Genomic DNA, 103952 nt, shown 5'->3' with positions numbered 1-103952 from the left:
TTGTTAGGGTAACTCCAACCTTTGTTCAGCTTAGATGCAGAATTAAACCAGGATGATCAATAATTGGTTGATGAACTTTTTCTCCCTCACTTTGCTTTTTTTGTCCTTTGTTATAAGGAATGGCTCTATGGGTAAAGGAGGGAGGAGTGATAACATTTTAAATGAACAAGCTGATATGAAAACAAAATATATCAATAAAATTTAAAAACTAAATAAGAATTTTAAAAACCTAGAAAATTATGGTAATGTTAGATCATTCTGTTTACAACTGTGGCAAAGGGATGAATTAATCAGCAATGACTTCATTGAAATAAAATTAACTTGATTGTGTAAAACTTAAAAATAAACAAAAAACCTTTGCACAGTGAAAAGCAATATACCCAGAAGAAAAAGGAAAGAAGATAATGGAAGGAAAAACACCTCATACTTAAACACTTATAATAATTCTGACATCTGAAATTTAGAATAAATGACTGCAAATTTACAAAAGCAAAGATATGAATGGACAATTTTTTGAAAGTTCCTTCAGAAAGTATTCCAGCTCTTGCCTCTGTGTTTCTGCCTAGGTTGTCCTACACACCTATGATGATCTCACTTCTATCTGTGATGGTCCTTCACTTCAAGACCCAATTCAGGTGGTTCCTCCTATGGAAAGCCTTTTCTGATCTTGTAGTTAAGAATCTCAGTTTCTTCAAATGGTCTTTCCTCAAGGGCAAGGATTACCTTTCATTTTTTATTTAGTCTTTGTATCCTAGTGCCTTTTGAATTTAATTGAATTGAAAACTATCAGCCATAAAAAAATTTCAAAATATTTAATAACCAGACAAATGCAAATTAAAGCAAACTGAGATTCCACTGATACCCATCAAAATAGCAAAGATAATAAAAGACAATATTCAATGCTGGCACAGCAATGGTAAAACAAATTATCAATTAAGAGTTAAAAATAGACAATCTTTTTTGGAAGACAATGTGGAATGATCAATAATAATAAAATAATATGCATGCTCTTTGACCTGGTGTTCTCACTACTGGGAGGTTGACAAGAAAGCCCTACCTTTAAAAGCAAAAATATTCCTAGTAATACTTTATTATAGCAAAAACTAGAAATAAACTAGATGGCCTACAATTAAGGAATGACTTAACAAACATGCATTTAATGGAATATTACTGTCATAAACTATGAATATGAAGAATTGAAAGAGATTTGGAGAGACATGAAGTGATACATAAGAAAGTGGAAGCAAAATTATAAGTCTGTCTCTGTGTATATATATGTACAATATATATCCCCAAGTATATGTGTGTGTATATTTATGGGTCTGTATATATCATATAATGCATGTGTACACTTCTATAAGTATAATTATATATATAATATATATGGTATATATATACACATATACAAATTGACTACATGGAAATATGATATCATTTAACCTCTCAGGTTAAATTCTGGCAGGCAGCTCTACCACTGTAAATTGCAAAATGGGTATCAATCTGTGTTGGTGGAGGGGTTTTTTTTCACAGGAATTCTCTAAACCAAGGTTGTCCAGAATGCGGCCTGGCCCAAAGTGCAATTTATGCAGCCCGCCTACAAGCATAGAAATTTACACAAATGCTTTAGTAAAGGAAGCTGAGCTTCCGCAGAGCTCTCACTAAAATGGCAAATCAAAATGTATTGTTTGTTGTTTCAATAAAAACTTAAGGTTGGACAGCCCTGCTCTAAACCAATGAAATCCGAGGTCTGGTTTGGAAAAACCCACAAACAAAGCTATTAAATAGAAAAGTTTTCCATAACGAATCACACCAACAAACAGAATAAGTTTGTTAATACTTCATTAAAGTGAAGGTACATATATATTTTTTAAAACAATTAGCACTTGCATGGTTATGTATGCAAATCATTTACTCTTGCATTTTGATATTTCTCAGTTTTTATTTTGTGCTTGTAAGTAAAACATATTCTGATTTAAAAATTAGTTTGAGTACAGAAAGGAAATACTGATTATCCTGAAATTTATCTTAGAGTCAACAACAGAGTCTGGTTCCTCAGAACAGTTTCTCACTGTGATTTACTCCCGTTTCTTCAACTGAAGAACTGTCATATGCAGCAAGATAACACTTGGCAAGAAATATTTGTAAATTTTTTATCATACCTTTGGAGACCTATTTTCCATTATAATGAAAACCATGTTCAAGCAATACAACTTGTTTTTTACAATAAGATCTTTTCCTGATGCCATCTGCCACCACTGCATTCTCCCTTAAACCAGTGCAAAACAGTTAAAACCAGCTCGCAACATGACAGTTTTTGGAAAGCATATACAGCATTGTACCTCTCTATGTTCTTCTTCCCCTCTTCTCTCCCTTTTCTCCCCTCCCCTTTTTTTTCTCCCTTTTTTCCTTCTCTCTCCCCAGCTTCTCTTTGTCACCACCCCCTTCACTGTACCATCTCTGGCTGACTCTGTGTGTGTGTGTGTGTGTGTGTGTGTGTGTGTGTGTGTGTGTGTGCGCGTGCTCCTCTCAAATGAGAGAGTACTAACACTGCAATTAAAAACAAAAATAAAAACTTATTTTAAACAAGAAAGCTCCAAGTCCAGAAAAACATTGGAAACATTAAAAATAAATTTTAAAAATTTTATGACCTCCCCCATCCCTTTACGTTTTTGTCTGTGTTTAAAAAAAAAAACATATCTAAACAGCATATGTTGTATTTTGGGTTTCTTTACATTCTGTATACCTTTACATGTTTATGTTTCTAAATATTATCGCTTTATGACTATTCTGTTACATCGATATGCTACAATTTGCTCAGCCATTCCAAAACCAGAGGACACAGTTCCAGCGTTTCTGTATCACCAATAATGTAATTACAAGCTCTGTGTCTTTGTACTGGCTGTTCCCCATGTCTGCTTCTTGAAGTTCCTACTTTCCTTTAAGACCTTCTACGTGAATGCCTTCCAGATCTTTCCATCCTCAAGTGCCATTCCCCTAGAACTATCTTGTTTACTTTTTTTTTTTTTGGTATAAACATATATATTGGGGCAGCTAGGTGGCGCAGTGAGTAGAGCACTGGCCCTGGAATCAGGACGACAAGTTCAGATCCGGCCTCAGACACTTGACATACTTACTTAGCTGTGTGACCCTGGGCAAGTCACTTAACCCCAATTGCCCTGCCTTCCCCCCCTCCAAAAATAAAAACAAATAAATAAATATAAACATATATATATATATTTACAGGTCTTTCCTGGCTAGATGAAAGTTCCCAGGGGCAAAGATGTTTGAGTTTTGTCTTTCAGTGCTTAGCAGAGGGCAAGTGTTTAATAAACATACATTAAATATGCATAGTTTTATAGATGGGTCTTTCATTCTTTTAAATTTTATCCTTAAAGTATATTTCCAGTGATTGGATCATAAGGTCAAAGGGTACAATCAATTCTCTAACTTACCTGTATACCAAATTATCATGCACCAAAACTGCACAGCAATTATAATTTCATCATTGGCATAATTGTGTTTATTTTCCTGCAGCCGCCAACATTGTTTTTTTTTTTTAATCACTTTTTATCTTTACCAATTTAATGGATGTGAAAGGCATTACTTCAAAATTGTCCTAATTGGCATTTAATCACAGATCTGTGATCTTTTGTAAATTGTTCATATATTTTTATCAATTACCTACTGGGAATTGGGTGTGGTTCTTGTATTTCTATCAGTTCTGTATAGGTTCTGAACATCAGAGATCACAGAATCTGGGTTGGAACAAGTTCACAAGTCATGAGGGAGAACCCACTCCCCAATGAGGAAACCCATTCCACTTTGGGAATCACTTGAATTGTTAGGAAGTTTTTCCTAACATCAAGTCTAAATCTGATTCCATGGTTAGTTTTTTATTTTAATGTTTTTTTTTTCATTATATCCTCCAGAGATTTTTTTGGTTGTATTTATTACTGTCTGAGATTTTTTAGCTGTATTTAACATATTCAGTTTCTCCTGAGATTTTTAAACCACTTAATTCAAGTTATCCTTTTTTTTATGGCCAGCTGTTAAATGTGTCTGTCATATTTCTGGTATTATACTAATAGAGTTCTCTCCCTCCCCTACAAGGTTAATGGAGAATAATATCTTCCCTACCCATCAATAGGTCTCACGTGGAGCCCATTAAGGGAAGCTTGCTTGCTTGCTTATAGGAAGGCTTACAGACCTTTTGTTAATTTCTAGTTAGGCACTGAGTCGGGAGGGTTCTGGCTCTGAGCCTATTAGCTGAAAGAGTATATATTGTGAGAGGTGAGCTTTTTTTTAAAATTTTTTTAAATTTAATATATTTAGTTTTCAGCATTGATTTTCACAAGAGTTTGAATTACAAATTTTCTCCCCATTTCTACCCTCCCCTCCCACTCCAAAATGGCATATATTCTGGTTGCCCTGTTCCCCTGTCAGCCCTCCCTTCTGTCACCCCACTCCCCTCCCATCCCCTTTTCCCTTCCTTTCTTGTAGGGCAAGATAAATTTCTATGCCCCAATGCCTGTGTATCTTATTTTCTAGTTGCATGCAGAAACTTTTTTTTTGTTTTTGAACATCTGTTTTTAAAACTTTGAGTTCCAGATTCTCTCCCCTCTTCCCTTCCCACCCACCCTCCCTAAGAAATCAAGTAATTCAACATAGGTCACATGTGTATCATTATGTATAACCCTTCCACAATACTCATGTTGTGAAAGACTAACTATATTTTGCTTCTTCCTAACCTATCTCCCTTTATTGAATTTTCTCCCTTGACCCTGTCCCTTTTCGAAAGTGTTTTTGATTACCTCCACCCCCATCTGCCCTCCCTTCTATCATCCCCACCTTTTTTTATCATCTTCCTCCTTCTTTCCTGTGGGGTGAGATACCCAATTGAGTATGTATGGTATTCCCTCTTCAGGTCAAATCTGATGAGAGCAAGATTCACTCATTTCCCCTCTCCTGCCTTCTCTTCTCTTCCTACAGAACTGCTTTTTCTTGCCACTTTTATGCGAGATAATTTACCCCATTCTATCTCTCCCTATCTCCTGGAGGTGAGCTTTTGCTCTGGGGCTTCACTTGTGATACAGATGTTGCGATTCCCTGGTTGCGACTCTTGAGTGGCCATATGTTCAGAGCTCCCCGACTGCTCTGAGGTAAAGCCATTCTCAATCCAGTGGTGAATGTAAGGTACACGTAGCAGCACTGTTTTTGATTCAGGCAGTAGAGCCCTGTCTGTTGGTCTTTATTTCTCTTCTCTGTATTTTCTGTTTGTCTTTTATGTAATTAAAGAAGATTGTTGACCTCTGCAACAGCTGTCTTTCCTAGTAAAGGAGATAAAAGAACCTGTACTGGCAGCCATCCTGGGTATGCCAGTGTGGTTGCCATTACAGCCCCTTACTTCTCTTAGACAATTTTTTTAAAAAAATGGTTGTTTTTTTTTTCTTACGTTCTTTGTTAATTTTACTTTTCTTTATTTCTAGAAATTGTTGGTTTTGGCTCTTTTTGTGGTGGCAAAGAATTGGAAATTGAGGGGATGCCCATCAGTTGGGGAATAGCTAAAGAAGCTGTGGTATATGAATATAATGGAATACTATTGTACTATAAGAAATGATGAGTAGGCAGACTTCAGAAAAACCTGGAAAGACTTGAATGAACTGATGCCAAGTGAATTGAGCACAACAAGGAGTACATTGTACATAGTAACAGTCGCAATGTGTGATGACTAACTTTGATGGACTTATCTCTTCTTAGCAATGCAAGGACCCAAGGCAACTCCAACGGACTCATGATAGAAAATGCTGTCCACATCCAGAAAAAGAACTATGAAGTCTGAATGCAGGTTGAAGTATATTATTTGCTCCTTTTTTTTCCCTTGTTTCTTCTTTCTTGTGGTTTCTCCCATTGGTTCTAATTCTTTACAACATATAGGTTCAATGTGAATGTGTAGGTAGAGCCTATATCAAATTACACATGGGGGAGAAAATTTGGAACTCAAAATCTTATGGAAGTGAATACTGAAAACTAAAAATAAATAATAAAAAAAAGATTTTTGTCTTTGAAAGTTTTTTTGGTTATTTTTTTGAGGAGAATGTCGAGGACCAATGGCTCCATGATATTTTCTCACTCAACTATCATCTGGGAAGTCCTAAAATTATAATTTTTTAAAAAAAGCTTATATTACTGAAATACTTCTTTTCTCAAATGTCAAATCACCATCTTTATGAATTTTATAAAGGAGATTTGCTTGAAAAGATGTAAGACTGCTCCCCAAAAGTTATTTTTCAGATAAACCAAGTTAGCTCAAAAAATGAAATGTATGGACAACCTTTTGCAAAATGAAGAGCCCCATTACCATGCAAGAAGTACATAGATGTGCTATTAAATTAAGGTAGGTATATGGGATTTATTCAAAATAGACATCCTATGTTAGATTGGGGCAGCTAGGTGTCACAGTGGATAGAGTGCCAGGCCTGTAATCAGGAAGACATCTTCCTGAGTTCAAATCTGGTCTCAGACACTTACCACATACTAGATGTGTAACCCTGGGCAAGTCACTTAACCCTGTCTCAGTTTTGTCCTATGTAAAATGGGCTGCAGAAGGAGAAGGCAAACTACTCCAGTTTCTTTGCCAAGAAAATCACAAATGGGGTCATGAAAAGGTGACACAACTGAAATGACTCAAAAACAACACATTTTAGCTTGAGAAAATAATTTGAGGCAAGATGTAAACCAGCAATGCCTGACCACTGGGAAGAATCTGGTGAGAAAAAGAAGAAAAATGATCCTTTTTTTCCCCAAAGGATCCTCTGAGAAAGCAGCTGATGGCAGTGAAAATTAAGGCCCTGGCAGAAATCAGAGAGGAAAGACACTAGAGGAGGAAGTCCAAAACTGGAAGGAAAAAAAATGACTATTAAACAATTCTTCTCTAGGAGTCCCCAGCAAAGTGAGCAGGCAATTAGCCATAAACGTAACAGAGAACTGAGGATGCCGATTTCAGTGTTTGGAGTTTGAAGTGAATAGTTTTGCAATCTGCAGAGATTGTGCTATATGTTTCTGCCACATGTCAACTCTGTATGTACAAGATGAAGGTTGGGTGGCCTACAAGAAGAGAAGGTGAAAGAGTTGGAGGAGCATCTGGATTCCCAGATTAGTCAGGGAGAATGAAGTGTTCCATGGGAGAATGGAAGGTGTGTTTCAACAGGAAAACAAATTTTGAAGAGGTAGAGAGGAACTCAAATCTGCAGCAGTCTGTTGAAGATGAGAAGTGGATGGCACAGAGAAAGATGGGAAGGTGTGCAGAATCTTTGGAATTAACAATGCTTGAGGCTTCTCCCATTGTTAGCGGATCTGAACCCTATGAAGAAGCAGCAGCTTCTTGGGTTCCATGAAATGATGCCACCAGGAGAAGAATATCCATTACTGGTTCCAGGAAATAAAGACAGATTTTGGCTGACAAATTCCTGATAGATCGTAGCAAGGCAGTACTCTCTGTTGCCTTGACAATCCAAAGGCATGTTGTTATCCTTGCGTATGATAGAGATATAAAGACTTGGTAATTCTGACAACCACTTGGGCCTTAAAGTCCTCATAATCCCAAAGAATACTTTCCGGGTTGCTTTTTGGGGAAAAATTATTTTTCCAAAACTTAGAAAGCATTCTATGAAATTTTGAGGCATTAGGCTCATAGGTGGTGTTTTCACCACTGGTGGCAACTGAAGGTAAGGACTCCAGAAGAGAAAGACTGATGTACATACTTTAATCTCACAACAACCCTGTGGCGTAGTTAGTACAAGCATTATTAACCTCATTTTATGAGAGAAAATTAAAGCTGAGCCATGAAGCCACATGAAATCAAGCATTTTTGCCACTAAAAATGTGCTGCCTCTCCAAGATATAGCAGCATCAAGCTCTTGACCAGGAATGGAGTGCATTTAATGAGAATCAGTAAAAAATATATTTGCCTGGGGAATTATGAAGCAATTTAAGAAGGCTAACACTGAAAACAAAAGGGGTCCGTCACCTTGTCAAAGGCAGCAAAAAAGGAAAAGTGACAGTGATTGGCTGTAGGCAAACAGGAATACTAAAGTCCTATTGGAATAGGGTGAAGTGAACTGGTCCATTGGTTTCTAGAAACCAATTTGCTACTAAAGCAAAAAAGTTACTAAACTGTGCAATTACCCTTTGACTTAGCAGTGCTACTACTAGGTCTATACCTCAGAGAGTTAAAAAATAAAGAGGAAAAGGACCAATGTGTACAAAAATATAGCAGCTTTTTGTGTAAAACACTGGAAACTTAGGGGTATCCTACGATTGGGAATGGATAAACCAATTATAGTGCTTGAATGTAATGGAATATTATTGTGCCTTAAGAAATGAAAGAAGGGATAGTTTCAGAGAAACCTGAGTAAATTCATATGAACTTGTATTGAATGAATAGAACCAACAATTTGTATAATACTATAAAGACAAAAACTTGGAACAATTAAGCCTGATAAAATGCAATAACTAATGATTCTAGATGACTGAAGCTGAAAGAAGCTACTTATCTCCTGATAGAGATGAGGGACTCAAGTGGAAGAATATACACAGTTTTAGACATGCTCAATTTGGGAATTTGTTTCTATTAACTATGCAATTTATTAGAAAGGTTTTGGTTTTTTCCCACCTTTTTTGGCCTGGGACGGGGGGTAGGATTTGGAGGGAGAGAGGAACTGGGGATAAGTCTGCCAGAAAGAAAAATGGGGTTGTTAAAGCGTTTTTAAAATGCACCTAAGAGAACAGAAGGCCATATGGATTCACAGATGGGCAGGACCGCTTTGAAAGGTTTCTGTCATAGTGTACTCTACACAGTAACGCAATATTATATGATAATCAGCTGTGAATGATTTTGTTATTCTCAGCAATACAATGATCCACGACAATTCAGAAAGGCTTATAATGAAAAATCCTATCCATCCCAGAGAAAGAACTGATGGAGTCTGAATACGGATCAGAGCATACACTTTTAAAATTTTCTTTTTTGTTTTCTCTTACAACATGACTAATGGAAATATGTTTTGCATGACTGCATATGTATAACATATCTAGCATATTGCCTGCCTTCTCCATGAGGGGGTAGTAGAGAAAGCGAAAAAATTTGGAACTCAAAAAGAAAAAGAATGTTAAAAGTTCTTTCTATAAGTAATTGGGGGAAAATAAAATAATAATTTTTTTAAAAGAGAAAGATACATGTTGAATTTATTATATATTTAAAAAGGCAAAAAGCAAACTTTACTTGAGATTTTAGTTTCACATACAATTCTCTTTTTCTGATCTATTGTGTATATGAAAAATGCTCACTTTATTTGGTGTTTGTTAAGTTCAGAATAAAAAAAAAGATAAAAGGTAATTTTTTTAATGGAGGGGGAGAGAAAATATTCCTTTATATAAATGTCTTAACAACAAATACAACACAGAATGATGGGTCAGGGGCAAGGCCAAGTTGATAGAATTAAACATCCAAATGTATCTAAGGCCACCAGTGTTATCATGAATATGAAAAAGATTATAGCTAATAAAGTGAGCTACAGTTCTTAATGCAAAGAGGTCAACTCAAGCATTAGCTTGAAAAGTCTTACCTTCTTGCAAAAGCAAGAAGCCTTTCCCAGTTCCTAATCTTTCTCAATAAAGGTAAAAATAGACTAGATGATGCAGTGGATAGGGCACTAGTCTCAGAGTCAAGTTTCGAATTTGAATCCAGCCTCATGTACTTAATGGTTGTGTGACCCTGGGTAAGTCACTTCTATTGGTTTCAGTTTCATTATCTATAAAATGGGGAAAATAGCACCTACTTCCCAGGGTTGTTGTGAAGAGCAAATGAGATAATATCGCTACAGTGCTTCGCAAACTTTAAATTGTTATATAAATGCTAGCTATTAATATTGTTATTATTATGATGATGTGGCTCCCAGGAATATGGCAGCAGAGGCATTATGGTGTGGTGGAAGAGCTCTGGGTACAGATGCAAGAAGATCGAAGTTCAAATCTCACCTCTAAGCCTTGGTAGCTGTGTGACCTTTAGAAAGTCACAACCTCTCTGAGGCTGTTTTCTTGCCTGTAAATCAGGGATAATAATACGTGTAGTATTTGCCTCACTGTACTTTACAACATAATGGCAAAACACTGAAAAGGAAGAGTGGGGGAAAGGAGGGAGTGGGGCTGGAGATCCTTAGCATTTATAGTTTTTGGACTATATAAACATTAATTTTTGATCTTCTAAAAGGTGAGATCTTTGCCTAGTGATTAGTGAATGGACATAGTACTGAAGGAACTGAATCATGTCATTCTCACTATAAATCAAACCAGAAGGAAAAAAAGATTCAGCAAATAATTGCCATTCGTAAAACACTTTGCAAAGAACTTTCTGTACATTTTCATTAAGCCTTACAACTGTATGAGTCAGGAACCATAGATATTATTCCCATTTTACAGATTAAAAACTGAAGCTCAGAAATTATGCATCTAGCTGATCCATGATTACAATAAAGAGGGATTTGAACCTAGGTCATTTTGACTTAAAAGTCCAGAATGGTAACCACTACAGATGGCTCACAAGCCCTCCTCTTTAGAGAAACTGTTCTTACCCTTCATCTAAAGTCAACAAGAAACATTATTTCATGGAATACTTAGTCATTTCACATTGCAGTACTTCTATATTGCATAATGAGCATCTATAAAAGATATCTGAAACTTATGTTCTAATATCTGTTGCTAAAGATGAGGAAATAGAGAAATTCTATGAACACATAATGAAACGCTCACAATTAAATTAACACATACTTTAATACCTAGGCAACAGTGAGAATAAGGATTAAACCCTACCTTCTATCCCTATCCTTTATACCTCTTCCCTTCATAATCAAACTCGTGGTAAAAGCTCTCCTAGACATCACTGCCTACTCATCTATATGGTTTGTCCCACTGGCCTTATTCCTGTTTCTCACGCAAGATACTCTCTCTCTCGTTTTTGTGCCTTTGCAGTGGCTGACCCCTCTGCCTAGAATTCTCTTCCTCTTCATTTCTGTTTCTTAGAAAGGCTCATTTCTCTTCAAACTCTGCTCAAAAGCCACTTTCTACACGAGGACTTTTCTTAATCCCAGCTGATAGTTTCCCCTCCGTATTGCCTTATATCCATTTTATATTCATACATATAAAAACATAAGTATATGATAAGTATGTACTGTCTCCTATCACTTTCTCCCCCATCTCCTTTAGAATGTAAATCCCTTCAGAGTAAGGATAATTTCATTTTATATTTTATCCCCAGAACTTCTCTGGCTTCCTCGAAGTCTTACCTTCCGCAAGAAGCCTTTCCTAGGTCCTAGTCTTTCTCAATTTTAGTGTCTTCTCTCTGAGATTATATTCAGTTGATTCTGCATCTGCCTTTAACACATCTTGCACATAATCGTTTACATGCTGTACCTCCCTTTAAACTTCTTGAAAGCAAAGACCATTCTTTGCATTCCCAGTGCTCAGGACAGTACCTAGCACATGGTAGACATTTAAAAATGCTTGTTGATTTAATATCGTACAGTGCTGGGGCACATAAATGCCTGTCTACTGACAGCAGAAACCACTTTGGGAGGTACGACCCAGGAGTGAGAAATTAAAGACGTCAAAGACCTGTAGCCTCCATAGAAGCTCCATGCTTACAGAACATGACTACTTCCTTCAAGGTAAGAGTCAGGAGGCAATAAATGTGGCAAGTACCCAATTACATAACAAAAAACAAAGCGGATTATATCTTGATGGAAAATTACTGGTCATTGGTACAGGAATCATTTCTTAACCAGCTGTCTGTCTTGTCAGACTACCAATTTGTTAACATGTTCGTGAACAAATAAAACATTTCTTAAGTGCTTAAGTGCAAAGCACTCAAGATACAAAAAGTAACACCGTCCCCTGCTCTCAAGGAGTTCATGTTCTAATAGTGGAGACAACACACACGGAAGGTTACAGCTGCAAATCATATGGAAAGTCCCATGATCCTTGGGGTGCCGGAGTTAATGCCTCTTCTTTAATATCACTTCTACCAATAAAATATCAGTTTTAATGCTGAAGATAAAAATCAGTATCAATTTAGAAGCTATAATAATAAAAACAAGAAGATACAGTGTGAATTAAGATAATTCCAACCTGACCCATCTAAACAAGCTTAGTACTGAAAAATGAGAATTAGTAAGAGAACAGAAATTAACACAATCTGTCGTTATTTCCTAAGGATGTTTAAGCAACAGAAACAATTTACCACAATAAAAGGACACAGATCCTAGAGATTGACTTAGCCAAGAACATGATTTCCTTGCCAAAGGAAAGATATGGCAGACAAAGGCAACGCTGATATAAAATATAAACTGGTTTGTAAAATATTATGGAGGATATGTACAAAGATATTTATAGCGACTCTCTTTGTGGTAGCCAAGAATTGGAAATGTGAAAGGGATCAATTGGGGAATGGCTGAACAAGCTGTGGTATATGAAGGCAATGGAATACTATTGTGCTGTAAGCAATGGGGATGATACAGACTTCATAACAACCTGGAAAAACCTACACGACATAATGCTGATTGAGTGGAGCAAAGCCAGGAGAACATTGTACACAACCACAGATATATGGATTCCGTGAGGACCAACCCTGACAGACTTTGCTCTTCTCAGCAACGCAAGGTGCAAGGACAACACCAGGGGACTCACGATGGAGAATGCTATCTTCATCCAGTGAAAGAACTGTGAAGTTTGAATGCAGATTGAGGTACACTACATGCTCGCCTTTTTTCTTCTCTTTTGTTTTTGGGGTTTTTTTTTGGTTCTGTCTCTTCTTTCTCATAATTCATTCCATTGGTCATAATTCTTCCCCACAACTTGACTAGTGTATAAATTAATTCAATGAGAAGTTATACATGGTAGTTATATGAGATTCCATGCTGTCTTGGGGAGGGAGGGGAGAAAATCTGGAACTCAAAATTATGTAGAACCGTGTGTGGTAAACTAAAAATAAAAAAAAAATTAAAAAATATTATGGAGGAGCATGGAAGATGAACAGGAGTCATCCCATAAAAATGCAATCAATAAGCAACTGAAAAGCAAGTTTACAGAAAGCTTGGCAAGAGATCTAGTAAAGCCGCATCATTTTCTGATTATTTAGGAATGAATGTGGAAGACGGAAACAAGACAAAACAAAACCTTTCAAGATTTTGATAACACTCTTGGGAGAAGCTGTGGGAAGACAGGTAGAGTAATTCCCTATTGGTGGAACTGTGAATTGGTCCAGCTGTTCTGCTCATCAATTTAGGCCTATATAAGAAGTGACTTATTCATATCCTTTGATCCATCAATTCTACTTCTATGCTTATACCCCAAGGGAGAACAAAGACAGAAATAAAGGCCTAACATATGCTGAAATATTCACAGCAGTACTTTTTTGTGGTAGCAAACAACCAAGAACACAGTGTCCATAATTGGAAAATGGTTGAATAAACTGGTATACGAATATAATGAATTATTATCCTACAATATCAAAGATGAGGAATAGAAACATGAGATACGTGTGAAGTAGTGCAGAGGGAAGCAGAACCAAAAGTTAACATATACAGTAACTACGATAATGCGAATGAAAATTAAAAAGCTGAACTAAAAACAATGGAAAAACCAGCAATGGTCTAGAACAGACAATGAAACATACTTCTCTTCCCACAGTAGAAGCAGGTAAGCGGGGCAAAAGGTTGTAGGCACTGCCAAATGTAGTCATACCAACAGGTGCTTTTGCTTACCTGTTTTTCTTTGCTACAAGGAAGGGTTCAATTCTGAGGAGTAAGTACAATGGTAAAAGATATCAATGAGTGCCCCCTCTCCCAATTCTATAACAAACTATTCTGTTCATCAATGACAGCGCAGCTGTTCCATTTGGATTGTCATCAAAGGCCTTCAGGTCATGCATGAGGAAGTGGAGATAGCTCTAAAGACAGAAAGAATAGCTGAGCTAGACAAGGCATACCAAGAAGGAATTCACAATGGAGAGAATACAATTTTGAAGGAGTTGAGGGAATGATTCTCATATTTGAATATGTCAAACACTCAGAAACGTGTTACATTAAGGTAATATGTAACTGCCAACCCATATGACTACTTCCCTATCTCTATAAAATCTTTTTTGGGGAAAATCTACATATGTGACAATGAGTGAGCTTTGGTAATTTACTACAACAGACAATCTTTTTGGTCACACAACTGATTCAAAAATTCAAGGAATATTTTTGTTGACATAAACAAGAAAGGATTTGATTCAGTAGAGCAAAATGCTGCTCTCCTTTATTAAGTTTCTCCATGCACCTGTCGAAATTATATGACTTCTTCGAAAAATGCAACAAAGAACCCATTAGATGACCCTTCCAATGGTCAACATCAAGAAAAGGACAAAAGAGGGAGTGGTACATTTGCCAAAGGTATTTGACACTATCATAGAGGTTGTCTAGAACAATCACAATGGAAGGATTCTCTATGGATGGCAAAGGTGTCTAGATGCTTTTCCATTTGCAGATGATGTGTTGTGTTAAGCTCAGGATATTGCAGATTCTCCTAAATACAATCCACAATAATTCTAGAGTTCAGATTAACTGTATCAGGAAAATGAAATAGATGAAGAGTGCTTACCATCCAGATGACAATATGCAGTTGAATAGATAGCTCAGGTCCATTATTCTTTTTAGAGGATATGGAAAACGGTCACAAAAGATAAAATTTGGATCAGATATCAATGAGATCTTAGATCTACTGCATTTAAACATTGAAACAGTGCTGCTAAAGGGATGGCTTATTAGCACTTAAAAGGAAGATGATTACTAAGAATCCACAGGAGTTACAAAGAATAAATCATGCCAAGTCAACCTAATTTCCTTTTTGTTAGGTTTATTAGACTGGCAAACAGAACTCAACAGGCCTGAATCCAGCCAAATGTTTTGCAGTATCTCTCATGATCTCTTTGTGGACAGGACAGTATAGTTTAGGTTGACTTGGAATTGTTGAATGCCTGAACCCAAAATACAGCAATCAATGAAAACCTGGAGGGAAGTCTCTAACACGTTGACAGGATTATGAATTTGGGGCTAGAAGGGGTCTTAGAGCTCATCTAATCCTACCTCTCATTTTATACATGAGGAACTGAGGCCTAGAGAAGATAAGTGATGTGTCTCAGGTCACACAAAGATCAAGTGGCAGGGTAAACTCCAAAATCCAGTGTTCTTTCCATGGCAGGTGGCTGCCTCTGGGTGTAACACTTCTTGCTTGTGTAGGTAGGTTGAGTCTAGCAGACGATGTCAACCTAGTCCACAAGACCAGGTTCTTCTCTTGCATCTGGTACCTAATAACTATGTGACCATGGGCAAAACACTTAACCTTTTCTGAATTTCAAGTTCCTTTTTTTTTGTACGTGGAGAATATCTTTAGTAGGTTTGTTTGGGGTCTCCTTTTACCTCAAATGAGGTAATGTATATCATTCACTATATGTCAATTATCGGGTCATAAAATAAAATGGGGAAAGGTACCAAGTGCTTTATTTGGGCTCAAATCATCCACTTAAATAAAGAGTGTACAAATTAGATAAAAAACAAAACAGGGTTATGCAGGTCAAGTTTAACCACCATCTCACTGAACAAAAAAGGTATGCATAATTTTAACCTGCATTATTAGCATTTTCCCAATCACTTAATGTCCAGATAACCCAGAAGACAATGAATGCAGCCTGGATTTGTAGCATTTGCCTATCCCCAAGGTGTAAGTGCTCATGCTGTAAACTGATCAACCAGTTCCAGCAGTCTCCAACCAGAAAGCAGCTTGAAGGTCCTGGGCATTTTAGACGACTATGAATTCAATATGAACTGACCACCTAACAATTGTCCAAAAAGCCAATGAGGTATTATGCTAGATAGAAGCCCTGTCTAGAATGAAAGTGTTTTAATTTACTGTACTCTATCCTTGTGAGGTTTCAGCTAGAGTATTTGTGCTTACAGATTTATAACCTCAGAAACTACCCTTTTCTGTATTTTTCATGTCTGGGGAAGTTGGCTTGTCTAATGTTGCAATGATACAAATGTTAGTTGAATAGGTAAGACATAGGTTAGCTAGAACATGTCTAGATTCAAACAATTGGGAGTTAGAAAAAACAAAAAACCCAAACCTTCCTCATATGAAGGTTGGTTAAGGGACCTGAGGATGTTTAGCTAGAAGAGACCAAGGCCTCAGGAAAAGGGGGCCCATCTTCAAGTATTTAAAGGACTAACGTGTAGAAGATGGATTAATCTTGCTTTGTCTCTAGATGAAAGAGCAATGGGTAGAAATTGCAGAAGCAAATTTTTGTTGGACAGAAAAACTTCCCAACAATTAGAACTTTCCCAAAGTGGACTGGCCTCTTCTAGAGAGGGTGTGACTATTTCAGCAATGTTGGTCTTCAAATGAAGGTTGTATGACAGTCTGGGATGTTGCAGAGGATCCCCATTCAGGTACAGGTAAGACATAATAATCTGAGATCCCTCAAAACAGAACCCCAGTTGCATGGTTAGACTTCATTTTTTTTCTAAATCAACAGTGATTCATAAAACACATCAATACTGGAAAGCTTACTTAAGTTCAACCTTCTGATTGTACTGATGAGGAAAAAGTGACTTGAAGGTCACACCATTATCCGGTGGGGTAGTCTTCCTGCAAGATGCTTTTCTAGGCCAAAATCATGCATATAATGAACTGCCTTTTCCAGTTTATTGACTCTGGTATTAGTGATAGACAATTTATTCCCTTCTCACAGAAGAAAAAAAAGCAACAGACTTAAGTCTTTTAATTACTGAAAAGAACAGCACAAAGATTTCAAAAAAAAATTTTATGGCTTAATTACACCAGTTTCCATTTTAAAGAACTAAGACTAGGAAGCCAGAAAAGGGACTAAAGTCTAGGTTAAGGTCTTAACATAGTGACTTAACTTTCCCTCTACTTGGAAGGGGAGAGGCAAAGAGGTATGTGACCATAGATATTTTCAGCCTTCCGCCCCTATTTGCTCTAAATCCTCAATGGCCTGATGACCAATCAATACCATTTCCATTTTGGTCTCCAGGGCTTGGCTCCAGATGTTTCGACAGTTTGGGAATGCCCATTTGTTGTTACTGTTGTTTTTCTAGAAGCCAGGACTCATCATGCATGACAAAAGAAAAGTACCATTTTCACGACATTAGTCACTTTTCTCCAACAGAAGTGAACTATCTGGTGAAGCTCCTTGGTTCATGCAATTGTTACCAAATTTCACTTACCAGGGCACAAGAATCAACACTAAAGAACTTTACTTGATGCAATCACGTTTTAAGGCTGGCTACCTTGTTGCGCAGGAGAGCCTATGCATGTTGATAGTTTGCAGGAAGGACAGAGATTTTAAGACTCAAACTTATGTAAGAAAAAAAAACAATGAGAGCTAATTGTAACACATGAACTTAATGAGAAATAACAACCTTTTTGGTCCAGAGTGCCAAAATATTCTCTAGGAAGATACATATTTACTTTTTTAAAAAGACACTTCTATGAGGAAGTATCTTTAACTTCATTTTAAAATATCATTTGGCTGCCTTTTATATGCTCAAACCACGTGACATTTAAGAACACTCAAATCACATTATATCATGATTATACCCTAATAAGTGAATAGGAAATAACTTTCAAGGTGCATTCAATTTTTCAAGCACAAACCACCTTAGTTCTGAAATATGAGGGGGTGAGAAACTATTAGATCTTTTCAAAAGTCAAGTTTCTTTCTCTCTATTCAAGTACAGAAAGGTATACTAAGAAATTCTATACTGTATGTAGACAGTTTCTACCAAAACCCAGAAGCAATAATTATCAAAAACATGTATATCCATATATACCAAATAATTTTAAAAGTTTAAACTATTGTCTAAAAGGCCCTATTTTGGTGTTCTTAGCTGTTATAACCTACTGACAACTGACACCCCTCGATCAGAGTGGATGAATGCAGTAGGACTTGATAACTAAATTCTAAGACCAAAGAATCCCATGCCCTCTTACATTTTAGATATCATATTCACACTTTATCACAGAGACCAGAAAGACCTTCCCACAGCTATTAAAGGACAAAATACAGATGAAGGATTTGCTTTAAAGGAAAAAATCTTGATGGTGAAAGTTGAAGGATCTTACATTTAGTGGAACAGGTACACTCCAGCAACAAGAATAATTTTATTATCTTAATTAACCTAGATTGTACAACTGGTGGTATTCTTATAGGAACAGGTAGAACACTCACAAGTGAAACTTCTGGATACTAGTGACAATGGTTAACACTGGTACACAGGACATGTCAAATGTAGTGGTAAATGTTTCTAATTTTTCCTTTGTAGCACTTGAAACACGTTTTAAATTTTGATAACCCATGTACTGGTGAACCATCTTGAACACTATAACTTCATATGATCACAGATCCACTCATAGCTCATGGAACTCTTGGAATATCCTCTCATTTTTTAAATAGGATCATAGACTTGGGGCTGAAGGTACCTCAGTTATCATCTTGTCAACACAGTCTCATTTTATACCTGATAAAATGGAGGCCCACAAAGATTGCACTTGTCCAAAGTCAAATGAGGACTTGAACCGAGATCCTCTGGATCCAGTGCCCTTTTCACTTCAACATCAATTGCACCAGACTGCACTCTTTGGATATCTATATTATCTGGTAACTTCTTACATTTACAAAGTACTTTGAAGTAAGCAATACATGGATTATCTTATCTCAACTTTCTAGAAAACTGAGGCTCCAGGGTGTTAATATGTGTTGCCTTTGAACACAACATATGAGAAAGAATAAAATTCAGTCCCGTGCTTTTACCCATACCATGCTACAAGAGATCAAATTACTAGTATCACTTTTTGCAAATATGCATGATTCTAATCTTTGACTTCTGGCCTGGAACATGAAATGATTTTTGCCTGTAAAATGATTTACATAAAATTTTGTATGTTGAGTTTACTTTCAAAAAGCTATACCTATCAATTACAACCCCATGGTTATTAGTATTAAAAACACAGATGCAGGAGGAAGTGGTTCTTGACCTTTGTTAAAATAGCATTCTCTCACACTAACAAACTGTAGTTTAAAAATGAAACACACAAATAAGAACAGGGAATAGTTAAGTGAGATTGAGCCCTTTAAAATTAAGGGTGTTGGAAGTTTTTAAAAGTCAAAATGTATTGAGAAATACATGTTCTCTACCGTAGTTGATAAAACGCTGAAGTAGCTTCCTATAGGCTAGCCTCAAAGGGTTAATGTGCTTCACCATCTTAAAGATGAAATCCTAAAGTAATGAAGACTCATGATTTTCTGATCTAGTAAGTGAATTTGCTAATTACTTGAATTATTCTTAATGAGGATTATCATAATTTTCCTTTGAACAGTTTACTAAAGTTTTTTAGTCTTTGTATTGTTAATGTATTGAATGTATTGTTAATGTATTTTTAATGCAATGGGAAGATCTTTCCCATCCATTAATAAGCCCATGAGATCTGCCTCAGTCACATGGAAGCCCAAGTCAGGAGACTGAGTCACAAGAAGCCTGTGGTGGCAGGAGATGGCTGAATGGGTGGAGCAGAGCTGAGAAGAAGTTGTTCGAACTAGGAGAGGGAGGGTGGGAATTGCAGCTTGGACAGAGAGGGGCAGTCAGAGTTGAAGCAGTTAGCCCGGGAGCGATTTTGCTTGAGGGTGTTTGTGGGGAGGCCTGAGGATGGAGGTGCCCCCTGCATTGTTAATGTGTATAGATTTCCTTGTTGCTATGATGGATTTGGCTTTCTGGCATTGGAATAAATGTTTTGGTTCTGTCTCCAATGAAGAGTCTTCTATATTTTGCAATTCAGAACTACTCCAACACATTCATAGCCACAGTAGGTGCTGTGAGTATCCCATAGGCGCTACAGTTTTGTGTACAATATTACATAGGAAAACATGACTGATTTGTTTTATTGCTAAACTATAAATATATTTAATTTTGTTTTAAAGTAGTAGTTCTGTTAGTGTATGCTAATTAGGGGCACCTCGGTGGCACACTGGAGAGAGCACTGGCCCTAGTCAGGGGGACTGGAGTTCAAATCTTGCCTCAGACATTTGACACTTACCAGGTGTGTGACCAGTCACTTAACCCTGACTGCATTGCCTGCCTCGCCCCCCACCTCGAAAAAGGGGTATGATTCTTCTTTTAGACATTTCATTTAATTGGTACATTTTGGTTTGAATTTCATTAGATGACTAATTAGAAATAAAAATGACTGAATTACATACCATTTTAAAGGTTACAAAACATCTTATATATCCTATCTTGTTTGGTTTTCATAACAATCCTGTCTAAGAACCGAAGTTATTATCTCTACTTTAGATAGGAGGAAAATAAGGTTTAGAAGGATTGTTAGAGCTGGGTTCAGGGTTCAGATCTCCTCTCCAGCTCTAATTTCCTTTAGATGTGCACTTAAGTGCTCAATTTAAGAAGTCTCCCTAACTGATGATCAGAACGGTGTGGAAAACTTGGAATCACAACGTAATCACAAAATAGTCTCCTTTGCTACTCTGAATACATAAACTCTTGGTTAAGAAAAAGTCGTGGGGAATATTAAAGCTTTGTAGGTTTGTTAAAGCGATTAAGCGGAAGCTTTGGGCAAGAAGACGTAGAAAATGAGCACCTTTCAAATTGTAGCCGCTAAAAGATCAGGAATCAGAAGTGGGGGAACAAATCCAGAAGTCAAAGTATGAAAAGCAATAAATATTTCTGAAAATATTTTAATACACAAGTTACACAGTCCATATTAAGTGCTCACATTTTACATTTTCTCCTGGTTTGTAATAGCCATATTTAAAAAAATATCCCAAAGTTTTAGGACTAATAAAATTAACCAGTTAATGCATTCCATGTTACATGTACAAATCCACTTAATGATCAGAACATTTTTCTCTTGGCTTCCATATGTCACAAATTATTTTCAGTGACTAGCTCCCAAATAATTTATATTAAAACATGTTCTAGTCAAATAAATTGGAGTTTTACTATAAATAGCTACCAGTAGATGTTACATACAAATCAGCATCAATTATATAGTTTTACAAAGGTAAGAATAAAATTGTCAAGCATGGATGCAAGATTTGCTGTAGACACATTCTGCATGTTGCAAAATCTGAACTGGTTTTAAAAAAAAGCCAACCCTCCAATATATAATAATGCAAATTAGCTATTCCACTCTATGTTCTGTAGTTGGCTCAGAGGCTGATACATACATTGTAATATAAAGCAGTATAATTAGACATTTACACTAGATCCTAAAATGTCTGCAAAACAAGTGTCCACAAAGCAAATTCCAAAACTGGCCTCCATATCATCCCCTGATTCCAGGGGTCTTAATGATTTCAGGCAAAAAAAAAATTACAAACTACTATTTTATTATATTATTTATTTAATACAATGTTCAAACTATAAAAGTTAATACAGCAAGTTTTTGAAGTTTAAATTTTGTAAAATGCAGTTTGCAGAAAACAATTTAACAGTTGCTAGAATAAATGATGCAGTGCTTTTGAACTAACTTTACATCTGAGTTTTGTATCTAGTTTAAAAAAATACGTATCACAGTGACTTCTGAGTTAAGTAAAATGAAGTGCATTAACTTCATTTATGCTTTTCTTTCAACAAGCAGAACAGCCACATAAAGTGGGAACACCCAACTTACATACCCCAATACTCAATTTTCCTTTCATTTGCCCAAAAAGCTATATACACAAAAGGGAGGGGGCAGTGCTTGGAAACAGTATTTGCTCAAAAAACCCAGTAACTTCTCTTACTCTTAACCTTACTGGAAAAGATTTCTTTAAAAAAAAACAAAAACAAAAACAATTATTTGTAAGAAAAATATACTTCACAACAAATAGACTGCAAAACCCTTGCAGAATTTATCAATAGAACAGTTTTACCACCCAACCAAACTCTAATGGGTAACCCAAGTGAACAAGAAAAAGCATATTATTTGTGTTTAATTGTAGCAATTAGTTGAACAAATAGAACATCTTTTAAAAATTAATAGTAAAAGGATGACTGTTAGTGAAGGCAACTACAACAATTTCCTTTAAGAGGGGGCTTGAAAAGAAGGTCAAGGTACAATAAAACTATTACTGACTGCAGTGAATAGAGGGACTATCTAAAAATATTTTTATCATTAAGACAGTATTACAAGTCTGATAATCAATGTAATTTTAAAGCATGAAGATGTTCTGTATACCACTCTTTCCCATCTCCTCACACATACACAGTGGTGAGATTCAGCCAGTTTGCATGACTTCAGTAGAACTGGTACCTAATTTTAGACTGAGTTTGACGAACTGGCTGTTAGAGGGGGCGGGGCCTGCACTCACACCAGTGGTGGCACCCGACTCAGGTTAATTTATTTGAATCCCACCACTGTATAAACATATATGTTTACAATGTCAGTTAATGACTGTCTGAGTCATTCCAGATTAAATTAATTGCTATCAAACAATACAAAGGAAAATCTTACGGTAAAAAATTCTGCTTATTCCTAGTAAAAAGGGTAAAACTGCAAAGTCAGTATGTGCAAATTCAGATTTATCACATCGATTTTGTATAATTTCCTTAAGCACTTCGATTAGGTGCTTATAGACAACTATACCACTATATAAATTCAATGAATACGCCTTTCAAAAACAGATGGTTTCTCCCTATAGGACTGATATTATGTCATAAGTAAACACCTCACTACCACCAATTTCTGTGGCCAGTAATTCCAGTTTAAAGGATTCATTATCACAAAACCTCCAAAATCATGTATATTAAGGGATCACTCTATTAAAAGCAACCAAAGGGAACAAAACAATGTAATCCAACTAGGAAAAAAATAAAACAATTATTTTTTAAAGGACATCAAATCAAACATACTTCCAAGCGAACTTTAATTTTAGACAGCAAATATTATGAAGTAAATTTAACAGCAAAGATTGCAATAGCTTTTCTTAAAGCAAACTACAACTGAGTATGTTCAATGTCATAACTAATAGATATAAAAAGATACACATCACAACATATAACATTCAAAACACAAGGGAAAACACTCCGGATTTCAGTAACTGAAAATGTTAGTCCTCTTATGAACTCAAAAGCACATGTACAGAGCAGGTAGATTCATAAAGTTTTTCATCAGATTGTTGACAATAAAATTCTGAAAACAAAATTCACCTGATTGTCTTTTCCCTTTATTCCTTCACCACTGAAGAAATAATACACCTTAATTATAATACTATGGAAGACAAAAAAGTCTCCTCCAGTTTCCCATACATTATTTTTTTTGTTTTTACAAAACTGCTAACACAACAATACAAGAACAATATAGCAGATTGCTAGTTTAAAAATACTCTTTGAAATCTTATGAAGGACAAAACAAAAACTTTCACAAATTTTTTTTTTAATGTTGCAGTGAAATGCATTTAAAAACACTAAATGAAAGATGAAGACTATTTGCTATAATCCTTACAAGAAAAGCCCAATTTTAAGCAATTTCAAAGTGTGTTTTTTAAAATCTGGAACTGGCTATCCTTTGATCACACTAATATAACATTAGGTCCCTCCTCTTTGAGTACTATCTTTCATCCAATGATTTTGAAACAAGCAGTTTACAACAAACATTATTTAAATATAATTCTTTAAATTTACAAATAATACCTAAAGCTGTCATTGATATGGGATTAAGTCCAAAGTTCCTTCAGAATGAACCACCCCAGCAAAATCTACTTTGAATCTTCTTTCCAAGGGACAGCAAGGATATGGTGTCCCCCTGATTCTTTACATCATTAAATGACAACACAATGCAAAAAGAATTATTCCTTTATTAAAGCAATAAGTGTTGTATATTAAACATTGTTTTACTAAGCATAAAAAGTATTACTCAATAGTTATTTGATTTACTAAGAAGTTGCATTAAGAATATAACTGACACTATCTTGATTAAAAAAGTCTCCAGCTGCTCTTAAGTACTGAGATCCTAGATGTTCTAACCTCCCTACTCCCACAATGAAATCACTTTTGTGTTTGTCTGGTTATCCTGTTTTTTCTTTATTATAAAGAAGAGGGGGAAAAACCATATACCATAAGAGAAAGCATAAAAAAAAATTCCACTTCAAAACTGACTTTTGGTCATATCTGAATGGTGCTAACCAGTTTTGTGATTTTATGAACTGTGGCATTTTACAAGTGCTAAGTTAAAGTTATAATCAAGATGAAGAGTTTAAAGCCAATTTTGTGTTGATAAAATACGATACAGTGTTGCTATAAGAAAAATATTCAGAACAAATTCCTACCATTTGATACTTAAATCTTCAAGATTTTAGATAAAAAATTGGGCTGTTTTAAAGCATGTGGAATAATAACTCTGATAAATGTGTGGTGCCAATTAGGACAAATTTCAAAAATTACTATAACAATGCTAGTTTTTTCAGGCCAGACTAATGTATAAGGGCTTGTGTATGTAAATGTATGCTCATAAGAATATTTTCTTGGAAAATAACTGAATGGAAAACTAATATCACTAGTGCTGATTCTGATTACTCTTGAATAAAAAAGGGACAATCTATTAAAAAAAATTTAAAATCTGTTTCCTAAGTATTGATTCTGTCTGATGCTAAGCAACAACGAGCCAAGAAAATCTGTATTTATGTCAACTGATCAGATAAGCATAACCTTCCTAAAGAATAAAACTGAATCCAACTTGACATTTCTATAGGGCAAGTGGAAAAAAAAATACAGAAAACATTTGTAAGGAATGAACTACATACACAGAACTTGAAATACAAAGAAACAGGTGTAAAGAAAAACACAATAGGTAAATAGACATTTTTCTTTGTAGTTAAAGTACGGGTTACAAGATCAAAATTCAAAAATAATTTTTCAGGAAATCATAGGATAAGCATTTTTTTCTTGGAATAAAAAAATCCTCTCATAAGCTTCTACGATGAACATCAATAACATTCTCCCTAAAATGTAATCAGAAATATCAGTATGACTTCCTTTCAATTTAATGGCTTCTAAAAATATCTAAAACATGAGAAGTGCAAACTTTTATAAAAAATACTATTTGCAATTAACAATTGTATTTCTTTCTAACAGGCTGATCTAACAGATCAAGATGTATATTAGACATGGTAGCTGTTGGCTGACAGCTACAACACAGAGAGAAACGGAAGAGTTAAACAGCACACAATATTACACAAAAGTGTTTTTCTCATTTCAAGTTTATTAAAACTTTAGCAGTACAAATTATTCAGGTTGTAGAATATCAAAAGATCAAACTTAATGAAGTCCGCATTAAAAAAAAAAAAAACCAACCCCAAAAACAAAAAGGAAGAGGAAAACAACAACAACAAAAAAGGATGTTCTTCAGCAAGTCTCTAAAACCTAAAGAGAAAAATGGAAATACAAAGTTCGAGGCCCTCACTCATCCACTTTTGTCTTCATCAGTTCCAGGACTGGACTCATGATCAGATTTTTTATCTTTACCACGTGTATGGTCTCTTTCTTGACTCTTTGATTTTTGGTTGATTTCTTTTTCTAATGAGCATCTGGTCTTCTCTTCTTCCTTATTTTTGTATGTAGAGGACTTTAATTCTCTGTCTTTACTATTTTGTTTTCTTGAGTTTGGACTCTGATCTCTGTCGTTTTTTTTCTCTCTACTGCTGTCTCGGCTACTGTTGTTATGGTTTCTTGAGTGCCTTTTTTCACTCTCAGAGTTCTCTTTTTTGTGTGAACTCTTTGTTTCTTGGTTTTTACTTTTTTCTTTATTTCTGCTTTGACTTTCCTCTCTCCCTGAACTTCTCGACTCTCTCCTCCTCCTCCTATCTTTACTTCTAGATTTTTCTGGTGTTCCTTTCCTTTCTTTGCTCCTTGATCTCCCTCTTCTCCGGGATTCCCTTTCTCTGTTCCTATAGTACTCCTTGCTCCTACTACGGTCTCGGTCTTTGCTCCTAGATCTGGCTCTTCTTCCTTTGTCCCTGCTTCTGCTTCGCTCCCTTGTCCGGCCATTGGAGCTGTGTTTTCCTTTGGTCACCTCCCGTTCTCTACTCTTTGACTTGGCCCTTTTATCCTTGTCTTTACTTCTGCTATGGTCATGTTCATTATTTTTTGACCCTGCTCGCTTAGACCTCTCTTTACTCCTGCTCTTTTCTCGTTCTTTGCCTCGAGAATCAGAATGTTTCTCTTTTTCTTTTACTTTTTCATGATCTCTTTCTTTGCTTCTTGATCTCATTCTCTTTTCTTCGTGCCTATGCTTCGAATCTCTTTCTTTACTTTTCGACTTCTCTTTGCTTTTACTCCTGCTTTTAGATTTGGCCCTTTTCTTTGCTTTGCTTTTATTGTATTTGTCCTCTTTCTCTGAATTTCTCCTTGTGTCTCTATCTTTACTGTTGGATTTGTGGTCTTTAGTTTTCTTTTCCTTTTCACCTTTTCTATTTGGACTTTCTGATACATGTCTGTGTTCAGATATTTTTCTTTCTTTTCCTCTTGCTGGACTTTTTTGATTTTCTTTTTTATTTTCATTTAATTCACTCCTACAAAAGAAAAAAAATTAAGGGCTTTAGGAAATGCTCTATTAGGAAGAATAATTTCAGTTCAGCTAATAACATCAAACAAATGTGGCAAGTACAAATTTCATTATTTTAAGGTAAATAAAGAACTGCAGGCACAATTAACATTAATATTTACAAATGAAAAACTTTTTCATAATACAGTATAGATGAAATTTTATATCTTACTTATCCCCTTTGATCCACCTTTCACCACTTGACACCCTCATTCTTTGAGCTCTCTGCATCTCTTGTCTCCAATGTGGAGGAGTCTCACTACGCCTGAAACGATCCCGTGATCTGGATCTGGAAGGTGTTCGATAGCGCTTGAGAAAAGAAAGTGAAAAATTTTCAAATACGCTAAAAATGGCAATCAAACTGGTTATGTTCAAGTTAATACTTCTTTCACATACTATTACCCTCAGAAGAATATCAGAATGTTCCCCGCAAAATACAGCAGACTAAAAAAGCCCAAAAAAACCCCATGCTTTGAGTGTCTTTGAGACAAGACATTAGACATCGATGCCTTAGTTTCCTCTCCTCTGTTCTCTATATCTAAGATAAACTAAAAAGGTTCTAGAGTTCTTGGTACATGGTGGAGCTCCTGGAGTAACTTTAGACTAAAATATAGTGTGTATGACTTTGGGAAATTAGAGCCTGAAGTGTGGACTACATATAGTATTACATAGCTTAAGGGCCTCTTAGGATAGCTACAACCTCCAAAAAACCTAGGTAAGAATTACTCTAAAATTTTAAGTTACTAAGCAATTAAACATGTAACTAGCACGCATGTTTCATCAGTTTTAATTTTTGTTCTATGACACAAATAACACAATCTACCAAAAAACATTACTTTAAAAAAAGATTTAATTCCAACTCAGCAAGTCACACAAGTACATTTATTAACACAAATTTGAGATCCTATATAAAAAGTATCTTACTACATAATTAAAAATTAAGAAAGGAATAAAATGCCAAGAAGATTCCTTTGAAAAGAAACACTTACCCTTGGTCCTCTTCCTTTAATTTTCCTTCCAGATCTGGTGACTAGAAGTCGCCTTTGATATGAAGAGGACTGGGAGTTAGATGGATTACTAGAAGTAAAAAGAAAGTTGAAAACCATTATTTTATAAAAAGTAAATTCAACTGAAGTATAGCTTCCTTCATCTATAACAATGTAGTTTATTTCACTCCTATAAACCTTCGACATTTAAAATAACCGTTTCCTAACAACTTCATTTTTGTTAACCACTGAGGGAATAAGAACTACTAGTTTAAAGAAAAAATATCAACTCTTAGGTTGCACATTTAGGTTAGCACATTTTTCCTGTCAGACTGGTCAACATGATAAACAGGAAAATGATAAATGCTGGAGAGGATGTGAGAAAATTGGAACATCGTTACATTGCTGGTGGAGTTGTGAACTGATCCAGCCATTCTGGAGAGCAATTTGGAGCTATGCTCAAAGGGCTATAAAAATGTGCCATATCCTTTGACCCAGCAATACCACTTCTAGGGCTGTATCCCAAAGAGATGACACAAGTGGGAAATGGACCAGTACGTACAAAAATATTTATAGCAGTTCTTTTTGTGATGGCAAAGAACTGGAAATCAAGGAGATGCCCATCAATTGGGGAATGGCTAAACAAATTGTGGTATATGAATGTAATGGAACACCACTGTGCTGTGAGAAATGAGGAGCAGATGGACTTCATAATAACCTGGAAAGACTTATATAAATGGATGCTGAGTGAGGGGAGCAAAACCAGGAGATCATTATACATGATTACAAACACACAGTATCTGTAATGACTAACTCTGATAGACTTGGCTCTTCTCATTAATGCAAGGTTCAAAGGTAGCTCCAAAAGACTTATGATGGAAAACGCTATCCACAACCAGAGAAAGAATTATGGAGTCTGAATGCAGATTGAGGCAAACTATTTGCTCTCTTTTTTTCCCTTCTTTCTCATGAGTCATTCCATTGGTTATAATTCTTATTTACAACTTGACTATCACGTAAGTTTAATGCAAAGGTATATGTAGAACCTATATCGGATTACATGCCGTCTTGAGGGGGAAGGGGAAGGAGGAGGAGGGAGAGAAAATTTGGAACTAAAAGCCTTGTGGAACTGAGTGTTGTAAACTAAAAATAAAAAATAAATTAAAAAAAGAAAAAATATCAACAGTGTACTATTATTCAGCAGATATAGTTTTTAAAAAAATATAAATCTATTTTGACTCTTAATATAGCTGACCAACCAAAGATGGCAAGTCAGAATTCTAAACCCCCAGAATTGAAAGAGACTTTGGAGGTCATCCAAACCAAACTATTAAGTGGTGCATGAATCCCTTCCATATCTCTAACAAATGGCCAACTTGGCCACTCCCTAATATAAAGGAAGCAGTGCGGTACAGTGGAAAGAAGGCTGGATGTGGAGTCAGACAACCTGAATTTAAATACATGATCTATTATTTAACACCTGGGTGACCTTAAGCAAATCATCTAACCTCTTAGAATGTTTTCTTATTTGTAAAATGAAAAGCACCAATCACGTGATCATTGAAGTCCTTTGCAGCTCAAAATTTAATATCCTATAAAAGTTTTTAAAGCTTAAAGAAAAAAAATAAAAAACAAACCAAAAAAACCCCAATGCAATTTTATCACATTCAAATGCACTAACATGCTAAGTCAACAACAGTGTCCTGAATTTCCACTGCCTCTTTTTTGTCTCACAAGTTCCTCTTCCTCAGAGTCCACATGAGGAGGGATTCTCCTAAAGGATCTGTTCTGAGCCTTCTTTTCTTTCTATACTCTCTTAGAGAACTTATCTATTTCTTTGGTTTCAATTCTCATCTTGATGCACATACTTCACAAATCTCTATCTCTAGTTCTGGTCCCCAGGTCCCATTTCTCTATCTTCTCTTAGACATCCTGTCAACATCTCAAATTCAACATATCCAAAACAGAACTCTTCCCCTCCACCAATTCCCCCATTTCTATTTACCAGTTAAAACTTGTTTTAAGCTGGTCAAAACATTTCTGAAATTTTTTTTTCAAATTCAAATCAGTTGCATCAAGTCATACAATTTTATAATTTTAGGGCTGGAAGGAACTTCAGAGATCAGGATGTCTGAGTCTTTTTCCATAGATGAGGAAAAAGAGGGTAACAATAGCTTATGTAGTGCTTCCATTACCCTAATTTAGATTCTCATTATTTCTCAGGTTCCTAACTGGTCTTCCTATATCTGATCTTGTATTTCCACTACCTCCAACCAATCCAATATATTAATTGCCTGATGTTTTTTCAAAAAGAGCTTTGATAATTTCATTATCCTAAAAGCTCAATAACTTCCCACAACCTAATGAATCAAATTTAGGCTTCTTAGCCCTGGCATTCAAGGCCTTCCAAAATATGGCTGTAGCATTTTAGAAACTTATTCCCTCCGTTCCCCTGAACATTACTCAATAGCCAGTCAAACTAGATGATTCAATGCTGCCTTATATATCCTGTTCCTTCCATGTCATTCTACTTGCAATGCTCAACCCTAGCTCTGACTTCAGAAATCCTATCTATTATTCAAGGTAAAAGGATGTGAAGCCTTTCCTAATGTCCTCTTCATTAAACCTTCAGAGCTCTTAGCTTCTATCATTCTTATGACACTTTCCATATTCTGAAGCCTTGTGACACAATTATAAACTGGTCATAGTCCCTAAATTATAAACAACTTGAAGGAAGGGATCATATCTTAGTCATATGGTATTAATTCAACACTTAGCATAGTGCCTTTTGGGTATGTTAAGTACTCAATAGATATTCACTGAACTGAAAAATATGGTCTAGTAGAGGTGCTTAGGAAACATTCATTAAAAAAGGTTTATAATCAATGTTATCTTTACATGCCCAAGTAAGTTTTTAAAAATTAACACACATGACAAACTTACAACGTAGTCAAGTTATTTCTTAAAGAATAAATATATTCTCCTAGCAATAAAGAGTTTTGTCCATATACCAAAAAAAATCAGATTCAATCTTATGAAAGGTAAATTAAGGTTAACCTAAAACCTTATCTTTAAGCATAATAATTTAAGTCAATACTTTTAAGAAGTTCTCTAATAGGTAATAATAATAATAGATAACAATTACTTCAGACTTTCCTGCTAGCAATCTTTTTCTTAAAAATCCAGCTGAAATCCAGGATACCTTCTTCTAATACTCTGATTTCCACAAGAAAATGAGGATATCATATGCCATAAACATCTACTTACCACTCTCTCTCTTTCTCCCTTTCTCTATTCTTTCTCTCTTTCTCATCTACTTTAGGAGGACTTTTTCGCATCAGGAACCTGTTTTCAGGAATAGGAGGGATCTCTTCTGGACGGACAGTAGACTGTGGCTGTGCTTCAGGGCTTTCATCTTCACTCTCAGTAGAGGAACTTAATTAAAAGATGGAAACACAGACACACACACACACACACAAAAGCTGGATGTGCTAAACAGTGTTACCCAACTTGCTGTTGCCATTGCAATGTTGGCATCATGATTAACAAAGATCCTAAAATTATGACATAATATGAAAAAATTACCCCCCCCCATAAATACTGTTCTTTTAAATAAGATTTTCTCATTGGCTTTCAACATCAATTCCTTTGCACTCCATTTTTAAAGTATTAAGATGATTGTTTTAAGGTTCAAAATATTTTCAATTTCAGGGGTAATTTCTAATTAAATTTAGAAATGTAGAGAATACTTTCACTAGCATTAAACTGGCAGTATCTTTTGAGAGAAAAGGCAAAGACCCAGAAAAAGTACTCTATCTCACATTTTAGAAGTATCACAAATATTTTAGGCCAAATTTCGGTAGAGACAATGGAGAGAAAACAAGAAAGAAGATTGTTCCTCAGAGTTAGTACTTGGAGTAACAAAAAGAGAATCATCCTTGAAGCCAAGAAGACCTAGAATCAAGTCTTGCCTCTTAGACACATACTGGCTGTGTGATCCTGGACAAGTTACTTAATGACACAGAGCTCTAGGTAGCTAAGATGAGAGATTGCAGTGAAGGTGCTGACTTGAATTAGTAGAGGGAATTTTGTCATCCAGGAACTCTCTATACAAATGAAACCACAAGCACAGCCATTATCCTCCATTACTACCACAAATGAAACAAGAAATAGAATATAACATTTCCTGACAAAGCGGTAATAGACTCAAGATGCAAAATGAGACACAAGTTTTCTGGATATGAACCATAAAGGAATTTTTGCATGATTATGCATATTCATTACAAGTGTGTCTCTACCCCAATAGAGAGGAAGATAGGAAAAATAAGAAAATGCTTGTTAATGAAAAAAATAATAAAAAAGGGAATAAAAAAGATTGTTGGGGAAATTAACAGGAGTAACCCTTAATAACCTCTTATAAATCTTTCCCAATTCCCCAAGTGTATTAGGATTTACTATGTGTACAACTCCACAAAACCAAGAACCTAGAAACTACATAAGAGAAGAAATAAATAATCATATTGTATTAGAAAGAGCTTGGGACAAAGAGTGAAAAGACAATTCTGTGTTCAGGACTTGGTTCTCTGCATGTGGTGTGGCCCTGGACAAATCATTTCTTCTCTCTGAGCTTCAGTTTCTTAATTTTAAATAATCTCTAAGTTTCCCTCCCGTATTAACTTTCTGTGAATCTGAGACCTTTTCTTTGAGTGCTGTTTTAAGAAGACATGGATTTACATGATTTGTAGAAAATGGAAATTAATGTCTCAAAATTTAATTCTTTTAAACATCTCAGCAATGTCAAAATTATAATTTTGTGCCATGCAGAGAAATTACTATGAAAATTAAATATTTTTCCTTAGATGATTCTAAGAATACAAACATATATATATATTTTTAGATAAAAGAGAAACATTTCATCAGGTTATCAACCCTAAATTTTAATCAGTTTCTGAAAGGAAATTGAACTATTGCTGCTGACATCAAAAGACTAACCTTTTCTTGCTTTTCTTTTTCTTCTTCTTTTCCTTCTTATGTTTTCGAGACTTTCGGTGTTTCTTTTTTCTTTTCTTGGATTTTTCTTCAGAAGCACTTTCCGAATCAGAAGAAGAATCAGAGGACTGAGAATCACTTGAACTATCTGAATCACTGGAAGAAGATGATGACTTATGTCTTTTCTTTTCTTCTTTCTTGGCTTTAATCAAATATGATGAAATGTTCTGGTTAAACATTTTTATATTGAGATATAAGTAAAAACTCAGATACTAAAAATCCACAAGAAGTCCATTTAATCTAATTATCGTTATACATTCCTGTAGATAATAAGTTGTTAGAGCAATTGTAATAGAAAAGAAAGGTTAATTTGTTCTATATCACACAGCAAATTAGCAATCAAATCAGGGAAGAAACTAAATCTTGAGTCATAGGCCAGTGTTATACCTAATTACAGTAATTATACCAACCAATACCTAAGCTTAAACAGTTATTTAGAACATAGCATTAAGTGCTTTATTGAAAAAGCTGAAAAAAAAGTCATACATATTTGAAAGAGTATTGGCACATAGCCCTAGTTTTAATGCTTCACTTAAGCAACTAGAGCTTTGGGCAAGTGTCAATCAATCTATCTACAAATATTTATTGATATGTACCATTGTTAGGCTCTCTGACTTAAATCTTCTGCTTTATAAACCTGCCTACCCTGCTTATTTCCTAGATGATCAAATGAGATACACAAAAGAAATTTGAAGTATGATATAAGATGTTCTTAATAGTATATGTTATTTTCTAATGCTGAAAATGTCCCACAGGGGTTAAATTACTATTGCTGTGGAATTCCTCAAAAAAAAAAATTAACTTCTGTTAAGGAGTAAGCAAATACGAGTATTTCTCACTGATAACCTAGATTACATTTTAAAGACACTTTATAGTAATACTTCAAGGCATTTTGGAGGACTAAAAAAAAGTAACCAACAAAAACATTTTGGGGCAATGTTATTTATGTAGATATACTAAGCTGGAAATCTGAAAAGAAAGCACAGAATGATTAAAATGTGCAAATTTAGCATTAAAAGACCTACATGACCAAAATACAACATACATAGAAAAGAAACTGTGTTTCATGTTCATTAAGCTAGACTCATAAATCTGTAACTAAAATTAGCAAAACAAAAATGATTTTTTTTGGTCTATTTGCCAAAATTCCACTTTTTCCCAAATTGGAAAAAAAAAAAGGGGTGGGAGTGGGGGAGAGGTGGTCTCTTTTTTCTCTACAAAGTCTCTGTAGAAATCCTTAAAAATACTAAGTTCCTCATGAAAACGAAAATAAATAAAACTTGAAAAATATACACCTTTGTTAGACAAGGTCAATAAATACAACTAATTTTACCGTAAAGTAGTTACTGTAAGGTAGCAGACACTAAGCAAAAAAATTCCAACGAGTCTGCAAAACTAAGGATTCAAAGAGTACTTCTGGATGTTATTTAATATATGGGATTCAGTTTAGGTTCCATTTTCCTCTGAAACTGAAAAGGAGGGAAAAAAGGAAGAAAAACTAGCACTAATAAGAGAATAGGTTCACATTCATGAAGAAAAAAAGTGGGATCTGAAGGAACTGTGGAAGTGGTGTAAAGCAATTTTATTGTATGTTACTGTAAGCTAGCAGATACTAAGCAAAAAAAAAAAAAAAAAAAAAAAAAAAAAAAAAATCCAAAAAACAGAAATGCCATTCAGGATCAACATCTCTATGAGTTTTGAAAATAAGTAGTATCTGAAGGACTACTGAAGAGATGTAAAGCAACATATAAGACCTTTTATTTCTAGCAGAAGTTAAGTTGGCAACAGAACTGAATCTAAAAATTTTAAGCATGAACTGTCTCTAACTGGAATATTTGGCTTAACGAAATCACCTATTATATGTTCAGCACTGGTGGCTATATAGATGAAGGTAAAAATTTTACTCTACTAGGGTAGTTATATTTGGGCTGTAACTTTCAGGAGCTTATAATCTAGGTGGGAAGATAAGACAAACACATATGAAACACTGAATAGTACAAGACAATACATAACTGTTTAATTGTATGGTACAAACTACAAGTGTTAAAGGAATTTAGAAGACAATATTTTCCTGAGGATCTGGAAAAGTTTTCTGGATGGCTCTTGAAGGGTAAAGTCTGGTTTGGATAAGAAGGAAAAGGGCAGGGCATTTTATATTGTTTACTAAAATCAACTGAATTCAAGGGAGGAGGAACATGAATAAACACAAATTGCTAGCAAAGCATCCATTAGCTGGCACCCATTTCCAAAAGGGGAGAAGAAACATGATATAGGTAAAACAGCACTTGATTTGGGAGTCAAGAGAGACCTGGGTTCTAATGCTGCTTCTCAAACTTACCAGACTTCTGACAATGAAGGGTCATTTAACCTCTCTCAAGACTGTTTCCTTATCCTTTAAATGGGATACCACAATCTACTGTACCCATCTAATGTAGATAAAACACCATGCAAATGTAACTGGGGTAGTATCTAACTAATGGTATGATAAGAACAGAGGACCCAGGTTCTAGTTCTAGCTCTGTTACTAAATCACTGTGTGGGATTAGGTGAAACATTTTACTTCCCTAGGCCTAATTTTTCCAATGTGTAAAATAAAGTCACTGGCCTAGATAGTACTTTTACAAAACTCTATTAGTTGAAATGCCAGTCCCATATGTCTCCCCTAAAACCTGAATGTGATATCTAATTGGGGTTATTTTTCAGTGTACATCCTTTTCCTTTTCAGAGAGAGCTTCACTTTAGTGCAGTGGCTACACTTCACTCAGCACAATGCAGTGCTATACAGTTTATAAAGGGTTTTCTTCAAAACAAAGCTATGAGGAAGGCAGTGTTATTATTATCCTCATTTCAGAAATAAGAAAACTAAGGGTCAGAGAAGACCAGTGATGTACCCACAGTCACAGTGGTAGATGGTGGAGACATGGTTGCAAATGGTTTTTCTGACTCAATCCGATGTTTGCTTCTATACTCTGCTCAATCTCTCAGGTTCATCCCAGTTCCAATATTTTAGCATCACTCCCATGTTTATCTGGAGAGCTCATCTTGTCCCTGTTCATTCATTTCCCTGACAACTTTTAGGGAATAGTAAGGAGCTCACTAGAATTTTAGTAGGGGAGGGAAAGTAACAGGCTGCCTCTTTAGCAAATACAAATTGATTTCCTTTCTTCAGAGGAGTCCAAACTAGAGGCTGCTGCTTTAGCTGGAAGACCACATAGACGTCCGGGGGGAAGAGGGGGCAGTTAAAATCGCTGTTTTTGGGAACTGAGAGCACCTTTATGCTTTTTTGCACTTTCTATAGAGTGAGACTGTCCTGGAAACAATACACATTCCCACTCCTGAGTGTTTGGGGAACGTTTTAATCTATCTGTGGTGACCCAGCCATTATCTCTATTCTTAGGTTCACAAGTACAGGCAAAACCCCAAAAATGTGATGTCTGAATGACACGCCAATTTTAAAGTTTATAAAGCATTTTACCATACAGTATCTCATCTGATCCTCAAAAACTCTATGAAGCAGATTCTACAGCAGGATTCTTAAATCTGAGGCCTATAAAAAATGTTGTGGCAACGGTATTATCAACTGTATTTGGTTTCTTTTATAACCTTACATATTTTACTTTATGCATTTAGAAACATAGTTCTGAGACAGTATTCACAGGCTTCCCCACACTGCAAGAGCGGTCCATAACACAAAAAAGTTAAGAGCCCCTGCTCTCTTATTTTCCCCATTGTACAGGTAGGGAAATAGATTCAGAAAGGTTTGGGCGACTTGTCTGAGGCCATTCAGCTAAGTATTGGAGGTGGGATTTAAACTCTCAATTTCTGGGGTTCCAAGTTCATCATCATTCTTTCTGTTATACCATATTGCCTTTATTCTTGAGTCCTACCACCTGAGACAGAAAGAAAAAATTTTAAATGGAATGTAGAAGGGTTAGTATCTAGAAAAGAAAGAGGGGAAAATAATTAAACTGAAGCGGGCTAGTTAAAGCTCTTGTAACACTGAACTAACAGGGATTTGTATACTTCTTTCTCACTCTAAAGAAATTATTTTCTACCTGAGCTACCTAACATGGGAACCACTTCTAGGTGATCTATACAGGTGAGTGTTAATATCTGCACCTTAATTAAAAATATCTTTCACAGCAGATGACACCCACAAAGTAGGAATTAATACTTAAGTAAAGACCGGAAAGCTGGCTAACGAGTGCCTCCAACCCTGCTTAATGATTCTCCTTACTGCATCCTTTTTATGCTTCATTATTACATTGAAAAAGTTCCTAACTTGGTTGAACTTGGTTTTTTTTAAAAAATATCATCAATTTATCTGGGGCCCCGTTAAGGAACTTGGGGGCAAAAGGAGGAGAGAAGCCTTTGGAGCCCTGTCTCTGACACATAGTGACTCTGTGACCATAAACAGTCACCTTACTTCTTAGTGCACCAAACAATCCTTGAAGACTATCAGGGTTACAGAAGATATAAGGCAGCACCTTGTAGAGCAGAGAAAAGTAGCCTCAAAATAAGATAGAACTAGGTTCCAGGACCATAGACCAAGATCATAGTCAGTGCCCAAAGACAACTCTAACACCAGTGGTCTCAAACTCACATGGAAACGGGGGCCGCTAAACCATACATAAAGATCCTTGTGAACCATATACTGACTTAGTAAACCACATGTTAATATTATCTGTTTTACTATTTCCCAATTATATATATATTAATCTTGGGAGTCTTGGGGGCTTCATGTGGCTTGCTGATCATGTTTGACACCATTGTTCTAAACTGATATAAGCTGTAGATCTGCTTTAGTAGAAGAAGCTTTCTCACTGGAAGTTTCTCATGTCTAGTTCCTTGCCCACGCCAAAAAATATTATAGGAGAGTCGATGCGTTAGTGGAATCCATATCAAGAAATGCCCTGCACTAATAAAATCATGTATCAGGGTTCCTTTTCTCTTTCCTCTCCTCTCCCTGCCAAAAATCAAGTAGTGATTATTCTAGGTCTGTTCCCAAAAGAGAAAGGGTATGTGTGTGAAGGGAAGACATGTCTAGGGAGAAATTTCTACACTTGTGGTATATATAATTTGTTCATACCAATCTCACTTTCACCCTCCACAAAGAAAACTACTTCTAGACTTTCATAAAATGTACCCTGAAGAGAAACCACACCAACCTCATGTCACTTGACCTAGAAATAATTCTCCTTTTATTAAAGGTTAACTTTATTTACCCTTAATAGTGTCTCTTAAACATTCTACATTCCACTTTCCCACTATGCTTTCAGTAACAAGCATCACTAAAACAATCTGCTCAACCAATTTCACTGCATTTATTTTCTTGACCACATCATAAAAGCACAGGGTGGCTAGGATAACCAAAATTTAGACTCCAGTAGTTTATTTCGTTTGGTTCCTATATACAAGATTCACTGGCTTTCTGCTTTATTACTCTAATTGTCCTTTCTTTTTTGTGTTGAAAAGCAATCAGTTTTGGGCTACCATTGAGTATTTTTTCCTACTATGAAGTAATATTTTAAAAATCCCTCTTATCAATGGCAATAGCCTCTGTAATCTCCGCAAAAATTATTTCAGTCACAAGAAACTCCCTTACAAGTCACACAGTACCTTTGTTAAAAGATAAATCTATCATAAGAAGGTTTATGTGCCTATATTCTTTACTCATCCATTCTGCCCTTGGAGGACCTTCTGTCAGCCTCTACACAGGATCCCTGCTTCCACTAGTCTCCAGTATTCCATCTCTGCATCTGTTGTAAGAGCCTAATCTATGGATGATCTCAACACAGTTACATTCTCTGGCATGTAGGAATACTACGAGAAGCAGATCTCCAATAGAGCAAGGGGAAAAAAGGCCCAAGAAGAGTGCCCAGGACTCACCAAGATAATATACAGGTAGGCCCAGACAGTCAGTTTTCTTCAGAAGTCTTTTTGTTTTCTTTCAGGCAGTTAAAAAAAGAAAAAAAAAAGATTCTGTATTTATTTCTTTTTTAAAGTAGGGTGTCACTGCACAACTCTCAAACAAGGTTTTTAAAATATAATGATGGTGACCACCCTACAGCATTAAGCAAAACTGTTCTATTGTTTCCAATTTGGAATAATTGTCAAAAAGAAAATAGGGCTTAAAAACTGTATGTGTTATACTGACTGTACCATCTAAAAGTATGGCAAAAGCCACTCGGCCAAATATTTTGAATGGCAGCTGCTAAAACATAAAGTAGCATGTACCATCCACCCTGTTCTCAACTAAGCTCATTTCACAAATATTTCTGCTCATTTTAATAGGTATGTATTAGAAAAGAACAGGCACAGGAAATCTGTCTTACAGCACCCCTAGAACAAATCTATCCTATTAGGGAAATCTGAACAAGGAATTAGGAGTGCTAACTTCCCCAACTTCTCTGAAAATTTACCTGGTCTCTAGAAGAGAGGGACAAGAATATGCCTGACACTATTATGCCTTGGTCACATGTAGCCAAACAATGCCTGGGGATGCCACAATACTCTTCCAAGTGAGAGCTGCTTTATAGTAATATAAATCAAATTACATGAGGGTTTGTCTTAATTCATGTTCTCTTTCCCTATCAAATAATTCTATCAACCCTATCCTTTAATTACCTAAAGCATATCTGCATGTAAATACAGAATGAATTGTTTATGGAAAATGTTAAAGGGCATTTAATGCTTTTTTGTTCTTTCAAGCTCTATTTTTTTTTAAGCTGCCAAGAAACCTACCATATTCAGCTAATGAATTTTGGGAACAGATTCCAACTCAAAAGACCTTAGAAGTAAAAAATTAAAAGAAAAGCTGATAGTAAATGATTTAATGATGTTTAAGAGTGTGGTTAAAAGAAGGTTTTAATGGATCATAACCTCCTAGTTGTAGGAATATCCTTTGAGATGGTTAATAGCTAACATCAATAAGCCTAGGGTCCTCAATATGATAATATTAACAAAGACTCCAGAATCACCAAAATGTTAAGAGTTGGGAAGGCCTTGGAGATCATCTAGTTCAATACCTTTAAAGATAGGGAAACTGAGACCAAGAAAAGCTGAATGTTATCCCCAAGTTTATATTGCTACTAAGTGGCAAAGCTGATAACTAGAATTTAAGTTTCACGTAGTCTCATTTCTCCTCTTTAGCAGCTTACATCTTTTTTTTTACGTAAGTTAGTATGGTACACTTGTCTGCAAGAAGTTAAAAGAGCTTTATGAATATTTCACTCTTTACTGTATCCTTGGGCATTAAGCAGGCCATAAACTAATGGATTATACTCACTGTTTTTATATAAGGAAGACAAGGTAAGAGACAGGAATGATGGTTAAGAGGTTGAAGAGTCTAAGACAAAATTTTGCTTGATCCCTACAGACTACCAGCCTATGTTTGGAATGACAAGAAAAAGATCACCTCTGTCAAGATGATCAAGGCTTGAGCTAGGTGAAGGGAGAAATAAATTGTAACCCTTGGAAAACAGAGAAAATTAAGGACAATGGTTCTGCTCTTTCTATATCAATCTCACTTTGGTTTTTGTATAAACTAGTAATACTCAAGATTTCAAATAGATGACAACAGTCTCCTTATCTGAAAGACTCAAGAGCACAACAATTTTACAAGGGCCCTTTTGAAAAACACTGATAAAGACACCAAAATGCTATGAATCCTGAGGCTTCTGTTGGCCGTCTAATGCATGATTCAACTAAACAGACTTAGTTTTATGCTGGAACACTAAAATACTGCTTAATGCTCATTTCCTGAAAATGGTTTTCCTTTATTCTTTTAAATGAACTAAATGCTGAAAGTGTATGGTAAGCAACAGCCATTTTACAGGGGATATTTTTCAATCAAAGGACTATCAAACAAAATATCTCAAATAAATTAAATGCACAGCATGTCAGAAAACTGACACCAAAACCATTTCCTCCAACACTATCAGATGTTAGCTGAGCCCATAGCAGGAAAAACAATTAATTTAATCCTTTAAAAGTTTATCAATCTAAAATTGCTCCATTTTAACTTCTAATTTCTCATTAATTCTTTTCTTCAAAACAATTAAAATGTTGTAAAAGCATAAAGGTGCATTATTTGGAAATGAAAATTAGGGAACACACCTATAAATAAAAGGAATGAATAACATAATGGAAGACATAATTAAAATGTCTTCTGTATTAGCAGTCACGGGGTAATAGTCTTTTTTTAATGACCTGGAGTCACTGCTTATTTTAAACATGTGATATGCTTAAAATGTTTAATTTATCCTTACCTTTGGATTTGGGAATTAGCTCCCCACAGCTAAGTATTCGTACTTCAGCATATGGTTTGCTGGATGCATCTGTTTTCTGGTTTTCAATCTCTCTCACAACCTCTTGACCAGAGATTACTTGTCCAAAAACAACATGGTGCCTATGCAGATAAATTAAAATGACTAAATGTTAAGTTTTTGGTTTTAATAAAAAAAATTAACAGTAAGTAGCAGAAGAAAAATAAATGAAAAATATTTACCCATCTAAATGAGGTGTAGGTTTAGTTGTTCTTTTGAGGTCATCAGATAGAAGAATTAAAACAAAGTCAGAGAAAAACAAAGTTAGCACCTCTAAAAAGGAAAAGAAAACAATTGCATTGGAAACAAAGTTGCAGATAGATTAATTTAATGTTATTTTTAATTAACAGTATTAAAACTGACAAGAAAAGACATGCTAGATATATATACTATGCTTTTATGCTAATATTGAATATGGAATAAGGGAATGTAACTATTTTAATCATGTCTGATAGCACCTGACATGTAACAAATTATAACATGTTTAATCATTTTTAAGGTATAACACTATATGATGGAGAAATAATTCCAGTTCTGAGTTTTTTGTCAAACCCTTATGTTAGTCTATAGTAATGGCAAAACGCAGAAATTTTAAAAATTCCACGTATCAAGATGTTTTATTTAATCTCCACCCTCTTTACTTTTCATGCCAACCTAAAAGCTCTGCGTAATTTAAACTGTGTATTGACATATCACAGGACAAGGGACTACAGATCAACTGTATACATTATGGCAAAAGTTGTTAAGAAGGGCTATTGGAATTATAACATCTATCAGGTCACAGATAAATTATATCTCACATTTTAAAGACACTTTTTTTTTTTGAGAAATGAGGCCTTTATCAGATTAACTTCAAAAAATTTTTCACAGTTATTATTGCTAACTATTTCCCTCTATCCTCTCCTCCTCCCATTTATTCTATTCTCTCTCCTTTCACTCTGTCCCTCCTCAAAAGTGTTTTGCTTGACTACCCCCTCCCCTAATCTGCCCTCCCTTCTAGGTAAGACAGATTTCTATACCCAATTGAGTGTGTGTATTATTCCCTCTTTGAGCCAATTCTGATGAGTAAGGTTCTCACTCCCCCTCACGTTCCCACCTTCCCCTCCATTATAAAAGCTTTTTCTTCCTTTATGTGAGGTAATTTACCCCATTCTACCTCTCTCCTTCCCTTTCTCCCAGTACATTCCTCTCTCATCCTTTGATTTTATGTTTTTGAACTATCATCCCTTCATATTTAACTCATACCTATGCTCTCTGTCTATATATACTCCTTCTAACTGCCCTAATAGTGAGAGAGTTTTTATGAGTTACAAGTACCATCTTCTCATGTAACAATGTAAACAGTTTAAAGAACATTTTCTAATTTACAACCTGGGAACTGACTGGTACTTTGATACAAGTTTCTCATTTCATTCTTTTCTCTCAATGTCTTCAGGCTACCTCTCATACTTCTGTTTCTCTAATGCCTGTTATCTAAAATCGTCACCGTAGGCACAAAATGCTCCATCCCTCATTATCCAGCTCAAGTGTACCCTTTCCACATGTTTAATGTAGTGACCTACTGTTTCTATCAAACCTTTTGACTAGCTCCCTAATTCTATTGTAAGTTTCCAATCTGTATTAAACTTCTTTGAACAGTCTTTACATTTCCTCCCATTTACTGAAAAAATGGCTGTCTTCTGCCAATGCTTTGTCCCTTATAACCTGCTTGTCTCCCACATCCACCTGGGTCCAGAAAAATGGGGTAGTACATTACTTTTTTGCCTAGTCATTTTTAGACCACTGCTCTGCCATCCAAAAACTTCTCTGATAACAAACAACAAAAAAACAACAAAAACAAAGTGTGATGGCTTATTCCATCACACTTCACTGTCATCTCTCAATCTAGAGCAGGGCTTCTTAAACTTTTCTCACTCAAGACCCCTTTTTCCCTTTCCAGTTTTGGGCAGTATGGTTGATTCTGCATAGTCTTTTTTGAATCTCCCTTCCACTTGGCTTTCCTGACAATCAGTCAAACAAGATATCTTACTTTCTATGTGTTAGGTAATATGTGAGGTACTTAGAGTACAAAGATAAAACTGAACAGTCATTTATGATCTGTGTTCTATTTCTAAATGTTTCTCCAGTCTCCTTTACCAGCTCTTCATAATCTTAACCCTAAATGTAAAGCTTTCCCCAAGGTACAGTTTTCAGCACCCTCACTCCCTCTGTATTTTCTTCCAAGCTTTCTATCAATTTTATGCAGGTGGCTTCCAAATTTTAAGCTTTTATCTCCAGTTCCAGGCTTTTAAATACCTCCTAGAAGTTCTCCATTTGGATGTCCTATCAACCTCAAACTCAATCAACAAGCCCCAAACAGAAGTCATATTCATTTTCTCCAAAACTATGGGAACCCTATGAAGAAAAGCCATGAAGATAATTCCTCTTATGAGACTGGTATTATGAAATATAATACTAGTAATAATAAGCATAAATAAATTCAACAAATATATTAAGTACCTGCTAAGCGCAACACTGTGCTGGACAGTGAGAACAGAAAAAAAATGAAAAGTAATACAGTCCCTGCTAATAAGATTACAGTGTAGTAGGGGAGAGTAAGATGTACACATGTAACACAAGCCTGAAAATGAAGTGGTCAAACAGAAGTCAACAGAGAGGGCTGAGAGCTTAAAGGAAGGATCTAGCTTTGAGAATCAAGAAAAGCATCAAGGAGGAATTGATACTGATTAAAAATCAGTTCAGGCAAGAGTGATGAAGCAGGAATAGGGAAAGATTCTATGGATACTGATGAGGTAGAATCAGTAGGACTGGGCAACTACTGATTTGAAATGGGAAGTGAGGGAGAATGAAGAAGCAAAAATAACTATGAGAAAATGGTTCCATCAGTAGAAAAAGGAAGTTAGAAAGAGGAACACACTTTGTTTCGTAGATAGGAAGAATATAAATTGACATCTTAATTCTAGATTTGTATTGATATCTTTTGTTTTTACAGGCTTAAATTTTTTCTACTGTATTTCTACACTTTCTCCTCCAGAGACACATCCATCATAACAAAGGACTTTGTTTAAAAAGAGAAAACAAAAAAAAAAAGCAAACTGTTCAACACCCTAAAAACCAAAAAACCTCTAACATGTAAGCAATATTCCACACCTGTGAAATCCTCACCTCCGCAAAGGCCCCCCGGAGCTGTCCTTTCACCTTGCCTCTTTGAGGCCACACTTCTTCACACTTTTGCCAACGTTCAGTTTCAGTTATTTTGTAGTTGTTTTTCCCATTTACATTGCAACAGTCATTGTATATTGTTGTTTCTCTGGCTCTTCTCACTTCATTTTGCACCAGTTTATCTAAGTCTTCCCATGTTTCCCTGTTATTCATATTCACTGTTTCTTACAGCACAGTAATATTTCATTATATTAATGTACTATAGTTTACTTAGCCAATTTCCAAATAATGGCCATCTACTTTATTTCAAATTCTTTGCTAACATGACTGATTTAACTGCTATATATTTTTGGTATACAAGGAGATATGGAGACTTCTTACTAATGGTTCCTTGGAGTGTAAGTCTCATAGTAGAATATCTGGGTCAAAGAGTATGGACATTTTAATCATTTTATTTTTACAATTTTAAATTATTTTCCAAAATGGTTGTACAAGTTCATAGCTTCACCAATAATGCATTATTAGTGTGAATATCTTAGCATAACCCTTCTAACAGTTAACTCTTATCTTTTGTTATCTTTACACATTTGCTTATTATTAGGTAAAACTTCAGGGCTATTTTTATTTGCATTTCTCTTATATGGCTATCATTTTCAGTTCTTCTGAGAACTGTTGATATCCTTTGACAATTGCTCTACTAAGAAATAGCATCTAGTCTTACAGATAGTTCTCGCTTTACGTAAGTGGACTGTTCCACAGACATCTACATAGCGTGATTTTTATGTAAAATCAATTTGCCTGTGGACAAGGGGGGAGGGAAGGAGGGAGAGAGAGGACCAGCACACAGTTGAAGGACAAGCTGGGGCTGGGGCCAGGGAAGCAAAAGGAGAAACACATGGGGGCCTGGTCATAAATGAGGAAGAACACACTATAGGTATGTTCATTACCTTTGCAACATCTCTGATATAAGCCTCCTTTTTTCTTCTGCAACTGCCACCACTCTAGTGGAGGCCTTCATCACCTCACACCTGGTGGGGTGGTCTCTCCCTACGCCAATCCATCATCCATTAGTGCAGGTCTGATTCATGTCAGATATATTATTGACTGTACTCAGTCAACTCTCTATTGCCTCCAGGATCAAACAAAACGCAGTTTTATAAAGGGCTTTTAAAGCCCTTCATAACCTAGCCTTTCCTACCTTTCCAGTCTTCTTATACATTACTCCCTGACACATACTCCAATTCAGTAACACTGGCTTCCTGGCTGTTCCAAGAACAAGACATTCCATCTCTTTGCTCCCAGCATTCTCTCTGAGTGTCCTTCATGCCCGGAATCCTTTCCCTCTTCTGCTCTGATCTCCTTGGCTTCCTTTAACTCCTAACTAAATCCCACCTTTTACAGCAAGCCCTTCTTTTGTTAATTATTTCTTATATATCCTCTACATACCTTGCTTTGTTTATATTTGTTTGCATCTTGTCTTCTTCATCAGACTGTAAGCTCCTTGAAGGCACGGACTGTCTTTTGCCTCTTTTTGTATCCCTAGTCCTTAGTTGAATGCCAGGCATATAGCAGCATTTAATAAATGTTTACTGATTGCCTGATATCATCTGCAAGATTGCTTTCCAGTTTTCCTAGTAGTTCTTTCTTAGGTAATTTCTACGTTCAGGTTTATCAAGTACTGGGTTACTGAATTATTTCCCACTTCCCTTGTCTAGTTTGTTAACATTTATTTTTCTATCTTTTCACCACTCTCAAAGGGTTTTGATGAGTGCTGCCTTATAATATAGTTTGAAATCTGGAAGTGCTATTTTGTCTTCATTCCTACCTTATTTCGCTTGATTATCTATATTTTTTGTTCCTCCAAATGAATTCTATTATTTTGCCTAGATTCATAAAGTACCTCAATGGCAGTTTAAATATGTATCATCATTTTTATTATACTGAAATAATCCTCAATTTTTTAAGTTGTTAAGGAGCATTTTGTAATTTAATCTACACATTTAGTGGGCTTTTATTAACATTAATTGTTCTTTAGTTAATTGATATTTATTTTGAGAGAATTCTTCTGAACTTTCTGAGTTTGAGGTTTAGCAGGATATTTAAAAATATAGCAAGTAGTTGGAAATGAAGGAGTGAAGCCCAGGGGAAAAGATGGGACAAGAGGTATATATTTGGGGTTTATCAGCATAGAGAATACAATGAAATTGCCAAGGCAGGAAGTATACAAGAGACAAGAGAAGAGAAGAGGACCAAAGACAGAGCCTTGAGAATATGTACACTCCAGGGTTGGGAGAAGGAAGATGAGCTGTCAAAGGAATCTAAGAAGTCAGACAGCAGCAGACACTTCTCCAAAAGGAGAGTATTGAGGGGCGGAGCCAAGATGGCAGCTGGAAAGCAGGGACTTGCGTGAGCTCCCTGCCAGGTCCCTCCAAAAACCTATAAAAAACGGCTCTGAACAAATTCTAGAACTGCAGAACCCACAAAATAGCAGAGGGAAGCAGGGATCCAGCCCAGGACAGCCTGGATGGTCACTGGATGAGGTCTATCGGAGGGGAGCGGAGCTCAGTGTGGGCGGCGGCAGGACCAACCAGACAGGGAGCTGGGCGGAACAGGCCCTGGTGCCCTGAATCAGTGAACTATGGCAGTTACCAGACTTCTCAACCCACAAACACCAAAGACAACAGAGAAGGTTAGTGGGAAAAGCTACAGGGGACAGAGTTCACCATTTGGCCACCGCCCCAAAGGCAGCAGGGGTAGTGCAGCTACAGAACTACAGCTGCAGTTACTTCCAGCCCCAGGCCCACCTGGTGGGAGGAATTAAGTGGCAGATCAGAGCAGGAGTGCACAGCCTGAAGAAGATTTACGCCAGGTCCCGGTTGGTGGTTCTTGGGGAAGGAGGAGTTCTGGTGGGGCAGAGCTGGCTGTATAGAAATAGCTCTGAAATCAACAGCACATCACCTCAAGCTTGAAACATAGTACTCTTTACTCTAAAAGCAGTCATACCCTGACAAAAAACTCAAGGGTCAAGTAAGTTGGCTGTGAACATGGCCAGGCAGCAAAAACTCACTCAGATTCAGTCTCAGACTTTGGAATCTTTCTTTGGTGACAAAGAAGACCAAAACATACAGCCTGAAGAAGTCAACAAAGTCAAAGAGCCTACACCAAAAGCCTCCAAGAAAAACATGAACTGGTCTCAGGCCATGGAAGAGCTCAAAAAGGATTTGGAAAAGCAAGTTAGAGAAGTAGAGGAAAAATTGGGAAGAGAAATGAGAATGATTCAAGAAAAACCATGAAAAACAAGTCAATGACTTGCTAAAGGAGACCCAAAAAAATACTGAAAAAATATTGAAGAAAACAACACTTTAAGAAATAGACTAACTCAAATGGCAAAAGAGCTCCAAAAAGCCAATGAGGAGAAGAATGTTTTGAAAGGCAGAATTAGCCAAATGGAAAAGGAGGTCCCAAAGACCACTGAAGAAAATACTACCTTAAAAATTAGATTGGAGAAAGTGGAACCTAGTGACTTTATGAGAAATCAAGATATTACAAAACAGAACCAAAGGAATGAAAAAGTGGAAGACAATGTAAAATATCTCACTGGAAAAACCACTGACCTGGAAAACAGATCCAGGAGAGATAATTTAAAAATTATTGGACTACCTGAAAGCCATGATCAAAAAAAGAGCCTAGATATCATCTTTCAAGAAATTATCAAGGAGAACTGCCCTGATATTCTAGAGGCAGAGGGTAAAATAGAAATTGAAGCAATCCACAGGTCACCTCCTCAAAAAGATCCCAAAAAGAAAACTCCTAGGAACACTGTCACCAAATTCCAGAGCTCCCAGATCAAGAAGAAAATACTGCAAGCAGCCACAAAAGGAGAGTATTAAAGAAGGGGTAGTTAATAGCATCAAATAATGCAGAAAGTTCAAGGAAGATGAGGACTAGGAAAAGGTCGTTAGAAAGAAAATTTATGATGCCAATGGTAACACTGGAAACATGGCCACAGAACGAATTCAGATTACAGGAGGTTGAGCAATGACTTAGAAAGAGAAGAAGTAGAGGCGGCAGGTTCTTTTTCTATAAGTTAAACAAATCACCTAAATGCTATTAAACTGCTTTTGCAAAATGTACTCAGAGGAGGGAAAATTGTTTTGCAATTGTTGGGAAATGCCTGTTGAGTCAAAACAGAACGTATCTCATAAACATAGATTACCTACCTCAAGGAGAAAAGATCCCATAAATATACAAGTTTCATAAAAGCAGTGTATTGTAACAAAGAACTAGAAACAAGCAGGTACTCGCTGACAGGGGATTGACAGAACAAGTATATGAATGTGATGTAATATTATTCCATGATAAGAAATGACAAATGAGAAAAATTCAGAGAGGAAATGGTTGTAGTAGTGTATGCTGAAGGAAGCATAATGAAGAGAACAATTAATTGGATGATTTAAATAATGTAAAGGAAACAATCCTTGAAAAACTTCAAAACTGACCAACACAACGACCAATCTCAACTTCGGAAGACTTATGGATGAAGGAAGCACGTTTCCTACCTCTTAACAGAGAGGTGGTAGATTAGAAGTTCAGAGTAAGAAGTGTATTTTCATACATACGTCTTTTTTTTTTTGGTTTGAGTACTTATTTGCTATAAGTGAAGGGTCTATTGCGTAGGGACAATCAGTGACAAGGGGCAGTGAGCATCAATGAAAATGAAAAAAAATATATAATTGTTAAAGTTCAGCAGCAAAGAAGAGGAACTAGCCTGAAAGGACAACGGCTTGAGACGGTAGCAAAATCAAGAGACTTTTTTTTTCCTTAAGAAAAGATTGAAAATGAAGGACAATGGGGATTATCCTTTCAGAAACTTTCTGAGATATTCCATAAATTACAAAATTAAGGACAAACTTCTTAGCACGAAATTGTGGCTCTTAAAACATGTGCCCAATCTATCTTTACAACTTTATAATCCTGACATCAATTCCTTCAAGATCTAGTTCAAACATGAATTCACTACATAAAGTCTTTACTAATCTTTCTATCATGTGATATCTCATTCCTCTGAGCTTCCATAGGTCTCTGGCACTATTTTAGAGCACTAACCATATTTTACTTTCTAGTATGGTTAAGTACTTTCTTTGTAATCTATTTTGAGAACAAGGAATATCTTAATTGTTTTTGTATCCTCTGAAGCATTAGCATAGTGCTTTGTACCCAGGAGCTGTCCAATAAAGATTTACCCCCCATACTGAATAGTTCTTCTTTGAGAGAGGTTTCTTTTTGTTTCAAATAGAACAGTATATAACTCTTTTACTTGCTATTTTAAATACTCTTGCCCAGTTGGCCTCTCCACACATGTCAAACCACTTACACATTCATAGAGTCATAAAATCTTAGAGCTGGAAGACAACTGAGAGACATCTGATCTAGTTCCCTCATTTTACAGGTAACAAAACTGAAAGAGACTTGTCTACAAAGCTGGTGAATGGCAGAAATGATAACACTCACAGACAACATGACTTTTCTTCGGAACATAGCATGCTGCCTTGTGTATTATCTCTCTGAGTCACCTCTGATATTTTTGCCTTCTTTTGGTTGTTGGGGGCCTAAATCATATGGAAAATAGATGGTTTTCAATTTAACTTAACCATTCCTGTGTCTTACCTTACATTTATATTCTGCCTACCCTCTGTCTTAAGAGTGTTAATTCAGATATTCTTAGAAAGGGAAGTATTTTTTTTTAAAGGAATGAAGGTCAAACTGAGAAAGCAGAAACAAAAGTGCAATGAAGACTAGGTTTATACAGAAAGTTAGAAATGAGGCAGTAGTGTGTGTGTGTGTGTGTGTGTGTGTGTGTGTGTGTGTGTGTGTGTGGTGGGGGGGGGCAGATTTCTATTTTGTTGTAAGCAGCTTGTATCGAATAAAACCACAAGAAAAGTAGTAGTGGGAAAATGTACTGGTAGGAGATCTAAAGGAGCTAAGTGGAACAATATGTTTCTCCTCTCATACTTGAGTTTTAGACATAAAACTGAATGAGTTCAGCTCATGCACAGCAGCAGGCAACACAGAAGACAACAAAAATAAATACTCCACGAAGTAATAATAATCAAATAACAAGTCAAAGACGTTTATGTGGCATTGTGACTCATGGTGTAACAAAGAAGAACACATTCCTTACAGCTTCAATGGCTTGTATCTTGCTAATACTGTAACTCTGCTCCTATCATTTCCTCCTCCAGGACTGCTCCTCCTTTATCCTATGATAACAAGCTAGAAGAGACCTTTGAAATCATCTAGTCTAATACTTTCAGTTTACAGACAAGGAAATCAAGGTCCATATTTTAAAAACTTGTTGTTACACTAATATTTCAAAAATAATATGTTTCAAAGAGTTTATCCATAGACATAGGAAAAGATCTTTTTAAAATGTACACACACTTATTAATACACATAAAAATCAAGGAATATGTTCCCTATTTCCTATTATATTTCTTCTAATTTAGCAATTCCAATGCCATAACCCTTCCCTCAGGTTCTCTTCCTTCTTCATCATCTTCCTATTCTATTCAACGGGCATTCTTCAATTCAAGCTGTTGGGCTAGGCTAGCCTCATCAGCAAAAAAGTGGTAAGAGGGCCTAGGCAAAGAAGAGTGCTCCAGTGATCTATCCACAGGGAACTTAGTGGTTGAAAATGAAGTTCTAAATCTGTCCAGTCCTGTCCCCCCGCTCCCCCACCCCAGCCCCAAAGGGGTTCTGATGTGGAATTTTGTTTGTACAATGCCCAACACTAGGCCAAAAACCCCACAAATATCTAAAATAAATCACCTGAGGGGCAATGTAGAAAATGGAAACTAAGAATTATCAAGAAAAAGGGACAAATGGATCAACTACACATTCATCTAACAGTCTTAAAAAGGGGAAAATGTGTCATGCAATTAAAAAAAACCACGCATAGTAGTACATAGTTATTAACCTTTTTAGTGTCACAGATTTCCTTTGGCAATCTGGCGAAGCATATGGACTCTTTCTTAGAATAATGTTGTAAATGCACGGTTATCGCAAAGGAAACCAAAATATTAAAATAGTTATCAAAATCTTTTTAAAAACTCTCAATAAAAAACCCAAGTTCTTGGACACCTGAGGTCAAGAACCCCTGGAAGACAGGTACAGCAGAAAGAATACCAACTTAGAAATGAGCAAACTGGAGCTCTAGTTCTGTCTCTGTTGTTGACTAGGTGTGTGATTTAAAACACATCATTTAGTGTTTGGGTCTCAATTTCCTCATCTATAAAACAAGGAGGCTGGATGACCTCTAAAGTGCTAACATTCTGACTATTACTCAGATTCATTTTTCTTACTTGTAGAAACTGGAAAATATTACACTTATTCTATCAATCTCATTAGAGATCAAAAAAGGCTGTGATTATTGAAAAAGTATAAAAGAGGAAGTGACAAAAGATATCATAGATAAAGGTAAAAAAGAGAAAGGAAAAGAGGAAAAAGTGAAAAGTTAAGAAGGTAAATGCAATATGTTCCTCCCCAGATTTTAGACACGAAGCTCCATAACTCAGTTGATTCACAGCAACAATAGTTTAGGGCTAAGGGTGGCTACAAAAAAGCAGTAGCTTAAAAGAGGTGTTTAAATTAATGCAGAACAATTTTAAAACAGGAAAAATAAATTAAGAATGGGGGATACTTTATTATAAAGATAAGGGTAGAAATGAGAATTGATGTAAAAAAATTAACAAAAAAGGAGTTTTCTACTTTAGAAAGACTCAAATGATAGTGGGGATCTACAACAGCTATTTCAACATATACTGACAAAAGGATGTTTTGGTAAGTAAAGGAAGATCACAGAGACATTCAGGAGTTGGGACCTGAAGGATTTTTGTGCAGGGAAATAAAGGTTCAAAATAGTTATGTTTAAAGCAAGAAATTTTACAGAAGTCAAGATCTCTCATTCTGAAATGGCTAATATTCACCTCCACTGGCCCTAATTCAACAAGCATTTTTTGATGCCTGTGTACCAGCCAGAGGGTTAGGTACCAGAGATACTGAGAAATAGTTCCTGCCCCCTAAAAAAATCAGGAGTCTAGTTAAAGATTAACCAAGACACTGGATGAGGTCCACAGATATGAAAGGAAAACTGGTCCTTTGTGCATTCAGACACTAGCATTAGTAGGACATGAATTGTTGATCTTTAGGCTACCAAGGATTAATAAACTAGATTTGGGAAGTGTTTTCTTGCATAAAAGACTGAAATGGATAAAGAACATTTAACCAAAGATAAACCTTAACTTATGTAGTGACTAAGTTAGCAAACACTCTAATCAACCATCCCTGATTCAGCCACTATGGCCATTAAAAACCATCCTAAACCTCCTAAAAGATAGTTGTGACCCTCCAGATTTGCTTCTCAAAGATGGAAATGTAGAATCTCCTGCTTGATACTGGAAATTATACACGAATAATGTACAAACAAAAAAACACAGGACACTAGGATGGCATTTTTTTTCAGCACAGACAAAAAAGAAAAATTTCCACAAGTATGGTTTACTTAACAACTTTTTCCTATCATCTAGTCTTAATCTCTCTCTATTCACTACTGACTACTGTAAGCAACGAAACAGGTAATCAGGATGAGCTGACTATAATTATACACATGATTAATACTTACATGAAAAACTGTGAACCATTAGTATCCTTTCCTCTATTGGCCATTGACAACAGAAATTCTTTGTTGTGTTTAACAGCAAAACTCTCATCTAAAGAAGCAAAGTTAATCAGAAGTTAAACATGTGCACACACAAATACACAAAACAAGATTCATTTTCACTTCTAGGTTCTAACAAATTCTTTATGCTGATAAAGGCACATTTCAGGAAATGTCAATTTGGAAACTGAGAGACTTCAAAATTTACAAAATTTTTTCCATTAATATGCACAACACCCTTCTCTGTTTTCCCTTTCTCATCCCAATTCTGTTCTTATAGCCAGTTCAACTCCTGGTCTACTTGTCCAAGTCCAATCCTGGGTTATCCTATTATCTGATTCTTCCACCCCTTCTCATGTGCTGCTGACCAGAGCAGGAGGAAACTGCCCAGTGGTGTGGACTTCCCTGTATTATAAATTCATATTGTTCAACCTCAATTGGGCCTTCATTGCAGTAACATAGCTCTGAGCTCTGTTACTCCCCCTCTGCCAGTGTTTCTCTCCTGAGACCCATATTGATAAAAGCCTACTGAAATTTTCAACTGTCCTCCATGCCCAGAAGGTACTTTCTTCAACTCTGTCTCAAAGAATCCCTTTTTTCCTGCTGAGACATCATCTTCTCTAATAGAACTCTTTACTGATCCCTCCAACTGCTGGTGCCCTTACTTTTGAAACTATCTCATATTTAACCACTTTAAATATGTATTTGTTCTTTTCACATTTATTCTAAATACTTATATAAGTACTTTTCATCTCCCACCCAAAAGAAGGTGAGGTTCTTTTGGGTAGGAGTTGGTCCATTCATTATATTCCTGAGTTCTAGCACAGTACATAGTGCAAAGTATTTAATAAATGTGTGTTGATTGGTTGCTAAAGAATGCATTAATGTTGAATCATCAAGTTCTACCCTTGCCCTAATGGATAATAAAAGTCCCACATGAATGATGATGGATCAAATTTTTTTCCCTTAATATATACAAGGTAATATGCAATTCTAAGTATATAATAAAGAAGAGAAGCAGAATAACCATGTGTGGGGCTTCTTAACCTTTTTTGTGTCACAGACCTTTCTGGCATCTTCATGAAGTCTACGGACCCCTTCTCAAAAGAATGTAAATGCATGAAACACACAGAATTACAAAGGAAACCAATTATAATAAAAATATTTATCAAAATATTTTTTGAAAGTTCATGGGTCTCAGGTGAAGAATTCCTGACATAGAAGACAGAAAGCTAAGAAAACTTGGGCTCAAGCTCTGCTTCCGACACATATTAGCTCCATGACCCTAGGCAAGACACTTCAAGTCTCACTTCCTCAAGCAACATTCCAAGACTAAATTGCAGAGCAACTGCTCATTTGCACTGGTTAATGGAGTTTCAATTATAGGTCTGGATTAAAAAAAAAAAAAGATGAAAATATTTGCCCAATTAGATCCCTCAGACAGTAAAGGAGAAACAAAAATTTCTTAGTGGGACTGCCTCTCACCCCTACATAATTTTTAAAGGAATTCTTTGACCGAAAAAACAGCAGCCAACAAAAGAATGCTTAATGCAGCTACTCTTCTGAGGGGACTTTACATATCAAAACTTTACAATTAGGTAGTAATACTAGAAATCATTCTGCTATAACTCAACTTTTTCCTTATCTGAACTTTTAAATAATTACTCCTGATGGAATAGTTATTTTCTCCCCTGTGATACACATCAAATAATCAAGAAAAATTATCCAAGTGCCTATCATGTGGCATGCACTTTGCTAATAAGGTGTCAAGAAGTTTCTGTAGTTTAATTAATGGTGAGTTACTTATCTGTCTGTTCAGTAACAAGGAAAATTTGAAATAAAGTTCAAATCCAAAATTAACAAACAAGAAAGGGGAGAAACACTTTGATAATTAATAAAATTATGGAGAAAATGGAGATCAAACAATCAATCTAGCCTCTGGTTCAAGGTTACATGGCTATCTAATGACTCGTTCTTAATGATCTTGTCCAGAGAAGCTGTATAGCTTCTCTCTTTTGACAGCATAGTGTATTGACAGAATATTTCTGGTTTCTTTGTTTAGAAGGCTATATAAATATATTAATACATCTTTTTGAAGATAAGATTTGGATAGTAATAGTGCAAATAGATTGCTGACATACATTTAAAACATACATACAATTTCAAGACCACGGATTTGGTCAACCCAAAATTTCACAAAGCAGGGTTTTTAACCTTTTTTTAAAATAAAAATTAGGGAGGAAATTACAGTCCAATTTTAGATGATCAAAAGTGGCTTTTATAAAGTCACTGCTTAACTCAAAATAAACAAAAATACATAAAACATGGCTAATATTGAAAGGTTTTACATGATTTCACATGGGTATCGTATTGCTTGACATCTCAGTGCTTGGGTAAGGGGCTAAAGGGAGGGAGAGAATTTGAAATACAAAATAAAAAATAAACAGAGGTTACTGCACATATCTCTAAGACCCAGTTAACCGATAATCTCTTGTATTTGGTTTGGAAGCAATACTGCTTAATAAGCTGAGTAAATGGTACACTGATATTTGTAGCTCTTTAACAATAGTTTGGAACAGACCAATAAAGAAAACTCAACTTGATGATAAATTTATGATGCCCTCTATATTTTTAAAACCATTTAAAAAATTAAATAAACCAATTTATTCACAGAAAAATTTACATTTAGACTAGTTTACAACTATTTAAATAAGCATCTTAATGGTTTCAGAAGTTTGAGAGACTAAACATTATAGAAGAGTAAATATTAAATAGCAAACACATTTAATGCAAAATTTTTATGTTCACGTGTATAGTGATGGAATTAGAATACAGAGGAAACAAGTGACTAAAGTCTACAAATACTTCTTTAAATAATTTATATACTGATGACCTAAGAGATCTTGAACTTGATTATCTGTGCATTCTTCCCAATGACAAACGATTAGTCAGACTAATAGCACATACTGGACTGAAAGTAACTATGTTTTATCCTTCATACTTCCCCAAGCATCCCAAAAAGCAAGCTTTATACCTAGTACCCTTCTGATAAATCTGAATGATTTCCAATCAACAGAGAATTATTTACCTTCAAAAAATCCTCCATAAATGGATTCCCCACCTCGTCCATTTCCTAGGAACAGAAAATAAAACACGTAAAGAGTTCATATGTGAATATAAATTTTTAAAAGACTTAAAAGGTCACAGCAACTCATAGATTTTCAGTTTAGTAAAATACAAAAAAAAAAAAAAAAAAAAAAAAAAAAGATAAATACTGACAAAAGTAAATAGGTTCCACAAAAATCCTACTCTGTGTCCTCATTAAGGCACAGAAGTGAAGCTAGAGTTTTGAAGGCTATGTGAATGCACTGCAAGCTGTGGCAGAATCTACCACAATACTCTGATCTTCAGCATGGACCCAAGGACTGGCCTAGCTAAATGAAGAGGCTCATTATCAATAGTTTTGTCACCAGGTCTTCGGCTAAGACAATCCATGTAACAGATAATTTTAAAATGTCTCTCGGTCCTGTGCAGCACTATTCCATTTCTTCAGTCAGTAACAGCAAACGAGGCGAAGGGTGCTAAGAATTACACACCTCTGCAAGAGTCTGTAAGGATTACTGGCTAATACACAAAATTTGAGGTTTCTGTCCAACAACTGATCTACTACTAGAGGTATATATTCACTGTTAAACAAATGAGAAAATACCAAACACCACTCTCTCTCACTCTATCACTCTTGGTGACAATGAATCCAATAGTTGTTAAAAAAAAATTAAAGTATTTCAACATCCAGTGACTCTTATCCCTATCCACATCCCACTTTCATTTGCCTGATCCTTTCCGATATTCACTTTATTTTAGACTTCTTCCTCTCAAGCTCTAACAAATACCTGGAATACCTTATCCTAAAGAGGGAAGTTGTAATACCACTTTCTTCCCACCTCCAAACTCTCTCCTCTATTACCATAACCCAACAACTTCTCATTTGAAGTTCACTCTAACCAAATTTACAACAAATACCTACTGGCTCCCAGGCCATTTCCCCTCCTTTTATAATGGATTCAGGGACTGTCTCACCATTTTCTTCTACACACTACTCCCACCCTTATCCTAAAGGACTTTAGCACATCTTAGTAATACCTCAATCTCAGTAAATAGCCTATTCTTCAACTGTCATTACTGTTATTCCTCAGATATACTAAGAAATGATCATATCCTTGATTTTGCTATCGCCCATAACTGTTTCAGTTCCACAATGAAAACTACTGAAATCATTTATTAGATTATAACTTCCTATTATTCCATCCTTCCTATGCCATACTTCTCCTAAATGTATTCTTCATCTTTGCTGACACCTCTAACCCTTCCATTTTTCAGTGTATTCCCAGGTTACCACCCTTATTCTATTTACACTTACCACTTTTTCCAATCTTGATCCTAATTAACCAGTTCTACTCCTTTTTAAATCCTCCACTTTTAAATCCTTTGGTCCCTTGTAAAATCTTAACCCTGGAATATATTAGCCATCCATCTCCTTTGCTCTTACTTATCCCATTACTACTAAATGGAGTCGGAGGAAACCATGGTTCTGACTGAGTCCAGTAGAAAATTGGTTATCTAATCTCAACTGGTCCTTCACTGCACCAAAACAATTCTTTTACTCCTCTTTTAATTAGTTCTCCATCCTATTTCTATAGAAGCTGTTCCAAACCTTCTCTTTTCTTATGCTTCTTCACATTAATTCCTCCAATACCTTCATATCTGAAGGGAAAATAGATATAATTCACTATAGGTTCCTCTTTTACATTTGTCTACATCTCAAAATGTTATCCTCTCTTTTATTTTAGTCTTGGATGAAGAGATGGCCCTTCTCAACAACCTATGAAGAGACATCCTTGCTTGATCCCATCTCTCCAGCAGACTGCCCTTCTTCCCAATTCTCAATCTCTTCTTATCCATTGGCTCCTTACTTGCTACTTCCTTGCTACCTACAGGCATACTTGTCTCCCCTGTCATGTGACCCTACCATTCCCTTAAGGTAGCAGCTTCTTTTTCTAAGCCAAATTCCTAGGAAAATGTCTATGCCTGTTGCCCCCATTTCCTCTCTACTATCTCATTTTTTAACCCTTTGCAATCTGACATCCAACGTCATTACTCAGTTGAAATGGCTCTACCAAGTTGCCAAACTACCTTAATTGCTAAATCTGATTATCTTTTCTCAGTCCTCATTCTTCTTTATAAACATATGATACCCTCTGTTACTGGATATTCTTACCTCCTCTGGGTTTCTGTGACACTTCTCTCCTTTTGTCCTCCTCCTACCTATCTGACTGCAATTCTCAGTGTCCTTTGCTGGATAATTGTAGCATCAGTTTAGATATGAAGATCTTTCCCACCCATTAATAGGCCATGTGACCTGCTTACGCCACAGGAAATGAATGAGAGAAAGTGAAAGCTGTAATGACTGCTAATGGCCGCTGTTGTGATAGTTAGAGCTGAACAAACTGACTTAGCTGTACTGTGAGTTTGTTTTTGTGAAGACCCCAGCAGGGGGTCAGAGAGGTTTTGGGATGGAGAGGCTCCATGCTGTGATATTATGTACTGAATGCTTTACTGCTCTGATGGACTGGGTATATGGCTTCTGGGATATGGTTCTCTGGTGTGTGAATAAATGGTTTACTTCTACCTTCTATGTGGAGAGTCTTGTATACTTTGCAATACAGAACCACACAGGCATATTGACAATTATCACCTACATTGATATTATTACCTTACTGATACATTTGGCTTCATGAACAGGATTGCAAGGTATAAGACCTCTATTTACAGGTAGAATGGCATTAGAGGAAGAAATGGTTATCCCAGTGTGTGAGGTAGTGAGAGAATAAAGTGTGAAGGCTTCACAGGGAATATGTATATGTATGTATTTATATCTAAAATGTTTGAGAATCAATATTTAGAGAAAAGGGAAATGGGATAAATTTGAGTCTGTGGGAATCTGACTATTTAGCCTTTAGGAATTTCTTTCTCCCCCTCCTTTAGATTTATAGATGTCACCTCAGCTGTGAATGGAATATAAGACTGTGAAAGCTTCCCTATGAATAACTCAGGAAAGGCAATATTCAAATAGAGACAGTACAAATTTAGTTAGGATGTGAACCTCACCAGGCCTGAGTTTCATTTTCCTGTACATCATATGATTTTGGGGAAACCAGATGATATTCCCCTCTCCCTCTCCCCTGGCCTACTTACAAATGGCCATCTTAGCATTAAAGTTTCCCTATAAGGTAATTCTGCAGTTTCTGTGCTTGTATTGGGTAAAAACTTATTCCTGGTTAGATTGTGAGGCCGCTTGTCTCTGCAAATGGGGACGGGGGTCCAGCCTCTGGGGTGGAATTTCTTAGAATTGTCTGTACAAGGGTATATATCTCCCTGCTTGCCTTCTCTCCCTTGCCTCTCTTCACTGCTATCCCTGCCTTGGTAGTGAGAGATGCCCAATTCTCGTGAGACTTGATCAAATAAAGCTTCTGGGTTTTTTTCCTGCCTTGAGAAACCGAGACACCTCTTTTTTTTACTTGAGTCAGTGGTCTTTTGACCCACACACCAGGATGGGAGGATGTAACTTATTCATCGCTAGCAAGGGAATGGTCTAAAGGCACTAGCCTGTGTGAGGACTGGAAACATAAGCTACAGAGTGATGGACACGGAGATTTGGAAAGATGTCTCAGAGAAGTTACTTTTGAGCCAGGAAAGGAAATGCCAACAGAAATCTCTACATGAGGCTGGATTGTACTCACAGCCAATTGTATTACATATGAAAGCAGGGACAGACTATTACGAGAGAGAACCCAGACAGTTACCGAAACGTCTGCTAACTCAAATGAGAATACTTCTCCTATACCACAGCAAGATGAGCAATCAGCTAGAAAGAGAGCCAAGGAGGTCAAGAGTGCACCTCAGTTCAGCCCAGATTGAGTCTAGCAGCCAGTCTGGTTACCATGGTAACAGGGGGAGAGACTCTAGACAGGAGGATACCACGTCAGAACCCAAGGCAAGAGATGATACTTTGTTGCATGGTGTTTCTCACACGGAGAAAAAGCCAGAAGTGTGAGCCATATAGCGACGGAGGCAAGAAACACAGGATCATAATACTGTGTTCAGGGAGGTTTTGGAGGATTTCACACAGCAGGAAATCACAGATATCTGGAGTAGGTTCACTCAGAGAATGAAAGAATCGTTAATATTCTGGATGGCGAGAATCAGTGATGAAGGGGTCGCAGGAGTGTCTGTAGATACTGTGGATTGTATGAGATTCATAAGTATTAACCAGAATTCTTTTGTACAGCTAATTCCATTTCACACTGCCCTGTGACCTCATCAGTTTACAATGCTTTAATTATCATTACGCAGATGACTCCCAGATATATACATCCATTCCTAGTCTGTCTTCTTGACTTTCATTCTCTCATCCTCAACAGCCTACTAGACATTAGAACTGAATGTCCCATGGGTATCTCAAACTCAACATGGCTGACTCTCTGCAAAACTACCTATGCAACCAGGGTCAAATATTATTGATTTACCTTTTCAACATCATGCTTATGTCACCCTTCTCTCCACTGTTACAGCTACCACCCTAGTTAAGGGCTTCTTCACCTCTAACCTGAATTTTTGCAATGATTTGCTAACTCATCTCCCTAACTCAAGTCTCTGCCTCTCTAATCTATCCTCCATATAGCTGCCAAAGTAAATTTCCTAAAAAACAGGTTTTACTCTATCTCTCCCCTACTCAAATTCCAAAGGATCTCAATTACAGTTGGCATCAACTATATACTTCCGTTTGGCTTCACAACTTAGCTCTAATCTACCTTTTCAGCCTTATTATATACATTACTTCCCTTTACACACTAAAGGCCCAGCTTTGCTGGCTTCCTTATTATAACTTCTCATACATAGTACTCCATCTCCTGTCTCCCTGTGCCTTTTCACTTGATGTCCTCCATGTCTGGGATGTACTCTTTCCTCACCTTTAACGCTGTAAATCATGTTTCAATAACGAATGGCTAATCGTGTAGGTATCATATGCATCAGAAGATCACTGAAGGTTTTTAACAGAAATTGCTACTGGTTTTGAAAAATGGATTTTTGAATATAAGTTATTCTCCTATATGTGACCAGTTACTCATATAGTTACTACTAGTATACATTTGTGGTTACGTGTAACTAGTAAATTTTCATGATTCACCTACCTTCACTGAAGTCACCACCTTGAACCATAAAATCCTTTACAACTCTGTGAAAAAGACAACTTTTATAATGTAATGGCTTCTGAGTAGATTTTCCTGTACCCTTTTCACCTAAAGGAGGGGGGAGAAAAAGGTTTATTAGGAAGAGAGAATAGTAAGAATCAATATCACCTGTCTTACTCCTCTGGAAAAAAGAGTTTCCAATAATCAAAATTATGATTAAACTGAGCTTTCACTTTTGATTGGGTGTTTTCAGATTTTTATAAAACTTTATAAAATACAGGAAAAATAGAGGTAAAAGTTCTTTCCTGAATCTGCTGTATCTCAAATTGAATAAGATAAATTCTTTATAATGAATAATTCTTTAAAACAAACTTTTTTCCTCTTTGTTCCTTTCCATTTAATAGTTACTCTGTAATGAAAATATCTGATATTATTTAACATACGTGCTGTAGAAAGGAAATATGGGAAGAAAGGAGAACAGAATAGTTTTATTAAAAACAGAATTGAATCTCTGATAAAACCTTAAAAATCTCCTATTCTCAATTTCCTTTTTTACAGTTAAGGAAACTGAGACCCAGAGAGATAAAGTGATTTGTCTAAGGTAATAATGGAAGAGCCATGTTTTGTGAATTTCAATCTAGGACTCTTTGGATAAAACTACTTTGTTTTCTTTTCAACTCTCATTTCCATCATCACCTAGAAAAAAAACACCTAAACTTCCAAACTACCAACATCAACAAAACTAAAAACTCTACAATAGTATCTGAAAATGTAAAGGGAAAAAGTGGATTTAGAGTAATTTGCACGTTAATTCACTATAGCTCTTTAAAAATGTTTTCTAGCCATTTAAAAAAAATCTGCCACTATCTTTAATGAGTAATTTTTAAAGTTTTCATGTATCATTTTAACTCCTCCCCCAAGCTGTTAGTATCAAAGTCCATTCCAGTGTGTTTCTCTTCAATTAAATATGAATATGTAACTGTCCCAGTGAAACATATGCCCCAGACAATACTATTTTTAATCAATTTCCAACACTGATGCATTATTCAAGTAGTCTAATATTCAGTTCTTCAAATGAAGAAAATATTCTTAACTGCTTTTAAAAGACATGGCTTTTAAAACCACAAGTGACTTACAAAAGTAAATGATCAACCTTTTCTAATCTTCCCTCAAGATAAAACAAGAAGCAATGATATGAATGATTTGAATTACATATAAATATGATTTTTTTTGGGTAGAGAATTATTACTCCCTCTCAACTCTCTTACTGTGTGACTGTTACTTCTCAGTCTCCTTTCTGGTATCATTAGACACATTACATACATCAGGAATAACTCAAGGCTTTGTCCTAGTCTCTTAGTGATAGCATCAGCTCTCATGGTTTTAATTATCATCTCTATGCAGATGATTCCTATTTTTTAATCCATATAACCAATCTCCCATTGGACTTCCACAGGCATCTCAAACTCATCATGTCTAAAACAGAACCTATCTTTCCCCTCACATCCACCTCTTCTGAATCTATTTCTTTCATGGGTAGCACAATCCTTCCACCATTCATTCAGCTTCACATCCTTAAGAAGAAATCCTCAAACATAACAAAAAAGTCACTATAAAATCTGACTTCATAAAGCAGATGAAAATATCTACAAACCTGTACAAAGACATCGAAAATTCTCACATGTTTTGGGACACACATCAGAAAATAATTCAAAGACAACTCTTCCAGCTGAAAAAGAGAACATACAGTTTAAAACAGGACAGCTATACGTTAGGAAGGAGCTAAATATAGTTAGTCTTTCACACAGTACTGTGGAAGGGTTTTACATAATTATATGCACGTGGCCTATGTTGAATTACTTGCCTTCTTAAGGAGGGTGGGTGGGGAGGGAAGAGGGGAGAGAATTTGGAACTCAAAGTTTTAAAAACAGATGTTCAAAAACAACAACAAAGAAAAAAGTTTTTGCATGCAACTAGGAAATAAGATACACAGGCAATAGGGCATAGAAATTTACCTTGCCCTACAAGAAAGGAAGGGAAAAGGGGATGGGGGGGAGTGGGGTGATAGAAGGGAGGGCTGACTGGGGAACGGGCAACCAGAATATATGCCATCTTGGAGTGGGTGGGAGGGTAGAAATGGGGGGAAAATTTGTAATTCAAACTCTTGTGAAAATCAATGCTGAAAACTAAATATAAAAACAAAACAAAACAAAAAAAATAAAATAGGGCAGCTAGGTAATGAAATGGGTAGAGTGCTGCGTCTAGAGTCGGAAAGATTCATCTTCCTGAATTCAAATCTGGCCTCAAAAACTTACTAGCTATGTGACCCTGGGAAAGTCAGTTAACCCTGTTTGCCTCAGTTTCCTCTTCTGTAAAATGAGGTGGAAAAAGAAATGGCAAACCACTCCAGTTTCTCCGCCAAGAAAACCCCAAATGGGGTCAAGAAGAGTAAGACACAACTAAAAATAACGAAACAACAAACAACATATTTTAAAATAGCTTTGAACATTATTTAAATATATAAGTTAGGGACTGATCCTGTGATTTTATCAGTACAGGGAGATCCCAGGTTAGCAAACTCCTTCTACCAAAGCAGGTCAGCACCTTCTTTGCAACTTAAAATCTTAAAAGAGCTGCCTAGGAATGATTGGGTCACACAGCCAGCATGTGTCAAAAGGCTGAACTTGTTTTCCTGGTTCCCAAGCTAGTTCTTTATCAACTTATTCCACATTGCTTCTCATTTAATATAGATCTACTTAAAATATATACTATTTTAAAAAGATAAATTTTTTTTAAAATGTGAAGTCATTTTCTTACCAGGTAGATTGTTTATGGCTATGTCAAAAAAACATCGAGGACGTTGGACCTTTATTCCCATGGTTTCAAATACTTCTAAACTACATTCAAAACACAGGTTTAAAAAAATCTGTATTTGACCAGCAACAATTTCTTGGCAACTTCTGCAGATAAATTCTGGAGAAACAAACAGAATACATAGAAATTGAGGCAGTACTTACTTTAAATTATTTAATGAATCAAATAAAATTATCAGTTTAAATTCAGGGTTTCAACAGATCTGTGATCTTAAAACATGGGGAAATGATATATTTTTCCTCTTATGGATTCTGGTGGATCTGTTGAAACTTTGTCATTTTACCCCTAGATCCTAAATAATGTTTCAAACATAATATATTCTTAATATGTGTTTGTTGAAGTGAATGAAGTTGTTAAGAAAATATATACGGATATATGCAACTTCCACTATAAGTACTATTCCCATGCTTCATCATATTAGATAAATAATTCTGGGTTCTACAAGGCTATACAAATGGAGCACAAAGGATTTGACAAGTATCAAGCTGGAATGTCTCTGAGTACAATATATGTTCTTTTGGCTTTTCAAAGACTAGCCTAGTTAAATTCAGCAAAGTTCATTACTAGGTTGGATCTAGAGTGAAAAGTGTTATGACCAGAGCCATGCCAAATTTTTGAGGACTACAATCTGCACTGGTGAAAGGAGCATTCATCTGGATGCAATGACACATCCTTGAAGCTGTGTGTGTAGTTTAATCAATCGATTCAATTAGGAGCCTTTAACTGAGATTCATGTCAATTACAATTTTGCAAATGGAAGACTAAATTGTAAACCTAACCAGTTAGGTACAATTTATACTCTAAAAACTTTAAAGTTCGTAAAGAAAAGGTAGCAAAACAACTAGATTTACCTTTAAACTGAGAAGACAAAAAAATTGAAAACTGACCAACTAATCCAATTCTACTTTTACCTAGAAAAAATGAGAAAGGTAGGATTACTTGATAGTTTATATATACAAAATAATCTATCCATAATAAAAGTGCCAAATTACTAGAGGAAGATGGAATCTATTAAACATGCATTGCTGAGGTTTTGTTTTTTCAATATTTGACACTAAAGAAAAAATGCATGCAAAATATAGGCAAGGATCTCATTTTAGTGAACATCAATAACATTATGTTTTAATAGGCTGTTTCTATATCTTAGCTGGAAGCCCATAATAATATTGCTCTATTGAGGTAGATACAAATTCCATGAAACAATAAATTTACAGTTCAGTTAGCAGAAAACCTGACAAAAATGTCATTTGGTCTAATCTTACTCTGATCCCTCACTGTAGTATATAGAGATTACCTATTCTCAGTTCTCAAGAGGTTATACCAGCAGAAAACAAGTTCCAATAGGACCTACCAAGCTAAAAATGTTTTGTCTATGGGTCTAGACTATGTTATCTGAGGAACAGCCTAAGTACACTGTGACTCAATCACCAGGTGAGCCAAAAAGTGATGAATTTTTCAGGCACAATATTAAAGCCCATATGCACTGGAAAAAAGCAACAATCACATCCATCTGTGACATTAGAGATCTGAGAAATATTAATGTCTTTTTAATAAAGTACACATATAGCATATTTGGATATCGGTATAACGTGAAATGTTTTTAATTTAATCTACCATGCTTTTTCTAAATGACTGATTTTTACTTTTTCACTTTCGTAGCACAAAGTAGATGTTTCTGGACTGTAGATACTCACTATTAGTGAGGCCAAAAAATGATATAACTAAATGTTTAAGGTAGAGACAATGTGTAGAACACTTAGAAATTTTTTTTTAAATACATAAAATGTAAACTGGTAGTTAAGAAAGTAACTCAAGGTGCTTCCTGTCCCTTTGTTACTATGAAAAATCTTGTTGTCCCGGACTATCAACTGTCCTGGAACAATTTTCTAAAAGGCATTAGGAAGAAAAAAAATAGAATGGAGGTCAGGACTATGTCTCCTACAAATAACCAACATTTTGAATGATATGTTAAAATGTATTAAGTCTACCTTATTTGATAATCAAATGTAGTCACAGAAGGCCAAGATAAAAACAATTACATACATTCAGGCACTGAACATTTTTTATGTCAAAAAAGTTTTTAAAAAGATAACTCACTGGTTAGGGGGCAAATGGAAGGATATATTCACAAATGAATGTGTTGTAAAAAAAAAGAAAAATGAAAATTTTGAAAGACAAAAAGTCCATCTAAATTTCTAGATATAAAGCATTTCCAGATAACTCTTCTAACAGGTTTGAATTGTTAACAAAGTTTGCAGACAATATAACACTGTATAGTCCTACAAAGTTAAGATCAGATTCAAACAACTTATAAATCTAGTTTCTATTAAAACTACACACATGCAAAACACCCCCAAGTCCCCAGTAAAAATGTACTGGGATAAAAGTGAATATACCCAGAATGAATTCTGAGGGAACCCAATTCACACAGTAAATAGTCTGTGGCCAGAGAATTCCTGGTTCTAGGATCCCCAAAATAAGCTATTTCAGTTCTTACATATAATTTTACCTATAGGATCTAGAAATCAAAGCATCCCTAATCTGCAATTTTAGTCCTTTTAATCAAAATTATTTTCAGAACAAAAAATACGTCAATAAAATTTTTACACACTTTGTTTCCATGCTTTGTAAATGTGTTAGAACATGAAGTAGTGTTTATTAACAGGTGGCCTGCCTCTTAGAGGTATTCTTGCTTTCTTCCTTCCTAACTTTCATATCTATTTGTTTATGTTTAATATCTTTCAAAAAGAACTGAGCAAAGATTGGCTTAAACATTGCACAATGGGAAGTGGACTTATTCAGTCTTCGGAGAAAAAGCATATGGGAAAATATCACTTAAGGCAACATGAACTAACTTCTAGTTATGTCCGGGTGGGAGGTGGGGATTAACCTGACCTTTCTCCATTTTCTTTCTCCCCCCCTCATCGAGATGTAGTTACTATATCAAGTTTTTTTCCCAAAGTAACACTGTCAAAGTATTTTCTATAACATGATACAGGATAGGCAACAAGACTTTTCACAGCCACCAGGCAAAATATGGTTTCCCAATGGCTACAAGAAAAAAGTTGACCCTGATCTTCTATGATAAGAACAGTCTACCTTTTCAATTTTATCTTCAACTATTCTAGCCATATTTATGCTATGTGTTTGTTTCCTTGCTTTTCTTGGTTTTTGTCCATGGTACTATATACTGAGCATCTCCCTCACATACGATAATTCACAGCCACTGGAAGAATAATGCATTTGGAGTCAGATGACCTGTCTGTGCTTTGCTGCTCATTACCTCTACGACTTTGGCAAAGTCACTTAACCACTCTGGGTCTCAAGCTCCTCAACTGTAAAATGAAGAAGCTGGGATAGAAGAGATCTATGGTTTCTCCTAGCTCTAAATTTGTGATCCTATAATCCCTAATATTGATGTAGAAAACGATCACCCTTTTTTTCAATGGAAAGCTTGGAGTCATTAAAAATACTTTCTATATGTAATTTGGTGTTTTTTATGCCTCTTTAATTCTATGGCTGGCTGTCCACCTGAAGAATCTATTCAAGATACACATGGCCTGAAATGTTCTGGGGCCTGGTGCAATGAACACAATGGCATCCACAAACAAAAGGAGCTGGAGGACCCCACCATCAATGGTAAATAACTGTTCCATCTGTACTCTGCCTTCAACATCCTCCAATAAACATCTTTGGTCAAATTATATCTTCCTATTGATGTTAATAACCACTAATCTGAACAAAGTTATTTGTTATTACATCTTTCAATCAAATATTAGGCACCTATCATGCTAAATATGAAAGAAACAAAGACTATGAATGAAGCAACCCTGACTCCCAAGCTTACCTTCTAATGGGTAAGATAGAAAGCACATCTGTAAGTATATATGGAATTGATGCAATTACATACAAAGTAGTTTGGGAGGAAGGGCCAACTAAGCAGTTGGAAGTAATCAAAAAAACTTTCATGTGAAATTTGATGAGGTCAATGAATAAGAGCATAGAGAGAGAAGAGGGCCTAGAACAGTCTTGGGATAATGCCCAGAGTTAGGTGGCATGATATGAATGATGGACCAGCAAAGGAAACTGAGGAGTACTCAGAAGGGTAGGAGCAGAACTTGGAAGAAGTAGCGTCATGAAAACCTAGGGAGTTAAGAGCATATAGAGAAGAGGATGGTCAACAGTTTGAACACAGTAGAGAGGTTAAGAAGGATAACCAACTGAGAAAAGATGGTCAGATTTGACAAGTAAAAGGTAGTTTGGTAACTTTGGAAAAAGTAGTTTCAGTGGAGTGTTGAGGTCAAAAGCAAGGCTGCAAAAGGTTGATGAGAGGGAAAGTAGTGGAAGTAGCTTGAACAACTTTTTCAAGCAGTTTTGACAAAGAAATACAGGACATGGTTGGAGACTATAGGGCAATGATAAATTGAGGGAATGGTAGAGTCAAATGAAGGCTTTTTTCAAGGAATACCAGATGATTATGATACAAGCACAGTAGTCACCTTTTTGGAGTGTCTTTAGGTGCATCTTCTTTACACAGAATCAAATGAGTGTTTTTTTTTTAGTTCATAAACAAGAAATATGTTGAGATTTCATATTTTCTGTGCTTTTCAGTCAACATTTTGATAGTTGTTTTCAAATACCCTAACCTTCCAGTTCATCAATCAACAAAATTCCCATGACTTCTATTCCACCTCAGCCATACACATTTCACTAACTTCTACAAATACTCTACTTTAATAATCAAGCATAATGAAGTATCATTTACCCAAACATAATCACCTATTATTCCTTCTTTCCCTATGTTTTATTATTCCCTAAATCCATTCTTTGTTCTCACTGTCCCCTCTAACAACTTCAGCCAGAAATGTAGGCCATCAACCCTGTTTTCCCCACATTTCTTACCCCTCCTTTTCCTCATCCTAGCTCCTTGATGAACTCTACAATATTCTCTACTTTCAAAACCAGAATTACTCCCTTGTTCTGTCACTGATCACACCTTACCAAATCCTAACTGAATTATCCCTACCACCTACCTTCTCTGTTCTTCCTTCTATATACTATTTTACTTGGTCATCTCTTCAGCTCCCATGGATTTAATTATTACTTCTATGCTGGTGATTCTCAACTTACTTATCCCCACCTCTCTGTTTCTTTCCAGTCTCCCTTCTCCATCTGCATACTGGACATTTGGATGTCCTGCAGACATTTTATACTCAAAGTCCCAAAACGAATTCATTATCTTTCCCTCCAAATACTTTCCTCTTCTAAACTTATTTACTATTGTTGAGGGCATCAGTCATTCTCCTTGTTACTCAGGGTCCGTATATCCTTCTTTCCAGTAACCTCCTTCCCAATCTAATCCATTGTCAAGGCCTGTTGATTTTACCTTCCAAATATCTCTCATATATGCCCTTTTTTCTCCTCTGCCACTGCCACTATCCTGATGCAGGCCCAAATCACCTCATGCATGGACTACTGTAATAGCAACCAGTCGGGCTGTCTGTCACAAGTCTCTCCCCACTCCAGTCCATTCTCCAATTCAACTGTCAAAGTGATCTTTCTAAAGCACAGATTTGACCATCTCATGGCTTCTTGTCATTTTCAGGATCAAATATAAAATCTTTTTTTTTTAAATTGTGTTCAGTATTTTATTTCCCCCCAATTATATGTAAAAACAATTTTTAACATTTGTTTTTAAAACTGTGAGTTCCAAATTCTATCCCCACTGCCCTCATTGGGAAGGCAAGCAATCTGATATAGGTTATACATGTGTAGTTACGCAAAACATATTTCCATATGAGTCATGTTGTCAAAGAAAACACAGACAAAAAAAAACCTCAAGAAAAATAAGGTAAAAAAATATGCTTCAATCTTTATTCAGATACTATCAGTTCTTTCTCTGGGGATGGATAGCATTTTTCATCATTAGTCATTCAGAGTAGTCTTGGATCCTGTATTGCTTAGAATACCCAAGTCATTCACAGTTGATGATCTTACAATATTGCTTGTTACTCTGTACACAGTACAGGTCACTTTGCATCAGCTTCTGTAAGTCTTTCCAAGTTTTTCTGAAAGCATCTTGCTCATCATTTCTTTTTTTTTTTTTGAGGGGGGAAAGCAGGGCAATTGGGGTTAAGTGACTTACCCAAGGTCACACAGCTAGTAAGTGTGTGTCAAGTGTCTGAGGTCGGATCTGAACTCAGGTCCTCCTAACTCCGGGGCTGGTGCTCTACCCACTGCGCCACCTAGCTGCCCCCATCATTTCTTATAGCACAACAATATTCCATCACAATCACATACCACAATTTGTTCAGTGATTCCCCAACTGATGGACATCCCCTAAAATTTCTAATTCTTTGCCACTAGAGAAGAACTGTACTGCTACAAATATTTTTGTACATATAGATTTGTTTTTTTTTTAAATCTCTTTTTGGACGTGTGACAATTTCTAGTTGAATCTAAAGCCTACAGAAGAATAATCAGAGCAGGAATCCCAGATTAAAGGAAAATATGCAGGTTTGCCCTTCCCAACTGGCAGTTTCCCAGCTGGCTGATAGTGTCTTCTGAGTCCAGCAGCAATCCACTGCAAACCTAGGTCAGGAACTTGCAGAGCTCAGCCTAGAGGGGTAGTGATGAGACCATTTAGGAGCACCACAGATCCCAGTCTAGGCTGTCCTTGGAATACAGGAACCACACAACCCAAGAAAACAGCAACAGGACCACCAAGGTCCTTTCCTACAGAAGAAGGTCTGGCCATAACATCAAGTTCAAAGTCAGAAAGTAGTAGGCTAGAATGAACAAAACTCAAAAGGAAAAACAGTATAGACACAAATTAAACTAGAATTCCTGTGAGAAACCAAGCAAGAATTCAAAAATAGCTTTAAAAGTTTTTTTTTTTTTAAATAAATGAGAGTGCTAGAGGAAACAACTGGAAAAGAAATGAGAGCTAAGGAAGAAAGAATTTGAAAGGGAATAAACAGCTTGGTACAAGAAGTACAAAATCTTGCCCAAGCATCAAACTCACAAAAGAAGTCAATGATTCCATGAGACAACAAGAAAGATTAAAAGTCAACAGACTGAAAGGAAAATGTACCTCATAAAAAGAACTGGTGCGACAGATCAAGGAGGAAAAAAAAAGTGATCACTGCAATCCCTAAACACCATGACAAAAAAAAAAAAAGCCTAGACATTCTATTGTAAGAAATCTTAATAGAAAACTGTCCAAATCACTTAGAAGTAAATGGCAAAAATGATATAGAAAAAGATACAACATTCACCTCCTGAAAGAAATCAAAAAATGAAAATTCCCAGGAACTAAATATAGCCAACATCCAGGGCACTTATGTCCTCTTTGATGGCTGTCTGCTTTTGATGATAGACATAGGTTAATTAAGTTCAGCAAAAGGTGTGGCCACGCAATGAAGACAGAATCTGCCACAATGTATTTCCATTAAAATTTTCATAAAATGCATTTACGTTTCATGGAGTGCTACACTTACTTCTAAGTTGGATGTGTAATTTCCAGTAGCTTCTAAGTAGGAAAATGGGAAGCAGATGGTGGAAGTAATTCAGGGCTAATTTTTGGCAAAAGATTCAAGAGCAAGGAACAACAGTGTGAAGAGCTGAAATGGCTAACTATTGGGTTGAAATTAGAAAGTGAATAAGAACACGAGTAAAATGCCCTGAGAAAGTACTGAGAGATAGAGGGAACAGAGATCTCAGTACTATGCCATTTAGTGCATGTGTTTAATTATTAATATTAATTCACTGTCTACACGGAAATACACGATTAGCAATCATAACTTTGAGTGTGAATGGCATTAACTTGCATTATAAAATAGAAGATGCTAGCAGAATGGATTAGAAACTAGAATCCAATTACAAGAAACTTGAAACAGAAAGATGCTCATAGAGTTTAAATAAGGAGCTAAAGAAAAATCTATCATGCTTTAGCTGAAGTAATAAAAACAGGAGTAACAATCATGCTCTCAGACAAAGCAACTGCAAAAGAGATCTAATTAAAAGAAATAAATAGGGAAGCTACATTTTACTGAAAGGTACTGTAGGCAATGAATTAATGTCAATATTAAATTTATGTGCCAAATGGCATATCATCTAAATTCTCAAAGAAAAAGTTAAATAAGTTACAAAGAGAAATAGTAAAACTAAAATAGTAAGGGACCTCAATTTACCCCTCTCAGACCAATATAAATCTAAACAACAACAACAAAGTAAACAAGAAGTGAAAGACCTGAAGAGAATTTTAGAAAAATCAGAGGTCTCCATGCCTCTGGAGAATAATGAATGGGAACAGAAAGGAAAGGCACAGAAACCGACCACATATTAGGGCATTAAAATTTCACAAATGCATAAAAGCAGAAATATCAAATGCATCTCCTACAGACCATAATTGTAATAAAACATATATTCAATAAAAGGGAATTTGACCAAATATTAAAATTTAATCCGAAACCAAATAACTAAAATAAGCCAAAGAACAAATGATAAAAATATTTGATAACTTCATTAAAGATAACAACAACAAAGGCAATATACAACATAATTTTTAGGATGCAAAGCAGTACTTAGGGAAAAAATTACATTTCTAAACACTTTCATCAATAAGAGGAAGAGATCAACAAATTGGGCACACAACTAAAAAACCAATTAATTAAACCCCTCTAATTAATGATCAAAATGAAAATCCTGAAAAAATCAAATAAGAGATTAAGAAAATTGAACCAAAAGTTTCTAACAAATTAATGAACCTAGGAGCTTTTGGAGGGGAGAGGGGAATTAATAATAAAAGACATTCCCTAATAAATGATCAAAGGATATAAACAAGCAGTTTTCCAAAGAAATCCAAGCTATCAATAGTCATGTGAAAAAATGTTCTAAATTACCAATGATCAAAGAAATGATGTTCTCAATGATTAATGATCAGAGAGATGCAAATTAAAACAACTCTGAGGTACTACCTCACACAGATCAACAAAGTTGACAAAAAAAGAAACTGAGATATGCTGGAGGGTTTGAGGGGAAAAATAAGTACATTAATGAACTGGAACTGTGAACTAGTCTAGCTATTATGGAAAGCAATTTGGAACTATTGAGAAAAAAATTGTTAAACTATATGCCCTCTGACGCAAAGAATTCAAAGAAAGAGAAAGACACACATATCCAAAATATTTAGAGTGGCTCTTTTTGTGGTAGCCAAAAACTAGAAAATGAGGTAATCATAAAATGCGGATGGCTAAAAAAGTTATGGTATATTAATGTGATGAAATACTAGGATTTATATAGTGCTTTAAGGTTTGCAAAACGCTTTCCAAATATTATTTCATTTTATCCTTACAACAATTCTAGGAGGTAAGTGCTATTATTATTCCCATTTTACAGAATGTGATACTATGGTGCGCTTAGAAAATGCTACCAAAACGTGCATATCCTTTGACCCTCAAAGCAATTCAAGAGAAGATGAAAGGATTCATATACGCAAAATTATTTATAGCAGCTCTTATTGTAGTAGACAAAAACTGGAAAATAAGAGGGCGTCCTCCCAGTGCAGAATAACTAAAGGGACTGTAGCATATAAATGTAACAGAATATTTTTGTGCCATAAGAAATAACGAAATGGAAAATTTCTGAAGAAATTACAAAGACTTTATGAACTGATGGAGAGTGAAGTGAGCAGAACTAGGTGAAAAATTTATACAGTGATAATATACCATTATAAAAAATTTTTTTTGAAAGACTTTAGAACTCTGATCAATGCAAGTATCCAAAACGATGAAAATGAAACCTGACACTCAACTCCAAGCAGAGAAGTGATAAAATTAACAGCAGGAGACATACATTTTTGGACACGGCTAACTAACATGAAAATATGTTTTACCAGACTATATCAATACATATTGAGGGATTTGTTGTTGATTCTTTAATTTGCCAATGGGGAAAAGGAGTGGGAAGGACAGGTTAATTTTTTAAATGCTTAAAATAATTTTGTAAAATTAAAATTAGCCAGGATACACACACTTGTTTTCAACAAAATGATAATCACTTTCACATGTTAAATTAGTCCTTGTTCATGTCAGTGTTTTAGTTGTAATTTTCTAACACATTTATAAAATAAAAAACAGAATTATAGCTTTAAAATGTAAATAGTGTATCACCTAAAATAAAGTCTCTTTGTGAAGTAGACAATGTATATATACATACGTGTAGACATGTACATACATGCTTATCAAGCATGCATATACTTTTAAAAAGAAACAGTATTTTATTTTTTCCAATTACCTGTAAAGACACTTTTTAATATTCATTTAAAAAATTTTGATAGGTATGAGGTGGTACCTCATAGTTGTTTAAATTCACGCACATACTTTTAAAAAAACTGTCTTTTTTTTTAACATTTTGAGTTCCAAATTCTCTCCCTCTTCCAACCTCTCACCTAATATTTTTACTTTCAATATTATTTTTTTCCACACCTGCAAGTACATATTTTTAAAAATGTTGATTTCCAAATTATCTCCCTCCCCCCGAGTAAGCAATCTGATATATTATACATCATGCACATACTTTTTAAAGTTTAAATTGTTTAAATTTTATGTTTCAGACTAGTTATTTAAGTAAAATACCTTAAGAAAAGTTGAAAACAGATTGAAAGAGCCATAAGAACACCATGTGCATACATGCCTGTTTAAGACAACTGTTTGATGATAACAGACACTGAAAATATGAGTAATATTAGAAACACAGCTGTGAGTTTCGCCAGAATTCAAGATTTTAGGTTTCAACTAATGTCACAAACATGACAATGAGGTTCCCCCATATTGCTTTTCCAGGGACAGGGATAAGGACTGCAGCTGTGATTTCACTGGCATAAGGAACTTACTGGTGAGGAAACCTCCTCTACCAGTGCAGACTCATACCTTAGCTGCAACTTAACAACCTTAGTTTAGAGTAAGGGTTCTTAACCTGGGACCCATGAACCTTTTAAAAAGGTTCTTAACCTATGAACTTTAGAAAATATATAATTTTGATAATTATATTTCAAAATAATTGGCTTTCTTTGCCATTCTATGTATTTCACTTTATGTCTTTAAAAACATAATTCTGAAAGGGGTTTATGACATGTTTCAACAATCTGGCTAGCAGCCGTTGTAGGGGTGAAAGACCAACACAAGCCCAACAACAAACATGCTACCAGCATGCTGCAAAAGCTCAGGTTCTTTTGATCTGCTTTACTAAGGAAAGCAACGTTAAGGGGTTAACAAGTTTATTTTAATCCAGCATACAAATATCATTCACTTAGTTCAGGGGAAAAAGCCAGCATCCTGAACTTCAGAGAAAAATACAAACAAATTACAAACATCGACAGACAGGCCAAATACAATTCATAGTTACCAACATCTAGGTTCAGCCCGGGAGCTCATAACAAGGGCTGGCCCAGAGTCACACGCGCCACCATGGCTGTGGGTAAGAGCTCCGAAAAAGAGAAAGCCAACCCCTGGTTTTATATTTTTTTCAGGATCAAGGGTGAGTGACACATGCGACTCACCCATGTGACCTAAAATCGTCACAAAGAGGTGACTTAAACCCACATGGTCTAAAAGCCTCTGATGTCCCAAACATGTCACTCAAACTCATGTAAACTAGGCCCTCCCCTGAGGCAAAGAGGTCACCAAGTACTCTTAATCTAATCAAGGAAACAAAGGCCAAACTCTTCAAGGGCACTTGGTTGAACTGAGTGCTAAGAGCCCATTTTGTTTACCAACACATGACACCAAAAAGAACTCCTGGCTGAGAGGGTTGCCTAGAGCAGGGCTGTCTAACCTTAGGTTATCTTAGGGTCACATTAAAATAAAATAATTATTCGAGGACTGCCCCCAGAATAAAAAATACAGTACACTAACAGAAAGTGGGGGAACGTGTGTCACCAATATGACAGGTCAAGACGCAGAAGTGTGAAAGCAAACACAAAACAACAAAGCAACAACACAACAGTATAGAGGTAGGTGCATACTGACTAGTCTGCATCGTACAGAGGGAATGCATCCCACAGATTGATTGAAAATTCTGTGCAATATGTTCTGTCCATAAGACTGCTTAAAAACACCAAAGAAAATTAACATCAATGACATTATTTATTACTGATGGAATTAAAAAATCTAATATGCATTCCATGCAAATTATTATTTTTTCCACTCATGAGAATTAAAACCCACAGGCAGGTTGCATAAAATCACATGCGGCCCCTGGGCTGTATTCTGGACAGTACTACTCCGGGTCATACAGTCATTATGTGTCAGAAGGATATGAACTCGGGTTTTCTTGGCTTCCAGGCAGGCTCCCTATGTATGCATTATACCACAATAATGCTACCTTTCATTCCTTTTTAAACTAATACAAAATAAAAGCTAAAAACTGACAAAAATAGTTGAACATCTAACACTTGCAGATTTTTCAAGACATAACAAGAGGAAGACTGTGGTTGGTAATGTTGAAAAGAAATAAAAGTAACATGCAAAATTCAGTTTTATGCATTTTTCATAAAGTGACTTATGTAAGTTCACCAGAAAGGATCTATTTTAAAATAAATTTTAAATCATGTACTAAAGCTAACAAGTTTCTGTGACACGTATATATCTGATAAAATAGTTTTATATATAAAAATATTTCCATATTTATACAAAAATACAGTCTGCAAACTGCAGGGGTTGAAGCTTCAGGGTTCAAAAAAAAAAACAAAAACAAAAAAACAAAAAAAACCAAGGAAGTCAATGTCAATAAACTTAGTTGTAAAAATAAGCTCAAAACAACCCTGATGTTTTGCTTCACAGCCAGCAATTTGGCAAAGATGACAGAAGAAGGGAATAGTCAATGATGGAGAAGGTATAGAAAGACAGATACTACACTAATGCATTCTTGGAGAAGGTATAGAAAGACAGGTACTACACTAATGTATTCTTGGTGAAGTTGTGAATTAATACATTCGTTCTGGAAAGCAATTTGTAATTATGCGAAGTGATGAAAATGCCCATACACTTGGCCCAGAGATTCTATTGCTAGGCACATACTGCTAGGAGTTCAAGGACAAAATATACATCAAAATACTTATAGCAGCACTTTCGATGGTTGCAAAGAACTAGAAACAAATGATATGCTAAATGATTAAGGAACAGCTAAAAAAATTATGGCACAGAATATAATGGAATATTACTGTACTGTAAGATGACTACAGAAAAGCATGGAAACACACGAACTGATGTGAAGAAAAGCTGAGTTAGGAAAGCAATATACACAACTGACTATATAAATTTAAATGTTAAGAACTATTAGCATTAAACAATCAAAATAAATGTGGTCAAATTATAAAGAATAAGCATGGCCCCAAGGAAGGAAGATTTCTTCTAGCTCCTTTGCAGAGATGGGAGAAAGGTGGGAAGCAGGGGTTGTGAACATTAAAAATAACAGGCTATTTTTGACATAATAGATTTGTTTTGTTATTCTTTTTTCTATTCCTTTTCTTTCTTTAAAAATTTGTAATGAGAGATGGCTCTTCTCTGGGAAGGAGGCAAAGGGAAACCTAGGTGATATAAAAGAAAGATATCAATAAAAACCTATTTTTAAAAATAATCAATATGCAATGTTCTGATTTTCAGAAAACTACAAAGTCTAACTGGAAGTTCATGAATTGGACTCCATTTGTACAAAAAGAAAAATGCCTATGGCAAGATTATTTAAGCTGAAGCAGCAGCCCTATTGGGAGCTGATGTTATTTAAACAAATATGTAGAATTCCATGTTGACAAGAGAACCTTTCAAAAATCTACCCAGTTAATTTTCCTCTATAACCAAAGACAAAAACCAAATGTAAAACACATTAAAAAAAATTCTTTTTGGGAGGGGAGGGGAATAAGTATGGGTTCTGGAACTGTAATTTCATCGCTAAATGGTAAATTCCAATGTGGAATATTCCCTCTGCCAGTGAACATCAATAACAGGTCTGTAGTATTTAAAACAGACTCATTATTGGTCTTTTCATTGAATTCATTGAACCCTTTCATGAATAAATATTGGACTACCTAAATCTCATTAAGACATTAAGTGACTTGCCCATGGTGACATAGCTACACTGTGAACATAGGGTCTTCTTGACTTCATGACCAGGCTTCTATCTACTTTGCCATGCTGAGACTCTAAAAAAATATTTAAAATAACTAATCGTTAGTAAAGATCTCCCAATTCTTTAGTCATTTGTTATTAACTGTGATCTCAATCAACCAACATGAATTTAAGCATCATTTTTAAACACATTAAAAATTTTTTTTTGTGGTGGGGGTGGGGGTGGAGGTGAATGGGTTCTGTAACAGTGATTTCATTGTTTTAAAGTAAATTCCAACATGGAAAATTCCCTCTACAATTTTGCAAATCAATAACAGACCTATAATAGTTAATAGTGTCAGAGTTAATATTAAGGTATATAAAAAATAAAGAGTAATTTTGAGGGGGAAGGCAGTAGGAGCTGAGGAAAATCTGGAAAGCTTTCATATGGAAGGGAGCGTACGTTGAACCTTAAAGAAAACTTGAGGTTCTAAGAAGCAAAAGAGAAGAGGGTAAATTCCAGGTATTAAAGATATCAGATCAAAGGCAAAGAGAGATAGCGTGGAGTAGCATGGACTAGCAAGTAGGCCAGTATGACTGGACCACAGAGTTATAGGAATATAACATGTAAGAAGACTGCAAAGGAGGGCAGAGCCAAGAAGTCAAAGTAAAGGCAGGGACTCATCTGAAATCTCCCAAATTGCCTTCCAAAAAATTAAAAATTAAACCTCAAAATGAAATCTGGAGCGGCAGGACCAACAAAAGGACAGAGTGAAACAATTTTCTAGGCCAAGACAACTTAGGCCTGCAGGACCTCTGTGGGGTGGCAGTGGAACACAGTCCGTCACTGGCCACACTCCAGCAAGCCAGTAACTGACCTTTGGGGCAACTGTATCAGGTAGTGGCTTCCTGAGCTCTCAGACCAGACAGTAATGGAACTGGACAACTGGCCAGAAGGAGATTACAGGGGACCCTACGTGGGCCCTTGATGCAGGATACTGCTGCATTGCCCATACATAGTTCCAGGTCTCAGTACCAGGGCAAGGAGAAGGAGGAGGAGGAGGAGCAGCACTAGCACACTAGAGTGTGCAGTTGATGGAGTATAGGTCAGGAGAGCAGTGACCATACTCTCCTTAGATCAAACTACCTTGGAAAAACAGAAAACTTATAGATCCCAGAACTAGCTTTCCTGAAAAAAAGCTGCACAGAAAAATTTGAAGCTCACAACAGTGCCCCCTCTGCCCCAGGAGCAGACCCCAACTTTAACATAAAGTTAAAAGTCAAAAAATAGGCTGAGAAAATGAGTAAACAATAAAAGAACCTGATCATAGAAAGTTACTATGGTGAGAGAGAAGATCAAAACACAAACTCAAGGGAAGATAATGTCAAAACACCTCAAAGAAAAATGTGACTTGGACTCAGGCCCAAAAAGAATTCCTGGGAGACCTCAGAAATCAAGTAAGACAGGCAGAGGAAAAGTTAAGAAAAGAAATGAGAGTGATATTGATATATACAAGAATATCATGAAAAAGAGTCAACAACTTGGTAAAGGAGACACAAAAAAACACTTAAGAAAACAACATCTTTAACAGAATAGGCCAAAAAATTCACTGAAGAAAATTTCTTAAAAAGCAGAAATGGAAAAATGGAAAAGGGGGTAAAAAAGTTCACTGAAGAAAATAATTCCTTAAAAATCAGAATCAAGCCACTGGAAGGTAATGACTCTATGAGACATCAAGAAATGATACAACAAAATCAAAAGAATTTAAAAAATAGAAAATGTAAAATACCTCACTGGAAAAACAACTTATCTGGAAAATAGATTGAGGAGATAATTTAAGAATTACTGAACTACCTGAAAGCTATAATCAAGAAAAAAGCCATTCATCATATTTCAAGAAATGATCAATGAAAACTGCCTCGATATCCTAGAACCAGAGAGTAAAACAGAAAGTGTAAAGAATCTACTAATTACCTGCTGAAAAAAGATCCCAAAAGGAACACTCCCAGGAACATTACAGCCAAATTCCAGAGATCCTAGGTCAAGGAAAAAAATATTCCAAGTAGAAAGAAAGAAAACAATTCAAATACTATATAGCCACAATCAGGATAAGTTAGCAGCTTCTACATTACAGGACTGGAGGACTCGGAATACGATATTCTGGAGGGCAAAGGAGCTAGGATTACAACCAAGAATAACCTACACAGCAAAACTGAATATACTCCTTCACAAGGAAAAACAGATATTCAATGAAAGAGAGGTCTTTCAAACATTCCTAATGAGAAGACCAGAGCTGCATAGAAAATTTGACTTTCAAGTACAAGACTTAAGAGAAGCATAAAAAAGTAAACAAGAGATTCAACAAGGTTAAACCATTTACATTCCTACATGGGAAGATGACGCTTGTAACTCCTAAGGACTTAATCATTCTTAGGACAATTAGGAGTATATGCACAGAGTACATGGATCTGAGCTATATATGATGGGATGATATCTAAAGAAAATAAAATTAAGGGGGAGAAGGAGGGATCCACTGGGAGAAGGAGGAAGGGAAAGGTAGAATGGGGTAAATTATCTCTAAAAGAGGTGTGAAAGAGTTTTTACAGTGGAGGGAAAGATGGGGTGAGGGGTGGCCAACAAAGCTTGAATCTCACTCTCACTGAAATATGCTCAAAAGGAATATATTCAATTGGGCATAGAAATCTATCTTAAACTATAGGCAAGTAGGAGGTGAAAGGGATAAGAGAAAGGGAGACTGATAGAAGAGAAGGCAAACTGGGGGAGGCAATGGTCAGAAGCAAAACACTTCTGAGGAGGGAAAATATGATAGGAAAAAGAGAAGGATAAACAGGAAAAACAGGATAGAAGTTAATATAGTTAGTAATCATAACTGTGGAAAAATTTTTACAGCAAGTTTCTCTGATAAAGGTCTCATTTCTCAAATATATAGAGAACTAAGTCAAATTTCCAAGGATACAAGCCATTCCCTGATTAATATGAACAGGCAGTTTTCAGATGAAGAAACCAAAGCTATCTATAGTCATATGAAAACATGCTCAAAAATACTTCATTAGAGAAATGCAAATTAAAACAACTCTGAGGTACCACCTCACCTCTATTAGATTGGCTAAAATGACAGAAAGGGAAAATGACAAATGTTGGAAGGGATGTGGGAAAATTGAAGTTATAAACTGATCCAACCATTTGGAGAGCAACTTGGAACTGCCCAAAGGGCTATAAAACCATGTAATGATTTGACCCAGCACTACCATTACTAGGTCTGTATCCCAAAGAAATGTTTTTAAAAAGGGAAAAGGACCTATTTGGACAAAAATACTTATAGCAGCTCTTTTTCGTGGTGGCAAAGAATTGGAAATCGATTGGGGAAACAGCTGAACAAGTTGTGGTATCACTGTGGTGAAATACTAACTACTGTGCTATCAGAAATGATGAGAAGAATGCTCTCAAAAAATTGGAAAGACTTACATGAACTGATACAAAGTGAAGTGAGAAGAACCAGAAGAACATTGTACACAGTAACAGCAATATTGTAAAATGAAGAACTGTCAATGATTTAGCTATTCTCAGCAATACAGTGATCCAAGAAAATTCTGAAAGACTTATGAAAAATGCTATTGATCTCCAAAGAAAGAACTGATGGAGTCTGAATACAGATTGAAGCATACATTTTTTACTTTATTTTTCTGGGTATTTTTGGGGGGGTATGGGGTGTGGGGTCTGTGTTTTCTTTTGCAACATGACTAATACAGAAATGTTTTGTATGACTGTATCATCTATGTCAAATTACTTGCCTTCTCAATGAGGGGGGAGGAAAGGAAAGGAGGGAAAGAACACGGAATTCAAAAAAACTTTAAATGAATGCTAAAAAACGGCTTTTTTAATGTAATTGGTGGGAAAAGACTAGTAAGGTAGTTCAGGCTAAGTTGTACACAGCTTTAAATTCCAAAGAGTTTATATTTAGTTTGAGTTGTTTGTGGGTAACTGGGATATACTGAGTAGGGGGATGAAAGGGTCATGCCAGCACTTTTAGAAATTCACTTTGGTAGTTGTGTGGAAGATGGATTGGAGTGAAGAGAAACTTAAGGCAGGATGATTAATTAGAAAGCTATCACAATAGTCCAGGCAAAAGATGATGAGAGTCTGAACAAAGGTGGTAGTTGTATGAATGAAAAAGACACATATGCAACAAAGGTCTTATGGAGATATGAAAGACAAGGTCTAGCAACTGAATATCTGGATATGTGGGGTGAGAGAGAATGAAGAACTGAAGATGATGCTATATGGAGGGAAGTAAAAAATGGAAGAGGTCAGGTAATGAAGGATTTCAAAAGACAGAAGATTTTATTTGAGCCTGGAGATAATGGAGAGCTACTGGAATTTATTTAAAGGGAGAGGAGGGCCACAGGTAAAATAAGTGACACAGTCAAAACTTTGATTTAAGAAAATCAATGTAACAGCTGAGTGGAGGACTGACTGGAAAGGAGAACCCTTAAGCAGGGAGACCGACCAGAGGGCTATTGTAATAGTCCAGGTGTGAGGTAATAAGGACCTGCATCAGGATAGTGGCAGAAGGCATATATGAGAGAAATTAAGACAGAAAACAACAGGACTTTGCAACTGATGTAAGAGTTTAATAGTTGTTGATAGAGACTGAAAGGATTCCTACACAATATTGTCCTTAAATACTCAGGCCTTCTACAATGAAGCAATTATGGTACTGAGGGATCCCAAGCTTCTAAGAATTTGAATGTCAGCATGATGAACTTTGCTACAGTTTTTATAACATTTGTTACAATATGTTAGAACAGAAGCTGCTCAAAAGAATTGCCTGGTCCTATTACACATTAAGCATAGAATAAGTATCTACTATGCAGTGAATCAAAATCTAGTTATGCATTAATTATCAAGCAAATGCAACAAGTTACAAGGGAAGTATGATCAAATTAGAACTATTTCCTCCAAAAAGAACATTAAGAGTTGTCATAACAGGTATGGAGAGGAAACAGTTACGTTCACCAAATCTAGATATAAAGATAGAATATATCTATAATAATGTCTATGTTTAACACATAGTACCTGGGAAAAGTCGTAATCCTGTTTTAATTCGTTTTTAAGACCTGTAGGAACCTCTTAAGGCTATTCATCTAGCCATCTACTTTCACACTAAACTATTCATGGCCTTTTATCTAGTGTGCATATATGTCTACGCACACACATACATATATACACGTACAATATATGACTGAATTTTATTAGTAAATTTGCCAGCTGATGTCTGATTTCACCTTAATTTCAAGCATGATTAGCATACAAAGCTAAAGCAAATAACTAATAAACCACAATTTCTCTTAAAATATAGCAATTTGGAACCAGGCTCAAAACATCACCATATTATGCATTCCTTTTGATGAAGAGAAGCCATCACTAGGACTAAAATATCAAAGAGGTTAAAGAAACAGGAAAATTACCCATACCCCAAAAATATTTATTGCAAATTCTTTTTGTAGAAGTAAAGAATTGAAAACTGAGGAAGTACCCATCATTTGACATATGGCTTAATAAATTGTGCTACACAAATGCAAAATTATTGTGCCCTAAGAAATGATAAAAGGGGCAGTTTTAGAGAAACCTAGGAAAATGTGTGAACTGATGCAGTGAGGTTTACAGAATCTGAAAAACAATTTACACATTAACAACAACATTGTAAAGACAAATATTACTTTGAAGTATTAAGAACAACCACTACAGTATCAAAGTTGCTACCCACATCAAGAGAGAAAGATGATGCATTCAAGATGCAAAACAAGACATACATTTTCGCCCATAGCCAATGTGGGAAATTTGTTTTATATGACCATGCAATTCTTTTAAATGCCCCTCCCCCCAATTTAGAAGGTGAGGAGGTAGGAAAGAGAAGGCAGTTAGGCGCACTATCCCCTTACTCCCCCCAAAAAGAAAAGAAGGAATTACAGATAAGCAGGACAGCTTTCAAAGCTAAATCCTCAACTTATTACATACCTTTAAAAAGCAAGCTTTTATCTATAAAACAATGATTCTCAGCTTCATCAATCCTTCTGTTCTACAATGTATATGGAAATGCCAATTTTATGTAGTGTTAAGTTCAGAATAAAAAGTGAAAACTATTTTTATAGATTGGGAAAATGAGTGGGTTTGACTAGATCATGAGTTCTTGAGGTCCAAGCATTTTTAATGCAAATGGATAAATTGGGTCCAGAACTGAACAAGAGAGGAAGATGTATTATTTTTTGAAAAATGTAATGTTATCTTAATGATCCCAAGCTTCTCTGGTAACAAAGGCCTATATTTTTTAAAACCAATGTTCTTCCAGAGCTACTGTACAGTTTAGTCATTGAACACATCAACATTTTACCCAAAAGGTAAAGGAGAGATACTCAATGGGTTTGAGTGGGTTCTAACTATTACAACAAGGAATTAGAAAGAGGACTAGTGTGAAGAACTGTCATCAAAAAAATAGAGGATCAAAAAAGATATGCTGGTCATGTGGCTAGCTCAATAGGTGACCAAAGGACTGTTGGCCTGTTCAATTAGTATTCTCCAGATTAGAGGTGTCAAACTCCACCTTCAAAATGAGTGCAAACAATACTGAAATATAATTGGGAACTATTTAACAAAATAATTAAAAATAGAATGCAAAACAGATATTAATTTGTGGTTTCCTAAGTCAATATGCAGCCTGTAGGGATCAGTTTCTACTTGAGTTTGACCCCACTACTCAGGCAGCTATAGGTGGCAAAGTGGATAGAGTGCAGGGCCTTCATCTTCCTGAGTTCAAAAGGCCTCAGGTATTTCCTAGCTGGGTGACCTTGGGCAAGTCACTTAACCCTGTTTGCCTCAATATCCTCATCTATAAATGAGCTAGAGAAGGAAAAGGCAAACCATTCCAGTATCTTTGGCAAAAGAACCCCAAATGGAGTCATGAAGAGTCAGACACAACTGAAGAACAACCATTACTCTACATGACAGGAAAAGTATACTAGGTGGATTCTCCATGGCAAATTTACGGAAGGGCATTAACAAGAATTTCACAGAGACATGAGTATTTGAGTAGTTGTGGAAATATGCCAAAAAAGAAGCAGTTTTTAAAAAAATCAAGAATGTGTGTGTGTTTTGCACATTTGTATTTCAAGGCAAGTAATTAGTGCTGGGAATAAATTACAGATGTTGTCATGGTAACCAAAGGAAATAAGGAACCTGTGAAGGCTTTACACTTAAGTGATAAGTTCTGCCATCTCTTCCCTCCCTCCTCCCAAATAAACCTTCGAGATGAAATTGAATTTTGGTTTGTCAGAAAGTAAAGGGATAGGGGTAGAAACTGAATCTATGGTTTTATTGGCAAGGTCAACTCCCAAGTGAGGACATTACTTCAACCAAAACTTACAGTCTAATAGTTTCCTAGAATACTAAGAGATTGAGGCTTGTCTTATCAGACAAGCACGTGTTTTAGAGATGGGCCTTGAACTCAAGTATTTATGGCTCTCCATGCTACTGCTCACTAGAAGTAAAACGAATTTTAAAGAATCATAGGTGACAAAGTTTCATAGAATTTTAGAGTGAAAAGGCACCTCAGCAGTCATCTAGTTCAACCTATAACCAAAATTCTCACTACAACATACCTATAAAGTAGCTGTTTAACTTCTATGTGAAGACTTCCAAAGAAAGGGAAACCATCGCCTTCCAAGGAAGCCTATTTTCTACTTATGGACAGCTCTAACTGAAAAGAAACTTGGACATTAGTGTAATTGTATTCCTGATATATGAATCCACTCCTATAAGATCTTAAGTTATATCTCTGCTTGAACACTACCAAGATGGACAACTCAATAACCTCAAGTGGTAGTTCATTCCATTTATATACAATCTCAATTATTTAGGAAGCTACTCCTTATATTGTGTTGAAACTTGCCTCTCCTCCCTATAAATTACACCCATGAGTTGCAGTTCTATTCTCTAGAGAGGAAGAAAAGACAACTACATATTTTAAAATTCTCATGTACATTCTTCCCTTGCCCATTTCAATAAGTTCAATAAATATGTACTAAGTGCCTTCTTGTGAACCTAGGTACTGACCATACATTCCAAGTAACTGCCCTCATGGAGCTTACTTCTACTAAAAGACTAGGGATTCAAGAGGTACACAAATAAGAATAGATCAAAGAAATGCAAAAATATGTATTAACACCCAGGAGAGAGATAAGCCCAAGAAAGTCTTAAAGTAGGAGGTGGAACCTGAATTAAGTAAATGGAAAGAAAACAAGGATTCTTAGGTGTACAGAGGAGAGGATAAGGAAGGATTAGAAATAGCTCTAAGACCTCTGAATAGCTTATGTGAAAATACAGAGAGAAGATATAGAATACTGAGTTAAGTGAACAACTGGCTGTCCAATTTGGCTTGGAATATAAAGTTTCTAAAGGAGAATACTGTGAAATAAAGCTGGAAAAGTGAGAGTTAAACTGTAAAGAGCCTTGAACTCCAGGTTAAGGTTTTATCTTACAGGCAATGGAGAGCCACAAATGTCTGAGCAAAGGAGCAACATGGTCGGACTTGTGATTTTTAAGAAATTATTTTGATAGCTATATGGAGGATGGTTTGGAGAGGGGAGAAACTGGAAGTAGAGAGAACAACTATGAGGTTAATAACCTCATAGCAGTCCAGATGAAAGTTAATCAAGGCCTAAAATCACAAGTAGAACAGCTAGGTAACTGATTGGAGGTAGTGACTGAGACTGAGGGAAAAATCAAGGAGGACTGAGCCAACAAACCTAAGTGATTAGATAGTGTTAGGTAACCTCAACAGAAAAAGAGAAGTTTAGAAGAAAAGATGAGGTCTGCTTCAGACACGTAACATCTGATATTTTCAAGGGTCTTCTAAATCCAGCAGGCAGATGACAACGTGTTATTGGAATTCAGGAGAAAGTTTTAAGTTTGGATAGTATGGATTTGGGTGTTATTATGTTGAAAAGATACTTTAAACTGTAGGAATGGATCTGATGGCCAAAAAATCAGGGAGGGAACTTAGTTACAAACCGGAGAACACCCATACCAACATGGCAGTGGATAGATGATGACCCAGCAAGGAAAAATGAAGTGTCAGACAACTAGGAGAGGCCAGTGTCACAGAAACTAATGGAGGAATAAGCATTCAGGAGCATGGGCTGGTAAACAGCATCAAGAACTGCAGTCGAGGAGAATGAGGTCGGAAAAAGGCTATCAGAAAAAACAGTTCAGCGATCATTTATATAACTTTGAAGAGAGCATTTTCAATTGGAGGGAGGGGGTCACTGACAGGAATTCTGATTGCAAGGGATTAAGAATTCAAAGTGTGTGTGTAAGTGAAGAGAGGGAGAAGAGACTATAAGGAAAAGGAGAACAGATACAAGGCAAATGAGGGGATGGCAAGGTCAAATGAGAGTTTCTCAAGGATGGTACAATCAACCTATTTCATACTGTTCCTTTAGTCATTCCTCATAGGTGTGGTTTATAATCACTTCATTTTGATTATACAAAAGCTTCTCAAAGTCTCACTTAGAATCCTGTACCCAATAATGAAGTTACCAATTCAGAAGGCAGTGGATTATTATTACTACATGCTTTTTTTCTTCATAGTTTATGTCAATTAATACTGCCTAAATAAGTTATCAGCCACTTTGGCAGGCAGATTATTTATGATTTATATTCAGCTTGCAATCAACTAAAAACCCAAGTCTTTTCACATAAAAGGTGGCACTGCCGCTCCACCTTTATACATTTAATTTTAAAAATTTAAATACTGTATACTACATAGATCCTACTAAATCTAAATTTTGTCATACAGAATTTTAGATCAGTTATGCCTCCATGTTTCATGTCATCCATATCTTTACCTAAGTCATTGATAAAAATATTGGGAGAAAAAGAGCAATGGGTGAAGTCCTATGGCAGGCAGGTTATTGTAGACATTATTTCATTAACAGTCTTTGGGTATGGTCACTCAACCGTTATGCACCCACCAAACTGTACTACCATCCAACTACTCCTCTCTCCTGTCCACAAAGATATCATGGGAAATGTTATCAGATACCTTGCTGAAATCCATATACTATGATTAGAGCATTCCCTTGATCTGTCAGTACAGTTATAGTCACAACAGGAAATGAAATCATAGCTGAGCATCTATATCTCCAAACCACAGTAACATCTAGCTTATCAGAAACTCAGCTCTCCAAAGATCTAGAAAGAACACTGCTAAGAACTAGGAAATAAAAATAACTTCTGGGCACATAAAACAGATGTGACAAAGTCCAAGTATTTTGATTTTAAGAGAGATTCCATATAACCTTCATTCAGAATAAATTGGTTTTTAATACAATACACACAGATGTTTGGTGACATAGTTCCTTAGCCTACAACAGACTCCAAAAAGGAAAAAAGGAGAGCGGTGACTGCTACATGCCTGTAAACTAACAGCAGTGAGAACTGCCAAGGGATAAAGATCATAAACTAGCCAGTCAACAATTATTTCTTAAGTGACTACTATGTGCTAGGCACTGCTGTAAGCAATGCTGAGAACACTAAGAAAAGCAAAGACAGTACTCTTGAAAAGCATACATTTTGGGGGTGTAAATAACTATTTTAACTGTATATAATCTCTTTATTTTTCTATAACCTGTAATGGTGTGCCTGTCTCTTACACCCATTACAATGAACTCTGCTGAAATACTAATGCATTAATAAAAGTTTCCTTAAACTTAAAAAATAAATATTTTTGATAGCTGTATAGAAATGCACATACATACTGATGTACGTGTATATTTTCACAATACAGATATACACATACATGGATACACACATAGGTATGTGACAGAAAGGATTACTTTTGAAAAACTGCAAAGTTCTTTTAATGATTTCTACAGGGTTTGATAAAGAACTCTTGCAGAAGATCAGACTTGAGCTGAGTTGAAAAGAAAGCCAGGCAAACAAAAAGGGGGCAAGAATTTTAAAAGCACAGTAGTCTAGGGCCATTTCATGTCAGGATAACCAAGCCAACATAACTCATCATATCCTGAGGGTATCTTCACAACAAGTAAAAGTTAAATTATTTCAATATGTTCTTTAAGAAGGTAGGAAATAGAATACATTTCATAAAGACTTCAACCCAAAACATTTTTTTAAAAAAAATTCTAGGGGAATAAACTGGAAAATTTAACTATTCAGAGTAATTCATGCCTCGAGATTCTGGACTCTGGACAGGGTTTACTGTATGCTTAAGTTGAAAAAATTTCAGTGCCTGAGAAGGTGAGCATGCACGGGCCCCTTCTTTTACTATACGGTTTGGTTAGTTTTTTTTCCCCTTTTTTAACTCCAGGTGTCAAGTTGCGGTGGTAAACAAAGTACCACCTTTGAAATTTCCAAAACACTACATAGTTTTTAAAATCATTTTGGGTTTTTAACTTATCCAGGAACTTGGCATTTCACTTGAGAAAGTTCTGGAGAGCGATGAAAATTACTGCACAAAAATCTGGCTTCCAAAAGAGCCTAACAGGTTCCAACCAATATCGCTCCTTCCCCAAGAAGCTGACCTAGCTCTTCAGGGAAAGCGAGAGGAGAGGAATTAACACGCTCGCCCCAAGGCAAGGATGGGATCTCAGAGGCCAACACCTGGCACCTTGGGTGTCCGAACGGATAACTGAGTCCGTGCTCTCGGGGCCTGCAAAACGCACGGCTCCAAGCCGGTGTGGGAACCTCTCAACAGTTTGGAGGGAAGAGGACGAGCCTGCACACACCTGAGCCTTTTAAAAAAATAGAAGAAAACAACTTCCAGCCTGCCGAAGGCTGGGCTGCTCCCTAGTCACCGGGCACATGTGGCAGCTGCCGCCTCGGAGGGAGGGAGGGAAGAAGGGGGTACGAGCCCAGAAAAGGGCAGATCGGGCGGGGAGAGGACTTTTACTCAGCCCCCAACTAAAGGAAACAAACCTCAGCCCTGCGAGCGAGCGCTCCCTCAGGACGTCGCGGCCCCTGCCCCGGCCGGCGGCCTCCGCCTCCCGTGCGCCGCGGCCCCAGCTCGGAGGCGCTCGGAAGCAGCCGGGCTCTCCGGGGCTCACTCGGCCGCCGCCATGTTACAGCCTGTGCGGCAAAATGCGTCAGGGCGGGAGGCGGGCGAGTGGGCGAGCGAGGAGCGTGCGGGGGGAGGGCCGCCGGGCTCGGCGCTTCGGCTCCAAACAGCCTCCGCAACCCGCAGCCCCGCCTTCCTCCTCCCCGCCTCGCTCCGCTCCCGGGGGCCGGGCAGACGACGCCCGCACCGTCCCACCGGGGGTCCGTCAGTCCGGGAGGGCGTAGGGAGCTCCGAGGGGGGAGGGGGGTACTAGACGGTTGACTGGGGGCTGGGCCCGTCACTGCTCCGCCCCCGGGGCCCTGGCCTCTCCCTCCCCTCGTCTCCCGGAGCCGCAGCCACTAGCTCTATCGCCGCAGCACCCGGAGCCTTAGGCGGCCTACCTGCTCCGGTGCGGGGCTCCCGGGTCCCTGCGCGGAGGCTCCCGGGGCGGAGCTTCAAATCTACCGCCGCCAGAAAAGGCGCCCAAACTTCTTAACCGCCTCCCTGTAAGCCCCTTCGCGGCGTGGAGGGGAGTCGTCGCGCCGGAAGTGCGTCAGCGGCAAGTTGAGGTAACCTCCGTGCCCTCGCCACCTGCCCCTCCCCTCCCCGGCGCCCCACCCACCTTCTCTATCCTGAGCGGGGCTGGAGCGGGAAGTCTCTGCTTTGCCGGGGGGCGGAGGGGGGAGGGAAGTTACGGGCTGCTGCGGTGGAGAGAACGCGGATGTGCCGTGAAAGGATGATGGTTCATATGCCACTAACTTCATCTGTCCGTTGAACTAGTTCTTTTATCTGAAGGGGGCCTCAGTTTCCTTATCTGTTAAATGAAGGGAGTTCGGACTAAATGACTTTGCTGAGCTATAAAATGTGATCTGCTTTTAAGCTTATCGACATTAATTGTCCCAAGAAAATCTGGTTTTCCTTGAGCCCCATCTTCATTCTTTTTAAAAAATTATACAAGCATTTCCATAACAGAATAGGAAAAAAAGATGATTGTACACGAAACTGCAAATCTATTACGTACAGTTTGGTATTCCTTTTAAACATTTAGTAAAGTTATGCAACTTTTTTCTCCCCCCCCAAGATGGCTACCTTTAAGCCCCCCCCCCCCCCAAAAAAACCAAACAAACCAAAAACCCCCGCACCTTCTACTGGAAGCCTTCCATAACCTCTCTTAATTCTAGTTCTTTCCGTTTGCTAATTATTTCCAATTTATCCTATAAACCACTTACTTTGTTTATGCATTTTGTCTTTTCTGTATCCCCAGCACTTAGCACGGAACATGGCACACAGTAGGCGCTTAATAAATGCATATTGATTGATACAAAGAAAGGCAAAAACCAGTTCTTGCCTTCAGGTGGCTCACTTTCTAATGGGGAGGCCATATACAAACAACAAATAAGATAAGGGTTTACAAGCTATAAGGTTATTTTATGTGTTTTTAAAAACATAATTTATAAAGCATTTTGTTCTTCTGTGAACACACATATAACTAATAACTAAATATGACCCCAAATGAGTATTTCTGAACTTGTTTGTATTTTTTGGTATTTTGATATTCTTTGGCCTTTCAAACTGAAGTTTTGTGTGGCAATGGTATGAAATTAACAGGTGTGTACTGTTAGAAAGCTGCTAAGTTAGTCCTCTTCAGTCAATGACATTTGATGAACATTGCACTTTAAAGGACACTAACCATGAAAGAAAAAAAAAGACATAACACTATCTCTCAGCTCCACACCTTTGCATTGGCTGTACTCAATTCATGGAATGTAATCTCCTTATCTCAATTTCTTGATAATTTCTTGAAAGATAAGGCCTAGGCTCTTTTTTTGATCATGGCTTTCAGGTAGTCCAGTAATTTTAAAGTTAATCTCTCCTGGATCTATTTTCCAGGTCAGTGGTTTTTCCAATGAGATATTTCACATTGTCTTCTATTTTTTCATTCTTTTGGTTCTGTTTTATAATTTCTTGATTTCTCATGAAGTCATTAGCTTCCATTTGCTCCATTCTAATTTTTAAGGAATTGTTTTCTTCAGTGATCTTTTGGACCTCCTTTTCCATTTGGCCAATTCTGCTTTTTAAGGCATTCTTCTCCTTGTTAGCTTTCTGGACATCTTTTGCCATTTGGGTTAGTCTGTTTTTGAAGGTATTATTTTCTGCAGTATTTTTTGGGTCTCTTAGCAAGCTGTTGACTCATTTTTCATGATTTTCTTGTATCACTCTTATTTCTCTTCCCAATTTTTCCTCTACTTCTCTTACTTGAGTTTCCAAATCTTTTTTGAGTTCTTCCATGGCCTGAGACCAATTCATATTTTTCTTGGAGGCTTTTGATGTAGGATCTTTGATTTTGTTGTCTTCTTCTGGCTTGTGTGTTTTGATCTTCTTTGTCACCACAGTAAGATTCTATAGTCTGAGTTTTTTTTTTACACTGTCTGCTCATTCTCTCAGCCAATTACTTGGCTTTTTAGCTCTTTGTCAAGGTAGAACTATGCTTCCAGAGTGGAGAGTGCTCTGTCCCAAGCTTCAGGGATTTTGCGCTGCTTTTTTTTAGAGCTACTTCTAGGCATCTGTAAATTTTCAGTTCTTCTGAGGTGGTATGATTCAATGAGAGGTGTTTAGTCCTCTCCTGACCTGTGCTCTGGTCTGTGAGTGATCTGAAGCACTCTTTTCTGCCATGTCTACCAGGATGATTCCCTCTCCACAGCCACAAGCTCTGCCACACCAGCGCTCCTTCCCACCTTCGCAGCCCCTTCCCCCCCCCCCTCCCCAGGCCAGGACTGTGACCCAGATCCAAGCAGCACAAAGCAAGAGAATCCTGCCTTAGCAACAGCAAAGAAATCTCTGCCATTTCCCTTTGATCAGTTGCTTGATCTTCCCCCAGTCTGTGGGCCTGGAGCTCCGGAAGCTGCCACAACTGCTGCAGCCACCTCCATCATGATGGGGCTGGGGCCGGACCGGACCCTTCTCTCACCCAGGTCCAACAGAATTTTCCCACTGACTTGCTAAGTTGTCTTTGGTATTAGTGGGTTGAGAAGTCTGGAAACTGCCATAGCTCGGTGATTCAGTGCCCTGAGGCCTGCTCTGCCAAGTCTGCTCAGGCCTTTTATCTCAATTTCTTAATCCAGTTTACTTCAAAGCTCAGCTCAAGTACCAACTTTTGCAAGAAGATAACATATTTTCTCCTCATACAGAATGAATGTAAATATCTTGGGAGCAAGGTTTGTTTAGTTTTTATCTTTCTATACCCCTGTATCTAGTGTCTTACCTGACACTTTTAAGGATAGGGTTGGTTGATTTACTCAATCAAATTACCTCCATCCACTTAAAATAAAGTGGTTAGATGCCTTATTACCTCAACTATTGTTGTTGTTTGTCCTTCATTCTTGAAGAGGACCCTGATATCAGGAGGGCGATGCCATGACATGCAAGTGAATTGGATTTAAGTGAGGGAGGGCTGTTCAAAGTCACCAGATTCACTATCTCCTCCAGAACCATCTGGGTCCAGTGGCAATATATGGATCAGGATGACTGGAGATGGCCCAGAATATAATGGGAGACTTTGGCCTTTTTAAGCTAAGGCCTTTAATGGGTCTTGTTTGACTGAGGCAACCACCTCAACTATATAATCTTTGGAGTAAGTGAGAAAAGTACTTAGGGAAGTACTTTTAGAGGGAAGTTACATAGCACTATAGGCTGAGGAAACTTGGTCTTCAGTCCTAGGGGTCATCTGAAAATCATCAAATGAGTTTAAAAACCAATCATTCCAGTGACTGGAGGAAGTACAGCATTACAAATAACTTCTTAGAGAAGGAATAACTTACGAGGTTGAGAAGGGGTAGAGCAGAATATAGCAAAAGCCAAAAGAGAGTACCAACCAAAGCTATGAGGGTCCAAAAGAGAGAAGGTTCACATTTTGTTCAGAGCATCATGGAAGGTTTCATGGCGGAGTAACATTTGAATTGGGCCTTAGAGGATTAGTAGGGCATTGATAGACGCAGAAGGGGAGAAAATGGTAATATTCCAGGAAAAGGTAATGGCACATGCAAAGATTTAGAGGCCTAAAGTTTCAAGATATGCTTGAGAAATAGCCAGTAGTCCAGTTTGGATAGAATGTAGGGTATGTGAACAGAAGTAGTGCCAGACATGGCTGGAAATGAAGATTGGAGAAGGAACATGAAGACTTTAGATTTCAAGCTCACTGGACTTAATTCAGTAATTCAAACTCAACTATAATGTCATAATGTTTTTTGATCAGAGGAATGATGGTTATTGGTTATTGGTTTTGGTTATTCTATCTAAGATGAATTGGAATAGGGACAGACTAGATTAGGGAGACCAATTAAGAAGTTATTACAGTAACCACTGTCCCAAAGCCCATTGTATGGGACTCTTTCTTGATTGATGGAGTTGAATGCTTAGCCCTAGTGAGGGTTGATGCAGAGTAGGTAAGATGGGTAGATGTCTAGCCTTCTTTAGTTTTCTTTGGGACTCCTTTTTTCCATACATTTGGGAAAAATCACAAACATTACCAGCAAAAGGTAACCAAGAAATTATCAATAATCACTGACCTATAAAATCTTTAGGAGAACTATCTTTACATTCACTGAAGGCATCCTTGATAAAGGTATGAAAAGGAAAAAGGGAGGCTTCCATGACTGATACGCTACATCTTTATAGTCACCCAGTTGACTGAAAGGTTCAGAGAATGCAAGATGCTGCTCTGCCTGTTGGTTGGCTTTAAAAATAATTTGATTTGGTAGAGCAAAAAACAACCTTAAAGATTCTTCTCCTACAAGTTGTCTCTCATGCACATATCAAAATCATTCAGAATTCCTTGAAAAAATATAACAGATAATTTTGTTAGATGACCCTCTGATTATTACTATCAAGCTGGGCATAAAACAGGTAGATATATACTTGCCAAGGGCGTTTGTCACGGTCATGGAGGATGTCCAGCACAGAATTCAAGCGGAAAATGATTCCCTACAGATGGTGAGTTCCTCCAAATGCTCCTGTTTCCACACAGCATTGTACTGGTTACATCAAGCCTAGTAACACTGCAGTCTCTTAAATGTGTTCAATAATCATTAAAAGAGTTCAGTCTACCCACATTGAATGCCTATACAAAAGTCAATAAAAGAATGCCTACTTTCCGGACTTATTGCAATAACAACAACAAAAAACCTAACAACCCAAAACAAGCAATTGTTTACAAGCGAAAGTTTTGAATGTATCCTTATTATACAGCCAATGACTGGCTGAGAAAACCAAAATGTATAGTCAGAATCAGGCTAAGGCCCCGAGTTCCTAAAATGAATGTGACTACAATTCCCAGAATGTCATGCAATCCCAGTTTCGACCTTAACTTTGCCGCACTGCACTTCGGGATATGTAGTATATGTCCTCTCCTTGTGTACGCCGCGCGACGGGACATTTGGCGCTTCTGACCGCGAGAAGAGGGACTCGCTCTTCCAGAACAGGGTGAGACTGGATGAAAGTGGGGGGCTTGGTGAAAACTAGTCCAGTTCAGGGGAAAGTGCTGGGATTGTTAAGGGTCACTGCGGCACTAGCCCCACGTGTGCCCCGCCTCTTAACCTCACGTGTTGGCTCTGCTGCTGGGCAAGGCATTACTCCGAGCCTCAATGGACTTCTCTTTAAAATGAAGGGTTCGGACTAAATGACCCCTAATATCCCTTTGAGTTTTGTGTCTGTAATGTCTGAGTCAGGGTAACCTCACTTGCCCCCAGGCTGAAGTCCCCCCACCCCAAAAGGATTATTTTAAAATTTTGGGGTGGTTGGAAGGGGAGAAGGGATCCACGGTGTACCCGATGTGGGTGTGTTTTCCCCTCTCTCTTGTTTCGGGAGCTCTTTCAGTGCCAGAAAGCATAGAGGGAACTCTTACTGTTTTCTGGGGTAGGGGTAGTCTAGGTTAGGCTTGCGGGAGCCCCCGAAATGGAGCAATGGCCAACCCAGCCCTTGTGTACCTCTGCTCAGTGCCCAACCGGGACTGGCATCTCTGGGCAATCTGTGGCTCCTGCGTCTACCTCTAGGGATGGGAGAAAGCTGGTCGGAGCATCCTGTGATTTAGAGCTGACGGGACCTTACAGGTCATCCAGTCCAGTTATAATTTTACAGAAGAGGAGACTGAGACCCAGAGAAGGGAACTGACTTGCCTAAGGATTCAAACGGAATCCAGATCCTCTGACCCACTAAATCCCTGCCCTTTACGCTTCTCCAAGTTGGTGGGCTGGGGATGATCTATGACAAGATTTACTTGGGCAGTAAGGGGGTGGTTGCTTTCAGTTTTGCTGAACAATATGAAATAGGGTTTGGGGATTTGTACCTAGGGGTAAAAGCTTATATCTTTTTTTTTAGACTGGCTTAAATATGAACTCAACAAAATAGCTCCGTATCGAAATGTCTCCGAGAAGACCGACACTGTGCTTAGCATTGTGCCTGGCACATAATAGGAACTTAATCCATGTTTACTGAATTGAATTAAAATACTTTAAGTGAAGTGAGCTGTTCAGGAAAACAATTCTGGAATAATATGAGAAAAGTCCTTAAATTGTTTATACAACTTGATCTAGTAATGACACCACTTTGTATCCCCAAGGAACATTCTTACTTTGTAAGAAACTAGAAATATTAGGATTTTAAAGAAAAGTGGAGACATCATACCTTGCAGGCCCTAGAACTCAAGCCATGCTCTTTCCTATCATCTAATTAATATTCCTATAGCTTCTGGAAAAAGTGTCTCAATTGGGTTCCTTACAAATTTATGTTACATAATTTCAACTGGACCCTCACTAGGGCTAGGTAATCCTTTTGCACCTCTCCTAGTCTACTTACTATCCTACTCACCTGGGAAACTTCAAAACTTCTTCATCCTTCCTCAAACCTCCCAACTCTCCCCCTCTTCTCAGCGAGAACTTTGCCTCATATCTAATTTAAAAAATTGAGGCTATTTGAGAGAGTTCTTACATTACTCAAATGCCTTCTGCCACTATCTTCGCCTTTACCCTCTTCTTAACTTGAAGAGGTGGCCTTTCTCCTTGTCAAGGCAAACCCCTCTACATGCACAAGTGATTCTATTCCATTCTCTCTTCTCCGGAAGATTGTGCCCCCTTCCCCGCCCCCCCCTCCCATCCCCACTCTCACTTATCTTCAATAATTCCCTGTGTACTGGCTCCTTCCCTACTACCGGCAAACATGCCCCTGTTTTCCTCATCCTTAAAAAACCCTCTCTTGATCTGCCTATCTCTGTTACTTATCCCCTGTTATCTTTCCTCTCTTTTGTGACTAAACTCCTGGAGAAAGTCATCTGCAATCCATGCTTCCACTTTCCTCTCATTCTCTTTTTGAACATTCTATAGTCGGGCTTTTGACCTCATCATTCAATTTAAACTGCTTCCTCCAAAGTTACAAATAATCTCTTAATTGGTCAAATCCAAAGGCTTTTTCTCAGTCCTTCTCCCTCTTGACCATGTCCTGCAGCTTTTGACACTTTTGATTGCCCTCTTCTCCCTGATGCTCTTTTCTCTGTAGGATTTGGTGACTATGGTTTCTTTGGGTTTTCCTACCTCTTGGACTCTACCTTCTTAGTCTTGTCTTCTCATTCTCCTCTAGGCTGTACTCCTGACTCTACCATGCCCCAGGAACCTCTTCATGCTGGCAGCTCACTTACTCTATCCCTGGAATTCACATGCTGGAAGTCTCCTGTGGGCACTCCATCTGACTGGATGGTTCCTTCCACAACCTCATTTTAAGGAGGATGCCCAGGCTAGCCTTTCTTTGTTCCTTTCAAGGCTGTACTCCTGAATCTCCTGGCCTTTCTTTTCCACTCCCCAGATCCAGGTATCTTCATTGTTCTTCTACCCCCCTTTTCATCTTCCTTTTATGTGTTGTCTTTGCCCTTTAGATTGCAAGCTTCTTGAAAACAGAGACTTTCGTTCTGCCTGTATTTGTAGTCCCAATTCTTGGCACAATGCCTGGCTGTAACAACAATGTTGCTAGCAGCTGTTGTGGGGGTGAAAGACCGGTAACACCAGCATACAGAAGGGCTGCTAGCACAGGTCCTTTGATCTTATTTTCTAAGGAAAGCAACTTTAAGAAGTTAACAATCTCACTTTAATTAAACATATATATATACCATTCACTTAGTTCAGGGGAAAAAAATCAGTACCCTGCTTTAGAGCAAATACAAACAGAAAATATAAACAGATCAACAAACAGATTTTTGTCTGATCATGACAATACATGCATAGCTACTGGAGAGAAAAGCACCACCATCTGGGTTTTCAAAGTGGGGGGAGGGGGCCTGCTTCAATGACTCATTTTCTCAAATCTGGATTTGAGTCACTTAACCCTGTTTACCTCAGTTTCCTCATCTGTCAAATGAGCTGGAAAAGGAAATGGCAAACCACTCCAATATCTTTGCCAAGAAAACCCCACATAGGGTCGTGAAGAATCAGATAGGACTGAAAAGCAGTAATAATCCAATCATTTAATTCTATAGTTCTGTACATAATTTTGTAACCCATTTAATTAGTGGAAAAAATACAAATACTTTTTACTACCTAATAATGCTTTCCAAATCTTTGAATATCAAGATCTAAAAACAATGGATATGTTACTGTGGCAGGATAGACTCATTGTAGATTTTCTCTACCCTCACTGTAAGTTTTTTTTTTGGGGGGGGCAGGGCAATTGGGGTTAAGTGACTTGCCCAAGGTCACATAGCTAGTACGTGTGTCAAGTGTCTGAGGTCAGATTTGAACTCAGGTCCTCCTGACTCCACGGCTGGTGCTCTGCTCACTGCGCCACCTAGCTGCCCCTACCCTCACTGTAAGTTGATCTTTACCAAATAAAAATCAGTGTCTCTCCCCTGATTTAGATAGCTTTTTTTATATGTGTGTGTGATAGGCTATTGCTTCTCCTGATGGAATGAAATACTAGCTTAATACATAATTGAAAAATAAAATAAGATAAAAAACCTTAGAAACATTGAGACTAAATGAGAAATTAATTTTAGGAGAAAGTCCAGAGATTGAGAAAATATGCTGTTTAACAGGTGTTTCAAGCCATTGCTTGTGTAAATACTGAGCACCAACCACCTATCCCTTTTCAATTCAATTTACAGTGCATAAATTTTACGAAGATTTGTTTTTCTATGTCAGATATTCTGGATTCTTATTTATTCATTCACCATACCTTGTTACTGTCCTAGACTTTATAGATTCCTTAGCTGATGATTAAACATTCTTTTAGTTGACAGATTTGCCCAAGGCGAAATGCAGTGGGTAAATTGTTTGAGTTTTTTGAGGGCACTGTAAGAATAGAGTGGGAAACATGCGCTTTGTTTAAGAAAGAATTTGTTTTTTTTGCTTTCATGGCCAAATTTGTTAACTTTCCATTAATAGTAGGTTTAGGAGCAAATTCAAAAAATAGAGTCTAGGGGAAAAAAATTTGTTTGAGGCCAAATTCTGCTGCATTAAATTTTGTTGAATAAGATAGACCCAAATCAAGTATAAAAAATAACATTTCCATCTGAACTTTGGAATTAGATAATGACACAAATATAACAATGATAACTCAGTTTGTTTTTTACAGGTTCTGTATACTGAAATGAACTTCAAAAAATCCAAAAGGCAGAGCCAACAGATGTTTTTTGTACCAGCCTATCTCATATGATGGTTACAGCTGCTTCCTTTCCTTGAGAAGAGTAATGAAAAAGAGAGAAAATTTCTTCCAGGTTTCTTTAAGTAATCCATAGAGTGACTAGTTTCCATCATGCTTCGTCTGAGGGCTGCTTATGAATTCTTCTGGAGAGTCTTTCAGCGTGGACCTAAAACCATTGACCCTTTGCTTAGCCAAATAAATACATGTGTGAATGAAGAACAGATTTTTGATATAATTGGAAACAATGCAGCCAAGCTTTCAGAAAAACATGTGGGATGTGCATATAAAGTACTTTGGCAGTTTCAAAAGGAAAAGTCCGATTTGATGAGAAATATTCCTTATGTCAGAGAACATCCTCAATTTCTTACTCTTCGTATTTTAGCTAAGGATAAAATTGCATTGATGAATGATGATACCCTGGTGAATGTATTGTATGTTATGTTAAGGTAAGCAATATGATTTTCAGGCAAATTGACATATACTAATAGTTTATTGTATTTTATTTAGTTTTTTTCTTTGTCCTTAATTTTTAAAAAAAATTTCCATCTCTTGGTTTTTGCATCACTTTCATTTCTAAATATGTCCACCTCCTTACTAGGCAGGAAGCCATCCTTTGTTAGAAAGAGTAAAAAACAAAGGAAAAGTAAGTTATGCAAAACTAACCAGCTCATCGTAGAATCAGGTATCTATCAGTATTTATAATGTTCCATACATGTAGCCTGGCTCTGCTGCAAGTAAGAGAAGGAAGTGTACGTTCTCAACTCTTCTCTGGGGCCAAGCTTGGCTATTAACTTACATAGCTTTCAGTTTCATTTTATTTTTCCAGTTACATTGTTACAGTTATTGTGTATATTGATTTCTTGGTTCTACTTACTTTGCTGTCTCAGTCTGTATTCATATTTCCATGTTTTGCTGTATTCTTCATTCTTGTTCTTTCTTACAGTACAGTAACATTCCATTACATTTCCATCAGTGCACTTTGTTTAGGTATTCCTAATCAATTGACATCTACTGTGTTTTCAATTCTTTGTTACCCCCCTCCCAAAAGTGCTGCTGTTAATATTTTGCTATGTATGGGACCTTTCCGTCTTTGACCTCCTTTTGGGGTACATATTTTATAGTAAGCTCTTTGATGGACAGTTGAGTCCTTTTTTTAGAATAACTCCAAATTTCTTTCCAGAATGGTTAGAACAGTTTCCCAGCTCCACTAACAGTTTATTAGAGTGCCTTTCTTCAGCTCTTTCCATGTTTATTATTCCTTACTTTTGTCATCCTTATCAGTTTAAGTTCAAGGTGAAACCCTGGAGTTGTTTGAATAAGAGAAACGCAAATCAAAACAGCTCTGAAGTTTTTAAAGTTTAATTCATGCCTTTAGTTCTTGATATTCTTCCCCCACCCAAATACCCCTAGAGAGTGCAAAGAAAAACAGTTAAGCAAAATCAATGCACTGGGTGACTGACCATATCTAACACTGTAAGTAACATTTTGCACTCTTAGACCCCCTCAAGAGGGTAATGCCTCATAGTTTTAATAGGTACTTTAAAAAAACTTACATGATGCTCTTTTCTGTCTAGTATTAATTCACCTCTTTGTCTCCTCACTGTATGTACCTCACAACTGGTAACCCAACCTATCCTCTCCTTTTGGGGAAAAAGTACATGGATATTCCTTCTTTACTTATTGGTACAATTATATAAAAACAAGTCAGAGTTGAGGCTTAACCGGTAATGGAAGTAGAGTTTACATGATTACTCCTTTTGCATCACTGTTTCACATAGGAAAGAAGTTGATTTTGAGAAGGAAGTAGGAAGATAATTTTGGAGTTGAAACTTAAGGCGAAAAATTGCTTAATGCCCCAGGGTGATGTAGTAAAAAGACCTCTGAACTAGGAAGAAGACCAGGGTTCTAGCCTTGGCTTTGCTGCTTGCTGGCAATTTTGGGTAATCCAGTTAACCTTTCTGTTTTTTTAAAGGGCTTAGAATAATAAAGCCTGCCATAACTATTTCAAAGGGTTGTCCTGAGAAAATAACGGGCTAATATTTATGAAACTAGTTTAACCTAAACTATATATGAAGTTCCTGCCCTCCTTCCCTGAACAAGAGATCTTTTTTGATTCTTGCCCCAGCTCCTTCCTCTTGCAAAATTATATCTACTTGTATTTCTTTTGTATCTACTTATTATGTCTCCATGTTGTTTCCCCAATACAATAATATAAGCTCCTTGAGGGCGGGAGTTATTTCATTTTTTTCCCTTTGTGTCTCTAGCACCTAGCACAGTGTCTGTCTTATGGGAGGTATTTCATCAATGCCTGTGGATTGATAAGGTTGTATTATTACTGTGAACCTCATAGTTTTTCTTCTTTAAAAATTAAATTTTCTTGTCTTTTCATGCCGATCTACCTTCACTCCTTTTCACCTCTTCCCACCCTTGTTGAGAAAGGTAGAAAAAACAAAATCCCTTTCACCTAATAATTTAACCGATATGATGACAAAGATTTTTATTGGAGGTGGTTAGTACATCAGTAGGTTTTTTAAAAAAATAAACATGGAGTCAGAGTAAAGGCAAACAATTCTTACTGTTCTGGGCTTTTCTGTGCAGTTAAATGATTTGCTTAAAATCTGCATTTTCATATTTCCTAGCCCAACGTTTCAGACCTGAATCACAGAGTCACTTAGTTGGAAGGGACATCAGAGGACATGAATCCTCCCATAAATAGACTTAGCTTTCAATTGAAGACCCTTGGTGATAGAGCACTAATCATCTTCTGAGGCAGTGCTTTTTACTTTTGGATAGTTATGATTTTAAGGAAATTCTTCCTTGTATCAAGCCATAGTTTTCTCCTTTTCAACCTGCATCCATTGTATTTAGTTGTACCTTCTGGGACCAAGCCTAACAAGTATTCCCTTCTCCATGATAGATTGGGTATATACATACATACATACATACATATATATAATGAAAGATATTCGTGTGTTTAATTTTAGATCTTCTTTTCTTCTTCCTAACTCATCCCTCCCCAACTTTCAATTAACTGAACATCTCTACTTTTTTTTTAGCTGATTCTCATGTAGTATAATCATAAGAAAGGAAGAAAATACGCATTTATTAAGTGCCTACTATGTGCCGGGCTACAAATATTAAATTTTATCCTCACAGCAACTATGTGCTATTATTACACTCATTTTGAGGAAAACGAGGCAACCAGAGGTTAAGTGACTTGCCCAAGTTCATATAGCTAATAAGTATCTGAGGTGGGATTTGAACTCAAGTCTTCCTGACTCCAGGCCCAGCACTGTATGTACTGCATCACCAAGTCTGGTTGTCTTCTTGGTGCTTCCAGTCTGCTAGTGTCTTTCACAAAATATGGGATTCATTACACTTCAGATGTTGTCTAATCAAGGTAGCACACAAAGAAATTACATCTTCCTTCTGCTAGACATTAAATCTATCTAAATGCAGCCTGATACCAAATTAACTTTCTGTGTTGCAACATCTCATTTGGCCCATATTCAGAAGAGCTAGATCTAGCCATGTTTCCTGCATCTTGTTTTTAGGAAGGTGATTTCTTTAACCCACATATACCTCTTTACAAATCATATTAAATTTGGCTTTATATTTTAGCCTGCTGGGATCTTTGGGGATCTTCTCTCTCTTCTCAGTGTCTTGTCTTTCTCCTCTCTATGGATTTGATAAGTGTGCTGCCTATGCTTTTATCCTTTTCTGTGGATAAACATGAAACAGTTCAAAGCCAAGCACAAATCCCATGGTCTTCCTTGGGAAACCTCTTTCCAAAAATTGACATTGAACCAGCAGTGATTACTTTTTGGGTCTGGCCATAGAAGCAGTTCTACGTTGATTTAATCATATCATCATCTAGCCCACATCTCTTCATCTTTTCCACAAGAATAGCATGAGAGTCTGTCAAATGCGTTATTAAAATATAGATAAACTGTATCTACAGTTAACCAT

General features: G+C 36.7%; 2 protein-coding genes across 3 annotated transcripts in view; one reads left to right on the top strand and one right to left on the bottom strand.

Moving 5' to 3' along the window:
• Positions 1-23012: 23012 nt before the first annotated feature.
• Positions 23013-90852, bottom strand: PPIG (peptidylprolyl isomerase G). 2 transcript variants are annotated; one of them, XM_036746247.1, is made up of 14 exons: positions 90707-90852; positions 64921-64980; positions 64013-64168; positions 62850-62924; positions 61196-61303; positions 56032-56076; positions 52908-52995; positions 41248-41277; positions 41009-41148; positions 32682-32880; positions 30957-31124; positions 27693-27780; positions 26876-27012; positions 23013-26671 (listed from the first exon to the last, which is right to left on the bottom strand). In XM_036746247.1, the coding sequence occupies exons 3-14, from the start codon at positions 64071-64073 to the stop codon at positions 25564-25566; spliced, it is 2247 nt and encodes a 748-aa protein (XP_036602142.1). In that variant the 5' UTR covers positions 64074-64168; positions 64921-64980; positions 90707-90852; the 3' UTR covers positions 23013-25563. The 2 variants fall into 2 exon arrangements, with proteins under 2 accessions (XP_036602142.1, XP_036602143.1); XM_036746248.1 differs by lacking the exon at positions 90707-90852 and adding an exon at positions 90188-90484.
• A 9062-nt stretch (positions 90853-99914) lies between these two features.
• The window catches only part of FASTKD1 (FAST kinase domains 1), a 45642-nt gene continuing 41604 nt past the window's right edge, over positions 99915-103952 (top strand). The window contains exon 1 of the mRNA XM_036746246.1: positions 99915-100429. Coding sequence (XP_036602141.1) covers positions 100095-100429 — 335 coding nt within the window. The 5' untranslated portion in view covers positions 99915-100094. The remainder of the gene's footprint in view (positions 100430-103952) is intronic.

This window comes from Trichosurus vulpecula, chromosome 2, assembly GCF_011100635.1.
Source record: "Trichosurus vulpecula isolate mTriVul1 chromosome 2, mTriVul1.pri, whole genome shotgun sequence".
Lineage (NCBI taxonomy): Eukaryota > Metazoa > Chordata > Mammalia > Diprotodontia > Phalangeridae > Trichosurus > Trichosurus vulpecula.
This window is presented reverse-complemented; position numbering and strand designations above follow the sequence as displayed.

What these genes read in the sequence shown, in the direction of transcription:
- PPIG (XM_036746247.1), bottom strand. Translation starts at nt 64,073, where the DNA reads ATGGGAATAAAGGTCCAACGTCCTCGATGTTTTTTTGACATAGCCATA. An exon ending in TTTTCGATGTCTTTGTACAG is followed by an intron (nt 61,304 to 62,849) that starts GTTTGTAGATAT and finishes CCCCTCCTTTAG; the next exon opens with GTGAAAAGGGTACAGGAAAA. An exon ending in AGGGAGAAAGAGAGAGAGTG is followed by an intron (nt 27,781 to 30,956) that starts GTAAGTAGATGT and finishes TTTTACTTCTAG; the next exon opens with TAATCCATCTAACTCCCAGT.